Genomic DNA, 136,298 nt, shown 5'->3' with positions numbered 1-136,298 from the left:
TGAGCCGAAATCCAGGGTTAGCCACTCAACCAACATAGTCCCCCAGGCACCCGGGAGAGTGGCAGATATAAGGAAAGTGGGATTGGTGGTGTAAAAGATGTAAATCCTCATTATCATAATAGATATTAATAAATAAACTTGAAATTAATTAAAGAAGACACCCCAGTATCAGCAGATTGTTTAGAAATATGGAGGTAAATACCAGAAAAAAAGTGTTAAGTGTTACAAAGAGTTTCACCTGGGGAATGAGATGGAGATGAGCAAGGGATCATAGTAAGAGTACTGTATTTTTTTTTTAGTACTGTATTTTTAAATGGCTATTACTTAGCTTTCTCCCTTTTCCCTTTCCTTCCCCTCCTCACTCAGGCTCACACACACACACACACACACACACACACTTCAATGAATTAAGAATTTTTAGTGTTCACGTGTGTCTTAACAAGCGAGAAAACTAAGAAGAAAGACTAATTTCCATTTTTATCATAACTTAGTTTATGGACTTCATTGCCTTGACCACTGAATAAGATATCAAGACCTTGAAGGGAGATGAGAGGTTTAATTCTAGGACATTGGAAGCTGTCCGGAACATAGCCTGTTGGGTTAAGGTTAGGATATGATGCGGCCAAGGCTGTGGGGGTGCTGTTGGGGTGCTTTGGGTAGATCACAAGTTAGGGTGCCCAGAATAGAAGAGCACGTAACCACCCTTGCCACTAGCCCAAATAGTACCCTTGTGCAAGTTAGGAAAAAAGACACTCATAAGACACTTTACTGCCATCTGTCAGAAAATCATGGAAATACATACACAAATCAGTGATTACTATGGATGTAAACAGAGTCCTCTAGAATCCTGCATTGCATCATCAGGCAACAGCGCTGCCCGTAGCTAAAGGTGAGGAGAGGACTGATAAGGATTGTGAGGATTCTGATGGAAGACCTTCCCTGCTTCATAATTTCTGTAGGATTATTAAGCAGATTCATAGAGATATTTGGTAGGTTCTTTCCCCCTAAACCAGGAGCTATAAAGATAGGATGTGTGTCTTATTTCTACATATCAGCTTCTATTAAAGAGCAAAGTTTATAACAAACACTCATAATTTCACAAATGAATGCTTGATCTATTAAAATTATAAAATTTTCTTTGCTTTCTGTCACTGGGATTGGTGGTTTTTTGTTTTTTTTTTTTTTTTACCTTTGAGAAGTTTAGAACCAGGGCTGTCATGGCAGCCTTTCTGGGTTTGAGTTCCAATATTGTCACTTTCCAGTTTATGACCCTGAGCAAGTTCCTTAACATTTCTGAGCTAAGTTTCTTTTTATGAAGAGTAGAGTATATACAACACCTACTTCATAAATCTTTATGGGGATTGAATAAGATAATACTTAGAAAGTATTTCAGAAATTGTCTTAGAGTAAACAATATGTTTTATCATTATGAACTAATCCAAGCACACCTTACCTTCATTTATATTCACAATTAACAGTTGTATCTGTTGGAATTTACCTTTAGCAGGTAATAGCAAACAACAAGTGGGATCTTAAACTGTTTGTTTCTCAGGTAAAAAAAGTTTGGGGATAGGTGGTCTACATTTCATAAGGTAGTGCCAAAGTCATCAGAGACTCAGACTGTTCCTATATTCCTACTGTGCCTTTCGTAGCCATGGATTCTATCTGCAAAGTTTCGTAATGGTCCAAGATGACTGCTGAAGCTCCGGCCACCATGTTTGAGTTCCAGGCAAGAAGCAAGACAAAGAAGAGAAAGTAAAAATGCTTCATGTATGCTGGCTATCCCTCTGTTAAGGGGCCTTTCTGAATTTTATAGCTGCAGTGGAGGCTGTGAAAAAGCGTCTTTTAGCTGTTCATATTGCTACCTGGAATAAAATCAAAGTTTTGTTATTAAGTAAGAAAATCAATATTTGTTTGGCAGCTAGCCTCTCTCATAACTATGAATCGGAACCCAAACACTGCTATCATTATGGTTTTAATTGATCTAAGGTTTTAATTGATCTAAGCACAACTCCCAAATTATGTTGTCCATTTCTGCCCTGTGGTAAAGACATGGTTGAGCCACTAGAATGCGTGTTTTCTTAAAGTTTGTGTGAGAGTAAATCACTTCAAGGTATAAAACTAAAATTTTTCAGTTCTAAGAGTAAGACAGGTTGCCAGTTGTTTATATTTTGCTTCCAGTACACAAATATATGAAGATATATACATGTATTATGTCATTCTGTATTGTTCATGGATCATAGGATATCTCCAAATTGGTATGTAAAGGGTTAAAGTCAGTTGATGAAGGATCAACTCTTCCCTTAACTCAATCCTTTAAAAATGGCATCAATAACAATTAGCCTAGAAAACATATGATCTTACAATTGACAGACTTTTCCAGTGAGAATGTTCTAAGAACTAAGATGTGATGTGACATAAAATGTTTAAAAAAAAACTACTCTTTTTAAAGTACATTCTTACCTTTTATATAAAAGAGAGAGATAATTTAAGTAGTGAAGATGAGGCTCTTTGAGGAGAAAAATTATAATTATTCTTTAAGAACTAAAGCTTAATAGTTAACGTAAAGACACCACTGGTTTAAAGGATCTACCACGGACAGGGCAGCTGATCAGCCATCCTGGTTAGCATGGGACGTTCCCAGTGTTAAAACTGAAAATATCAAGTCCTGGGAAACCTTCCGTTCTGGGCAAACTGAGAGAGTTGGTTACTCTACCTTTGGCTAGTATCAGGTTAGCTGGTTTAGGGTTGTGTGAGAGAAATTATTACATATTTATCAGATCTGGATAACAAAAACCTAACTGATGGTTCACTGTGAAGAAACACTGCTTCTTGAAACCAGAGGTAAGGGTGGATGTTTCTGGATTATGCCACAGGGAGGAAAGAAGCAGCCCAAAAGTCACAGCTAATCAGTCTGTGGTCGTTGCCATATTATGAGCGTGTTTGTGGATCTGTCTGCTATTGACAGTGAGTAATGCTTGCAAATAAAATAAATATTAATGAATGAGAAGGATCTTTATAGTAAACTTCAACCTTAAGTATTAGGCATTAATGCTCACATCTGATTTTTTTAGTTCTCATATAGGGTTGCCAGATAGTATGCAGGTAGCCAAGTTAAATTTGTATTTCAGGTAACTAATGAATAAATTTTTAGTTTAAGGTCATCCCGAATATTGTGTAAGACACACTTATCCTAAAAAATTATCCATTTTTTTGTTTGAAATTCAAATTGAGATAGGGAGCTTGTATTTTTATTTGCTAAATCTGGCAATTCTATGGGAAGAAAATCAGAGTGTGCTTGTTGGTACCAGTACAAACACAGTTTCTTTCCTTGATAGTGCTCTCTGAGAGGCCACAGCACATTTCTGTTTCTCCCACAAGCCCTCTCTCATCCTCTCCATGATTCTTACCATTCTCCTTATGCACCTTAGCCTTTTCAGGAAAGGTCCTGGCTGCTTCACTGAGAAAAAGCACTGGGGGATTAGAGGAGGATATAAAGTAGAATTCCTTCAATCCTGTCCCTATCCTTCTCTCCCCAACTATTTGGGTCTATGTTCCTATCCTTTCTTCTCTAGTTCCTAACTCAGAACTGAGATCCTCCTTCTGTTCAAAGTCTTTCCCCTGCGAGATGGATTCCAAGATCTTGGCTCTTCCAGATGCTTCCTGCCTGTGGCTTCTCTTTCTTTGACATGTGAACAGTCCTGGCTCTTTGATCTTTCACCAAAGGCTCCCCATGGCTTCTAATTGCCATCCTCTATCTTTTCTTTCCCCTTCCTTCCTCCTTTCCTTCCTTCCTTCCTTCCTTCCTTCCTTCCTTCCTTCCTTCCTTCCTCTCTTTCTTTCTTTCTTTCTTTGACACTCATGTTCTCTGAGAAGCATCCTGCACCAATATGTCCCACACCTGACTATCAGTAGCATACCTGGAAAATTTTATTACACTATTGGCTTCAAGATCTTTCCACAGACCTACTAAATCCTGGGGTGAGACCCTTACAGTGTCTAGCCAGTGCTGCCTCCTGCTTATCTCTGAGGTATTCAGGTTTCGTTCCTGCGTCTCTTTCAGTTTCCTACGTGCCCCTAGTCTGAATACACAGGCACTTCATCCTCAGATTAATTGTAAATTCCTATTTTATCTTGTCACATTTCTAATTTGAGTCCTTAACTGACTTCCCCTTGCCTTCGGGATAAAATCCAAGTTTCTCAGCATGCCAAACAGAGTTCTTAATTATGTGGCCACTCCTAACCATGTAGCCCAATCACTCACCACCCTTCTCCCCAAGAACACTTAACTACTGCCGTTTCTCCAGGCACTTTGCATTCTCGTTTCTCGGGTTTTTCTTGTGCACCTTCAAAGCTCCTCTTACCTGGTACACCTTTAGCCACTTCTTAACCTCACGCCTCCTTATACTTTAAGACGAAGGAATTATCTGTATACCTCTCTACCCTTGCTATATTGATAGTGAACACCTTGAGGGCAAACATGGTATCTGATTCATTTTTGTGACCTCATTACATACCAAACATCAGAAGATATTGTTGTAGGACTCCATCAAAGAAAGAATGCCCGAATGATTGAATTAAAAAATATTTAAAAGCTGACAAGTTAGTTCTTAGGGGAAAAAGTGTTAGAGTGCAAGTTAAATTTTAAAGGGCACTGAAACTTAGAATATTATATTTAGAAAGGAACGGGATCTGGGGCTCCTGGGTGGCTCAGTCGGTTGAGCGCCCAACTTGTGATTTTGGTTCAGGTCATGATCTCAGGGTTGTGGAATGGGTCTGGTTTCGGGCTCTGCACTCAGCATGGAGTCTGCTCAAAGATTCTCTCTCTCCCTTGCCCCTCCTCTCCCCTACCCTGCTTGCATACACACATGCCCTCTCTCTCTCTCAAATAAATAAATAAAATCTTAAAAAAAGAGAAGAAAGGAAGAGGATCTCAGAATTCACATAGTTCAATTTATAATTACTGTAGATTAACAAAATTTTAAAACTTCAATGTAACTCAGATGTACACATACACTTCATCAGAACCAACTGAGTCCATATTCAGCTGCGTTTGCTATTTTGTTTTGTTTTGTTTTCCTGTGTTCTTGATTCTTTGGTCTTTCCTTTGTTATTCTTTCTCTTTACCATAAAACCCCACACTAGCTACCAATTTCTTAGTGCATCTGGCAAACCTAACTAGTAACCTCAATTCTAATGACTAGTATGTTTTGTCTAGTCATCCTTGTATCCGAATCTGTGCTAAATAGTTCAAACATTTAAGTCCATTTCTCTTACTTCTGCCTGAGAGTAGAATGTGTTAGCTGAGTAAAACAGCTTACTTCCTTCTACCAGTACAGATGTTTATCATCAACTTTTTATGTTTTCTTCATATTTTTTCTAATTAATCATTTCCTCCACATGAACTAGAAATTTATAGAATCTCCAAGCAACACTGAGTTCCTATATGAATAATATTCTTCTTCAGGATATAACAGGGATCACTCATGTATTTGTGTATGCTAGATTTGCAGACACATGTACAAAATATTTATTAATCTCTCTTGTTTCACCTTTTATGCAGTTTGTCTTCTGTTGCAAGTAGCATAGTGTAGTGTGTTAACTTGCTCTTTTTCCCCAATTTTTTTATTGTGGTAAAATACATAAGATAAAATTTACTGTCTTACCATTTTTAAATGCACAGCTCAATGGTATTAAGTCCATTCATATTGTTGTGCAATCATCACCACCATCCATCTCCAGAACTCTTCATCTTGCAAAACCGAAGCTCTATTCCATTGAACCACAGCTCCCCACTATACCCTTCTCTCAGCCCCTGGCAACCACCATTCTACTTTCTGTCTGTCTGATTTTGACTACTTTAAGTACCTTATGTAAATGGAATCATATGGTGTGTGTCTTTTTGTGGCTGGCCTACTTCACTTAGCGCAATATGATCAACGTTCATGGTGTTGTAGCAGGTGTCAGAATTTCCTTTCTTTTTAAGGCTGAATAATATGTCATTGTATGTATATACTGCATTTTGCTTATCCACCCATCTGTCCATGGACATTTGGGTTGCTTCCGTATTTTAGCTATTTTGAATAATGCTGCTATGAACATGGGCATACAAATATCTCTTTAAGATTCTGCTTTTGGTTCTTTTGCGTGAATAGCCAGAAATGGAATTGCCGGGTCATACAGTAATTCTATTTTTTATTTTTTAAAGAATTGTCACATTGCTTTTCCACAGTGGCTGTATCATTTTACATTCCCACCAGTAGTGCAGAAGTTCTCTCCCAACACTTACTTCCTGTGTCATTGTTGTTGTTTTGTTTTTGATAATAGCCATCCTAATGGGGTGTGAGGCAGTAACTTTTTTTTATTAGGTTTATTTGGCCGATTTTAAATAATTGGATAGCCTGCAGTTACTTTTAAGTATGTTTGTGAAGCTTTTTTAGTTGTTGTTAGCAAATAATAGATAAAACATACTGCTCTCATTTCCTGAATATTGATCTCTAATGTTTCTGACACCAGATAATCGGTCACCTTGAATTGATGACAATATCACGTATGCTTCCCAACCTTGAAATTTGGTGTTAAAGTCCAAAAAGGCAGCTGGCTTTTTGTGTGTTGGGGGGGGGTTGTTTAATGACTCTACTTGATAATATTAAGAATTATTATTAGGGGGTTTTGTTTGTTTTAGCTATGACAAAGGATATTTTGATTTTGTTTAAAAAAAGAGCTCTTACTTATTGTGGTAATCATTTCACAGTATGTGTAAGTCAAGGGGTTATGCTATACATCTTAAACTTATACAGTGCTGGATATCATTATATCTCAATAAAACTTAAAAAAACCCAAAACAAACAAAAAGAGTTCTTATCTTTTAGAGATACATACTAAAATGTTTATAGACAGAATGAAATAATATCTGATATTTGCTTCAAAATAATCCAGTGGAGACTGGGGGCGAGAGAAGGTAGGTTATAGATAAAGATTGGTCATTGATAATTGTTGAAACTAGGTGATGAATCCAGGGGGATTTATTACATTAGTCTTTCTACTTCTGAGCAAATCATAGTTTTTCATTAAAAAGATTGTTTTAAGCAGAGTTTAATCTATTAAGTATTTAAAAAGGTAACATTTATTAAGTATGGTGTGAGTAGGTTTTCACTTAATGCAGAAAAAAATGTGAAATAAAACATTTGTATGACACTCACATAATGCTTTTCTTGTATTTGATCCTTACCATAGATGATTGATCCAGTTCTGAAATGATATTAAGCTTGTATTATATTAAAACAAATTTCTAATTACTAAAAATTGAATACTTTATTTAAATAAAATGGAGGCAAAAGCACATTACTCATGAATTGATGCATAATTCAAACATGCTACTTTCTGCCTAATGCCATAGTACAGCTCTGTGCAATAGAACTTTCTGCAGTGATGGAAATGTTCTATATCAGCTCTGTCCAATATTGTAGCCACCAGCCACATATGGCTATTGAGCTGGCTGGTACAACCAAGTGGCTAGTGGGACTGGGAAATGGAAAAAGATTTTATTGATTTTCATTTGTATTTTTAAGCACTTTTCCTTAGATCTGAGAAATGACGTTTTTCAGTGAAAATGTATATCCCTCTGACAAGTGAAAAATAAAATCACAAACTTAGCTCTCCAGGTATTAAAACTCGGGGATTAGAAGTCCTACTACTTGACCTGAAAAACTTTATAGATGTTAAAATTTAAACAGAAGGCATTATAAATAAGTTATCTATAAATAATATTGCAGATTTTAAATGTAGTTAATTATTATATCATCTTGTTTTAAGATTTCAGCATTTAACATACTAAATATGCCCTTAATAATTTCATGTGTATTTAATGTGTTACAGATTAACATATTTAATACTTATACCAACCCTATCAGGTAGATGCACTATTAATATTCCCATTTTTCAAGAAACCGAGACACAGAGAGGAAATAACTTTCTCATGTTAATGCTAGCAACTGGTGGGACTGGGATTCAAACCCACAAATTTGGCTTAGGTCCACATTCGTAATTGCTTTGTATATTTCCTCTTTTGAAGTAATTTGCCTGGAAACGGATTAAGAAAGAATGATTAATCAGTTGTTAAAAATGTGTTAATACGCCTGGGTGGCTCAGTTGTTAAGCGTCTGCCTTCAGCTCAGGTCATGATCAGCAGGAAGCCTGCTTCTACCTCTCCCACTCCCCCTGCTTGTGTTCCCTCTCTCGCTGCCTCTATCTCTGTCAATTAAATAAATAATGTCTTAAAAACAAACAACAAAAAAAGAAATCTTTGAAAAAAATGTGTTAATAAATTTAGTTTCTCGTCACTTTGGAAAAATCCTATGTAAGGCATTATATTGTAAGGTCTAGTTAAAAAGGATATAAAATTGAATATAGAGAATCATTTACTATGTTTACTCTCCCCTACCCCCTAAAAAAACTGTGTTCAGGAAAAGAGACCAGAAATAAATCTTTTCTGTATCTTTTTGTATTTTCAAAATTTCTAAAATAAGAAAAATGTTTATTATAAAACTTTGGCTATTATAATTATAAAGCATACTTAAAACTTCTTTAGGGCTTAAATTAATATTTTATATGAGAGACAATCTAAAACTAGATTGTTATAAAAGTTCATAAAAATTTGTCTGAATAGTTCGGCTGTTTATTTTCCCAGATGCTAGCTCTGAGAATTAATCTTAGTTGAAGATGTTTTTATTACTAATAAGTTATTAATTCCATATTCCTTGAAGATATGATTTTATTTATTTGTCAGAAAAACAAAATGAAATATTGTTTTTTCCCTGAAGAGACAAATCATCGATACTCCTTAAAACTGAACTCTTCGAAGTGCCGTTTTAACCTCTTGCCAAATAGATTGTGGGTAGAATAAAAAAACACATGTTTCGCAAATGGTTCTTGTTTTCCTTTGGTGATTTGAATATTTTAGAAGCCAAAAATACCTTTTGGATATGCCATTTGTATACGACTGAAGATGACTTTTTCATAAAGCAGGGGATTCCGGGGCTACATTAAGTACATTAGTCTGGACTTCTGAGATGTGTTTTTCAATAAAAAGTTGTTAAGGTCGAAAAAAAAAAAAAAACCCAGAAAATCCCCTTTCCCTTAATTGTTTGTGACCTTTGGTAGATTTCTTAAGACTCTTGGGGCGCCTGGGTGGCACAGCGGTTAAGCGTCTGCCTTCACGCTCAGGGCGTGATCCCGGCGTTATGGGATCGAGCCCCACATCAGGCTCCTCCGTTATGAGCCTGCTTCTTCCTCTCCCACTCCCCCTGCTTGTGTTCCCTCTCTCGCTGGCTGTCTCTGTCTCTGTCAAATAAATAAATAAAATCTTAAAAAAAAAAAAAAAAGATTTCTTAAGACTCTAGATGGCAGTTTTCTTTTTTTTTTTTTTTTTTTTTAAAGATTTTATTTATTTATTCGACAGAGATAGAGACAGCCAGCGAGAGAGGGAACACAAGCAGGGGGAGTGGGAGAGGAAGAAGCAGGCTCACAGCGGAGGAGCCTGATGTGGGGCTCGATCCCATAACGCCAGGATCACGCCCTGAGCCGAAGGCAGACGCTTAACCGCTGTGCCACCCAGGCGCCCCAAGGCAGTTTTCTGATATACAAAATGGTTGCAACAATAGTACTTATTCCATATGTTGTGAAATATAGAGAGATAATATATATGATGCACTTAGCAAAATGGTTGGCAGCATTTAATATATGTTAGCTATCATTACCATAATTATAATGATTGATAAATATCCTATGGAATAGTTTTACTTCTAGATAAACAACTAACGTATTTTTATGGTTACATACATTCGGGTCTTTTATTTATTTTATGATGACTCATGCCGAGCATAAGCCCAGACACTTAGCCTAGAAAAAATATGATATGGCCAAGTTAGGAGGCCTAACCAGCTTCTGGGTTCTTTGAGCTAATCTCCGTCATCTCTAAATTATATTTATTCCACATTTTAACTATAAAAGCTGTTAAACATCACTTTTTTTTCTGCAGTCACTAGAAAGGAAAAGAACCTCCAGGATTAATATTATTTGATATTTGTATGGTTACATTTCATTTGAACTTCACAACAACCAGTGAGACAGATAGGGGAGGAATTAGTATTCTGACATTTAAGATGAGCAAACCAGGTCAGCAGGTGAAATGACTTGGTCAGGAGCCGCATTGCTAAGATATGCAGAGTTGGGACAAAAGCTATTAGAAAACTACATGGATGATTCAGGAAGTAAAAGAAGGAGGATAATTTAAGGTGAATAGTAAGAGAATCTTCGCTTGAGCAATGATGGCCAATGGAACTTTCTGTGATGATGCCAATGTTCTTTATTTGCTCTGTCCAACACAGTAGCTACTACACACTTTTGGCTAGTGTCACTGAGGAGCCACATTTTTAATATTAATTTAAATGTAAACGGTCATATGTAACTATTGTATGTATGTGCAACTGTATCGTTTCCAGGAATCATGATCAAAGGGTTAGGGCTGCGCTGAGAGCCGGTATCCTGTTCACTTTACGTGTTTAGGTCATTTTATATCCCAACCTTATCTGAATGGACATGCATGTATGGGGTTGGGATTGTTTGGTTTTTAAGCTTGCATGTATACAACTAATGTTAGGTATCTATTGTATTTTCAAAGATTATCTTTTGGGAGGGCTCATTTATTGCATTTTAAAAAGACATTCATAGGGAACCTAGTGCTAAACCAATTTTTAGATGACCTGCTTCTGGGTCAGGGTTTCGTACTTAGCAAAGCAGCTCCTCGCTGTGATCTATTGAAAGTCAGCCCTCAACACAAGGGTTTGAAAAAAAATTAGAAGAAAAAAAAGAAAAGAGAGAAAACAATATTTAATATATGTTTATAAAATTAAAAAAAATTTAAAAACCCAAAAGTAGTTGTTTTCCTTTTTCTGAAGCAGCAACCCCTGAGAGAATTAGCAATGATCTTAGAATTTATCCTGTTTGGTGGCAATACATTTGACTATAAGATTCTTCCAAAAGAAATATGAACATGTTGAGTTCATGATGTGTTGAAGTTCTATATTTACTTTTATTAGTACTGTTTCGGAGGGCTGTTTCTTGTTGGATGTGGTAGGAACAGTCAATGGAGTATTTTTTATTGTTTTATGAATTACCACATTTGAACCAAGCTGGAAGTGGGGTGGTAGTTTCATATATAATCATTGTAAGGCTGCATTTACCTCTCTGAGCCTCAGTTTCCATATATTCAAAATGAAGTTTCTGGAATAAGTGACTAGGAAGGTCCGCTGAAATGCTAAAGTTTTATGAATCCATGAAAACACACATTTCTCTCTTTTCCAAATATCTGAGTTCTAAAGAAATTTCAGTGGCCTATAAGTGAGCCTTCCTTCAAACCAAAAAAATTAAATTTGATTTTCTTCTCTATGTGCTATATTTGTATGGACACATGTGTTTCTGTAACATTTATGCTTTTGTTTTTAAGTCAGTATCTGAATGCTATGATCTGGTTGTTTGTGTTCCCCTGCCCCGAAATTCAAATATTGGAAATCTAATGCCCAATTTGATGGTGTTAGGTGGTGGATCTTTGGGAGGTGATTAGATCCAGAGGCATGGGAATCATGCGATTATGAAATGAGTTCCCAGATAGATCCCTCATGGCCCCTTATGCCATGTGAGGATCCAATGAAAAGTTGGCAGGCTGAAACCCGCAAGGGGGCCCTCACTAGAACCCAAACATGCTGGCATCCTGATTTTGGCCTTACAGCCTTGAGAGCTGTGAGAAATAAATTTCTGTTTATAAGCCACCCAATCGATGGTATTTTGTTATAGCAGTCCAAACAGACTAAAATACTGGTTAAAGAAGATTTGAGCTTGAGGTCTCTACCTTTATGGGGGAAATCATGCCAGATTTCTCAGTGAGCATATTTCATAAGCAGAATTTATAGACATTTCATGGGAACTTTACATACTATTGACAGGTGAAGTGGGATAGTATACATATTTTATTTTTTTCTATGATATCTAGCAGATATAAAAGGAACTCCCTTTTTTCCACTATCTTGGCTTAATTTGGCTCTGCCAGGCCATTCATTTTTTTCTTCCCCCTATTTGAATCTTAAGGCCAGGGAATGGGTGTGAATTTCTTCTTAGTTCTGGAAAGGCAGCATCTTGTGAGTCACTCCATTGGAATACTGTCATCATTTTGTCCCTTCAGATATTGAATGCCCTTTATCCTCATTACCGAAACCAGGCAACTGTATCATATGGAAACCTTATTGCTGATGTTGTACCAATGTTGCTAATTGTGAAGGAGCATTCTGACTTCAGGTGATTTAACAAATGAGGCCTGGTTCCTGTTATGGAAGAAAGAGAGCAGACAATGTTTAACATGTTAAGAACACCTTGATATATAGAAGACATTTTTCTCTCCTAGTATTTTATACACACACCCACACCCACATGTACAAATAGTATTTGTCTTCTTACACAATGATCTTGCATTAGTTAGTCAAGAGAAACCTGTCATAATAGGCCATATACTCAATCCAGCCCTGCTCTTTTATGATGAAAGTGATTATCAGGCTTGTAGAGAAAACAGGAGACAAAAAAACACATGAAGTCCTGCTTTAATATGGTCAAAGAACAGCCTCTGTACTCAAGGTAAAGCAAAGAACATTTTAATAATTTATGACTTAGCCCAATTTAAAATAAGTAATCCCCTAAGGCAAAACGGCTGTTGATTTGCTCACATTCATTGCTCACGACTAAACAAAAAATGAAAATACTAAATAGAAATAGTGTTAGGACAACTTATCGGAATTCAGATATTTTCTAACTGCTGCCTGGTGATGCCTCCATATATAATAGTACATATATAAAATAAGGCTGATAGGAAATACTTAATATGGAAATTTATTTTAATCTCTAAGCTAACTCTCTGATACTTTTTTCTCTCCGGTTTCTCTCTCTCTCTTTATCCTTTATTGTATGGAGACAATTTCACCTTGTAGTATTTAAATAAATGTCTAAATATTAAATAAACAGATAGTTTTCTGTGTCGACTTGGTTAGGCTATAGCTCCAATTATTCACTCAAACATTAATCTAGGCGTTGCTGTGAAGGTATCTTCTAGATATGATCAAAGTCCAAAATAGTTGACTTTAAGTAAAGGAGATTATCTTGTATAATCTGGGTGCACTTGATTTAATCTGTTGAAAGGTCAAGAGTAGAACTGAGGCTTCCCTGAGGAAGAAGAAATTCTGCCTGTGGACAGCAGATCCTAGAACTCTTCTAGAGTTCAGTGACCTGTACTATGGATTTTGGAGGCCTAGTCAGCCCTCACAACAGTGTAAGCCAATGCCTTGCAATACATCTCTTAATATATATCTTCTGTTTGTTCTTTTTCTTGGGTTGAACCCTAATTGATAAAAAACATTAGCTGTGTTTTAAATTCTTCCAACACAGTGTATGAGACTAAAGAGAGGAAAAGGAAGTAGATACCTGATTGTCAAATTGCTCATTTAGATTTTCTCTCTAAAATTACAGAGCTGAACAGATGACAAGAATTTCAGAAACAGTTAAATAAGGAACACTATGTGAAGCCAAATTGAGGTCCAAGCCTCCAGACTGCTTCAAAGATCCATATACATGGTAACAGAGATAAAACGTTGGAGTAATAATTATGCTTATTTTCACTTACCAAAGTGGCAGTAATTTCTTGTATTTTCTAAAACCTAGTTTAGAATTTAGCGTACAAAAAATAACAGCTAGTGAATTTTTATTATGTAGAGATAGAAATCTTCAGAGAATGCAATTTTACCTCTTTTAATCATTCCCTAGGTAATTATGCAAAATCATACATATTCTACATGGAATTAACAATTAGGATCTATGGTCACACTAACCATCAGCAGCTACTTGAGGAGAAGTTCTATGTTGCATGTTCTATGTTATATGTTCTACATTGTAGGGGAAGTGATAAGACACTAAAAATCACTGAAGTAGGGGAAATTTGTAGCATTTGCCTACCTGTAGCTTGGGCCTGTGTAGAAAGCCATCTGCAGGCAATGGCACATCTGTCCGCTGCTCTCTAATTGGTGGGGATATCAACAAACAGTCTTGGCACATGTATATGCATACCCAATTTGAACTGAGAAGAGACTATGGAGGGTGATAAGAAGTCAGTTTACCTCTGGTGGGAAGATCTCTGCTTTGGGGAAGGTAGGAGGGATTCCAGTGGGAAGTACGGCCCAGGAAAAGGGGTCCCTGTGACTCGATAGTATCACTCTACGGAACAACATCAAAGTCATTCTTAGTGGGAAGACATTACGTCCGCATGAGAAAATGTTAACAATGGAGGGTACTGGGAGCTATTCTGCAGGTGAAACATCAATTATGTGAAAGGAACTTTGTAGTCCTTTCACAGAATTTTGATATTAACAATGTTTTATCACTTTACATTTTGTCACTTGTCTAGTTTGGGTTCTCCAGGAAGCAGATGCTGATATGAAGTTAGGAGTGCAAGACATTTATTAGGGAGTTCACACCTGTGGAAGGAAAAAGGATTGGGCAGGGAGACTCATTACAACATACTGCAGAGCTAACAAAGTCTCTGCCAGTGTAGCAGGGAGTTCTGAAGCAAAGATTGCCCCTTCAAAGGGTCAGTATCAGGCAAAAGTGGCTCAACCTGTACCACCACCGTCAATGACCAGATGCCATGCTAAAAATAACACCACGTCAGGTTGAAAACTGAAGGAAAGCCTGACATGGCTAACAGCTGGAGGTGGTTGGTTAATCACACTTCTTGCAACTGGTCAGAGTGCTTCTGGATGGGGAATCCTGGCAGTTTATCTCCACATCTGCCCCAGGACTGCAATGTGGCCCTCGTGAAATTATGGGTGGCTGTGTATTTTGGAGATGAAAATTGATTAGGCCAGAACAAGAGTTGTTAGTGAGTGCATTAAAATTCTAAAATTCCACTTGAAGTAGTTTATAAAGGTACACTACCACCAGTTCCTTAGGTAACTAGAGTTGTCACCACGGAAAAGTTAGGGATTGAATATATAGGATGTTGCTTAAAGCCTCTAAAATAATAAGAATATTGTTATTCCCATTTCATCCCAAATAAGTTGCTCTTAGTGGGACAACTCAGGGCCTCCACTTGTGGTGGCCTATTACAGGTCACAGTGGCTTAGTTGTGAAATGGACAAAAGGAGCTCAGTGTGGCTCTTTTGGGGATGATGAGAAAGAATCATTTATTTCATATGGATCAAGAAGGTGGATTTAAAGCAGTCAGATTGGCTCTGCATCACTATTTTTTTTTTTTTTAGGGTATATTATAGCACAGTGCTTAACATAGAGGAGACTGTGGAGTCTGTGACCACTTGCTAGTAATTTGGCTTTGGACAAGTTCCTGAACCTCTTGATGCCTTACTTACCTGATTTGTTAAACAGGGATTATAGTCATGCCTACATCATGGAGATGTTGTGAGGATAAAATGATATAACACATGCACTCCCTGGCTTGGGAAGGGTTCAATATCCATTAGTTACTATATTTCTTTCCCCTCTTTCTCTTCCTCTTCTTCACTGGAAAAGTGCTTTCCCATTGAATTTTGTCATTTGCTCTCTAGATTAGCAAAATGTTTACAGAACTTGGGAGGAAGGTAAAATGAAAAGAATCTGTTACCCTAAGAGGATTCAGGATGTCTACTTTTGGTCAGGTCTTTTTTTTTTTTTTAAAGATTTTATTTATTTATGTGACAGAGAGACAGCCAGCAAGAGAGGGAACACCCCAGGGGAGTGGGAGAGGAAAAAGCAGGCTCCCAGTGGAGGAGCCCAATGTGGGACTCGATCCCAGAACGCCAGGATCATGACCTGAGCTGAAGGCAGGCAATTAATGACTGCACTACCCAGGCGCCCCTTGGTCAGGTCTTTAGCTTTCACCATTATGTTCTCAGTTCTCAGTACTGTTCTGGGTGCGTTAGGTGTAAAAAATGGCCTCTGCCCTGAGCAGTAGTGTATTTGAGAAACAACCAATGGACATATAAATGATTAATGAAAACACAAGCACATATAAAATTAAGTTCTAAAGGAATAGTATAGACCATAAGTGATGTAGGAATCTAATTTCATTTTGCTGACACTCTGTTGTTTTGACCATGAAAGATGATACCATTTGGGGTGAAATTGTGAGGGTGACCTCTTGTACAATAATACAATAAAATGTCCTATTTCATCGTCTTCTAATCTAAAATATATGAACTTAGATCAAAAGAAAAGTTTAAAGACATTTAAGTATGATGTTATTGCCTCTTTCTACTGTTAGCCTCTTCATGCTCTCTACCACTAGATGTGTCAGGACGGTAAAAATAGTAAGAACTGGTCGATGCTTTGAATAAAATTGTAGAGAAGGTTTAACTTTTTTTGATGATGGTCTCAATGAGTTCTGTCTTTATTGTATTTTTGCTATTTTAACTAGCTGATCAGGCTCATTCAGTGGCCTTTTTCATTCCAGGAATCTCCTTTGGAGATTCAGGAAGGGAGTAAACTAAAAGAGATAGCTGGGCCAGATTATGTGGGATCATAGTTTTCAGGGCATAGAAAGCAGGTCTTTGGGTTAAAAGGTACTTTACTTTGTCCCATCATACTTTTTTACTCCCTAGAAAAACACGTTTTGTGGCCTTTGGGAGATACTCACACATAGTAGGTTACGTGTGGTTAACCTGACACTGGGATAGTTTTACAATGTCTCACACAAAGTGATTTCTTACTGTTAAATCCTTCGGAACCATTGGAGTATGATGACAAAACAGTCCTATCTTATTTCATTATTTTCTTGTATCCTTCCAGTAACCTAGGGATCACTAGAGGCCTCCTTCCTTGGCGAGATATTAGAGTATTGTTGAAGAGTCCCTGTTAGATTCTTAAATCTCATACTACCAAGAGGGCGACAAAACAATATTTAAAAAGATCTCCCTTACCTTACTAATGATTTTGAATGCGCTATAGTTATAGCAACGTCCTAGACGGATCTCCCTGCATTGTCCTATGCTGGGTGAGTAATAAGAGGACGTGTTGGGTAAATGGGTGACCCGTTCTCAAGGGTTCTAGGTATGCGTTCCCTTTCTCCTCGACTCTGGTCTCTGCGTGGTGCGACTGTGTACCCGCCCGTGCTTGCGCGAAACCCGTCCAATAGAAAAGACCTATCAAGAACGGTGATTTTTTTTTTCCGTTCCCTTTGCCACCGCCCACTCCCGACAACCTAGACAGTTCCCCGGACTTGTCTTACTTTTCCATCTCCTCCCACCCAGCCCAACCCCCCAGCTTCGCGACGCGAATGGGACGCCTGAGGACCCAACGAGCATGCGCAACCATTCCGAGCATGCTCAGTAGCGCGCGAGGTGCTCCGGGGCTTCTCAGCGCGGTGGCCGACGCGGAGGTTTCCGCGGCTGCTGCGGGAGCGACAGGAAGTGAAGCGGCCCGGCCGGGCGACCGCGGCGGCAGAAACAGAGGCGGAAGGGGCGCTGCGGCAACGACGTCGGCGACGGGGGTGGACGAGGGGGCCGAGCACCGAGAGGACTCGCCGGCTCGGAAGCCGGATCCCGAGCCGGGCAGGATGGATCATCACCAGCCAGGGACTGGCCGCTACCAGGTGGTGAGTTCCTGCGCCCCCGCCCCGGCCTCCTGCGCGGCCAGGGACCCCAGACTGCCTCCCTCTGTGGACCAGGGAGTCTCCTTCTTTCGGGCAAAAAACTGCCTAATTTTTTTTTTTTCTTTTACACCTCTCCTTGTGGAGCTTACCTCTGACTCCTTCAAGACCCTTTCCTCTCGACCCAAGGCTCCTCCTACCTCCCCATCCCTCACCCGCACCCTATATCCCGCTGTAGGGACACCCTTGGTCCCCCCTTCCTAAAACTAATATTTATTTTACTTCTCACTTTGTCGATCATTTCCTTATTCCCTGACCCAGTCACTTCTGAGACATTTCCAGTGGATTGTCTGCTGGAAATGGTGTTGAGTTCACATACCTGCTGGGAAGATGATCGCCGTCATAAATGGAGGGTGGGGGGAGATGTAAGCACGATGTAGGGTGGGATGTGGATTCGGTGAAAAATGTGGGTTGAAAAATTGTGCAGCTATAGAGAACGGTGGTGCTGATCTTGTGTCTCAGCTCTAGTTAACCTTGTGATTTTGTCCTTTTCCATTTTGTTAGTATTAAAAGTGACTATTCTTTTTTCCTATTCCGACTTTTTGGGGTGGGGGGGTAGGAGAGGAAACAAGTTTTACTAGAACAAAAATGCAAATCTTGTTTGACTTATTTTTCATTAAATAGAGGGTTTTCCAGTTCAACCACACAAGCCTTTGTATGTTAAAATGAGTGAAAAGTGGACCTCTCTTTTCAGTGTCAATTTTTCTAACGTAGTTCTTCCTGTAGTATTAATTAATGGTCCTGGCATTGGAGGTTTCTATTGTAAACCCTCTTTAAAAAATGGACTCAGCAATAGTTGACTCTTTTGTTGTAACTAGGTAGCATGTTACAATATAAACTTTCAGACGGTAATTAAGTTAAACCTTTTTACTAAGGAAGAGGAGGAAAACGTTAATATGTAGCATTGATGGTGCAGCTAATAGTACTGTTTGTGAAATTTTACAAATGTAGATGTAGTGAAGTAGATTTCACCTTGCAAATATGTATTTGCACACAAGAGCCTTAGTTATGAAGAATTTCTGTTAATAATTGCATTTTGACAAATATGAAGGCTACTGAAAGATGTAATCCCAATGTATGCAACTTTGCATTTTTCTAAGATAAAAGCTCATGATGCTTTCTTTTCATCTGCTTTACATCCTGTAAATCTTAAAATGACCTATGTTGAATTTTGTGAAAATTTGTCCGTATTTTCAGAATGGTTTGGAAAATATTGCTGCCAGTATAGGAGACATTTTTCAAATTGTAAGTGTATACACTTTTGGTAGTTTATATTTTATTTTTAAAGGCATTCTGATTTGTTGCAGATGTTAGCTAAAATAAAATTCAGTAGTTAATATTGGATAGTATTTCCAGTGTCTTTTTTCTAATCTCTTTTCTTTCTTCTTACAGTTTGTTTCCTTAATGGCATTAGCTGATTTAAATTCTTTCTCTTTGGGGATTTTGCTTATCAGAATCAACTATGTTCTCATTCACAAATCACTACTCAAAACATTTTTAACTGATATAGCTGTGCCTTAAAATAATTTGTTATATTGTCACATTTGCTTTCAGTAGTTATGACTAGTTAAGGCTTGACTTAATTATTACTTAAAAAAAATTCCTAACACCAATATTTTGAAATTTACTCTCCCAGTTTTAAGATTTTTTTTCCTTTTCTTTACAACTTTTTTCACAACAAGTGGACAATATCATATTTTATTGCGTTTTTTCCCCCGCAACTGGAGATGTGTCCTACGTAGACTTTGAAATAGACTTTGAGAGGAAGCATTCCTTCAGAGCCGAGGTCCAAAATTTGTTCTTTTAAAGTTACTGTTCACTCTAAGTAGGTATGATATCAGTGTGTTTTCTTTGTAAGGTAAAGTGTTTGAGAATCTTAGCATAGTTTAAATTTGGATTGTAATTCCTGTTGCTTTGTAATTACATAGTTATTTCATTTGTCTACTATAACTCTTGGTTTTGTTGAGAATGGCCTGATGAATGACTATATCTAGTTATTCCAAAGAAGCAGCTGAATTGGTGTCTAGCAGATTATTTGGCTAGGGACAAATCTGCAGTTCTGGTTTATATGATGAACACGACTGCTGTGTGGCTGTCTTTAGCTCAGTTTTGTTGAAAACTCTGGAACGATTAATAGATCATTGAGCAGTAAACAGTTTCAGTTGTTGAATGTTAAGATATGACTAAGTAGGTGACAGGCAAATATACATATAGTTAGGGGTGAAATAGTATGTAATGTTAATTTATCACTTATTGATGGAGTTAAAATTTAGCTTTCCGTATTGGAGAGCTGGCAGTGATGCACAGAACCATCAGAATGACTCACTACCATTAACCAATGCACAGGTTTTATGTGGAACTGGTTTTTCTGTGGTCTTTTCTTCCCTTCCATTGTTATGGGGGTCTGAATTTTGTTAAGTAAAGCAGTAGGTAACAATGTAGAGCTACAAAAAGCCTTAATTATTATCCTTCTAATTTCAGAAAAAGCTAGGTATGCTACGTAGTTTCCTTGTGTTATGGGGAATTAAGTCTTGTTTGGTAGAAAATGAGCAATGTTGCCAAAGTATGTAGTAGTTGATTTGGCTTGAAGCTCTTAGGCCACATTCTAACTTTGATGTTCTCTCTTTTAAAGGATTATGTACCTGAACCAAGCTGACTACTAAGGTTTCAAAGATAATTCTGAATACAAGTAAAGTTGGCACTGTTGATTGTAGCAGTAGTTTCCCAGTTTTCCAGAATGATGATAATAGATGGTCTTAGAAGATTTATGACTTATATTAGCATGCTAAAACATATTTGCATATTAAAATCATGAGAAATTCTGCAGTAGAGATAATGGTTTGGATTTGTTTGACCTAGCTCTTCCTAAAATTTGATCCTAGAATTTTGGAGAAAATTTTAAGATGATATTAACATTTCCAAAATGTTAGTTTTTCTGTGAACAATGACGTATTCATACTGCAGAGCTCTAAGTACTTTGGTCTTATATCTGGAGAATTAGAGTTGTCCTTGATAAATCAGCTGGAAAGGAGATCGACTATTGATGGTTAACAAAACAAAACAAAGTGCATTTTAAAGTCATCTGGGCTTATATTTAGGTTGTGCTGTTTACAGTTTGTGAGCCCTTAGCTTATTTACTTACCATTTTGAAGCTTCAGTTTCATCATATTAGTACCTACCTCATGAGGATTATTATGAGAATTATATGTTGTAATATACGTAAAACATGTAATATGGAGGCCGTTATATGAACACTAATATAATATTATGAATAACTTAAGGTGTACAAACTATAAAGTATTATATATATTTCAGTTTTTGTGACCACTTTTGTGTCTCTTTTATATAGCAGCATGAATATCAACTAGTTCTTTGTTGTTCATGTCAAGTACTGTGAAAAGTCTTACAATTTGATTTTACCATATTTATAGGCGAATAAGTTAGTTTTATTAATGTTTAATTGTTGCTAGCAGAAAACAGGAGACTCCCAGATCAGAAACACTAGCATTATTACTCATAGCAAGCTGCTTGAACGTCAGCATATTTGTGTAGGTTTTCCTTACACCCAGGTCCTATGAAGGTAAAGAGTCTAGAGGGATGCATGTAGTGGATCACAATGGAGGAACTCAGGACCAATGCTCCAACACCTTTTTAGCAAGCAGCAAACATTGTAGGGAGCAACAAACAAGGTAGTTCACCTCTCCCTCAAGTATAGCTATGTGCTGTGGTAACCTTGACCTTCTTTGTTGCCTAGGTGACTAATTACAAGAATCCACTCAATATCAGGAAGTAGATAAGTTTTGCAGACTTTCACACTCAGCAAGAATATGTAGGGACAGTCAGGCCCATGGCAGACTGCCTTACTCAATAGTACATGTTCTGGATGAGATAATAGATGGGGATTTTTAGGTGTGGTCATTTACTTTTGCTTTCCATGTTAAAGAAATATTGCAGTCTTTTATGTTGCTCTCTAGTTTTTGCCTTCTTGGCCCACCTATGTTTCTTTGATCCTCACTTGTTTGTTTCCTTTGAATTTATCAGTATTCTTTATCTGGTTTATATTCTTAACCACACCACTTTTACATCATCAGAGTTGCCCATTGCTTAATCTAATAGGTATTTTTCTGTGTTCATCTTGCTTGATTTCTGTTACATTGACCCTGGGAACTTACTTTCTTCTTGAAACTCCTTATTCCTGATAGGAAGAAGCTTTCTACTCTTCTCTGACTTCTCTTTGTGAACTCATTTTGTACTTACTACTTAAATGTTAATACTTTCTATGACACTGACTATTGTAATAGCCCACTTACTGCTTTTTTCCTTCATCTGACTCTCCTTCAGTGTGTCTTTTGCACTGTGTGAGTCATATTTGTAGAGCATACATTTGATTTTCATTACTTTGTTTAAAAATCTTCAGCGGTCTATTGTTGAATTCCCTCTCTCCCACATTTAATATTAAAACTTTCAAGTACATATATAGAAATGTTGAAAAAATTATACAGTTAAACCCCCATACCATATGCCAATTGTAGGGTCTACAGTGGCCAAAAATTTGTTATATCTGTGTTGTACACCTGTCAATCCATTTTTTTTTTTTTTTTTTTGGCTGCTTTCAAAGTTGGAGATACAAGTGTAACTCACTGTAAACCACATGCTTATCGTTAGCCTAGAGTTCAGTCTTTCTTCATGGTTCTCTTTCTTTGGGGTAAAATTGACATATGGTGAAATGCACAAATCTTATGTGGCTTATTTGATGAGTTTTGACAAATGCAGAGACTTGTGTAACTCAAATCACTTTCAAAATATAGAACAGGGATCAGCAAACTATGTTTCAACTACTCTTTTTGTAAAGTTTTATTGTAACACAGCCATGCCCATTCATTTACAATGGCAGAATTGAATATTTGAAGCAGGGCTCACAAGTACTAAAATATTAACTATCCTGCCATTTACGGAAAACATTTACCAACCCCCTGATGTAAAACTTTATTATCACCCTATAAAGTTCCCTTGTGATTCTTCCCTGTTGATTCCTATCCTCTGGTTGATCACTATTCCGTTGTTGTTGTTGTTGTTCACTTAAATTAGTTTTGCTTATTCCAGAATTATACAGCATATGTTCAGCAAAACTTCTTTCACTCTGCATGAAGTTTTGGAGATTGATCCATGTTATTGTGTATATATCATCCTTTTTATGGCTGAATAGTATTTCATCGTATAAATTGAATGAATACACTACAGTTTATTCATCCATTGCTCTGTGGATGGACATTTGGATTGTTTCCAGTTTTTGGCTATTATGGATAAAGCTGGTAGGAATATTTTTGTATGAAGCTTTTTATAAACATATATTTTCATTTGTCTTGGGTGGAATTCCTGGGTAGATAGGATAGGTGTATGTTTACTTTCATAAGAAACCACCAGACTTTTTTCCAAGTTGTACCATTTTACACTTCTACCAACAATGTATGAAATTTTGGTTGCTGCACCAACTTGCCAAATTTTGGTGGTGTTGTCGGTCTTTTTAATTTTAGCCATTCTGGTGGGCTTATTGGAATTTTGAAATCTTAATTTCTGTTTTTAACATACAAGTTCCTTGAATAGACCTTTCCATATCTGTAGAGCACAGTATCTTAGCAGTTCCTCCTCTCAATTTTTATGCACTAACTGCTCTTGTCTATCAGGACCTACTCATTATTAGTTCTTCAGCCATGATGTATTCTCTCTTCTTTGATTTTACATATGTTTATTTCTCATCTGCAGTTCTGTACCACACCCCTCTAGCTTGTTTACCTGTTCTTAAATGTAAAAACTCCTACAGAACTATGATTGGAAGAGGGAGAGAGAGCGAGTTACTTGTATCTCATCTGTGTCAAGGTGGAGAAAAGTTGAAAATCACAGTATTAGAGAAGTTGTTACACTGAATTATGTTTTTGTGTGTCTTTCTACCTTCTGGACCTGGTGTATTTCAGAGGTGTTTCAGGGTTCAGGGTTCTTGTGAATGTCTTGATTTTTATTTCAACTTTAAAATAGGTTTGAAACTTATAAAAACTGTAGTTGAGGAAATTCACACTTGAATGTGTTTTATACCAAGTTTCCACAGCTTGAAGACTAGTATTATGTTATTGTGTGTTGTCAGATTAATTTGTGTTTGAACACAGCCCATATTAAAATTTCTCTGGCTATTTCTGTACTTGTAGTGATATTAACTGTGTGTCATTGATTTGATTGATTGAGAGCAGCTCACTTTTTTTTTTTTAAATTATACAAATGAATAAGAAACAAAAAGTGTTGGTGAGAATGTGGAGAAATAGAAACCCTTGAGCAATGTTGGTTGTAATGCTAACTAGTGCAGCCACTGTGGAAAGCAGTATGGAGGTTCCTCAGAAAGTTAAAAATAGAACTACTCTACGATTCAGTAATTGCACTACCGGGTATTTACCCCCAAAATACAAGAACACTAATTTAGAGAGATACATGCACCCCTATGCTTATTGCAGCATTATTTATAATAGCCAAATTATGGAAGCAGCTCAAGTGTCCATCCATAGATAAATGGATACAGAAGATGTGGGGTGGGTGGGTGTGTGCCTGTGTGTGTATATGTGCACACGCATGCGCGCTTGTATGTATGTATGTATGTGTATATATATATATATATATATATATACATATATATGTAAAATGGAACATTAGTCATAAAAAGAATGAAATATTACTATTTGTAATAACATGGATGGAACTAGAGAATATAATGCTAAGCCAGATAAGTCAGAGAAAGATAAATATCGTGTGATTTCACACTCAAATGTGGAATTTAAGAAACAAAAAAGAGAGACAAATCAAGAAGCCGATTCTTAACTATAGAGAACAAACTGATAGTTAACCAGAAGGGAAGGGGGGGGGGTTGGGTGAAATGGGTGAAGGGAATTAAGAGTACACATATCATAACGAGCACTGAGTAATGTATAGAATTGTTGAATCACTGCATTGTATACCACCTGAAAGTAATATAACACTGTATGTTAACTATGCAGGAATTTAAATAAAAAGCTTTAAAAAACTTAATTAAAAATGTACAGATGAGTATACTACATTAGCACGCCTAACTGATGCTGAATCAAATGCTAGCCATCGCTTAGGCATATTTAAGCAGTACAGGATCTAGTAAAGGTAAAAGATTTGTGCAGTAACAAGTGTGTTGGAATTATGTCATGAAAATACCACATTATAGTTTATATGATTGTTTTATGTTTTGAGTGCCTCTTGTCAGATTTATGCTTAAGTAAAGTATGGGAACAGTTTTTGGATATCATTGTTAACTATGAAACAGAGGTCCTGAAACTCATTTATTCAATATACAATAATTTATGAGGTATCTCTGCCAAATTCTGTTTTAGGTGCTGGACAAGACAATAACTAAATGTCGTATGGCTCATACTTTGGTGGAGGAGGGGGTGCAGATAAATAAGTAAGCATAATTTCAGATAGTACTAGGTAGTTTTTTAAAAAAATGAAACAGATTGTGGAATAAATAATATATTTTATCAATACTAAAATAGCAATAATAGAATAGTAATGACTTTGCATTATGTCAGGAATATGCTGAGAACTCTGCCAAGTGCTTTACACATATGAGCACATTTAATCCTTAGACCACTTCTGTGAAATAGATAATATCTTGATCCTCACTTTGCAGGTGAGAAAAAATGAAACATAAAGAGGTTAAATAATAGGCTTAGCTGTGATGGATGGATCTGGTATTCAGATTTTGTTGTTTAGTTTTATAGTTTTGTAACAGACTACTCCATATGTAAGCATTTATTATGTTTCAAGATTCTGTGGGTTGGCTCTGATCAATAAAGAGGTTCTTCTGCTCCATGTGATGATAGCTGGGGCTGCAGCTGTTTGGGGGCTTGATTGGGTTGGAATGTCCAAGATAACTCATTCACTTGTCTAGCAGTTGATGCTGACTATTAATTGGGAGCTCAACTGACAGTGTTGACTGGATCATTTCAGTTCTCCTCTGTGTTAAAGTTTAAAGCAGTCGTAGGTTCAGCCTTATTCAAAGGGAGAGGAAATAAACTCCATCTCTCAGTGAAGAAGAGGCATGTATGTACATGCAGTCAGAAATTGGTGGTGACCATCTTTGGAGATGTAACACCAGTTGGTTTGACCCCTCAGTTGATTGGAATCAGGGTAATCAGAGAACTTCAAGTCATCCATTCTGAAGGGCATGACAGTCAGGGTGAGGCTTGATTGAACTGTTCTAGTTGATGAATATTTCAAGTGTGATAGTGGCCTATGGTGGAAATTAGTTTGTTGGTTTAAGAATATGAAGAAAACTTTGTTGCTAGAGCAAGATGAAGGGGGTTGGCTCAGGGTGAAATGGGACAAACCATAGAAATTTTATGAATTTGATAGAAGAATGGAACTTTCATTTATAAGTTTGGTTTATAATTTTTGCTTTATGAAAGCAGTGAAGTCTAGCTGTATAATATGCAGGTCCCAGTGCCAAATGAAAATATAGGGTCCCGGCCTGGGGCAGGGAAGCCCATCTCCCCTTCCTATAGGTTTACTGTCTCAACCCACAGCAGATGGACAACTCTCAAGGGATTGCATCCTCCATGCCAGGACTTGCTCCATACCTGAATCAGCCACAGGAGGAGACCTTGCTGGTTTGCCTGTGAATGTGTCATGGTGATGCCAGCCTGGGATGGGGTGGCCGATGCCTTGTTACATCCCTAACTATGGGGCAAGGGTAGGGAGGTCAGGCAGAGACAGAGGGTTCAGCTGACTGAGAATCCTTCCTGGGGAGGCAGACTTCTTATGGCTTCTTATGAGCCCTGGCACAAGCTCTGTTGTCCTATTGGGGTTTACTTATAAAACTCAGATTCAGAGATAAAATTTCTGAAAATTTTAAGATGGTGACTATAGAGCATTAAACCCCAAGTATGGGGACTTCCTGAGGCAGGGTTCTTAGTGACTACACTGGTCATGTGCTCATGAAGATGTCCCTGAAAGTGGTCTTACTGTGGGGGTGGGGGTGGTGGTGGTGATGGGGAAGATGATGGGGATGGGGATGGGGATGGTGGTGATGATGATCTAGAACAAATTCTTCAGTAAAGGGCTGGATAGTAAATGTTTAGGCTTCGCAGGCCATGTGGTCTGTGTCATAACTTCTCAAATCTGCTGTTGTAGTGCAAAAAAGTATTTGTACTTAATAGGTAAACAAATTAATGTGGCTCAAAAACAGTGGGCTAGATTTGGCTTGCTGGCTGTAATTTTCCCACCCCTGATATGGATGTTATGGGAATGTACCTCAAACAGTCCTGAAGCTTGGGCCTGTTGCCAGATGCTTCTGACAACTTTTTTATTTCACCCAGGCTAGAAACAAACCTTTAGGAATGTGGTAAGGTTGTTTTGCATCACTTACATCTACCTGGTAATCAGTCAGCCACCTCACCTAGTCTGTCACTAGAATTGGGGTAGAGATGAATGGGGTGGAATGGAGTATAAATTTTTTCTGTGAGAATGACAAAGACAAGCTTCTCATGTCTAGTAGAATCTTCGTTCTGTTGAAGTGGTCACCTCATTGAGGCCATTCTTGGCCATCTTACTTAAAATAACTATACCCTCTTCACAGTACTCCCAACCCCACTCTCTGTTTCATTTTTTTTTTTTTCTGTAGTACTGATCACCAACTCATATTCTAAATATTTTGTGTTTTTAATTCTTACCTTCTCCCTTCACCCCAGGTGTAAACTTAACAAGTACAGGGATTTTCGTTTGTTTAGTTCACTGATGTATCTTTTAGTACCTGGCATGTGGTAGGCATTTAGGGAGTATTTGTTAAAAGTGAATGAATGAATGAATGAATGAATGAATGAATGTTGGCTAGCTCAAGAGCAGTTTTGTACACTCAATATCTTGCTTATTTTACTCTGTTTTTGTACGTGTTTCTTTCATTGCTGCCAAGACTTGGACTGTCTGATGGTAGTGGTTGTGTATCTGCATTACCTTCCAGTTTAATGTATATTGCTTAGCCTTTCTCTCTCTTTCTCTCTCTCTCTCTCTCTCTCTCTGTGTATCGGTGCCCCCTAGAGTTGTTCAGTAAGTAACCTGTGAAGTCATATGCAGCAGCTTAGTATCTTCATTAATTGTGGAGTTGTGGGTACTCCTTTGATTTTCGCATCTGTTTTATATTGATTACTTAGCCACTGTTTTCGTTCTATTCTTTCCTTAATGTCAGCCTACATTCTAAAACATTGTCTGATTGTATGTCTGTTAATAATATTTTAGAATGTCATGTCTTTTATGAATGTAGGCCTGTCTTAAGTTTGAATAAGTATGGAATAGATTCTGCTGACATTTATTAAATGTAAATTTACTGACAAGATCCTTGTAATTAAAACTAGCCTACTTAGTATGTGATTATAAATCATCCTGTATCTGTTTTAATAACCACGTTGTTATGGTTTCTTCCAGAATTTGATTACTTAGCTGGAATTAAGGCGTGCATAAAATTCTTGTTAAAGACATGCCAAATGCAAGTTGGGAAATGCTGCAATGGCTTAATATTTACTATCAGATTATCTTAAAGGTTTGACTTGCTTAAAGATTTGTTTGAACATGAACAATTTAATATTTTCGAAGTTTAGGAATGTGCTGTTGTTTAGTTTGTCTATGATGTTTCTCCAGGATTACTTATTACATTATGTAAAGAATTGTGCTGTTTGGCATAGGCTTTGAGAATCAGGAACTAAACTGGAAGGTTTTACCTCTTTACTAATTTTGAGGTGCTTACAACTTGTAGACTTTAGATGTTGGGTTGAAGAAATCCAGTAGTGACAGTTTTTATAGAACATTTGTTCTCAGTTAAAGCTTTCATTTATCAACGTAACTTTTTGTGTGATTTCCCCAAAAGAGGAAGGGTTTTAAAATAAATCTTGACTCTTTAAGTTTTTGTTTGTAACCTTTAGAGAACAACATGAGCCTCTGCTCCCCGCCCCCCCCCCCCCCTTGGTTTGTTGTTGCCCTGCACACAGCCAGATTTTGAACTATATTACTTTTGTTCTCTTGCCCTGCCCCTCTCTAACCACCACTCTAAACCATGCCTTCTGGTCTTTTGGCGTTTGAACATATTTCCGTTTTCTTTTCTCCCTCCTTCCTCCAGGATTAATTTGTTCTTTATTCAGATCTATTTAGATGTTCTTTCCTCCAGAAAATCTTCCTTCACCCTTTGTTCCCCCCCCTTCATTTCCTGCCCTTTACCACCAAGTTTTGTGTGTTCTTTAACACTGTGAACTTACCCCTATCATTTTTTTTTTCTTTAAAGATTTTATTTATTTATTTGACAGAGACAGCCAGTGAGAGAGGGAACACAAGCAGGGGAGTGGGAGAGGAAGAAGCAGGCTCCCAGCGGAGAAGCCTGATGTGGGGCTCGAACCCAGAACGCTGGTATCACGCCCTGAGCCAAAGGCAGCTACTTAACCACTGCGCTACCCAGGCGCCCCACCCCATCATTTTTTTTTTAAGATTTCATTTATTTGTTTGAGAGGGAGAGAGTACTAGCGGGGGAGGGGGAGGAGCAGAGGGAGAAGCAGACTCCCCACTGAGCAGGGAACCTGGATCTTGGGACTCTGGGATCATAACCTGAGCCAAAGGTAGACACTTAGCCGACTGAGCCACCCAGGCACCCTGCACTTAACCCTATCATAGTTCTTATTCCATGGTACGTATTTTGTAAACTCAGTGGGAAGTAGAGCTTAGATTTCTCTTGTTTATAATAGTATATAGCATAGTTCTGGGCCGAATATAGATGCATAGTACATACTTATTGAAGAAATAGATGAAAGTCTTTCTGAATGACTTCAAGTGTATGCATGAGGTTACTGGTATATTATCTTTTATTTATAAAGTGAACAGTTTTGCAGAGTTATGTTAAAACAACAATAACAATGTATTGCCTAGCCTATACAATGATATTCTTGATGTCCATAGTTAGGGTAGATATTTTCTTTTTAGAATAGTGCTGAGGGATCATTTAGATGAATTCTGCTGTTTTTACACAATTCCTCATTTGACTGATGGCTTGTATTTGCAAGATAGTTAACTATGGTTAGGTTATATGGTCTACTTATGGAAAGAAGGAAAATAAACTGTCTCTAGGTGTGTAAGTTAGTGATCATTTTCTTCAACCTCTCATTTTAGAGAAGATTGACTGAAGGAGGGTCTGGTCAAGGTTATGCAGCAAAGCTTAGAGGACAAATTTTACTTTATTACCGGCAAACATATCAGTTAAGTTAAAATGTTACATATTATATGTTATTATATATAATATAGTAATATTAATATAAAATAATGAGAAACACGAGTCTCCTTTTGTCCTCCAAGCCTTTCTCCTTGAAAGAAAACAATCTCTTTTAGCTGCTTTAACTCTGTTTTTAACATATATGTATATTCATTTGTTGATTTATTAATCTTACAGTTGACCCTTGGAAAACGTGAGGGTTAGGGGTGCTGCCTGCTTCCCCCACCCCCCGCCAGTCCAAAATCCGAGTATAACTTGACTCCCCCAAGACTTAGCCTACTGCTGACTAGAAGCCTTACTGATAACAAACTGTTGATTAACACATATTTTGTGTATGTATTAAGTAAGCTAGAGAAAAGGAAATCTTATTAAGAAAACTATAGTGCAAATACAGTTACAGTACTGTACGGTATCAGAAAGAAATCCACGTGTAAGTGAACCCACACAGTTCAAACCCATGTTGTTCAAGGGTCAGCTCTACCTTGTTTTCTTACATGTCCCCCTTTCCCCTCCCAGATCGTGATCTTCGTAGTCTCACCTCTGGGATTCAAATCTTGGCTCCTCACTTAAAGCACTGTAACCTTGGGCCAATTACTTCACCTCTCTATGCCATTGCTTCCTCATCTGTAAAGTAAGGATAGTACAGATATTGGACCTACTTTGTAGAGTTATTGTGAGGATTAAATGTATGAAAGGCACCTAATCTTTGGCTAAATCAGTAATTAGTATTTACATTTTATGACATGAAAATATTGTTCACTACTGTCAGGTTGTATAATTTCTATAACTTTTATAATTTTTAATGGAGTTGCCTAATTTTTATTTCTTTATTTTTCCTCTGTATCCTTGTTAATTCTTTGCATATTCTGTCGTGATTTTTCAAAATTTGTTTTTCAGCTATATTCTTTGTATGGTCAAAAATTATTTTTTCTTTATTTTGTTCTTTGAAGATGTACTTAGCCCTTCTCCTCCCATTTCCATCTGTACTGTTTGTTCTCTAGGCCTGGTGCAGAGCTATCATAATGAGACTTTTTTCTTCAACACTTTACTCTGTTGGATCCTCTATTTCTTGAATTCTAAGTCTTACTCTGATTTTGGTTTACTCTCTTATTTTAGGGGCACATGTTTTCTAGTAGGTTCCTAAGAAGAGATGCCTAGAGGTGAAATTCACTCAAAAATTTTGTTGTTGGTTTGTTTTCTGTTTACCCACTAAGATTCTTTCTCTGTCATTTTCATTGATTTCAAGGTAATTTTGCTTTACTTCCTGGAACATAGTTATAATAGCTGCTTTAAAATCCCTGTATGGGAACTATAATCTGAGTCATCTGGGAATTGGCATTTCTTGATTTTGCCTTTTCCCCAGAGAATTTTTTTATTTTCTAGTATTTTTTATTTCTAGAATTTTGGATTTTATCCTGGATCTTCTGAGTTTTGCTGTGGTCCTCTGGAGAATATAGATGTTTTGTTTTAGAGGCAGTCACGTCAGTTTTAGATTTTAAGTACCGTTTCACACTCTGTGTGGAGTGCATTTGAATTATATTCAAATATAATATTAATTCCTTAGGCCTTTACTAATCTATTTTGGGTCAGTCTTACACATTCGTGATTCCAGAGCTAGTGATTTCTCCTCACTTTCTGGCTGGTTGGGTGCCATTTCATGCTTCCCTTGCTAGAAATAGCAGGATTTCTATTGGGTTTTTGTAGCTCAAGTCATGGTGCTTTTCCACAACTGTGGTTCTGCCTCAGAGCCAAGCTGCAAAAAGAAAGGTGGGGGGTGGGGGGAATTTCTGCAGGTTGCTTCCTATTTTTTTTAATATTCAGATTGTTCAGACAGTTGGGTTGCTTTGTATGTTGTCCCAAGTTTATAGTTGTGGTCGGTGGGAAGCTTGGGCCGTAGAGGGCCTGTACTACCATGCTGGAACTAGATCCCGCTGTAGATTTTTGAGATTTTTGTGTTTCTACTTCCTACGTTAACTTTCTTCCTAATATTTTTGTTTTGTTTTTCTTTTACATTGGCGGTTTTCTCTAAATTTGGGTGCTTCTTCTCTGCCTATTTGTATTTTATAAGTTGTCTTTATGTGTTCTCGACTTATTAATTGGTGGTCTTCAGTTTTGTGTTAATTATTGGTTAACCAACCAAGAAATAATGAAGGTCAGTGTCTGCAATTTAGTTAGGAAGCTATGGCAGTAGTTGAGCTAAGAGAGAGTGGTGGCTTGGATTAGAGTCGTGGCATTGAAGGGAGGTAGACAGGTGAATTCAAAGATGTGTGTAGTGTGTGTGTGTGTGTACTCCAGTCAGCATTAGAAGTACTCATAAAGGTCATTTTGTGGCAGAGTAGATTACTACCTGTGATTTTTTTTTTATTGGAGGCATCTTGAAATAGAGCCTGAATTTGGAGACAGTACAACCTGTATTTGAATCTTGACTTTGCTTCTAACTAGGTGTGTCAATTCAGTTACTTAAAATTTGTTCCACCATACTCCTCATAGTCAATGATACTCAGAGTGTTATGGTAGAGACTAAAGTTGATGATAAATGTAAAGAGCCTTTGTTTTGTTGTTTAAACCAAGATTAGCGGGTTTTTACTATGTCAGGCATTATTCTAAGTACTTACCGGTGTTAATTTTTGTAATCCTTACAAAAACCCTATGAGTAAGTATTTCCTCTTTTAGATGATAAAACTGAAGCCTGGACAGGTTACAGAGTTGGTAAGTGCTGAAGCCTAGATTTGAATCTAGAAAAATTGATTCCAACCCTCATTATTTAAACCCAGTATGCTTCTTATTCTTAGCCCAATGCAGGTGATTGAGGATAGGCTCAGAACTATTTGTGCTAGTATTTTGTTTCATTTATCTGTATATAATATATGCCTACACAGTGCTTTTCATTGACCTAGTTAAAAGCAAAATTAGTGCATAATGAAATACTTTTAAGTCTTTATCAGTGTTTTAGTTATGCTAACTAAAGATTTTTCTTTAAAGCAAAATGGAGTCTTTCAGAAAGTAAAGCGTTTAGATTACTGGGTTTTTCCCCCCTCCAAAACCATTTGGTAAATTTGTTTTATAATGTGTGCTGAGGTTTGCTGACAATTGGAATTTGAGTATCATAGAGAACCACCTACTCAGTTTCTCTCTGGAAAGTAATTTTGCTCTGGTTTTTTTTTTTCTTGGGAAAGTACTTTTGCTCAAGTTATAACATGTTTTTGTCTTGTACATCTTTGCTTCTAGTGCAAATCAATATAGTCATGGAATTCATGTGTGTAAACTTTTATTAGAAAATGCCAGTCATGTCAAGTTGTGTGGGAAAACCTCAGTGTAATTGTTTGTATATTGACCAGTATTTAGAATTGTGACATTGTAGTGATCCTTGTAATATGAGGATATTATTGTTTATACAGAAATAAGGAAATATATGGGGTGAATCAGTATAGGAGTACATGATGGCTAACTTTTTTGAAAGGAACAGAGAGAGAACATGTGTGTGTTTGGCTTCTGATATTATGAATTTATTGAAATTATGTATTTATTTATTTATTTATTTTTAAATATTTTATTTATTTATTTGACAGAGAGACAGCCAGAGAGAGAGAGGGAACACAAGCAAGGGGAGTGGGAGAGGAAGAAGCAGGCTCCCAGCTGAAGAGCCCGACGTGGGGCTCAATTCCAGAACCCCAGGATCACGCCCTGAGCCGAAGGCAGACACTGAATGACTGAGCCACCCAGGCGCCCCTGAGATTATGTATTTAGATTGATCAGCCAACTTTTGAGGGTTTCCTTTGGCATATAGCACTGATGGATGAGTCCTTCAACTTTTGTCTGCAGTAGCATCTTGGCATTTGCTGTGCTTCCTGGATGAATCATTAACAGCTTGTCTCTGTAATTGATATTACTATACTTAGTTTTGCTTGAGGATTTTGTTTGTAGCTTCTCTGTGTTTATTGAGGGAAAATTGATGTTTCAGGCCTGGTCCTTGCTGGTCTTGGCTTTCTGACTTACCTGTGATAGAATATGCAGACTTTTATTTTCCTTTATTCCCTCTGTTGCAGCCCTCGTAATACTGTATCATGGCCTTGCCTCAGAGCTCCTAGTTGTTAGAAGCTACAAGTTCTAGGGGTTGATGGGTTGAGATTTATACACATTTCTTGCACCCAGTACAGTACCTAGAACATACTAGGCACTTAGTAAATGTTGATTGAGCAACTGTTGGGTAACTAACTACTGAATGGAAATTAATGATTCACAGAAAGAAGATGAGGCTCAAAACCCAGTCAGGATTATGCAGCTAGGAGGTGGTAGTTATCTTGACTATATACTCTGGCATCAGATTATCTTCTTTTCTAGTTTATTATTTAACAACTACCCAGTCATCTAAGAGAATGTAAAATCAGAAAGACAGTACACCATGCTAATTTTTAAATGACAAATGAATGCTTGTAATAGTAACTTTAACACTATTATAGGGGGTTAGTTGCCTTATGCCCTTGCAAATGAAACTAAATCGTACCTATTACACACACTCCAGCTTCAATCCAGTCTATGTGTTAGAGGAAGTTTCCGCAGCTCTTGATTCAGTTTTAGCTAAGACTCTTTAAAGTTGGCAGAGTAAAATAAGGACCCCTACAAAAGAAACAAAATGAATAGTCAGAGGTAGGAGGAAAACCAGAGGGAAATAGTTCTCTGGAGGCTAAAGAAAAACCAATTAGAAGTACACTCAGTCGTGTTGAATGTATTAAAGATTTTCTTATAATGAGGACTGAAAAAAAAGACTTTTGGATTTAACAATTAGGATGTAGGTGTTCTTAGCAAGAGCTCTTTGAGTGAAAGCCAGTTGGTAATAGATTGGGAGGAAATGAGAATTAAAAGTGCACAGAATAAGAATAGATTCCTCTCTCTCACTCTGTCTCTCTTTTTTAGGATGTTTGTCACTGGAGGAAAGAAAGGAGAGATGGAAATAGTTCAAAAAGCACAAGGGGAAAAAAACCTTTTATTTTTAGCTGATGGCAGTTTTTCTCTGTTTAAGTATGACATGAATAGAATATACATGTGGGTAGAAAAAAAGATTAGTGGAGAAAGGAAGGAGAGACATAATTTAAAGCAAAAACGATCCTTTGAGACTCAGGATCTTCTCTGTACAGTTGTCTGGCATTTAGGAGCAAAGAGTATAAGTTAGGATGGATGCCATAATGCTAAATTTAGAGATGCAGGAGAGAGAAGTTGAAGGAATTTTTGCTTGAAAACCTGTTTTCCTCCGTGAAGTAGGAAGCAAAGATTTTGACCGAGAGCTCCACGGTTGGAAGTGGGGAACAGGAGATTGGCAGAGCTAAAACACCTGCCATGGGGAGGACTAGTTCTGATGGCTCTGCTGGGATTAGAAACTAAATTTGTAATGGAACAATTGTGTAATTTGTTTTCCTCTCTCTACCAGGAGAATAGCAGTTAGACTCATTCCAAATTGGATCTCAATAGGGTAGATGTAGCAGAGGATATAGGAACTAGGAAATTGAGTGTAAGTATCAAATAAGTTTTTCACTTTATAATCCTGGCTTTGTATGATAGAAAGTGAAACCAGGTGATCGTGAATGGAGGCCCCAAAGAATAGATATAGTGGAAGTTAAGGGAGTGAGAAAGGTAAAGGCCAGGAGGTTCTGAGCAAGTACTAAGATGTAGAAATCTATCTTTTTTAGTAGAAGCGGAAATAGATGAATATCATCAGGTCAGAAAAGTAGTGAACTGAGGTAGTCTTTGGACCACTCAACTCTGAATATTATTACTTCCTGTTTTATAGTTGATGTGTTAAGTTGGCTTAGTGATCCTGTAATATAGTAGGATTTAGGGCAGGGGGATGATATTGGGGCTAGAGAGCTGGCTTGTAAGTCTTACTGACTGGGGAATGATTTTTGACCCTTGTAACTAGTAATAACAAGTTATGAGTGGGTCTCACAAGCTGTACAGACAATTTGAATTTTAAGGGAGCCTCTTGATCTAGAATTGGTAATATCTAAGAAAACTTTCCTTGTCTTCTTGTTCCCAAATAAGGGGGACCTGTGGAAGGATTAACACTTCTGTTTGAGAGGTCTTTGAGGGATATAATGCCATCCAGGGAAAGTTGGATTTTGATTAAATGTAGAGAAATCATTTTGTAAAGTGACTGAAGGTGTAGAGGTTTTTCATGATCTACAGGATTTCTAATACTGGATTGGAAATTGTTAGAAGCTGGATTGTAGAGTTTAAGTTAATCTTTTGGTTTTTATATAATATATTCTGTTTTCTTATCAAATAGCATTTTGTTTTTTTAACTTTTAAAATAATTTTAGATTTACAGAAAAGTGTGGGAAAATATTGCAAAGAATTCCTGTATACCATTTACCCAGTTTCCTCAAATGTTGACATTTTATTATATTTACTTAGTGATATTCTCTTTATATGTATGTACACATACAAACATATACTACGTTTTTTTCTGAAACATTTGAAAGTAAATAACAGACATGCTATCCCTTTACATCTTAACATCTCAGTGTATATTTTCTAAAAACAGTCATTCTCTTATAAACTGTAGTGCAAATTATCGAAATCAGTAATAGTGGTATAATAATATAACCTGTAAACAAAGTTCACCAGTTTCCTGAAGATCTTTTAGAGCAAAAGAAAATACATTTTTTACAATATCAGAATTTAGTCCTTGATTAAATATTGTGCTTAGTTATTGTGTCTGTTAGTCTCTTTTAATCTGGAACGGTTCCTTAATCTTTTGAGTCTTTCATGACAGTGTTTCAGAAAGATTCACATTGGCTGTTTTGTGGTATACCCCACAAATGTCCATTTTTTTCAGATTATACTTTTCACCCATTGGCTTTAGAATTCATTGGTTATTATTGCCTGAAAAATAGTCATAACTATGGTGGTTGTCAAGTAGTGATTTCCTCATTCTGTCATTTCTGTTACATTTATTTAGAATTCTATAAGGAAACATTTTCCTTTCCTCCAATTTATTTATTCATTTATATCAGTATGGATTAACGGGATTCAATTTTTATTTTATTCTACTGGTTATAATTCGATGCTGTTATCATTTATTATGAGGCTCAGCTCATCCCAGGTTTGACCAGTGGGCGCCTCTTGCATCATTCTGTGTCCTGTGATATGTCCCCATCATGTTTGTACTTCCTACCATATAGCATCTAGATCATGTGAAGCATCTGATTTCTAGAGTTTGGTTTGGATTGAGGAAATACTGTTTACACTTACACATAGGGCTGTAGTGGAAGCAAACTGACCAACACAAAAGTTAATGTTGCAATAGCTTACTACTGCTGTACTGGATGCTTAATGAGCATTTTCTCGTGGAGTCGTTTGTGGAAAGTTTGCAGAGTCCTTTATCAACTGGGTTTTTGAATGAAACAGTTGGAACATTGGTGGCATATTGCTGACAATGTTAGTGTGCCATCCTTACAGTTGGAGTACTGAGGAATAGATAGTATTACCATGAAACCAGAATGCCTTTGTAGATTATGTAGATGAATATGTAATGTGATTAGCAAAGGCAAAAGGACACCATGAAGAAAACTGTTACAGATGGAGAAGAGACAAAGAAAAAGCCCTTATGAGTCATTTTGACCTTTAAAATGGATTTCATTAGAAAATCATCACACTAAGATGGATACATGTTGGTATTATTTAGTAGTGTTAACTGATTGATGGAAAATAACAAACATGATCATATCAGGGTTTATATACTCGACTTTCTTTTCTTGTAAAGATAATGGTTACAAAGGTTATTGAGTGAATGTAGAGTCTGTAGTGAGAATGTAGAGTCTGTAGTGATTTTTTTCTTTCAATATCATTGAGAAATTTTGCAGTGTCAGTTTTCTAACTTATAGAAACTTACTCCTTTAGGCATAGATGGAAATCTTTTTAACGTATCACATTGTGTCTTAAGAATAAAAAAGAATGTTTCTTACTTTCATCTCAGTGCTAGAGAACTTAGAAAAAATGAAAAAGTAAAAAACAAGCAAAAAATAAATTTGCAAGCACTCATGCTGCCCATTTTGTAAGCTGTCATTTTGAAACTTTTTTTATTTAAAAATAGAATGATGTATGATTTAGCACACACACAGTTTTGTTACTTAATACAATATCATGATCATTTCCTTATGTCATTAAGTATCCTTTTAAAAACACCATCTTAAATGGCTGCGTGGTGTTCCATTATATTGATACTGTGTGTTTATACTATTTTGGATGACTAGATTGTTTCCGGTTTTGCATTACCATAAAACTGTGATGACTAGCTTTATAAAGAATCCTGTTTTAAGTTTCTGATTATTTTGTTTGTGTGTAATCTTAAAATGTGTTTTTATAATGATCTTTTTAATTTTTATAAAAAGTGATATATACTTATTTTTTAAAATACAGGCAGTATAAGTACAAAGAAAGAAGCAATTTAGGGATCCATACCTTATCAACCAGGAATAACTTAGGTTAGCATTTGGTGAGCATAATTTCATTGGTGCTTATAGAAAGGAACAATGTTATAAAAACAGGATAATGCTATTTATGCTGTTTTAAAAAATGAAAACATGAAATATGATTTCGTTTGAAATTAATACCAAGGAAAAACATCTTAAAGAACTGATAAATTCTAGGTAAAGCTTTCTTTAACATAGAGCTATTAGGTTATGTAAGATTTCACTAAAATTAAGAAAAAATACAAAAACCAGTAAGAACTTGGGGTAATTTAAAAAATGGTATGTTTTGATTTTAGATATTAGAGAGTAAATCCCTGCTGTGATAGATGAGGTAAGTGATACTAATACTTTCTCTCATCTCTTTTCCCCATTTCCTTATTTTTATGTTGCGTATATTTTTACTTTTTTTCAGGGTGTATGTTTCCTTTCTGTTTGCCAGCAGCTATTTAGTCTTTAGCTCTATATTTAGCATTTAATATTAGTTCCATGTTTAAGAGGATTCAGTGCTAGCCACTATGTCTTTTCTTTTTCTTTGCTTTTTCTTTGATTCATTTTCTGATTGCCTGGTTTTCATTATGGAGTAATTTTTTTTTTTCAAGGATTCATGGGTGTTTTAAGTACTTTATACCTGGAAGACGACTTTGCTAGCTCAACTTTTAAAAAAATGTAAACATTAAAATTATGAAACATTTCAAATATAAAGAAAAGTATGGAAAATAATATAAAAGATAGTTTTATATCCACTGTGGAGATAATGGCAAATGGGGATAATAGCATTTTGCCATATGCGTTCCAGGTTTTGAACATTTTTTCCTATGCTTTTTTTTAAAGAAAGATAATTTTAAAGCCTTACATTCATGCCTCGCCCTTCTTCCTTTAGATTTTGTGAAAATGTATTTATTACAGTATTTTGCTGTTCTATACTTTTCCAGCTTACTTGTTTTATTCATCTAGCACGTTTTAAAGATTGGTCTATGATGATTCATATAGATCTGATTTATCAATTTAAAATATTGAATTGTGTTATAAAATCATGGGATAATACTCATTTCCTACTGGCATACAGTTGTTTTCAGTATCTCACTATTACAACTAGTACTGCTGTGAGCATTCTTGTACATGTATCTTAATGTCCAAGTGTGAGAGTTTTCTAGTGTTGATGTCTGGTAGTAGAATTATTGCATCCTATACACGTTCAGCCTTTAGGAATTGCCAAATTGCTCTTCAAGGCAGTTGAGTGAATTTATACTCTTAGTAGTTTGAGTCCCAACTCCATCCTTCCTAACAGGTAGTTTTTGTTCTTAATTATTAGGAATATTTTCTTTTTTTTAATTAATAATTTATATTCTTTATGTAATACTGCTTTATTTCTTTTGTCCAATGAAGTTTGTTTTTCTAGAGTTTTCATTTCTACTAACTTTTATCAAAACATCACCCCCTTTATGACCTATTTTTGGTTTTGTACCTATATTCTTTTGTAGTAAATTATTTTTTGTTGAATAAAAATCCTCTGTATGACCATCTGTTACTGCTCTGTGCTCTAAGTCGCTGATGCTTCTTCTGTCAGTGTATGCAGAGTCTCAGGTAGTTTAACTCTAATTCAGTGACCTAGTGACCTTAGCTTTGCTAACTCATTGATTTTGTTGTGGGAGAGGTTAGCTGCTTGTAATTTTTGTGACTTTCTTGTTGGCTATCTTGTCTAGCTGTGGTAAGAAGGGCTGTCTCTTGTGTAGTTGTTATAAAGACTCGGGTGATGTGGGATTGGAATTTATTTCTTGTTTAGGATTTAAAATTCAGTGATTTTTTTTTTTTTGAAAACGGTTTGATTTAGTAAGCTTTTGGGCCAAACATTTGTTTATTGAGTTATGGTGAGTGCCCATAAAGTTGAATGATTAAATAAATATTTCAGGTTTCTACTATGTATAAAGCACTGAGGAAATTATAGAAATAAATGAGGATGATTCTTGATCTTGAGATATTCAGTGCATCCATTACTTGACTAGGGTCCCTCCCCCATTTTGGTAAAAGAAAAACTTTGGAAGGCTTAGAAGACAGTGTGTATTATGTGAAGTCCACTGGAAGCTAAAAACTCGGCTACCTGTTTTAGGAGATACCAGGATGAGGGGCGCCTGGGTGGCTCAGTCGTTAAGCATCTGCCTTTTCTGCCTTCGGCTCAGGGCGTGATCCCGACGTTATGGGATCGAGCCCTACATCAGGCTCCTCCCCTGGGAGCCTGCTTCTTCCTCTCCCACTCCCCCTGCTTGTGTTCCCTCTCTCGCTGGCTGTCTCTCTCTGTCAAATAAATAAATAAAATCTTAAAAAAAAAAAGAAGATACCAGGATGAATAAAGCGTACTTCCTGAATTTCAGAAGGTTATGATCTGATTGGGCAGGTAGAAACAGTCCCAAATCTAATTAGAAGTTGCCAAGGGTCCCTAAGTCCCCAGGGCATCATGAAGCATAGTACAAACTTCAAAGAGGTAGTTTCCTGGAAGGAAATTGTTGCAATTAGAATTTATTAGCTCTTGTTTTTCATTCTTGTGTACAAATAGTTTTGCTTTTAAAAGCTCTTGGTGTTCAGATTCTGATTGCTGAAAGGGGCTTATGTCTGATGACATGTATCTTGATGTTTTTACTCTGTTTTAATGTCTGAGATCTCAGTTCTTTATTATGAAGCATACTCCTTAGCCAATTTTGCTTTTTAAACTTTATCAGATACCACATTTGCTCACTTATTTTGGTGCATGCAATTCAGAAAATCTATCAGTGTGTTCTTATTTAATTTGATTAAGGAAACAGGAATAAAACATTTCATTACAAGTTGCCATTATGTTATCAATGGCAACATATTATCATTGCCTGTGTTAGAATACTAGTATGTTAGCTTGTAAAAATCAGACCACTGGAATATTTTGAAAACTGAGGATTTGAATAGTTTTATCAATTCAAACATTAAAGTTTTTTTCTGTTTTTTAAAAATGCATAGGAGCACCTCCATTGGGATTTCTAAATTATGATCCCTAAGACACTTAAGGAAATCTTAAATGCTGGAATTGCTCTGCATCTTTGTTTCTAAGAACACATAATTTAATGGAAGGTGGGTTTGTCTCAGAAATTATTATCTGTGTTACTCTAGACAAATAATAAGTGCTGTGGGTGTTTGCTCAGCTGTGTTAAGGAAGGAGAGGAGGGTCCCATCTCTCTCCCAGCTGTATCTGTTTTTTTTTTTTTCTAGTTATCAATTCTCCCCCCACCACTTACAACAGCTTTGGGTATCCTTTAAGTGGATCATCTTAGGTTACCTTATTGCCCACCCTTCACACAGGCACCCTGCCCATCAGGAAGTCCATGCTGTTTGGGAGCCAGTTGCTGTGCCGAAGAAGAGAATCATCCTGACTGATGTAGTTAGCCAGGGTCTGGTCCTTGAGTGGGGTGGGTTCAGTCCTACCTAAATTACTGTGAATCTTTAATGGAAGAGGGATGGAAGGGTGTTTAGAAAGACAATCACATGTCTACTGCAGATACTCTAAATGCTTAAGACCACAGTATAGTCACTAACAGATCTCAAAAAGCTACTTGCATTGATGAAGTCAAGATATTATAGAGACAGAAACCCAAGTTAATGGCCAGACATTGAAAAAAGTAACCTTTATAAAGCAAACCTGAAATATTGTTACGTGTAACATATTTTGGTATAAAACTGCAAATATGAGGCTGAACGTCTTCCTCTGATGAACTGTATAGACGTTTATGGCATGTATTACGGTCTTTTCATACTAAATTGATGTGAGCTAGATTGTTAGATAGGAGACTTTGAGAAAGTATGTGAAGGCTGACAAGCAGCGCCCTGAAGACAGACATCCTTAGATGAAAGAAAGTAATGAGAAGGCACCAATCCAGCACACTCAAATATTTTTTTCTCCTCCTGTCCCCCCCCCCCTTTTTGAGGACTGTGAGATCAAACAAGCTGTTAATAGTCTGTGTTAAGATCATAATGACCTATCCGTAAGGAGATAGAATTGTAGGGCACATTTGTAATAAATACATATTAGGTAAGTTCTGTGTAAGCTAAGTAGAATTTTGGAAAAAAAAATCTTACTATTTATATAACAATTTAAGAATTAGGTCACACATTTGTCATTAATTAGCTATGAATGCAACTAATGAGGGTGCCCTGTAGAACCCTTCAAATTGGGGCACATGGGTGGTTCAGGAGGTTAAGTGTCTGCCTTTGGTTGGGGTCATTGAGACCTGCATCAGGCTCTCTACTTAGCGGCGAGCCTGCTTCTCACTCTCCCTCTGCCTGCCGCTCTGCCTACTTGTGTTCTCTCTCTGTCAAATAAACAAATAAAATATTAAAAAAAACAAAAACAAAAAAACCCAAAGAAACAACCTCTTCGTATTTAAAGAGGAAACCTTAGGGTCTAGTATATTTACATTGCAACTTTAGCATATAAAAAGGAATTTAACCAGAGGGTGAGTGCTTTTGAAAATAGAAATTTTATAAAATCTTTACCCCATTTGTTTATCTTCTTTGTTCTTTGCTGGTCTTTGGGATGTAAATAGGCTCCAACGTTTTGTCCTTTCCCTTACTTATTTAGTAACTAGCTCTTAAAGACTTCAGAGTACATAGATTAGCAAGGTAGTTCTCTCTCAAGGCTTCCATTTTAAACTATTTGACTGATGACCTATCTTGCATTTCTTTTTAATTTTAACCCAGTCTGACTGCAAATACTTTGGAGCTTTTATTTTGATAGTGTTCGACAAGATAGATATAACCTCCACTTTTGTAAAACTCTTACTGCAGCTGGGAAAACAGATTGTAAATGAATGATTACATAAATAGTAGTTTTTGTGATAGGTACTCTGAAGAATAGGGTGCTTTAAGATTACATCAGAGTCCTAATCAACTTTTGGGAGATAGGAAAGGCTTTTGTGACAACTTGATTTTAAGCTGAGATCTGAATGATGTATACAAGTTAGGTAGGCATAGAATGTGTGTATGGAAGGGAAAGAATTGAACATATATAGCCTAGAATTCTTTTTTTTTTTTTTGTATGTGATTATGTTTAATGTTCATTTCAAGAAATGAATGTTAGGGGCGCCTGGGTGGCACAGCGGTTAAGCGTCTGCCTTTGGCTCAGGGCGTGATCCCGGCGTTATGGGATCAAGCCCCACATCAGGCTCCTCTGCTATGAGCCTGCTTCTTCCTCTCCCACTCCCCCTGCTTGTGTTCCCTCTCTTGCTGGCTGTCTCTATCTCTGTCGAATAAATAAATAAAATCTTAAAAAAAAAAAAGAAATAAATGTTAATAAGTGGATATACAGGTCTAAAACTCAGAGAAACGGTCTAGTCCGGCAGTATAAATTTTGTCTTCTGTTCTTTAATCGTTCTGTTGTCCCATTAATTATCCCTCTCATTTTTCCTTAAAAAAGAAAATACAGGTTCTGTATTACATTCTTCAAATGTATATTTTTTTGACTACAATTCCAGGTTGTGTTATTTTTAATAGAAAATTGCATACACATAAACCTACGGGAACTATTTTAATGATATTATGTAATATTTTATGTTGGAGAATGCTTTTTATCGTAGAATACAGTGCTTACCGTTATTACTTCATTGCTTCTGAGATATACCAAGCCAGAAACTAGAGGTTTCATTTTACTGCATTTTGGGTTTATTAAAATTTTTAAAATTTCAAATTAACTTATGTTTAGTGTGAAAAATTCAAATAGCAGAGAATGATGAAGTCTCTCTCCTTTCCTGCAGCTCTTTGCTATTTCTTGCTAATCTTTCCAGAAATTGTGATTGCACCTATGTATTATACAAGTAACACCTCATTATTTTAAACATTCGGTTACACTGTATATACTCTTTTGTGTGTTTTTATTTTTTCAGTTAACGTGTTGTGAGCAGACAATAGCAATTTTAAAATGAAACAACCCTTATTTATTTAAAAGGCAGTTTAGTTGTGCCTTGATAATATATCTGATGACACCTGGTTTAAACAGTTGTTTTGCAGACTTGTTCAGGTGATGGAGCATCTGGAGCTCATGGTACTTCTTGTGGAGCACCATGGAATAATGATATTCTTTCATACTAAGAAGAAAGGTTTTACTAGCAGAAATATGCTTATAATATGAAAAATCACAATCAGAATTCTGTACTTTCAAGAGAATAAACTGGAAACTAGGCATGATTGCCATTTCAGTCTTTTAAAATTAATATTTATTTGTTGCTTATACATTCTTCTTTAATTGTTTATATTGCTTATACATTCTTCCCTAATTGTTTATACTTTTGCTTTATCATATGCTAGCTCTCATTAGTGGAAAAATGTCCAGAGACAGCAGAGTTTTAGTGGAAAAATCCCTAAAATTAAGACAATTCTGTTAATTTACTTAATAGTATGTTTATGTACATTAGGAACACTGCTGTAATTTAGTTTTATTGATAGAAAATCTAGCTTCATTTGCCAAGAGCAATGCTTTGTGGGAACCTATCTTCTGATCTATTGACTTAGATGACTTGGGCTATCTGCAGGGATTTCTTAGCTCCTGCTATTATTACCTTATCCCTAGCCGCATAGATAAGATAGCTCGCTTTCTTCTCTGGTGATTAAAATGTGTAGCTTGATTCTACCAGTTGATTTTATTGCAACTCTATCTGTTTTTTCCTCTAATTCGGGTGTTAAATAAGGCAATGTAGAATGATAGGGACTACCATAGGTGTTGGCCAGAGCCTTATCATCTTAGATTTCAAAGTTGTCATTGTCATCTATTAATATCATACAAAGGGCAAAAATCCCATTATATGTAGGTTGACCATTCAGTTTTCTTGAGAATGAAAAGGGTGGAGAAAATGCTAAATTGAGTGTAGCCCTTAAACAATAGGTATAAAGTAGGACTGTCCTGGGAAAAACAGCTGTGTGGTCATCCTAGTTACATAGCAGCCTTGCCAGAGAGTCATCCAAAATCTGCCTAAAGGTATTTGTTGTCCTACAGAAAAGCTAGTGTTCTAATAATTTAAAAGATCTAATTAAAATCTTAAAGCTCTTTTATTGAGTTAAAATTTAACTCCTTGCAACTACAAACTCTTCTTCCCAGTTTTGTCTTCTGGTATAAATGTAGTCAGAATATGGCAGTATACAAAATACATTAGCTCTTCACATACTTCTTTCTTTTTTTTTTAACAACTTACAACTTTCTTTTTTTTCAAACAGTGCTTGCTGAATCACACTTTATAGTACATACATACATTCTCATTTTGATGTGTTTAGAAAACGTTCAGTGAGGTCTCTAGCTTCTCAAAAGCAAAGCTTACAATTAATTACATTAATCTTTTATCATCTCAAGATAGAATGAAGTGCTACAGCAAAGGAGAGCTGCCAATTAAAGGAAACGAAACAGTAGTTTACACATGGGAAGGCTGGACTTCCAGCCAGAGTTAATCATAATGCTTATGGTTCTCTTATCATTAAAGATAATCGATATACATCAAGTAAGGACTAAGTACGGATACATTTAAGACAGCCAGCCCTCTTGTCATCCTTTGATCCTTCAAGCTAAAAAACAGTAGCTCTATATGCAACTTTTCATCACCCTGGTCACTATATTAAAGACATATTTTAGTTTTCATGTGGTCTTGCCCATGTTTTTTTCCAGGAAGCTCAAAAATAGAACAAGCTAGGAAGATAACTTTTGAGGTAATGTATGGACAGGACACAGAGCCTGGTTCATTATTTTATATATGTAGTTCCCACCCCGTTTATGTCCACGCCTTTTTTTTTTTTTCTGTTTATGATAATCCTTAAAGAATGTAAAATAGAATCATCTAAGAGCATGATTAAGGAAAAATTTCCACAAATGGCATTGTTTAATTTGGTGAACATGTAGATTGATTTGAACTTTTGAATGAATTTAGTTAAAAGGCAAAGTTGGTTAATTTATAGAGGCATCAAAGATATCAAAATTAAAAAGTTGAATTTTAGAAGTTGTTACAGTGGGTAGAGATTATCGACTGAGATATTGGGTTCTGTTGATACATGGCAAATGTTCACTGTACATTATAATTTTGTAAAAATGAAACTGTGAAGTGTGATGTTGGGCTGTTGAAATAATTGAAGGTGTGTTTTACAAGTTCCAAAGCTTTACTTCTGAGATCTTATGTAAAAGTATCTGTAGTTACTCTTTTTTGTTTGTTTGTTTTTAAAGACTTTTTAAATTTATTTGAGAGAGAGAGCAGGAGCAAGGGCAGAGGGAGAGGGAGAAGCAGACTCCCTGCTGAGCAGGGAGCCTGATGTAGGGCTTGATCCCAGGACCCCTGGGGTCATGACCTGAGCTGAAGCAGATGCTTAACTGACTGAGCCACCCAGGCGTCCTCCCCCCCCCTTTTTTTTAAGATTTATTTATTTTAGAGAGAAGGAGAGCATGCGAGCAGGGAGAGGAACAGAGTGAGAGGGAGAGAGAGAATCCTCAAGCAGACTCCTTACTGAGCCCAGTGGGGGGGGGGTGGAGCTCAATCCCAGGACCCCAAGATCATGACTTGAGATGAAATTAAGAGTCAGCCACTTAACTGACTGAGCCACCCAGGCGCCCCTGAAAACATTTTGATAGGTTTTAAAAATGAGTTGGTCATTCTGGGGAGCACATTTATATATTTGATATGGTAGGGAGTATTTCTGGTGAGGAACCAGAGGAGAGCTATTTTTTCGTACAGGATCTTTTTCTTTAGTACAGTTCATCCACATTTGCAGCATTAAGGGTAGAGATGGAACAGTGGTTTTCTTTTTTTGACACCCTATTAATTGTTTAGTTGATAATGCTATATATATATATATATATATATATATTTTTTTTACTTTTATTTGCCTTAACTTGCTTATCTAACATTTTTGCTCTTCGAAGTGTGATCAAAGATGACTAAGTTAAGAGTTCTCCTGGGTACCTTGTAATAGGAACCATGGAAGATGCTTGGTGACCCTGAGGCAGAGTGCAGCTAGTCAGGAGGGTGGTCATGTAGTGCCAACTTAGAAAACTGCTGCAAGTAAATACAAAGCTCATAGAAAATTCACTTTATGACTGTTTGACCTTACAATTCAGTTTCTGTGAGTGAATTTTATTACCTAAACCTTGGTGCTATGGGAAAAAAACCTGTCTTATGAACTTGATAAATGATTTTAGGTATTTTTATGGCAGTTCTGTTAAAATTTATGAACTCACAGAAATTGTGCTTTGTGATCACTTACCAAGACACATGCCAACAGCAGTGAAGTAAATTTTACTTTTCATGTTTTTAGAGGCAAATGAATGACTATTTATTGGACTGATAGCACCAAATTATTTCAGGCCACAAAATAAAGTATATTTTAAAGGAGAAGAAAGAGGAAACTAGTACTTATTAAATGCCTTCTGTTGTTAGGTGTTAATGCTAGATGCTTTCCAAATATTATTTTACAATTCTGTGAGGATTTTGGCTTCATTTAGAACTTATACTTGGAGACACTGAGGCACAGAGGTTTATCAAAGGTCCTAAAAGGTGGAGCAAGAATTTGCATGCTTTTTTTTTTTTTTCCCACTACATCACAAAACTCAGATTTGTGTGTGTACAGATTTGCTCTGTGACCAAATTTATTTGGGGGATTATTTTTAACATTGAATTTCTTTTTTTTTTTTTTTAAGATTTTATTTATTTATTTGATAGAGAGAGAGACAGCTAGCAAGAGAGGGAACACAAGCAGGGGGAGTGGGAGAGGAAGAAGCAGGCTCCCAGCAGAGGAGCCTGATGTGGGGCTCGATCCCACAACTCCGGGATCACGCCCTGAGCCAAAGGCAGACGCTTAACCGCTGTGCCACCCAGGCGCCCCTAACATTGAATTTCTTAAAGTACAAGAATAAATTAAGATATGAAAATTGAATAATGTTGAAGGCCTGTAGTTTTTCTTCAAACCAAGATTTTAGTGGATTTTAAAATGTCTTTAAAAAATTTAATAAGAGCTCTTCTCCAAATATATCTAAGGATCAATTATAGTACCTTTTTGATGAGTCACTTTGTAGAGTATTGATGCTCTTGGTTGACCTACGGTTTGCTTGCCTACATGCAGTTATTATCACCTCCTAACAAATGAGCATTTAAAAGATTACTTATAAATGAAGTAAGAAGGCAATAGCCCTACCGCTTAGTTTTGGTTCTTGGCCTTACCCTTCCTAGCTGTTGTGATGTCTGGCAAGTTACTTCAGGTGTCTACGCTTTCAAGGTTTTTTCCATCCCCTCCCCCCATTTTAATCTGTCAAACGGGGATAACATTCTCTATTTCATAGATTTGTTGTGAGGATTAGGTGAGTTAAGTGATCGCAGATCCAACATATTATCTTGCACTTCCTGAGCTTTCAATAAATTTGTTGTGTTGAAGAACGTCTTCCAGGGTTTTATATACACATTGATTCATCTTGCTTTATAAGTAACTCTTTTGGTACTTGAGAAAGCCTCCTTAGAGTATTCTACATTTTTGGAATGTTTATCATTATTTCTTTTTATTAATTCAGGTTACATTTTCAATTATTCTAGATACTAGTGTAATAGAAATGGTATTGTGGTTTAATTATTAGGTGCTTTATTTTTCTTTATAGTACACAGTGACTAATACATGGTAGTCAATATTGTAGGATTGAATGAATTTGAATCTCTTTATAATCATGATTTTTTTCTTTATGATTCTTAATTTGAACTTCATTTTTTATTGTAAAGAAACTACCATAATCTAAATTTCTTAGTGACTGCTTCAGTCTCTTACAAATTTTGTTCATCTTTTTAAATGTTATTTTACTTTGTTTTTAGCTAAAAGGTGATCCTTTGCCTGAAGTAATCTTTAAAAATTTGCTTAAAATTTAAAAAAATAATAGTAATCAGAATGACATTAATGTTTCTCTTTCTTTGTTCTCTTAGCTTCACAATGAAGAGGATAATTCAGAGTCATCTGCCGTAGAGCAACCATCAACTTCAAACCCAACACCGCAGATCGTTCAGACTGCTCCTTCAGCATCGGGACTTGAAACAGACTCTTCTCCTCCACCTTATAGTAGTATTACTGTGGAGGTACCTACAACTTCAGGTATTATTTTTAGTATGAAACAACTAGTAATATTTTTAGTAACTCAGCTTTGTTTTTTTTTTTTTTTAAACCAGTATGGTTTTATTTAATTATAGAATCTGTTAAAGAGGCTTCCTGGTTTTATGATTTTTTTATAAAAATGTTTTTCAAAGGATAGTTTATAAAATATTTACTCATATATTACTTGTTTCATATTGTTGTTTTCAAAAAAATTAAAAGTGTAAACTTTCTTATGCTTATTAGAATCTGTTTCCAACTGAGTGGCATATTCCTTTTGGAAGAAATAAATAAATTTGTATATACACATATAATTCATATACATATACACACATATATTTATATACATACATGTGTGTATATATATGAATTTATATGTACATATAGATATACATATATCTAAAGGTATATAGATATATGCATATGTGTGTATGCATATGCGTGTATGTATATCTATATATACATTTATATTTGTGTTTGTGTACATCTACCTACACAGTTATAAAACAAGGTGTTATTGATGCTGAGTGTGAGCGAGAATGTGGTATTTGTGAATGGAGGTGAAGGGTGTACATAGTATAATGATATACACACGATAATAATTCCTGGACACAAGGCAGTTGTTCCTGCTTTCTACTGTTCATTTTTTACTTTCAGGACATTCTAAAGAACTACCCTTATCTATTTCTCTGGCCACAGTTTATATTTTCCCAGTAATGCTAAGTTAATTATCATATAATTTATTTTTTATTTTTTACTTTTATTCCAGTATGTTAATATACAGTGTTATATTAGTTTCAGGTACACAATATATTGATTTAACAGTTCTATATTTTACTCAGTGCTCATCATAATAAGTGTACTCTTCATCCTCTTCCTATTTTACTTATTCCTCTACTCACATCCGCTCCGTTAACCATCTGTTTGTTGTCTCTTTTTTGATTTGTCTCTGTGTTTTGTTTTGTTTCTTAAATTCCACATCTGAGTGAAATTCTCTGGTATTTTGTCTTTCTCTGACTGACTTACTCACTTAGCATTATACAGTCTAGCACCATCCATGTTGTTGCAAATGGCAATATTTCATTCTTTTTTGAAAAGCTGAGTAATATTCCTTTGTATGTGTGTGTGTGTGTGTGTGTGTGTATGTGTGTATACATATCGTATCTACTTTATCCACTCATCTGTCGATGGATACTAGGATTGCTTCCATAATTTGGCTATTGTAAATAATGCTATAGTAAATACAGGGGTGTATATATGCTTTTGAATTAATGTTTTCGTATTCTTTGGGTAAATACCCAGTATTGTGATTACTGGATCGGGTAGTTCTTTTTTCTTTTCTTCTTCTTCTTCTTCTTTTTTTTTTTTTTTTAAGATTTTATTTCTTTATTTGAAAGAGAGGTAGAGAGCACAAACAGGGGAAGCAGCAGAGGGAGAGGGACAAGCAGGCTCCCCACTGAACAGGGAGCCTGATACAGAACTCAATCCCAGAAACCCGGGATCGTGACCTGAGCCGAAGGCAGGCGTTTAACCGACTGAGCCACCCAGGTGCCCCAGGGTAGTTCTATTTTTTAATCTATTTTTTATTTTTATTTATTTGACGGAGAGTAAGCACACACAGGCAGGGGGAGCAGCAGGCAGAGGGAGAGGGAGAAGCAGGTTCCCCGCTGAGCAGGGAGCCTGATGAGAGGCTCCATCCCAGGACCTGGGATCATGACCTGAGCCCAAGGCAGACACTCAACGACTGAGCCCTATTTCTTAATTTTTTTTAACCTCCGTTTTTTTTCCCACAGTGGCTGCACTAGTTTGCATTCCTACCAAGCAGTGCATGAGGGTTTCTTTTTTTCCACATCCTCACCAACTCTTGTTTCTTGAAGTTAATCATTATATAATTAAAAAACATTTAAAATATGTTTTCGTGTACTGTTTTAAATAACCTCTAAATATTTTATATATTCATTATGAAACATTTTTTAAATCTGTTATAAAAAACATTTTAATATTAAAAAACCCTTCACTAGAGTATTTCATCTTTCTTATTTGTTATTCTGTAATTAGTATCATTATTTCTCTTAAACTCTTGCTAGCTTTCTCTGGTTACCATTTCTGCTTCTACAGATTTTATCTAGACGATATGGGTTGTGTAAAAAGACCAAACCATTTACCTTTTTCATTTATAATATGCAGTTACTGGAAAGTATCTTCTTTATGAATGTACTCTCACTAATAAATTAGTAAATGCTTACTCCTTTTATTTGTATATAATGTTTATTTGATCAATGTGCTTGTTTAGTGCCCAGTTTGATGGAGAGTTTTTGTATTGATTTATAGCAGTTTTATTTGTCTTAGTATTTAATAGCTAGATTGGTGCTTGCTAAAATTTATTATGGGCTAATTTTCTTCATTATTCTGTAAGTGTCCAGAATATAGTTCAGTGAATTTGCTACCCTAGATTTAAAAAAAAAAAATCTAATTGATGGTAGTCTTGAAGAAAGAAAATTACTTATTTTGCTGATGCTTATCTGTGTTTGAATGATGGAAGATCCTAAGATTGAAATGGTAATTTTTTGTTCACTGCCATTGCGACTGCTGTGTGATAAGCCAAATGGGGTAGAATAGCAACCATTGTGATTAGTTCTTACGGGTTTTGCAGTGGGCTGGGCTCAATTATGCATTTTTCTCTCAGGGTCTCATGTGATGATTGTCTTTCAGTGACCTGTAGCTCAAGTCACACTGACGGCTTCCTTAGTAACATATCTGGTGCAGGCTTCAGCTAGGGCCTCACCTGGGACTGCTGTCCAGAATACCTATTTGTGCCTCTTCTTGTGGGCTGTGCTTCCTCCCTGAATGGAAGCTGGGTTCCAAGAACAAGCGTTCCGAAAGCCAGATAGAAGCTGTATCACCTGTTACGGCATGGCTTCAAAAGCCACACAGTGTCGCATCTGCCACATTTGGTTTGTTAGAAGTGAGTCACTAAGTTTAGTCTTTATTCAAGACAGTTGAGGAATTAGTTTCCACCTCTTGGTGGGAAGAGTTTTAAAGAATAGATTTAAGTTTCAGCATCGTCACAACTATCTACTGCCTCTTCCCCCATTACCAGACCTTTTCCTTTGTCACTCGTCTTCATTTCAGTAAATGGCTCCAGTAGGTCAGAAACTTTGAAGTCATCTTTTTGGGACCTTATCACAAAATTGTATTTTTTTTTCTCCTGTAATTTTTGATGAAATATGTTATTAATGGATTTCTTTTTAAGCCAATCAACCTCTTTATTCTAGCTAGAATAAATTGTTTGTCACTGTGTTCTAATCTCTTCTGGATTTAGATTTGTTAATTTTTTTTAAGAAGTTTTGTAGTTTTATTAGTGGGATCCTTACATACTGTCCTTACGGTTTTAGTATTAATATTGTGGAAGCGACATAGCATGAATTGAGAAGCTTCTCATTTTTCTATGGTCTAGAATAGTTTTGATAATGGAGCATGCCAGTTTTAAAGGCTAGATCATTTTCAGTTGTAAGACAGTGGAGCCTGCCACCTAGGTGTTCAGTTCTTATAATCTGTCTGACTCCTGGGCTCAGAATTTTATTATTTTTTTTATTTTTACATCTGTACTAAAATGACTGTAATTGAGCACAAGAACTACTGAGTAGTTCTAGAAGTTTGTGTCTCGTTAATGCAAACCATTGATATCATCTTTCTTCAGCTTCTTAATGTTGTATTTTAAGCATTGGCAGTATCAGTTTTCTGTGATTATATGCTTCAGTAGGTCACTTTCTGACTGGTTGTAGAGATCTGAACAGCATCAATAATAATAGTTGATATTTGTGTAATGCTTTACAGTTTACAGAGTCCCCCTGATTACTCTTAAATTCTGCTATATAATAACAAGTAATAGCCTTGCTGAGTCAGTTTTATGGATGAAAAAGTAGAGCTTCATAAAGTGCTTAAGTGGTTTGTTTGAGGTCACACAACTTAAGGAGCTGGGACTGTAGCTCCGTGGATGTTAAATTTTCTGGTTGAGAACCGCTGCCTTAAAGGGTAGACAGAAAATATGTAAAATTAACCAGTGAAAATTAAAGCGGTAGCAAAATAGTTCTCCTACCCAACTTTCATCTGTTACTGGTTAGGATATTTTTATCTATCGTGGGAGTTAGAACTTTTCGAGAACTCACATATCTGTTGTTAATGTAAAATATCTCTCTTCTTGGATAATGTATGTCATTGTTCCAGTTTTTAAATTTCTAATTTTAATGTTAGTGCTTAAAATTCATAACCATTGCTTTCATTTAATTTTTTCTTCTAGTCTTCAGACCTAAAGAAATCTATTTACTTGACGTGTGTCATGTTTTTACATCTGAATAATAAGTCATTTCTAAGAATTTATGACTCTTGTGCCTTTTTGGTGGATAACATTCAGTATTACACTGCTACTAGCATTGGATTAAAAATTGCCCAGCTTCAGATCCTTAGCTCTTATTGATAGCATTAAACAAACTTATTTTAAAGTCAATATCTATTAAAATAAAATAGGAAAAGTATTGCTAGAATAAAATGTGTTTTCATGTTGGAAATGCAAGGAATTCTGATGGAGAAAATGTATAAATACTGTAGTTATAATGAGGAAATCACAGAGGTGATATCAGACATTATAGTATGGATTACTGTGAGAACCTACCTGGTTTTCATGGCAATGATTCTAGCATAAGTCTAATCAGTTTATTGACCTGTATGTATCATTTTACTTTTATCACTCAAGTTGGTGATAAGCGATGCAGGTTTTTTTTTTTTAAATTAGCATTCTGCACTTACTATTTTGTTATATTTCTGGAGATCATATTTCAAAAATAGTTTAAAAACTGGGGAGGGAGAAATTCTTCATGAAAAGAAAATCTAAAAGAGTGGGTAGATATGGGAAAAAATGAGAAGAGAGGGACAAGAGTGAAAAAGAACTAAAAATCGTCATTTTTTTTTAGCAAAGAGAAATACTGAGTTTGCTGAAAAGATTCGGGCAGTTTCTAAAACTGACGTGTAGAAAAATGAACCTCACATGTTATCAGAGCAGATATTGGGAATGAGGAAATCCCTAGGTTCTGGCTACTTATTGGTTGTGCAGTACTGGGCAAATTACTTAACTTCTCTGAACCTCAGAGTTGCTAGGAGTAATGTATGTAGAAGTGCTGTATTAAATGTTTAGTACTATATATGTGTTATTATTCCTGATATTTCTACTTTATTGGCTGTGAGATTATGAGCAAGTAAATTCTTCGAGCATAGCAGTAGGTACAGAGGATGCTTGTATGTGGTGGGTTTCTCACTTCCCTTGTACACAGATTTTTAGAATTTCATTCTTGATATTTTTGTTATGTATTGTATATCAGCCTGTAGGTCGTATTTATCAGTCTTTTCCCTGTATAATAAATATGGGGCTAAACTAACACATACAGTTGTATAGTAGTACTTTATATGTTACGTAGCTTATAAAATAGGACTGCAAAAAGCAGTAATAGTCTTTAGTGGCCTGTTGTAAATTATTAAATTATGTTTTTGGCTCTAAAAATTTTATTAAATAGTTTGTTTTAATGGTTATCCTTTTTTAATCCCTTTCTTCAGATACAGAAGTTTACAGTGAGTTTTATCCTGTGCCACCTCCCTACAGTGTCGCTACCTCCCTTCCTACATACGATGAAGCTGAGAAGGCCAAAGCTGCCGCCATGGCAGCCGCAGCAGCAGAGACAGCTCAGAGAGTAAGGCAATCCGATTGCTCCCTTTTCAGAATACCGTTTTTAGTGATTCTCAGTACATTCAGTAATGTCAACAATAGTTCTCTGAGTTTCAGAATGTTTGTGCACGTAGATTGTTTTGTAGTATCTTCTCTGCTACTACTTATGTGTGTCGTCATTTTTTGGTGAAATTGGCACTCTCCTGTCCATTCCTTTATCTCCTCATTTCTGTTTCTGTTTCTATTTATTTCTTTTTGTACTGATCTTTCTGTGTAGCCCATCTGAATTTGTGGGACTCCTGGTCCTTGTCTTTACCAGTACATTTCCTAAGTCTTGATTTCTCTCATTTCAAGTGCTGACTTTCACCCCCCGTCCTCTGACTTCCTCACTCTAGATACTCTACCCCATCGACCTCTTCTCTGTTGATATCCTTATTTCCCTCCTCGTATAGTTTAGATTCGTGATCTCTAACTATGATCATAAATTATCTTTTTTCCCTGCTCATTTGTATATATTAGCAGAGCCAGTCTAGTGACTCCATGAATAAACTCAGTGTAGGTTAAAAAGCACAGAGAAATAAGTTACAAGTTTTCAAAATATGTTTGTCAATTCACTTTGTGTGTGTGTGTCCTTTTAACACATTCCAACCTAGATTTTAGAATGATGGTCAAGTATTCCACCTGTCCTTTCTGTCTTCTCTTCCTGTCTCAGTAATAGAGTCAGGGATATACATGTATATTACATCTTGTTCTGGTAGAAGGAGTGACTGTCTCAGGAGAATCAACGAGATGCATGTACACTATTCTACGGTCAGATAAAAGGTGGAAGTTGTTTACATTTTATTTATTTTAAAAGATTTTATTTACTTTAGAGAGAGAGTGAGAGTGAGAGACCATAGAGGAAGAGAGGGAGAAGCAGACGCCCCGCTGAGCAGCGACCCCGGTGAGGGTCTTGATCCCAGGACCCCGAGATCATGACCTGAGCCGAAGGCAGACAGTAACCTGACTGAGCCACCCAAGTGCCCCGTTAGTTACATTTTAGTGTGGCTGCAAGCAGGGCTAGAGTTTGTTGCCTTTTTTTCTTACTTCAGACTTTAGAGATACCATTTCAGATTTATAGGTTCATCCATGTTGTTCAAGAAAAGACAACCAAAAATCACTTTACGTAGAAAGCTAGAATTAGATGAGGGACAAAGGGAGAGAAAGGTGATTCTATGTACAGCATTCTTCTGCTGCCATCTGGCCAGAGCCCAGCGAGTAAATTATCTGATAGGTGAGTGTTTTTTCCTGGATGTTTTTTTTCATCAGTACATCCCTTTCTAAGCCTGTTCCCACTCCCATACTCCAACACACACACAGTTAAATGTCAACATAAATAGCTTTGGGCACATAAGACAGTAAGCCTCAAATTTATTATTTATGCCATTTTCCTTGAAGGGTGAAAGTAAGTCTTTGTTAAGACAGTGGCATAAAATATAGCTCAGTCAATAAGGATTTTTGATACTTGAAGGAGAGAATCACAGAGAAGGAACATAGACCTGTAGTGTGGAGTTTCTGTCAAAATCAGTTCTAGGTTGCTTAGCACGTACATGGTTGTACATGCATTATATACAGGCGTGCACCCTGCGTGAATGAGTAGGGCATAGCTCCTTTTCTCAGGGAGTATCTCCCTAGAGACCTTGGAAATGGCAAAGGTCCTTAAAGGATGTTACTCAACCTTGGGACCTCTGCTGCCCTAACTTCCACACTGTAGAACTCTGAAGAGAAAGAAGCAAGCATTGTCTTGCTCTCGGCTTTGGGAAAAGCATAAAGGTGATTTTACCTTTTGGAGAGAAAACTCTGAAGTGTTTCTCTTCCAACCTTTCATTGTCGTCATTTCCAGAGTATTGCTTTTAGAAAGTAATATGATCCTAGTCTGAATTGGAATATGTCCATAAGGAAAAGTTTTCCTTTTTCAGCTGCTTCTGATACCATTGTAACTACAGCTTGTGAAGATTGTGGAAAATTTCATGGAAAGCAAAATATAAGTGAACAGAAGAGACTTAGGTCCTTGGAAAGATTCTTTTAAATTCATCAGTTTCTAACCCAGTGCTCTGCCACCCTCTTTTCTGCAAAAGGTGATTGAGTATGGGTTTCTATACCTGATTCAGATAGAAAACTGGTCTGATTAGCATTTGAGTATGCATTCAGTTGTAAATGAATCTCACCTGGGTGAGGTGAAAGCTTATTTCTTAAATAAACTTTCTCATTGGGAGAATATAGGTAGTAGCCAGGAGACTTGGAAACAATACCGCTTTCTACTATTTCCTATTTCTGATGTGCAGGATTGCATGTAAATTATGGGATGATTAAATAGATTTATAGAAATGAACTCCTTTTTTAAAAAGATTTATTTATTAGAGCCTGCGCTAGTGCGAATTTACGCTAGAGTGGGGGGCGGGGCAGAGGGAGAGAATCTTCAAGCAGACTCCCCTCTGAGTGCAGAGCCCACCACCTGGGGCTTAATCCTAGGACCCTGAGATCATGATCTGAGCCGAAACCAAGAGTCTGATGCTTAACGGATTGATACACCCAGGTGCCCCTGAACTCTACTTATTTTTAAATATTTTTATGAAAAGTATTTGAATTCAAATAATTCACTTACCTTTTAGAACATGCTTGTTCACCAGGTTGTCTTATCTTATAATCTAATAGTGAGTAGTATCCTTTTTTTTTTTTTTGTACCTTGTTTTATTTATTTTTTAAAGATTTATTTATTTTAGAGAGGAAGCATGAGCGGAAGGTGGGGAGGGAGAGAGAGAATCCTCAAGCGGACGCCCCACTGAGTGCGGAGGCAGTCGCAGGGCCCAGTTCGAGGGCCCTGAGATCATGACCTGAGCTGAAATCAAAGAGTCAGTCACCCAACTGACTGAGCCACTCAGGTGCCCCTGTACCTTGTTTTAAGTTTGTCAGTAATTTGTCTTTTGACATAAAAACTAGCACTTTATAAATTGTGAGCAACTTCAAGATAAGGACTTTGTGTTTGCATTTTTAGCACCTATTGTCTGGTACATACTTGGTATTTAATAAATTACAGTTTATTAAGTTGATGAAAGCTTTTTAAAAATTAGCAATGTAAGAAATTAGGAAGAAGAAAATACCACACTTGTTTTCTTACAGCTTTTCATTTTAAAATATTTTGGTGTCTTTTCCCACTTTCAGGATTTATAAGTTAATGTAGTTGGAATTATTATAGAGCTACTGTCTCTTATTTTTAAGCATTTTATATAAATGTTTCTCTTTTATTTCAATGGTTTAGTGAAATTCCATGGAGTCAATATACTATAATTTAGTGACTATTCCTCTCTAGTGAAGTTAGATTATTTTCAGATGTGATTATGTGTCTATGTTTTCCATTGTTGGTGTTGTAAAGGACATCTTCGTGCATGCGTTTTCTGTCGTCTTAAAAATGATGTCATATGATAAAATCTCTGGAGTTATGTTTACAAAAGAGTATGAAATATTTATATTCTTGTCCTCAAAATGACAGTGGTTTGGAGGGGCTCACATTGGGCTTTAGTGTTTATTTCTTGAATTAACTTGAAATTATACAAAATTTTAATACAAATTTAGTTGGTGCCAACCACTGTATTTTATGTAAGAAGGTTGCCTACGATATAGGATTGCAGAGTTTTAGGGATCTTTTTGCCCAAATAATGTGCAATATGGTTTTGAAAGTCTTTTTCTTTTGGCAGCGTCCATAGTGAGACTACCATGAATGTATTAACATTTTCTTAACTATTCTCCTGAGCCACAGTTCTCACCGAGAAACACAAAGAGGGCGAAGTAATGTTTCCACACATAGTTTGGAACCCTGAATTTAGTGAGCCCAGTATTTTCTTTTTTTTCTTTTTTAAGATTTTATTTATTTGAGATGGAGCACGCACGCATGTGCGCATGCAGGAACAGAGGAGGGGCAGAGGGAGAGGGAAAAGCAGGCTCCCCACTGAGCAAGAAGCGGGCATGCAAGGCTTGATCCCAGGACCCTGGGGTCATGACCTGAGCCGAAGGCAGATGCTTAATGGACCGAGCCACCTAGGTGCCCCAAACCCAGTATTTTCTAATGGTCACTAAACATGCCCACATCTCTGCTCTGGGGAGAGACACTATTTCTCTCTTCCAAAGCTGTCTGCAATATAAACATCCTTGAAAAGATAGTGTAGAGGAAGGGCAGCGAGTGCCTCTACCTAGAAGATATGTAGAAACATGAAGGACTCATGGAGAATTATCTCCTGACTAGAGCCCACTATTGATGGGCATTTAGATTGTGTCTAATTTTTTGCTCTTATTATTATTGCTGCAGGACGCCTGGATGGCTTAGTTAAGTGTTTGACTCTTGATTTCGGCTCAGGTCGTGAACTCAGGGTCGTGATATCAAGCCCTGTGTCGGGCTCTGTGGTAGGCATGGAGCCTGCTTAAGATTCTCTTCCTCTCCCTCTCTCTAAAAAAGCAAACAAAAAAACCCAAAACACATTGCTGCAATGAATCATCCTTAATACATCATTTCTTGTAAGTGGGAATATACTGTATGTTTGTACAATATATTTCAAGAGCTGGAATTGTTGGGTGTGTACTTTTTTTTCCTTTTTTTTTGAAAGTTTTTATTTAAATTCCAGTTAACATACACTGTGATATTAGTTTCACTAAATAGTATACTATTTAGTGATTTAACATTTATATACAAGACTTGGTGCTCTTCACAAGTGCACTCCTTAATCCCCATCACCTTTTTAACCCCCTTCCACTCTAGTAACCATCAGTTTGTTCTCTGTAGTTAAGAGTCTGTTTCTTGGTTTGCCTCTCTCTTTTTCCTCTATGATTGTTTGTTTTGTTTCTTAAATTCCACACATGAGTAAAATCATATGGCATTTGTCTTTCTTTGACTTACTTCGCTTAGCATGATACTCTCTAAGTCCATCCACGTCATTGCAAATGTCAAGATTTCATTCTTTTTTATGGCTGAGTAATACGTCACCGTATATATACACCACATCTTCTTTATCCATACATCAATCAATGGACGGACACTTGGGCTATTCCATAATTTGGCAGTTGTAGATAATGCTGCTATAAACATCGAAGTGCATGTATCCCTTTTGAATTAGTAGTGTTGTATTCTTTGGGTAAATACCTAGTAATGCAGTTGCTGGGTTGTAGGGTAGTTTTATTTTTAACATTTTGAGGAACCTTCCTCCATACTGTTTTCCAGAGTGGCTGCACCAGTTTCCATTCCCACGAACGTTGCAAGAGGGTTCCTTGCCAGCACCTGTTGTTTCTTGTGTTGTTGATTTTAGCCATTCTGACAGGTGTGAGGTGATATTTTATTGTAGTTTTCTTTTGCATTTCCCTGATGATGAGTGATGTTGGGCATCTTTTCATGTGTCTGTTGGCCATCTGGATGTCTTCTTTGAAAAAAATGTCTATTCATGTCCTCTGCCCATTTTTTAATTGCATTATTCATTTTTGGGGTGTTGAGTTTTGTAAGTTCTTTATATGTTTTGGATATTAACCCTTTATCAGATATGTCATTTGCAAATATCTTTTCCCATTCCATTGGTTGCCTTTCACTGTACAGAAGCTTATTTTGATGAAATCCCAATAATTTATTTTTGTTTTTGTTTTCCTTGCCTCAGGAGACACGTGTAGTGAAAAGTTGCTGCAGTTGATTTAAGGAGGTTACTTCCTGTGTTCTCCTCTATGATTTTAATGGTTTCCTGTCACAAATTTAGGTCTTTAATCCATTGAATTTATTTTGCGTATGGTATAAGAAAGTGGTCCAGTTTCATTCTTTTGCCTGTTGCTGTCCAGTTTTCTCAACACCATTTGTTGAAGAGGTTCTTTTTCCCACTGGATATTTTTTCCTGTTTTGTCGAAGATTAACTGACCATGTAGTTGTGGGTTGGACATTTTTATTTTTGATTAATATTGCCAAATTGCCAGCCACAGAGATCATACCAGTTTAGATTCCACCACTGATTATGAAAATTCCTCTTTCCCGTTCAGTGCAAATATGTCAGTCACATCTTTCTTGATACAATTTTCATTAATGTTCAGTTTTGATCTTTTTTTGTGTTTTCTTTTAAAGTTACTCTTTTCAGGGGTGCCCATGAAAAATTAATACTTGCTAATGTTTTTGAATACTTACTGTGTGCCAGACATTGTACTCATTTTATCATTTTGTCTATACAAGTTGAGAATGTCTGATTTTATTTAAATTATTATCTTTATACTTAAGATAATAAAGTTGCAATTAGTTTTTTAGTGAACTGGTCTAATGTTATGTGTTTTTTAGATTCAGGAGGAAGAGTGCCAACCAAGAGATGACTTTAGTGACGCAGACCAGCTCAGAGTGGGTAATGATGGGATTTTCATGCTGGCGTTTTTCAGTAAGTGATTTTTCATTTCCACATTATTTTTTTGCATATCCTGGCTGTGTGTGTATTTAAAGTAACATAGTGAGGAAAGGCAAATATTGTTAATATGTGTCTACTTTGTTTAAAATGTAAATTGTTCCTGATATTGAACTATGTGATCATATGATGCAGTAAAAATCCTAGTATTTAGTATACTTATAACTGTGTATTGCAGTCATTATGCTAGATGCTGACTATAAAGAGTTATATAAGCTTATTTAATCTAAATAAGGTTTTGCATGAGAAATGTTGCATGTCCATGCAGTGATGTAGGAGCATGCAGAATGTAACTAAATTCTGCTTTTGGGGCAAAGGACTTCCATTTGAGTGTCTTTAAGCAGGAAGAGAAGGGTTGGAAAAGGAAATATTCTGGGCAACTGGAACAAGTGATTTGAGACACAAAAGAATGCAAATATACCTTATTTAGAGGGAAAGGTAAGGAACTAGAAGACCAGAAACCTAAGTATGATTTTTTAACACGTTGCAGATTCTTAAATACCTGAATTTATACAGTGGACTTTATACTTTGAGGGAAGACTGTGTTGTAGTCTATTATTTCAGTTCCTGAAACAGGGATTGGCAGATAGTATGGTATTATGACATTTGAATTGTTTAATTGCTAAAATTAAGTTTTCGAAACCCAATATTCATGTAAGTACATTTATTAGACTAGACATGGTAAATTTCTGCCCTTAACCTGCTCTCATAGAATGCTGATTTAATTCATTTTAAGTATAAAATTCATTTTGATAATAAAATGAGGAATAGTTTACTTATTTAAAGTACCACGTTCAACTTTAAAAATAGAAAATACAGAAAATACATACCTTGAGTTACTTTTGAGTCTGGGAAATCACTAATCCTCCATTTTGAAATGGTTTCTTGCTTCTTTTCCTTCTTTCGTTTCATCTGCTGGAGAATAGAAGTAGATAACCACTCAGAAGTGGGTCGGTGAGTGGGAAAGCAGTTACATTTTTCTCTTCAAATTTAGTAAATTATGTTCTGCTTGGCAACCAGCTAATATATATGCAGTATTTAAATCTTGTGGCTTTAGTTAAAATTTGTAGTTAGACATGATGGTAGGTACCGTGGAAAGCAAATGAACACTTTGACTACAACTAACTACTGTTTTGTACTGTTAGTCTGGTAAATGTTAGTTTTTTTCTTAGTTTTAGTTCAACAGGTAATCCTTTATTATTAATAACAGTCTTCCCACATATTTTGTTTATAGAAAGAGTAGTGTCAATGTCAATTCTTCAATGGTTATATCTTAAAAATCTTAATTGGAAAAGGAAATTTAAATTTATTGTACTATATGTAGTATAAATACCTGTTTCTTAGGTATAAAAATGTAATTTGATGTCATCTATATGACTCAGAGCTTAGTGATTATTTCTCCATTTCTATATTTTGCTTAATCCTACAATCCTATTTCTTTTTAACCTTTTTTTTTTTTTTAGATTTGAAAACATTTTGCTGATAAAACAGTGTTGCAAATGTTTGGTAACCTACACACTTAGTTGCCTTTATTTTTTGGCCTGTGGTGGTATATTAATATAAATACATATTTATATTTCATATATTTGGTGTAAATTATCTGCTTTTACTACATTTTTACTAAATGATGTCTCTACTGCTTAATTTTTTTATGCTCCCTATTCTACAAATACTGCACCGATATTATAAGAGTAAAATTAAAAATTATTTTCAGACTTCATTTCCTGATACTTTTTTTTTTTTTTTTTTTTTTGGTAGGTTGTAGGCTGGTGTTTGAGCTTATTTGCGTTGATAAGCATAGATTTATTTGTAATCACTACCATCTAGTGGCTGTTCTTTAGATTGCAGTTTGCTGTATTTTTCATGCTTCGACTATCTAGTAGCTATTATCTAGCTTCTATTCTATTTTCTGTTTCTGTGGTTCAGAAATAGATTTTATTTTTTAAATTTTATTAAGGTTTTATATTCAATTTCTGTATAGTTAATATATGGTGTTATATTAGTTTCAGTTGTACAATATAGTGATTCAGCAGTTCTATACATTGCTCAGTGCTCATCATGATAAGTGTATTCTTAATACCCTTCACCTATCTCACCCATCCCCCCACCTACCTCCCTTCTGGTAACCATCAGTGTGTTCTCTATAGTCTGTTTCTTGGTTTATCTCCACCCCCCTTTTTTTTTTACTTTGCTTACTTGTTTTGTTTCTTAAATTCCACATATGAGTGAAATCATACGGTATATTTGTCTTTCTCTGACTTATTTCACATAGCATTATACTTTCTAGCTCCATCCATGTTGTTGCAGATGGCAAGATTTCGTTCTTTTTCATGGCTGACAATATTCCATTATATATCTATACCACCTCTTCTTTATTGATTCATCTATTGATGGATACTTGGGCTGCTTCCATAATTTGGCTATTGTAAATAATTCTGCAGTAAATATTGGGGTAGTGTTTTCTTATGCTTTGGGTAAATACCCAGTAGTGTGATTACTGGGTCATAGGAAGTTCTATTTTTGATCTTTTGAGGAACCTCCATACTGTTTTCCACAGTGGCTGCACCAGTTGGCTTTCCCACCAACAGTGCATGAGGGTTCCTTTTGCTCCACATCCTCACCAACACCTCTTGTCAGAAACAGATTTTCTTCAACATGGTTTATAACTTAAACATTTCAGGTAATATAAGTTGTATGAATAAAACTACAGTGAATATCAATAAAAATATTTTAAATTAGAACTTTTTGATGGTTTAATTCTTCTCTCTTATAGCATCCACATTTCGGTCTCTTACCTAAAAAAGTTTACACATAAATTTGGTAAAATAATTGCATATTCATGTTCAGAAAATGTAAAGAAAGAAATATGTTGTATCCCTTGATAATGTTTGCTTCTCATAATCCCTTGAAGTGTCACAGCAGAATGCTTCATACATGCCAATCTGCTTGTATCTGATCTTATTTTTAAGAGTTTTTAAGAGAATGGAATGGAAGTCAATGATTTGTTAGTTAAAAGGTAGAAATTAAGATTTAGTCCGCTGGATAATTGATAGTCTGTGGAAATGACCTTGAACTATAATGCTTAAAAAATGTAATGGACTCTCTTTAGAGAACTTTTTTCCTAAGGTTTAGCCTTTTGTAACCATGTGTGAATCTTCACTTATGCATTCTATAGTAAAAATTAATCACCCATATTATTCCCATTTTATTTTTTATTTTTTAAAGATGTATTGATTTATTTGAGAGAGTGTAAGTGGGGGAGGGGGCAGAGGGAGAGGGACAGAGAGAATCTCAAGCAGACTCCCTCCTGAGCACAGAGCTTGGAGCTTGATGTGGGGCTAGATCCCACAACCCCAAAGATTATGACCTGAGCCGAAATCACAAGTCGGGTGTTTAACTGACTGAGCCTCCCAGGTGCCCACATTATTCCCATTTTAGACTTGAGGGAAGCACAATTAAAAACATATTAAATTGTTGTAATTTTAAAAGGAATTAGAATATTGTTTTGAAATGTGAATTCTGAATTGTAAGAAATTGCCAGACTGTCTTACCAAAGTGGCTGTTCTTCTCTGCATTCCCACCAGCGGTGAGTGAGTTTCTGTTGCTCTGATCCTCATTAGCATGTGGTATTGACAATTTTTAAAATTTTAGCTGTTCTGATGGATGTGTGGTAGTATCTCATTGTGGTTCAATTTGCATTTCCCCAAGGACTGATGATATTGAGCATCAGTATTCACTAATAAGCAGTTTTGAGCACCTACCATGCATAGGTCATAAAAGTTACAGATCTTAAACAGGTTGTCTGGGCATCACACATATTGAGAAACAATACATTGATGACTTGTTCTGCCCAGATAAAGCTGTGTTTATAATTATATAGCTTTTAGGTGATGTTGTATATGGTAAGTGAATCCAGAAAGGGAACACTTAAGAATTTAACTAGAGGGCACCTGGGTGGTTCAGTCAGTTAAGCGTCTGCCTTTGGCTCAGCTCATGATCCCAGGGTCCTGGGATCAAACCCAACATCAGGCTCCCTGCTCAGCGGGGAGTCTGCTTCTCCCTCTCCCTCTCCCCCTCCCCTTGCTTGTGCACTCTCGCTTGCTTGCTCTATCTCAAATAAATAAAAATCTTAAAAAAGAAAAAAAAAGAATTGTAACTATACCTTAAGAAATTCACAGTATTTGTGAAATATTAAACTTATTTTGGTTACAAGAAAAAATTTGTTTTGGTCATCTCATTGCTTATAATTTAGCTGAAATGTCTTAAAACTAATAAGTTGTTAGCATCATGTCTATCTTAATGGCAAATTGTTTAAATGAGGAGAATTGCTTGAGGATAAGAGAGAAATTTACCTGTATGCAGTTCAGAATTAAGTTTAGTGAAATCGATTCCTTGTCTAGGAACTTGATGTCTTTGAAACCTGGTGCATATATATGTATTCAGAATTATTCTTTGATTGTAGAAATAAGTGTGCATTGTTATCATTTATGATTTTCATTTGTTTATTTTCAAAACAAGTATCAGATTTTTAAAAATTTAAAACTTTTATTTTTATTTATTTATTTTTTAAAGATTTTATTTATTTATTTGGCAGAAATAGCCAGCGAGAGAGGGAACACAAGCGGGGGGAGTGGGAGAGGAAGAAGCAGGCTCATAGCAGAGGAGCCTGATGTGGGGCTCCATCCCAGAACGCTGGGATCACGCCCTGAGCTGAAGGCAGACGCTTAACGACTGCGCCGCCCAGGCGCCCCTAAAAATTTAAAACTTTTAAAACTTTTCATCTTTAAGTAATTTAAAACTTAGGAAAAATTTGCAAAAATAATACACTTGCCATGTAACTTTCGTCTGCCTTTCTCAAGTGTTAGCATTTTATGTAACATCAGTCCAATGATCAACATTAGGAAATTAACATTATGAAATAGTACTAGCTAGTTTACAGACCTTATTCAAATTTGCCCCCCTGCCCCCCTTATGTCCTTTTTATGGTCCAGGATTATATATTATATTTCGTTGCCATTTTGCTTTAGTCTGGCCTTAATCGAAGAAACAGTTTTTTAGTCTTTGTTTCTTATGACTTGATTCTTTTGAAGAATATGGGCCAGTTGTTTTGTAGAATGTCTCTCAGTTTGGATTTAGCTAATGTTTCCTCATGATTAGATTCAGGTTATGCATTTCTTCTTTCCTTTTTTTTTTTTTTTTTTTTTTGGTAAGAATACCATGGAAATGCCCTTCTCAGTGCATCATATCAGGAAGCAGTGGTCTAGTTATGTCTTAATGCTGGTGATGTCAACTCTCATCAGGTTAAGGTGGTGTCTGCCAGCTTTTTTCACTATAAAGTTTTCCGCTTTGTAATTAATAAGTATCTTGTGGCTTTTGGAAATTTAAAAGTAAAGTCTTATTAATTAAAGGATAAACTGTAGTGTACAATACTGCTTTCTAGGTTATCCTGCTCCCTCTTTATGTAGATGGGTGTTATAATGAAAAGATCACTGGATATGAGAGGTGAAAAACTGGGATGCTCCTGTCTTACCCATACCTCTCTCTTTGTGACTTTATGTGGCACTTTATTGTTCTAAGTCTCAATTTGTCCTTCTGTAGATGGAATTAATTCTGACCTTGCCCTTCTTAAAAGGCTAATGTGAAGATCAATTAAGTTAAAATATGTGAAGTGTCATAAATTCTAGAGTGCTGTTAGGTGAGGGTAGTAGTAATGTTCTCCTTCCGCATCCTTACCTGAGCCTGTGATTTAAAGTTATTGGTAGCCTTCTTTCAAATGTCATTAACCTGTCTGACTCACTCTCTTATAAAGAAGCACACTCAGAAGGTGAATGTGGAAAATGTAATTGGAGCAACACTATGCATTCTTTTAACCAACTTTTTTGAGTTAATTGCCCTGCTTCCTACTGCTTGCTATCCCAAATCTTACTTTTCTAAGGAATATAGGTTATATAAGCCTTTTACTACTTTGGATTCCATATTGGTCCTTGCTGTGTGGGTAATAGGTACCCTACACCTTTTAAGCTTCCTATTTTGTCAGGTTTCCAGGGAAACATGGCATGAATGAAGTAGAGCTAAGAGAAAAGTGTTCTCGTCTTTTTTTCTGGGCATGTATATATTTGCCTGCCTCTTCTTCATGTTGTTCCTTTTATGATTTTACAAATGTACACACACTTTACATACATTTAGAAATGAGTGCTACAGCCCTTTCTGTATTTTAAAGACCCGTTCAGCTTTATTTGCTATCTTCTAGGCCAAGGGGCATAAAAAGTGAATCTATCTATGCTTAAGTAGTCACCAGCTTCACTGTTTCCCCAGTGTTTCAACCGGTTACAGATGGATAAAGGTATATATTAGTCTCTTAGAGCTGCCATGACAAAATACCACCAACTGGATGGCTTAAACAGTGGAAATTTATTTTCTCACAGTTCTGGAGACTAGAAGTCCAAGATCACAGTGCTGGAAAATTCGGTTTCTGGTGAGGGTTGTCTTCCTGGCTTGTGGTCAGCTGTCTTCTTGCCATGCCCTCACATGGTCTCTTTTGTACATGTGGGTGGAGAGAGCTCTCTGGTGTCTCTTCTCTTTCTATAAGGATACCAATCCTAGTGGATTAGGGCTCTACCTTTATAACTTTAATTATCATCCTAAAGGCCCTGTCTCTGTAAATACAGTCACATTGGGGGTTAGAGCTTCAGTCTGTGAATTTTGAGGAGACACAGTTTTAGTCCATAACACATTATATTGCATGAGCACAGCTTCTAGGAATCCATACTGCTGGCAGAGAGCAAAAAGAAAACATGATGACTCAGTAGGTACTTTTTTGTTCTTTTGTATTTTATTTCTGATGTGAGTACAATTATATGTATAGTAGATATTGGTAAACTGTTTTGAGGAAAACAGTGTTTGAATTAATTTTCCCTGAAACTAAACATACACACACTCAGAGATAAAAATGCACTTCTGGAATATTTTGCTGTTTTATATTTTCTCCATTAGCGCTTCTTATGTTTTAACTTCATGACATGCTTACGAAATGATAGAATGTTTATAGCACACTGGGATACAGGAATAAGGTGCTCAGGGCTGGTTGCCGTCTGTCCTCTGCCCCAGATCCCACCTGCCTGCTGAGGAGGAAGAGAGTAACTCTCTCAGCACAAATATGGCACAGCGGTTTGGGAATCTCTACTGCTGTTCGTTAATGTACATTATTTATTTTAAATAGCAGATTGTTTTTTGATTGTATTTTTTTTTGATTTGCATGTTTTTCTCCACAGATAACACAAATATTAACCAATTAGATGTAGAGCACCCGTATCTAATAGTATATGCTATGACCATGGAAATATTCTCTATCTCCACTGTCCAGAATGATAGCTACAAGTTAAATGTGACCATTGAGCACTTGAAATGTGGCTAGTGCAACTGAGGGACTAAATTTTAAGTTTCATTTACTTTTAATTAATTGAAATTTAATTAGCCCCCTTTGTAGAGTAGGGTGGGTTCCTGGAGCAAATGGAAAAGGCAGTGTGGCTGGTGGCATCACACAGCACAGATGTAGAGGATAGCCCAATACTGCTCAGTATCTAGGTTTACAAAAAAGAAAATGTGGAGTGTAAGCAAGTTTTATTTCCAGTAGTGTCTCCTGAATTTTTTTCGTGTGGAAAAGATACAGCCTACTCTGTAAAAATATCATTTTGTATGACTAGTAATAATGGCTAACATTTCTTAGCAGTCACCGTGTGCCGGGTTCTGTACTGTGCTGAGATCTTTAAATTCATTATCTCACTTAATCCCCTTACCAGCCTTGTGAAGTAGGTCATGCAGATCAGAGAACGTGGCTCACAGAAGTCAGCAGTGCGTCTACTAAGTGATATATGTCACTGTGACTCAAACACAAATCTCTTACTTCAAAATTCATTCTCCTAACTGTTGTACCATGCAATACAGCTTACCATAAATGATCAGGAAAGCTGTGCCTAGAAGGCATTAGGAAGGAAGAAATTATAGGAGATGGGGAATTGCTTTGAAGAAATAGCTGTTTCATTTAAACTTATCCTAAAATGTTTACTCCTTGTCTTCAGAATTCTGAAAAATCAGCATTTCTCTAGGTAATTTACTTTGTTTTCCCTGAGGGTTGGTTAGAGATATTGAGGGGAAGAGGATGGGCACTGAACAGGACCAAAGTTCTGCTCAAATAGATCTTCAGTTTTATTATCGTTACTGTTATTATTTTGATAATGTTAAAATCTTGAACACGGGGCACTCTTATTATATCTCAAGGACCTTTGAGAGAATGGTTTCTGCTACAAGTAATAGAAACCCCTTACTCGGGTGTTTTAAATAGTTAGGAGATTATCTCTCAAAACAGAAAATCCGTAGACAAGCAGATAGACAAGCCAACCTCAGCCACAGCAAGTATCAGTTCTGGGGCTCTGCTTTTCTTTGATTTTCTTCACTTCCTAGTCCATGTGGAGTTATGCTTTAATCCTCAAGCTGATAGCAGAATCCCTGCAGCAGTTCCAAATGTTATATCCAAACTAGACATCCGGTGGGTAAGGAGTTTGTCGTGTGTGTGTGTGTGTGTGTGTTTTAACATTTATTGCAGAAATTCTCAAACTAGGCAAGACTGTAATAACCTCTATGTATTTATCACTCAGTTTCAACAATGATCAATTCAGAGCCACTGTTATTTAACCTATATTCCATCCGCTGTCTCCTTGATGTATTTTTAAGAACCAAGGTGCTTTTCAGAAGTCCTATTTCAAAAAAAAAAAAAAAATGGCAGGGAGTTTTAGCCTCCTGTGATTTTCCCAGACTACTCAGGACCCACCTTTTGGGGTTAAGTATGGGGTTCAGCCTTCCCTAAAATACTCTGTAGGTGGGTGGGTTCCTGAAAAGGGGGAAAAGCAGGTTTTGTTAGGTAGGAGGAAGAGGCAATGAAAAATACCTTCTCTGGAAATATTTTATAATTTATTAGGTTCATCTTTAATAATGCTTTTAAAAAATACCCAGTTTGGTTAGTTGATTGCTGAGGCTGGAATTCTTGGGTGGAATCACATGGGAGCTACCTTGTGACTTGGTTTTTTAGGTAGTTTAAAAATGCAGTTTCACCTATTGGTTTTAAGGAATTGATTCCTTGTGACCAAACTGACAAGAAACCAACCTGTTTGTTAATGTATGGTTAATAACTAATGTATTTGCAAAAGGTAAACTATAGTCTTTAATCAGAAGACTTAATTGGTAAAGTCAAAAGAAAGAGAATTGTTATTTCCATTGTGCAATGAAGTATTGTTAATATGTCTCTTAATTTGTTTCCAAAGTGTGGTCGTTGAAAGAACTATTTCTCTTGCTTTTAGTGGCATTTATTTTCAACTGGCTTGGATTTTGTTTATCCTTCTGTATCACCAATACCATAGCTGGAAGATATGGTGCCATCTGTGGATTTGGACTTTCATTGATCAAATGGATTCTTATTGTTAGGGTGAGTGTTTTAATAGCCTCTATTACTTTTATCTCTAAAATTAAAATATATGGAATTTCTTGTGTCATTCATAAATGTTCATTTTACAAATATGAATCAATTATTTGAGACTTATAAAGTTGGAGATACTTTTAATTTCAGATTTGAGGGCAAATCTCTGTTTGACAAATCATTTTTAGTTAAATCAGATTCAGTTTGGAGGCCAATCAATGGAAACAGTAAATAAAGTAATTTTTGGTAGTTTTAGACTAGGTTATTTTAACACTTTCAAAAAATAACTATTTGGAACATTGTTTAGGTGCTAAAGGGTAATAGAGAAGAATTATCTGAAGTAACTGAAGAAAATTATGACTTAAAAAAAATTTTTTTTAAATAATAAATCATGACATCCAGAGGCTAATCAAGGAAAAGATACCTGTGTTCAGTATCCTCAAATTCTGCCTTCCATCTGCCTGTTCATACTGTCACTTCCCAGAGAATATAAAACTGTCTACCATGATCACTAATAGGAACTGTTGAAATGCCACTTCAAGGTTCATTTAGCTGTTCTCAGCTCACTGTTGGGAACTGAATACTGGAGCATCTAGTTTGAAAATAAAAAGACTCTAATGAGTTGGGGGTCTTTATGTGCCTAGTATTCTTGGCTGTGATTAACAGTAGGGGGTGTACAGAAGGTCAAAAGCTCTTCTTTTTAGAGGTCAGCCAAACATCCCCATCTGATAAGATTAAACTAATGTGGCTTTTGGTGTTAATATCTAAAGCAGCGGGTTGCTGTAGTGTGTTTGGGATGGTAGTTGTGGCTTTGAGAGATTATGAAAAAAGAACTGACATGTGAACTCTTTAATGAGAAAGTTGGATTCAGATATATAGAATTTACCTTTCTTACAATTTTGAAACTGATTTTTGTTTCTAAAATATTTTGTATAAATTTGCTAGCTATTGTGTACAAGATTTTAAAGAGTTTGTTTCCTCAAATAATTATGTATGTCATTAAGCATTTTTTTTCTCTGTGTTGTTTTAAGTGCAACAGATTATTTGAGATAAATTGTTCTGAAACTGAGGCTAATCTATGATTTTCAAATTTAGGTACATAAATATGGTTAATATATTTATGTTTACTCCATAGTTTTCTGATTATTTTACTGGATATTTCAATGGACAGTATTGGCTTTGGTGGATATTTCTTGTACTTGGTAAGTTTATTTCTAATGCATTTCAGTTTTTAATTTGCATTTAACTTTGATATTTCCCCAAATTGTAAGCTGTAAATACATTGTGTTGAAACTTATGTGGAAATAATTTTTCTACTGTAAAATTCTCATATCCAAATACTTAATATCATCTCAGCTATTTGGATAATTAATTATACATTGCACTCTAGATTTCTGATTGAAAATCCAGAGCCTGTCAATTTAAAAAAATCAGTGGTTGGGTGATGATTGAATATTGCAAAACTTGAAAATCCTAAAATGATTAAAAAAATTGTCTTTAGCATTTACTTTGGAAAATATACATGCATAATTCTCTTAACGATCCTAGGATATGTTCTGGACGTTCTATGCATTTTCTTATTTTTGGAACATTGAAACGTTCTTTATACTTTTGAAATGTACTCTGCATTAATCATTAATCAGCCAGTCGTAAGGAAAGGCTTCATGCCTAACAATCACAGTACTTCTCCTGAGTTTTCTTTTTACAGGGCATGTCTTTTTATTAGTATCGGTGAATTTTATGGATTTCCAATTTTTGTTCCCTGGTGATTTTCTCTTTAGATGTATGATAAATTAATCTCAAAATCACATAATGCCCTTAATCCACATTTCAGATTTATTTACTATCATGAAGAATAATATCCTCTCTGCTTAGTTTAAAGCCCACATTTCTCTGGTAACATAATTGTACCAGAAAATAATAGCATTTCAGTAGGTGGCAGTGTTCTCATTGAGTTTTTGTTCAGTCCTGGTATTGGATCTTCAGGATCTTTTGGGAAACAAATTCTTAGTGGTCAGTTAAGATCACTAAAGATCCTGTATTCTTTCTCTTAACAATTATAGTGAAATTATTCTAGTGTTGTGATTTTGTTAGGGAGCCAGACTCTTACAAGGGTTTAGGCAGTTTTTTATATTAATTGTGTTCTGACTGCCTGAATTCTGTGCTCGTTACTGAGTTTCTTATTTAAAAGTGAAAAATACGTAAAGTCTTTTAGGTATTTAAGCATATTAAATGAGTATATTTGCTTCTAAATATATTATTAAGGATTGAATGTTAGGAAGACAACTTTGGTGCCCAATGGAATGCAGAGGACCACCCCATTTCCACATCAGAACCACAATCTAGCATTTAGGGAATTGTGAAAATTTAATCCATGATAAAAATGTTGCTCTCACATACACTCAGAAGAATGTTGAGTACATTGTAGAACACTGAGAAACAGTAGCTGCTGAATGATTGATTTCTAGATATGAACTGGCTTATTTTGGAAAATGCCTGAGCAGGACAAAATAGTCTTAGAAACAGCAGTTTTCGGGGCGCCTGGGTGGCACATCGGTTGAGCGTCTGCCTTCGGCTCAGGGCGTGATCCCAGCGTTACGGGATCGAGGCCCACATCAGGCTCCTCTGCTATGAGCCTGCTTCTTCCTCTCCCACTCCCCCTGCTTGTGTTCCCTCTCTCGCTGGCTGTCTCTATCTCTGTCAAATAAATAAATAAATAAATAAATAAATAAATAAATAAATAAATAAATAAATAAATAAATAAAATCTTAAAAAAAAAAACAGCAGTTTTCATAGACAAAAGTAGGGGTTTCACAAATAATTTTGGTTTATATTTTTTAATAATACTTTTACATTTGGATCACAATACCATTATTTTGAACAGTATCTGGAAGGACATGAGGGTCAATTCAGGGTGGGAGTCACAAATGAAAGGCGTTAGGATATGGGAAGCAGATGGGCTCAGATTTAGCTGAAATTCATACCACTTGCTGAAGTCATTATTTGTATATCTTCTATCTTTTCTCTTTATTATAACCGTGCTTCTTTTTTTAGTGTTTTGGTTACTGTCTTGCGGTTGGGGTACAAATTTAGTTTGGGACTTTGCATTTTGAATCAACAGACTCCTCCACTCGATGAGGAAGGTTACATGCATGTGTATCTTCTGTTTTTCTGTTTTTCTTTTGTCTCAACCCATTTACTAGTTAAAAATTTACTGAAGTTAATGTTTCCCTTAGAATTTTATGCTTAATAAGTTTATCAAAGAGAATTTACTGATAATTACAATGCTTTTTATACTTAGCTAATATTTTTCACCTGAAACTTTGAAGCATTTCACAGGCGTTGTTTTATTAATTACTAAGGATACCTGTTACGTAAATGGTTGTTATTTAAAAATCCTGTTACAGAGAATACTGAGAGAGATATAAGATCTGTCCCAAATCATTTAAGAAATCACTACAGTGGTTGCTTCCCAGTTCTTTCCTGATTCTTATCTAAATTTGTATTATAAACTAGTCTTTTATTAATACTTGAAAATAAGAACTAATAATTAAAATTATTTATATAACATCTCTTCAAATACAGATTTCACAGATGACAGGCACTTGAATACTGCTAGACAGGCTTATTGGTTTTATCCCACAATTGTTAGCAAATTACTTGCATGTATTTTTTCTTGAATACTTTATATCAGTAAATATGTCTTAGTTTGTTTAGTAGTTGTATTAATTGAAAAGTTTCATACAAAAATGGGATTTCTCCGAGTTGAATCAGCTTAAATGCATTAGGTAACTTTGCTATTTAAAGAAATCATGGAATAAATGTATATTTTTATGTAATTCTGGATTTTTCATGGCTGGATTTGCTTTATTTTAAATTTTACTTTAATTTAGATATATCTGGACTTAAATTGAAAGAATTTGGGGAGGCAGTAAACTTTTATTATGTTTCTTCATGATGGTATTATCATTATAGTGTAAAGTACATTATGGAATGAATGGAATTTTACAGATTAAATTCCTTAAGCCAAGAGGATCTTGTTTATAATCGTCTATTTTAAATTGATGTCCTCAATTTAAATAAGATAATGGATCTGTATAAGAAGATAATGGATCTGTATTATTTTAACTGTTTCAGGCCTGCTTCTTTTCTTCAGAGGATTTGTTAATTATCTAAAAGTCAGAAACATGTCTGAAAGTATGGCAGCTGCTCATAGAACAAGATATTTCTTTTTATTATAGAGGTAAGAAATATTAATATATTAACTCTATTCCCTTCATGTATTCATATTCACCAGATGAATATTATGTGTACTCATGTCGTTTACTTAAACTTAGCTTATTTAATATATTGTTATACTGTTAACAGTCAACTAATTTAAGATTTAGTAAGTTGTGAACTTTTTAAGATTTTTAAAAATTGAATTTCATAAATTTTAATTTTTTAAATATATAATGAATAAAAAAACTAAGTCAGACTTTTTAAACTTCTTTTTAAAAGATTAACCACAGTATGTAAGTAATTAGCACACAATTTAAAGGCTTGAAAAACAAAATACGACAAAGCACTTACACAGAAGGGATGGGCATTTTGTTTAAAACAATGTGAAATCCACAGACATGTGATAAAAAAAAAACAAAAAAAACCAAATTTGTGGTTGAAAAGAAATTTTCCATGCAGTGATCTTAACAAACTAGATCAAAGAATAAAAGTTGTGTGAAGAAAATAGGAGCTCTGATAGTTTCCTTAATGTCTGTCAGTTTGTATCAACAATGAAGGCTTCAACATGAATAAATGGGAATAAAGAAATGAGCAGATGTTGTCTTACTAGTTATCCAGTGAGTTTCTGGAGGCTGCATACAGCTCTACATAGTAGTTTCTTCACATGAGGAGACCTCATATTTCTATTTTCTATAATAGACTCTTTTTGTTATTGAAATACAGTTAACACACAATATTATATTAGTTTCATGTGTACAACACAGTGATTTGACATTTGTATATTTTGTGAACTGCTCACCACAATAAGTCTAGTTACCATCTGTCACCATACAAAGTTAATACAAACACAATATTATTGACTGTATTCCCTGTGCTGTAATTTACGTCCCATGACTTACTTGTTTTGTAACTAGAAATTTGTACCTCTCGATCCCCTTCACCCATTTTGCCCCTCCATCCCTAAACTCCTTCCCCTTTGATAGCCACCTGTTCTTAGTATCTATGAGAATAGGTGTTGTTTTATGTTATTTTTTTTCGTTGCACTTGTAAGTGAAATATTGCAAAATTTGTCTTTCTCTGACTTACTTCACTTAGCATAATACACTCAAGGTCCATCCATGTTGTCACAAATGGCAAGATCTTTTTTATGTCTGAGTAGTATTCCATCATATATATATATATCCATATATATAGCTGTATTATATGGGATATATATATATGGAACACATGCATACACACACGCACACACACATCTTTATCCATTCATCTCTTGATGGGCACTTAGGTTGTTTTCCATATGTTGACTATTGTAAATAATGCTGCAGTTAATAGGGGTGCATATATCTTCTTGAATTAGTGTTTTCACTTTCTTCAGATAGATAGCTAGAAGTGGAATTGCTGGATCATAGGGTAGTTCTATTTTTAGTTTTTTGAGGAAACTCCATACCGTTTTCCAGAGTGGTTGCCTCAGTTTCCTTTCCCAGCAACAGTTCACAAGGTTTCCCTTTTCTTCATGTCCTCACTAACACTTGTTTCTTATCTTTTTACTTACAGCCATTCTGACAGGTGTGAGGTGATAATCTCATTGTGTTTTTCGTATGCATTTCCCTCATGTTTAGGGATGTTGAACGTCTTTTCATGTGCGTGATGGCCATCTGTATGTCTTTGGAAAACTGTCTGTTCAGATCCTCTGTTCAGTTTTTAATTGGATTGTTTGGTTTTTTTTAGTTATTGAGTTGTATGAGTTCTTTAACTATTTTGGATAGTAACTCCTTACTGGATATATGACTTACAAATACCTCCTCCCTCTATACTATTTTTAAAGCAAGTGCCATATACTTCATGTCTATAAATGATTTGAACTTTTAAAGAATTTGAACTGCATAAGCAAAGTGTCTGCTAAAACACTTCTAGATGTATCTACAAGTACAAAATGTTTCAAAGTTACTATAACTATTCTTTTTATAAATAAATAGTATGGTTTGGGATTTGATTGCTTAAACTTTATAACATAGGAGTTTTATATAATCTAATATAATTTACTTATTTCTACTGAAGAGTACAGTGACTACAGTTGTATTTCTGGAAAATATTAAAGTATCCTTTTAAATGTTCTTTTAGCTCTACCTAGAAGGTGTCACATTTTCTCTTTAACCACTAAAATGTCTTTGCAGGCAGTAACAGAGTGTATCAGTATGTGAGATAAAAGGCAAAGTAATTTTACTAATTTGAATGATATTCTGTATTTGGTATAATTATCTTGTTTGCATTTTCAAGAGCCTAAAATTTAATGTAAATATTTTCTATGAATATCTTCTAGATGGTTTTCTATAGAAGCTTAAACTTTGAAATATATTCTGATATATGCTATTTTATATCATCTTTACCAGAAGAACATTATATACTTGATGTAATACTGCTATAAAATGGGTTTTTATTGTCCTATCATATAGACAGTTGCAACTTAATATACTTTAAGACTAATTCTTTCTTTGTCCCTAGACTGCAACGACCAGACATTCTTTTCTTATACCAATGTGAAATTTCCAGATCATCTGTAAACCTACAACTTTAATAGGATAGAAGACTACTAAAAGCAGAAGACAAATTAGTGAAGAAAAAATAGATCTTCAAAATTGAATGACAGGGTGGTTTATGCTTAAAAGCCATTTCTGTTCGTTCTCTTAAATATTTATATTTCATTTGTTTTGCACATTTGCATACGTGCCCATGTAAAAGATTTGCGTATACTTGAAAGAAACCATAATGCTGTAGCAGTAAAGTCCAGTCATATTTGGTTAATCAGTGTTTGATATAATTGAAAGAGGTGAGTGAGAAACAGTCTTCCAGCATGTAAATGCCATTGACTTCTGACCTGACATTTAGTATAATAAAAATGAAATTATTAACCATGTCAAATGCTTTAGTTTCTGGCTCCTAGATTGATCTAGTAACTCTACACCTGAAACATCCTTTGTTATATATAGTTTTTTGAAACCTGCAGTGCTGATTATAGAAAAGCTTTGTCAGATTTTTGAACATGATATTTACGTTATTATTTAGCAAACTCTTTCTGTAAATAACCACGCATAAATTACTTTCTGCATTGTTTTCTTAGAAACTGTGTCTGGATATCTTTTCAATTAATTTAAAATTTAGTGAACTTAATATATAGAGAAAATTTGGGTGTTAAAGATAGTTTGTTTTAGGATAGATTTTAAGGAGATGTGGGTATTCCATATGTCCTTTATTAGAACATCTTTTTGTTTTCTTTTTAAGGAACATGCCAGGTTTCGGGAGTCTCAGTCGAGAAGCTTGGTTTTTAGCATTGCCATCTTAAGAGAGTCTTGCAGGAAGAGATTGTATTAGATATTGTATTTATTTCATTTAAGACACTTTTGAAAATTAATTTTCTGAATAAGATATTCTCATTTGCATTTGTCTTTTAAGAAGCCAATAAAAGTATCTTTCAATTATCATTGTAATAATTTTTTTCTTTAGATGTTTAGTTTGTTAAATGAAACAAATCAAAACTTGTACTAATAGCTTCTTGCCTTTATGATTGTAGGATTGACCTATAAAAATCATATCTTGAATTGAGATATGCAAAATATGCGTTTTCAAGTTACAGAAATGTGTCTGTGGAATATGGGGGTGTGGTGTGTGTGTGCGTGTGTGTGTGTGACCATTATTACAACTGGAATCTCCATTCATAAGCTACTACATTTTGCAAGTCATTTTATGTCTCATCTGTTTGCTTTTCAGTTATATTTGTTTTTGAATGCCAACATTAAAAATGATGGGAATTATACCATCTTTTAAACTTAAAAATCATTTAATACAGCTATAGAGAACATATAAAATTGGTTGCTTGTTTATTATTAGACACTGACTACTACTAAAAGATACATCTAAAACTATTCAGGGACATTTTTCCATTTCTGAAAAAATAAATTATGCTTTATAACTTCTTTTGTATTTCTCTGTATTTTCTGATTTATTTCATTGTCTTTGATAAATAAAACATGCAGTTTTGTTTTGCTAATTGAGCCTCCTATTTTTTGTTTTCTCTCATTCATTCTCCTTCTCTGCATAGAATTTTTATTGTTGCTTGAAGTACCTGTGTTACACCCCATGAAGTCAAACTAGCATGGGGTAAAGAAAACAAATTATTTAATCTAGTTGCCTGATTTGGAAGTTAAAATTAAATTAGAATGTTCTTATAAGAAATGGAATCTCATGCCAGATCTCTTCTTTATCTCATATTAAGTTTCTATCGACCTGTACTTTGTTTTTTGTGGTAATTTTTAAATGAAATTAAGCTGTCATACGTGGTGATTGTAGATTACTAGATGAGCTATCACACCACTGTATTAAAATGTAATAGTTTAGTTTTTGTGGTATTTATCCTTGGTTTCTGAATATGGATGTGTCACTTTTGATCCAACATCAAAAACTTCACTTTTTGTTTTGATTTTTTCCCTCCCTCAAATCTATAAGTTTCGAGTGTGCATGTTACCTGATCCCCTATAATTCGTACAATTCAGTGGTAGCCTTAAATCTCATCATCCAATCAGTGGCATAGAACATTATTTTTAAAATCTTAACATTTCTTCCAGATCTATCAAATTCTGCATACTTCCCTTCATTTCTTATGAGCTTGGAGAGAACAGCTGCTGTTGTGTTTTGGGGATGCTTAACCACCTTTGCACTCTGTCTTAAAGTTTGAAAATCAGAATCTTTGTTGTCTAAATAATTTTAGAATGAATGTGAACTGGGTTTCGGAAGTTAATGCAAATATTAAATTATTTCCATTATATTTGAATAAGCTAGTTAGGGCTAGAATAATCATTTTTATGTATTTATGAAATCAACTGAATTTAAGGTAAAAATACATTTTTCTGTATAGTGTGCTCAGGATTAAAATTAGAAATTTAAAATTAAAAGACAAGTCTTATACTAAGTTAAAATAAAAATCTCTTTTTAATAGAAAAAATACTAATCTCTAGCCTTTTATTTTGAGTCTGTGAGGTATCTCCCATGCCTTTGAGGTCGTTTAGAAATTTTAACCTGTTAAAGACAATAATCACTAATATTTCCAGCAAAACCATCCACAACAGGAAAAGTGAAATCCAAAAAGTCTAACTGGGGGAAAAAATCAGGGTTTCTTAATTTAACATTCTTCTTTTCAACTGATCTGTAGTCCCCCAAAGCACAATAGTAACGAGAGTGCATCTGATACTGTATTTAACTGGAGTGACATAAGTCCTGAGTTTGCTCAGAAACAGGCCTATTTCTGTTTTCTCAGCTTAAATAGTGCCTCCTCTCTCAAAAGTGTCCTAATTTGGAGAATAAATTACATGATCACCCTATATGTAACTGTACCTTTTACTGAGAAGTGACTGCCTAAACCCACTGCCCTCTGAGAGAAGGAACTGGAGTATTAGGTCAGGAGCTAATTACTGTCACAGCCTTGCCTTGCCAACCCATTTGTCTGGCCTGTAGAATATACACAGTTACCTTTTTTTTTTTTTTTTTTTAAATAGAAGTTGTATTGGAATGATTCCAGCTTATGGTAAATAGTAAACAATGAGCTTTTATATTTTAAAACTGCTGTTCAATGTTATTTTAATTGTTTATTCTTCAAATAGTCATATGAAATGTTAGTGTATTATTTTTAAAAATCTCATTCTTGATAAAGTTCAACTGTTAGATGATAATGTGCCAATTATTATTATAGGAATGTCCTTGCCCATATATAAAATGTGCTGACATATGTTTTGCTTATTAATAAAGTTCTGTAGATGTGGAAATGTGAACCTGTGCATCCTTTGGAAAATCAGTTTAAGATTCACAACATACCATCATCTTAGCCTCGCAAAATGTTTATATGGTAGACCTTATTTGAGATGAGAACAACTGGCATGGAATTAGGTTAGGGTGTGAAACAATATTAAACTCGTCACAGTAATTTGAATGTTAGACGCTTAACTGGCTGAGCCACCCAGGCGCCCCCTCCAGGGATGAACTCTTGACTGAATGATTCTTAAGACCTCTCTTTAGAGCTGGGATTGTTATTCAAAGTGGTGCATTATAATCAACTGGAAATTTGGGGGAAATTAACATTCTAGCCTCCATTACCAGAGGACTCATTGCAATACCCCTGCCCTGTGACAGCACATTGCCTTCCCTTGGGTTGAGGTTCTGGGATTTTGGTCTAGTAGAAATCTGCTGACGCCTTTTTCATCATTGTGTGTCCACGGATGATGCAGTTACAATGTTAGGCTCAATGTATCAGACTTCTTGCCCAGAGAGCGAAAAGCACATAAAACAGATCTTAAAGAGTTAATGAGCATTTCTTGAGTTCTTTAGGACTTCTCTGAATGAGAGGCTTTCTGGTTTTCGGGCCTTTATACGCATAACCTGGCGCATAACCTGGCTGGGCACAGCTGTATCACAGGGCAGTGTGGGAGTGTTGGGACCGAATAGAGGCGTTTGTTGTTTTCTCCATAATCCTGTAAAGTGAGCAGAATTGGATTAATGTTCACATAGTTGATTTTTCCTGCCTCAAGAAATGTAACTTCTTTCCACTAGCACCTCCCTTTCTCTATCCTTGAGGAGCCTCTGGATTATTAAGAGAAGCAGCTTTATGTAACAGAAAGATTGGGTTTTGGAGCCAGATTAACTAACCCTGAACTCAAATACCAGCTTCCATGCAAGCACAGGCACCTTGCTTAACCAAAGCCTCCGTTTCCTCACCCATTTGTTGGGAAGCACAATATGTACCTGAAGATTCGGTGAGAATGATCCTTGCTCAGTGTGCCCCCTGACCGGACTGCCGGTGTCGGTAGATGCCTCAAGGATTTGAAATAAGCCCTTGCCGGATGTGGGCCTTGCACCTGCCCAAAAGGGTGATTATAATAGCATCGTGCTGACCTAATGTTGGTTCCTTGTATTTTCTCTGCAGCAAGTGGAATCAAAGCAAAAGTTTCTTAGTGACAACTGATTTTAGGGGACACAATCATGCAAAGGGGAAGGGAGTTACCTGTTTGACAAGCAATAAAGCACTCCAGTCGGTGGGGAGCATGGTAGCTCACACAGATCTTTCCAGGCCAAAGTGTGGAGGCCCCCAAACCAGGCCCTCAGCGTCACTGTTGAATTGGGGTCATGTTACTTTTTACAGGTATCCCCACTTTTTGAAAGTTCACGGTAGGCCACTTCACTTTTATGAAAAACCTACATTGGTTCTTGTTTTCCCTAACTGAAAGAAATCCAAAGAAGATTTTTGCTTTAATGAAAAAAGGTAAAAAACAAAAGTAGCATTCAGCGTTTGTTTTGCAGCGAGCTGTTATGGGGGCAGTGCGGACCCCAAGCTTTTCCCCCTGACCTGCCCTTAAGTATCTCAGCATCAAGCCACCAGAGCTCTGAGCTGTGTCTTTGAGCATCTGTGTCTTAACCTGATTTGGTTTGTGTATTTGTTAGCAAGATGTGTCCTAAGGTGTCAGAAAAGCCTAAGAGAGATGATTTTGGGGGTCTAGGAATGCTCAGAAATTAATGGTAATAAATTTAACAATAATTGCTTTCATAGAGACCAATGGTAATTGCCTCTTCGCTTTATACATTTTGGCTTCCGAAAGGTTTCATAGGCCGCTCTGCTTTCGGAGAGTGGGAGAAACCTGTAATTGGTGCCGTACCGCTGTTACTCAGGGAGCCAGTGCCCTGAAATCCTGGTTGAGAAGTGATCAGAAAATAGTTTGTGGGCAGGTTGTTTCTGATCCTAGGAATTCGAGGACTCATCCGCTTTCTCTTAACAACCATGGGTTCTTAATCTTGGGTTTATTTTCAAAAATGTCTATTACCTTGGAAGGGAAATATTTAGATGGGAATTAGGTCTCCTAGGCTCTACCCTGATCATAATTTGGGTCAATTAAAAATTTTTGCTGAAGAGATGGTGCTGTTGCCTTCACAGGACATGCATCTACCCTATTCATTTTTGCCCCTTCTTCAAAAAGAGCTTAAATACCATCTCTTCTGGGAAGGCCCATTCTCTCTCATCCTCTCAGTCTGACCCAGTCCTCTTGGTTTTCATCGCCCTGTGGATTCTTTCCGTCAAGGCACATCTGACTCTGCGTGATCATTACTGACTTCGGTGCTACTGCCCTCAGCTGTAGTTGTTGAGTCTCACTCCGCTCCGCACGCCTCTGCAGCACCCAGTACAGCTCAGTAAATTGGAAGGATGGATGCGATGGCCACTAGGGCCAGGCTGTGTGCGCATCAGGATACGTAAAATGCTTTCTGCCCTTTATCACAGAGTCAAATGGAGGGAGTTATACACAGAAAAATGTGCTGCTGTGAGGTAGGGACAAAAGTCACGGGTCTGAACAGTTGATCTCTAAAGGAGAACCAGGGCACCCCTCACTACAAAACTGACACCGGAACTAGATTTAGAGAGAAGAGGTGTGCAGGTATGTATTTTGCCATCTCTTGCATGGGGCTCTGCCGTTCTCGATCCTTCTCGTTTTTCCAATTCTCATGGCACTTCACCCGAGGCTCTTGATATTATCCAGCCACGTTCTACTGTGTGGCACAGTCATGAGCTTTCACGCCTCGTCACTTCTGCTCGAGGCCAGGCTCCACACCTGGTGTAACTCCACAGCTTCCAGGTGCCTGGCACTTGGAAAATCAAGCCCGAGCTTTAACGCGTGTCATCGGGAACCACTCACTTTGCCACTGCACATACTGCTGACCTCAGAAGTTAACAATGTGCCGGCACCCTCTTCTCTAAACACACGGTACAAAAAGTATGTAGAATACATTGTGATAGCTCTTTTTCACATATCTTCCATTTTCTTCTCCCTTTCCAGAAGTAACCACAGTTACCTATTTATTATATACTCTTACAGACTTTTTCCACATATTTTTTTTTACTAGGATGGCCCTGTCTTCTGTGATGTCTGCAGAACTTCTGGTTTCATATAAAGGTGAGCTGATCCCAGGTACAATGTCTGAGACAATGTGCCTTTTTCTCTGTATTTCAGGAGGCAGCGCTCAGAGGAGATGACTGCTTCTTCCTGAAATGCACTTTGTTTTTCCTGAGAAACCAAGGCTTATTTCCTTGGTTCTTACATCTCCAGGTGAGGGATGGCTTGTGGCTTCTGGGCCTGTGGGAGCTGGGCTATTGCAGGATCTGGTATTTGCAGCATGTAGATGCCCTCCTCTCTGATTTTCTGATAGGTCTATTTTTGGCAAGAAGTTCTCTGGAACCAGGTTATGAGGAGGAAAGGGGTCAGGGTTGACAAGAATATCCAGGTAGGGTATGCTTAGGGAAGACCAAAATGATTCTAGGTTTAAAATTAATTTCCCTTGTTTCAGGACCAAAATTATGTTCCAGGATGTGGCAGTCACCGTTCTCTGGCTAAACCAACAGACATTTACAACCCCTCCTTCTCTCTTCCCCAAGTCTTCCTTTCTTGAACTCAAGTGTGACATCCATAGCTGAAGCAACTGTCTTGTGCCATTGAGGCAACAGTTGGGAGACTAAGTACGAGAGCAGGAAGGAAGGAGGAGCCTTGATTTTGCTGACATCATGGAGCACTGCATGAGCCTCGGACCTAACTACCTTCTAACTCTCTGCTCAATGAGAAAAATAAGCGCTTAGTTATTGTTAGTCAGGTTTTTGTCACTGATATTTAAGAACAATTCAAACTGATACAGGTATGACCATCCATTTCCCCAGAAGAGCTGCTCAGGTCATCAGAAGCCACCAACATGAAAAAGGAGTCACAAGACTTACCGGCCCACAGGAGCCACTGACCATCCAGGCTCCTTGCACTTGGTTTGCTGATTGTCAGTCAACACAGGGCAGTGGCAGCGTGTAAGCAGTGGGTTCACACCTGCTTCACTCATGCCTTCATTCTCTTTTTCTCCAACTGGGCGTCCCATGGAGTGACTAACTCCCCAACGACCGCTTCCAGAAATGGCCTTAGTGAAGATGTCAGCAGCCACAATTCAACCACTATCCCCAAGATTATTCGATGCTACCCTCACTAAACTTTGCCAGGGGAAGCAGATGCCACTTTCAAATTACTGCTTTTGGTAAAACAACAAATGAGAAGGGCCCAGGTGCAAAAGAGCTCCCTTCTGCAGAGATCCGGCTACCAAATGTATGATACTGGTTTGTATTTTCAGAAATGAAACAAAGTCTGATGCTTTGGAACCAAGGTGGTTTTTAGGTAGAAGCCTGCTGCTTAATACGCTCCAAAACACTCACTGTCTCTCACCTGCCTGAGCTCTGCCCTCCGGTCTAGTACACGATAAATGACTCTGAGAGTCACTGGCTGTCCACACCGGGAAAGTCTGCACAGACGCTTCCCCAATAATGTGTCTGCAACGATTACTTACAGCTTTGAGCACTGCTTTGCTCTTCCCCTTAGTGTTAGTTGGAAATACATATCTTCTCACTCCAAATTTTTTCCTCAGAAAAAAATTTTCTCAGAGAAGAGTTAAAGAAAGAATATGTAATGAAGTCTTACAGAAATAATGCTTAAGTTTCCAGATTCTGAAATTGATTGCTCTCTCAACTCTGTGTAGCAGAACGCAGAAAAGATGTAGAGAAAAAAGTCTGGGACTGTTTACACCTACTTGTTAACAGTGATTACATCTTCCCCTCTCTCCTCTTTGTTCCTACCCCCCTTACTTCCTGCCCTTTCTCCCCCTTTCCCCTCCTCCCCCATTTGCCATTTCTTTGCTAACATAAACCTAGTTTATCATTGTCTAAAGTCAAGAGTAAAGGCCAAATATAAAAAATTCTGAAGGAGAAATTACTTGTAATGTGAACTCCATTCTGTGATTTAACTTCAGCCATTTGTTTATATTTGGCAAATCTCTGGGTCCTCAAATTCTAGGAAAATGTTTCAAATAAGCTAATATTGGGGTGCCTGGGTGGCACAGCGGTTAAGCGTCTGCCTTCGGCTCAGGGCGTGATCCCAGCGTTGCGGGATCGAGCCCCACGTCAGGCTCCTCCACTATGAGCCTGCTTCTTCCTCTCCCACTCCCCCTGCTTGTGTTCCCTCTCTCGCTGGCTGTCTCTATCTCTGTCGAATAAATAAATAAAATCTTTAAAAAAAAAAAAAGCTAATATTTTACAATTTGTGAACTAGAGGTTGATTTTTTTTTTTAAGTTTAATGTACTGTTGGAAGATGGAGGGACATTCCTCCACCACTTTTGATGTTTCTTCCATTCGGATGAAATGTAATTAGTGTAACTCCTGACCTCCCTCTTTATTGGCTCTTCCTCGGGGGAGTAATTTATTTGATGGGTAAATTTGAAACGTAAATACCTAGGTATGTTCTGCTCAGCTTCTCTTCTTCCTCTGGGGAGCTAGCAGCTCACAGGAGTTCCAGTTGTGCTCTGTTCTTAGGGGCAAGCTCTGCTCTGCCCCTGCCCAGGGAAGGAAGTCTAACATGACCTGGGTAGGGTACATCTGCCCAATTCTGGAGTTTGTTTAACTGAACTGTGCCCTCCAATCTAGTTTTATCAGCAACAGAGTTAATATTTTAATTCTCCATATGCCACTCTTCTGTTTTATAGCTTACATATATAACCCAGGTGGGAACGAGAAATGCTTTACTGGGATCATCAGAAACTCACAATATACATCCCACTAGACTAGCTGTTGACTAGATATCTCATTAGCCATCTTTAATACACGAGACTCAAATGCAAGACTATCTGAATTCTTATATTTGAAGCCATATATTGCTGCCTATTTTATTTTTCAAATTTTTATTTAAATTCTAATTAACATATAGTGTAATATTGGTTTCTGGAGTAGAATTTAGTGACTCATCACTTACATATAACACCCAGTGCTCACCATAAGAAGTGCCCGCCTTGTGAAGTCTTTTAGAGGAGGATTTTTGGACAGATCCAGCAGACAAAATCTGTAAAGACATACCGAACTCAACACCACTGATCAACTGGATATGACTGACATCTATAGGCCACTTCATCCAACAACAACAGAATACACATTATTCTCAAGCTCACATGGACCATTCACCAAGATAGGCCACATTCTGGGCCACAAGGTACACCTTAACAAATGTGAAAGAACAGAAATCACATCATGTCTGCTCTCAGATCACAATGGAACTAAATAGGTATCATTAACAGAAAGATAACTGGAAAGTCCCAAAATTTGTGAAGATTTAAACAACATACTTCTAAACACATGGGTCAGATAAGAAATCTCAAGAGAAATTTTAAAATATTTAGAACTAAATGAAAATGAAAACACCACTTATCAAAATTTGTAGTGAAAGCAGTGCTTAGAGGGAAATTTATAACAATACACATAATAGAAAAGAAGAAAGAGCTAAAATCAATAATTTAAGTTTCCACCTTATGAAACTAAAAAAGAAGAGTGAATTAAGCCCAAAGTAAATAGAAGAAATAATAAGAGTTAGAGTAGAGATCAATGATATTGGAAAAAGAATATCAACTGAGAGAATCAATGAAACCAAAAGCTAGCTCTTTGAAAAGATTAATAAAATTGATAAGCCTATAGCCAGGCTAAGAAAAAAAAGAGAAAGGACACAAATTACTAATATCAGAAAGGAGAGGCATCATTACAAATCCCAAGGACATTAGAAAGATAATAAAGTAATAAATGAATAGCTCTATAGCCCCAAATTTGATAACCTACATAAAATGGACCAATTCCTTGAAAAATACAATATGTAAAAACACACACAAGAAATAGATGATATGAATAGGCCTATGTCTATTAAATAAATCAATAATCAATAACTTACCAAAACAGAAAGCACCAAGCCAGGTGGGTTCACTGGTGAATTCTACCAAACATTTAAGGAAGAAATTACAACAATTCTCTATAATTTCTTTCAGAAAATAGAAGCAGAAGGAATGCTTCCCAACTCATTTTATGAGGCCAGCATTACCCTAATACCAAAGACATTACAAGAAAAGAAAACCATAGACCAGTATCTTCTGTGACCATAGACACAAAAATCCTCAATAAAATATTAGCAAATCAAATCCAATGGAGCATAAAAAGCAGATTTATCACCAGTTATGCCAAGTTGGTTCAACATTCAAAAATCACTTAATGTAATTCATTACATCAACAAACTAAAAATGAAGAATCACATATAAATAGATGCTTACAAAACATTTGACAAAATTCATCATTCATTCCTCAGTAAACTAGAAATAGAGGGGAACTTCCTCAACCTGATAAAGACTGTCTCCAAAAACCTAGAGTTAACATCATCCTTAATGGTGAGGAACTCCAAATTTTCCCACTAAGACCAGGTTCAAAGCAAGGATTTCCCCTTTCACCACCTCTTTTCAACAAAGTCCATGCTAATGTAGTCATGAAAGAAAAGGAAATAAAAGGTATATCAATTGGGAAAGAAGAAATTATCTTTTTTTTCACAGTTGAGATGAATAGACAAAGAAATTCCTGGAACTAATAAGCAATTACAGCAAGGTTAAAGGATACAAGGTTAATATAAAAAAATCAATTGCTTTCCCTTATATCAGCAATGAACAAGTGAAATTTGAAATTAAAAGCACAATACCATTTACATTAGCACCTCCCCAAAATGAAATAGGTATTAAATCGAACAAAATACATACAAGATCTATGAAGAAAATTACAAAACTGATGAATAAAACTAATGAACTAAATAAATGGAGAGATAGTCTATATTCATGGATAGGAAGACTCAATATTGTCTAGATGTCAGTTCTTCCCAATTTGATCTATAGATTCAATGCAATCCCAATTAAAATTCCAGCAAGTTATTTTGTGGATGTCAACAATCTGATTCTAAAGTTTATATGGAGAGGCAAAAGAGCCAGAATAACCATAACAATATTGAAGGAGAAGAACAAAGTTGGAGAACTGACATGACCTGACTTCATGACTACTACAAAGCTACAGAAATAAAATCAGGGTGGTTTTGGTGAAAGAAGAAACAAATACACGCAAATAATGAATCATGGAACACTACATCAAAAACTAAGGATATACCTTATGGTGACTAAAATAACATAATAAAAAATTATTAAAAAAAAAAAAAAGTAATTGATGAGCTGAACTTTGTGAAAACTAAAAACTTCTTCTCTGTGAAAGACCAGAGAATGAGAAGACAAGTCACAGCGTGGGATAACATATTTGCAAGAGACATATCTGATAAAGGACTATAATCCAAAATATATAAAGAACTCTTAAAATTCAACAATGAGAAAGCAAACAACCTGAATAAAAAAATGGGCTAAATAAATAAAGGGCCAAAGACCTTGACATCTTACCAGGGAAGATATACAGATGGCAAATAAGCATATGAAATGTATTCCCCATCCTATGTCATCAGGGAAATTCAAGCCTTTTCTGGGACCCTTTGGCTTCTTGTCTCCTTCTCCCTCTGTGTCTGCCTTATTGTTATTTTTCTTTCTACAGATTGATTTCTTCAGCTTATCCTTCTTGTGCCTAGTGCGTAACAGTCATCTCTAAATGTCTGCCTTGGCCTTTGACTTGACCTGACCTTGAACTTCACAGAAGCTAGTTTATGAAGTCTCTCTGTGTTCCAACCTCAAACTCCTAGGAGACAAAACTTCATGTGCCTCTCTCCCAGGCAGCCTGGACTCCGTCCTTCTGCGGTACGCGCCCACAGCACCATCTGGCACTGGGGAAGGGCAGGGTCATCCTTGCTTTCAGCTAAAGCAGATTCTTGCACAGAAATGGGAAGACAATTATTGGCATCTTTAGTACACTGCACCCCCCTGGAAATATGACCAAGGTGGCGGATCCCCCAACCTAGAATGAACTTTCATATATTTGGTCAGAACTGATTTGAAAGCTAAATTTTCCGGCTTAAACTTAAATAGAGTTTGAGTGAAAACTGTGGTCCTGTCAATGGTACAGCTTTTCCAGATTTTGTTCTAGGTAAAGTAACACTGGTGAAAGGATTTTTTTTTTTTAAGATTTTATTGATTTATTTGAGAGACAGAGCAAGAGAGCATATGAGCAGGGGCAGAGGAGAGGGAGAGGGGGAAGCTGGCTCCCCTGCTGAGCAGGATGCCCAACGCGGGGCTCCATCCCAGAACCCTGGGATCATGACCTGAGCCAAAGGCAGATGCTTAATCGACTCTGCCACCCAGGCGCCCCTGGTGAAAGGACTTTATCTGAGGACCCCTGCTTTTAGGAAGAGGGAGTAGACATACTTCATCTCTTCCTCCTGTTGAGTACGACTAAAACCACCAAACATTACATAAAACAGACCTAAGAAAAAAGGTGGCAAGACCTTTCTTCTAGGGACCTCAGGACCTCGGAAACCACACTGGGGTGAGTTCCCTGAGTTTTCTTTTGCCTCGTATATCCCAGACACAGAGCCGAAGACGTCAGCAACCTGGAAATACTAACGGGTGCAGACCTAAAAAGGCCCCAGCAGGACTCTGGTCTCTCTACCCACAGGACCAGGAAAGGGACAACCTAAAAGACGGGAAGCTTTTGGACAACAGCCACTCTGCGGCAGCCGACACCACAAAAAAAACCGCGCTCTCATCCAACCTCGACCCACAAAGCGGGGAGTCTAGACTTCCACACTGGGCAGGCTGAAGCAGGGCCCTCCACCCTCCACTGCGCTGGGAAGCCCAAGGAAGGAGCTGGCAGCTGGGGGTCAGAGGAAGCCTAGTGGGAGGCAGGACTTTTCGTCTAGTCGCAGCAAGAACACCTCAGCGTGGCCATGTGCGCAGCTGGAACCTTCCCTCCTCAGCAGTAAGCAGGAGGAGGCCCCTCCTTGGGTGTCAGTGTGGGCCGAGCAGGGACCTGGACTTCTCTTCTGCGTGGAAGTAATGAAGCAGCAACTCTCTCCTCCTGCCAGAGAAAGTCAGCCAGAACAGCGCTTTCAGTACGATCCGGAGTCTCATAACGTGACACGAAATGGCCAGGTTTCATTTGAAAATCACTCATCACAACAAGGATTTCAATTGTACACTTACTAAAATCTAAACCAGGGGGAAAATGTCAAGAAATGCTCATGTGACTGTTAAAGTAAGGATTTAAGCTTACGAGTCACTTAGATGGAAGAGAAAATCAAGTGACTGCAGTCCTCCATTGTTTATGTCTATGGGTTTTCAAGAATGCTAATGGGCACAAGCAGGTGAAGCCCTGAGCTTGAGGCTGGCTGCACATGCGCAAGATAGAGCCCCTGGGATGAGAGCTTGAAAGGAGAATGGAATGAAAGGAACAAGATTATCTAGAGAAACATAAGGCAGTGGTCTTGAATTGTAAGACTAAAGCATCAAGATATACAATGAAATCTATGTACTGGGAACTTTTTCTGGAAATATGTGGAAAATAAAGCTAGGAAGATTCTTGGATGTAGGAGTATGGTTTGGCTTTTACTGGAGAAGTATTTCTGTTTTCCTAAGTAAGTAGATCGTCTATTTAGTTGCCCAAGTTAGTAAAAATTAAAAATGCTTTAAAAAATCTTAAAAATTTCCATCTCTTGTATATATTGTTGCTGATTATTCCCCAGATTTCTGAGTGAATTTGGAACATTTTTCAAAAAATGGAGAAGATGACATTCTTAAGTGAAGAAAAATACTGCTAATTCTTTAAATAATTCATTTTGCACCACTCCCATTCCCCAGGTCTGGCAGTCTCTAGCCCTCACATATCTGTAAAAAGGGTATGAGGAATGAATGACCTGTTTAATTGTATAACCAAGTTTGTCTTCTTTTAATGCCCGAGAAGAAGGGGGAAAAAAGATCAGATGGGTTGACTTAAGGGTAAGAAATAACTGAGTGCTTATTGAGTGGCCAGATGAGTATCAGAGAAATGGTTTATGTAAACTTTGGGTTCTGCCCAATGCTTATGCCCACCCAGAATGCTCTCTCTATAAAACCTTCAGCCTTCCTGAATTTACCATATAAATTTACCATGCGTGCCCTGTTTGCAAAACTCCCTTCTGGATTGGCAAATGCAAGTTGGTAGGGGACTCTACGCTTTTTTTCTTGTACCTTCCCTTTCCTTGAATTTCCCCCGCTGAGCCTTACCAAGGCAGGAATCACACACATCACACAGAGTGCACTTAGCAGCCAAAGGAGGGGGGGAAGACAAACAAGCAACATTTGCAACAGTAGTCTACAGCATTTTTGTGCTGTGATTTCAGAGTGAAATGATGTCAGCTCCTCGTGTTGTACACCTACAGCTAATACGACGTTATTTGTCAATGACATTGCACTAAAGCTGGAAAAAAAAAAAGAGGATTTAAAAAGGGGTGACATGTTAGGCACTTTGATAAAAAAAAAAAAGTATCTGCTTTAGCCTATGTGGAAGTTTTTAGGCTTCCCTACAAGCCCTCAAATGTGCATGCTTGTTTCAAACACTGAAACGCCAGCAAACAATGCAAACAATACGAGTTTGATTATGTCCTTGAAAAACTATAATGCTTTGAAGAAACCACCTTCTTTTTTCATATACTCTTTAAAGAATAAGAATAAATACTTGTTCAATGAAAAACTCATGTGTCCTAACATCAGAAGATTTCAGTGGTGTTTTTTAAAAAATTCCAGCAAAAGTTAACACTGTAAATTTTTGAAAAGAAAAATCACTTCTAATCTCATTATCTCGATACAGTTTTCATTCCGGCTCCTTTTTTCCAGGTCTTGACCCTATGCAGTTGTTAACTATTTTTCAGGTAAACTGTGTTCTCTTTTTTCTTCACAATGTTTTACCCTGATGTCTATTATAACACAATCATATAATTAATGTTTGTGATAGTTTTAATAATCTCATTTATGGGAATTTCTCACACAGAAAGACTTCAGCAAAGAAAAAATACTTTATAAAGATTTCCATGACACCCTTAGATATAATAAACTAATACATAAAATAATGATCATCTCATAATATTATATTAGTGAATAATAGAACAGTAAAATAACGAGTACAATCACTGTCCAGCGATGGTAAATCATGGCCTATAGATTCTATGGAATATGACGTCAGTGCTTTCAATAGTGGCCAAGAGGATGAGCACTCGTGGCTCTTGGTCAGCTCCAGGGACTCTAATGTTCACGATGACTGTCACAATAGGTTGAGTCCTATTTCTGTGCTGTCTTCTGTGTTGTGTTTCCAGCAAAAAGTCTTGACAGACAGAATGTGAGGAGGAGACTAATGAGTAAGGGAGGCCCAAGGATGGCTCAACCATTAGTTGGCACTTAGAACAAAAGTGAAATACATCCCCAAATTTGGCAGGGACATAAGCAGAGATGAGTTGACAAGTTATAAATGTGAGTCTATCCCCTCAGGTTTTTATAGGAGGGACTAATGTGCTGGGCTGACTTAGGTCACCTGGCTTGGGAAACCAGAATAAAGGAAGGGAGCCTGGTAGGCCAAGAAATGGTGTGGAGGGACAGATCAGACTTCAGCAAAGCGCTGGAGGCAGGCGGCCCGTGTGGCGCTGGTCCCACACAAGTCAGAATGTTCAGCTCCCAGAGCAGACTGCAACAGCTCCTTCACTGGAAAGAGCCAAGGTCATGGCCAATGCTCACGGTATCCCTGCCATTCTGTATATCCATACAGGCAGGTTGGACAGGTCAAATTGGGACTTTGGGTTTTCCTTGGGTATAGTTAATCCACTGGAAATATATTTAAGAAACATTTTAATTTAATGTCATTATCTTTAAAAAAGGACCCTCAATACATGTAAAAATTAAACTAAAAAATGGATCAGGGTTTTCATGAATAGGATTGCTGTTTATTGATACATCATTCATAAATGATAAGTTCTATTTCACTTATTCATGGTAAGTTAGAAGAAAATGTCTTACTTTTCTTTTTCTTTTCTTTTTTTTTTTGGAGGTGGGGAGGGCAGAGGGAGAGGAGAGAGAGAGAATCCCAAGCAGTTTCCACGCCCAGTATGGAGACCAACGTGGGGCCCGATCTCATGACTCTGAGATCATGATGTGAGCCGAAACCAAGAGTCAGACGCTTAACCAACGGAGCCACTCAGGTGCCCCAAATGTCTTACATTTTTAATGTCTTACTTATTTTTAAATGATGTGTCAAAAATAATTGTAAAATGTTTTAGTGCAATGAGATAATAGCCTAAAATATTAATCTATGCTTCTTTTTGGGGTCTCTCCTGTGACCCCTACCATGTGCTCGTCAGTCAGGCAGCAGGGGAGGTAATACTAACACTTCTCAGTGTATGGTTCATAGAAGAGCAATGCGAGGACCCGACAAGTAAGGGGCTTGACTAAAAAAAACTCAATGTTCAGTTTCATGTTCCCAAATACACCTTTGACATTCATGGCAGAAATAGCAGTTGAAAAGAATAAGTTTTTTGAGTTGTAAGAAAAGTATAATGAGTTGTAAGAAAAGTATAATACACGTCCCAGACAAGAGGTATAGAAGGCTCTTCCACAGACCCAGGTAGCCCACCTACCAAGACTAGACGAAGTTATCGCCGTCTGGGGGAAGAAGAGAGCAGACGAGGAGAGCCACGATTAGGGGATGATATGAGTGAAGGGGGGACTCCATGCACATGCTTGAGTCTCCAGGAGTGCGTTGCAACTCTGCTTTGTTTCCTTGGTGGGAACTAGGAGAGGGGTGGGGTTCCAGATTTCTCCTACGTTGTGGTGCGGGTCATGATGTCTAGGCAAAGTGGCAAGGAGAGCATCTACAACCTTCCCCATCCCTAAGATGGGCACAGAAACAGGCAGGGTGGCTATTGTACCTATGCGACCCCACAGTTAGGACAAGAGTGATGCAGAGGAACTGCCAAGGGGTTTAGACTGTGGTCCAGATGGGACTATGGCCATGGAACTGTGGACTATAGACGCCCCACACTAGAGACCAGTGAGCTGAAGACCAGCAGGAAGTGCCAGCTTAGGCAGATGACAACAGGGCCCAGAGGCCCTCTGGCCCCTGCTGCCTATGCCTGGAAGTTATAGATCTTTCTGTATCTTTGACGCAATCGTGGAGAAATAGAAAGGGGATGGGAAAAGCATTCTGAATTGGTGAAGGAAATTCTGCTTGACGAGCATTCATTTTATGTCATCTTTGAAATGAGGGCTCAAGAAAGAAAATAAGTTGAGTTATAGAGGGGCGCCTGGGTGGCATAGCGGTTAAGCGTCTGCCTTCGGCTCAGGGCGTGATCCCGGCGTTACGGGATCGAGCCCCACATCAGGCTCCTCCGCTGTGAGCCTGCTTCTTCCTCTCCCACTCCCCCTGCTTGTGTTCCCTCTCTCGCTGGCTGTCTCTATCTCTGACGAATAAATAAATAAAATATTAAAAAAAAAAAGTTGAGTTATAGAAAAATCAGTATTTTTTGCCTACCTGAACTTGCAGGCTGTGAGATTTAATGCATGGTCATTAGTATAAAGACCCAGTCAAAAATTTATATCAGAACCTTACACATCCAAATAAAATGAAGGATCTTAAAATACTCACATATAAAAGGTTAAATATCAACCCTTGGAGGGAGATTTCACTTTACAAATTCATTCCGTCAAGATTTAATGCCTTTGGAAGGGGATCCCACTCAGTTTCCATTGCGTTCTTATGACATAAATGTCAGTGCTGTTACAGTAGTTTCCTTTGTAGAGAAAAAAAAATATTGTAACATAAAACTAAGTTTAAATGAGGACTTTGATTCAGAGGAGCCAATAGGTTAGAACTGTGCTTTTTCTCCCTTCGTGGAAAAAAATGTGTATCCCAAATACTGGGTCCCTATTAAGCTGATTCTGCATCTGGTTCCTTGGGAAGAGCTTTCCACTTTGATCGTGGAGGTGCTATGCTAGCTATTGTGTTTCTAACTCCCGTGGACATAGCTAATTTGTCCAAAGGTGCACAACTGACCAGGCTGGCCCAATCAGATTTTCTGTTCTAGAACATTCAGAACTTAAAAATAGGGGCAAGGAGTTTATGGTAACTGAGACACTGTAAACTCATGTGGTGGGTTTCCAGAGCATCCCTGAGTGAGTCCTGAAAGCTTGGTTTTCAGCAAATCATGGATCTCATCAGTTTTTCTAAAATCCATCAGTTTTGCCTAAGTTAACTAGATCGGTTTCTGGTCTATAAAACCAAAAGAGTCTTAACTCCTACCTACTTATAAATTTACCAGAAACTATTTAGGCAACAAGGTCCTACTACAATGTCCTGGGTGAACTCAGACGGTCTTGCCTGGGATGCTGGCTCTCTTTCCCGGGCTGAATAGACATCTTCCTTTAAACATGTAAAAACACACATACACACTATACAAAATGTTCTTTCTGAAATCAGCTCACAAAGGTGGTTGAGCCACCCTGGAAAACTTAGCTCTGGTCCCTGGGGGTTTTTTTTAAAAGAGAAAAAATAATTTTGTGTTTTTATCTAATTTGTTCTTAGATAACCACGATCACTTACCAATGGCATGTATGCACCTGCTGGGTACTACAGAACTTCTCGAACCTTGGAATCAGATTAGACACCACCATCCTTGTTTCCTGTTCCAAACTGATGTTTTCAAGTCATGCTTGCTTATTTATTTATTTTTTCTATCACAGCAATCACTGACAACTCAGCTTCCCAAAATATGGTGTTATGGAAACAAATAGAGTGTGATCTCATGTTGAAGTTGTGGAACTAATTTGAATGAGTCGTTTGTGCATTGTCTGATACGTGGTTCTGTATTTCTCTCAAAAATTTAAACCAGCCTGTGTCCCCACTGTGGCTTGGCTGCAGTAATTCTGCCAATTTTTTGTTTGTATACATTCTGAAGCTAGGTCACTGGACATACAGTATTATAATTGTTACGGCGCTCAGAGTGGATGCGACACTTTATCATTATGAAAAATCTGTCTCTAAAAATATTTCTTGCCTTAAAGTGTACATTGTTGGATAAGAGGATTTCCCCGACCCATCTTCGTGTTTTAGAGAAACTGTTCTTGACAGCATTTTAAACCTGTTCTAGAGAATATTTGTATCTGCTAATGTGCTTCCTTCTACGAAAGTATCAGGGCTGTTTGAAAGTAAAATTAAGTACTCTTTTATGGCTTACTTCTGTCAATTCTGTAAAATGCTATTTAAAAAAGTAATACCGAGGGGCGCCTGGGTGGCACAGCGGTTAAGCTTCTGCCTTCGACTCAGGGCGTGATCCCAGCGTTCTGGGATCGAGCCCCACATCAGGCTCCTCTGCTATGAGCCTGCTTCTTCCTCTCCCACTCCCCCTGCTTGTGTTCCCTCTCTCGCTGGCTGTCTCTATCTCTGTGGAATACATAAATAAAATCTTTAAAAAAAAATAAAAAATAATAAAAAAGTAATACCAAGTATTGGAGAGCACGTACTGCCCAGCACATCCTTCTGCACAGGTCTGCTCTTTGGTTCCCTGCTCTGTCCCACGGAGTGACCCATCTGGGACCAGAGGCCCAATGCCTTGCCCTTTGGAGGAAACCTCTCATCCCAGCTGGTCCCATTACTTTTGGTGTTGCCTCCCTTCCCTTTTCCTTTGGAGACTGTAAGTGTACTATTTAGGTAGAAGGGAAGAAACTGTAAATGTCTTACTTATGAAGTTTTATTTATAACATTCAAAAGTCTGCAGAGTGAATTGTGAGCTGCCCATTTCCCATTAGACATGGAAAGAACTTACATGTCCCTCTTGTCCTCACAACAAGAAAAAGCTGAACAAACTGGAACTCAGCCGATGGAGGTCACCGGGTAAGATGTTGCCTCAGGCACTGAAGACGCAGGTAAACAGAAAATCGTAGTTTAATGGGAGCAGAAGGCAGGACCAGGGCAGAAAAGCTTCAACTCATCGATGAGTTGCTGCAGGCTCACTGTAGATGAGCTAGAGAGTTAAAATCTCTGGGGGGCTCCGTCTTAGGGGGTCTGCCCTGCTTTTGTTAGTTTTACCTCCCAGTGTCCCTACCAAGTTCTTAGGGTGAAGATCAGAGAAAAATCCTGTGTATCTAATGGGAGGGAGTGATGGGGTCATTTTGCAATGTGCCTGGAGCATTCTAGAGAAATGATTTACCAGAGCCCACCTGACTCAGGGGCAAGGAAACACACAACTGGACGTACCTTCCTCTAGGCTTTCATGTGAGAGAAGAAAAATACCCACCTCCTGCCCCCTCCAGCCCTCCTGTTTCACTAGGCAGGAAAGAAGTTGAGAAGCACTTGTGAAGATTACATCCCACTCACACAGGCTTACTAGCAGATTGAGACCCAATCACAAGACTAAAAGGACACTTCTCCTCTCCCCACCCGTTACTGCCACATCAACTGTGCTCCTGTATGGTAACCAGGGATTACAACAGAAAGGACTGTAAGCCTCAGATCCTATGTAAGGAGGAGTGTCTAGGGAAACCCAAAGACAAGAGGGGAGACAAATACAATGATGGTCGAAGGAATTTTAGCTTCTGACACCTGCAGCTACAACCATAAACACAGTCTGACTTCTACGCAGACAAACACGGAACCTCACACAGAAGCCTATTCACCTCACACGTCCAGACAAAAAAAACTCTGCGTTGCCTTGACCCAGGATCTGATCCCACAACCTCAGATTAAAGAAGGAGGCCTTACCCTTCTCATAGAGTCAAAGTAACTCTGTTTTCTAGATAAAAATATTCCAGTATTGGCAAGTGTCCTAACTGGTTACTTGACAATATTCCCTTTTCTTGGTAGTTTTTTTAAAATTACCTATTGAATACTGTGCAGGGATCCCTCTAAGCTGCAATGCATAAAGAGCAACATAACATGAACACACACCGCCCAACTCCCGGCTTGAGGACAGGATAATCCCAGTGCGCTTGACTGCCTTGGGGATGCTCCTTGATCCTGGCCTTCTACCTGCACCACAAGGGAACTGCTCCTGAACTTGTATTTATCATCCTCTTGCTTTTCTTTATAGCTTTTCTTCCTCTTCATGACGAACAGCTGTTTTCTAGTTTTGCATGGTTTTGAATATTATGTAAATGCGACCAACCTATGTGGATTCTTTGTCGATGTACCCATCTGAGATTCATCCATGGTAATGTACGTGGTTACACTTCAGCTCTTCTTCTTCTTTTTTTTTTTTGGCATTAGTTTCTCTTTTGTTAAGGTGTGTCATTGCTTTGCAGTTTTGGTTGAGTCATTAAGGATCTCTGTCAGCCTGTTATTACTGTACACTTTCATGTATGTTTTATATATATGTATTTTATATATATATATATATTGTCCACTGGTCATAAGTATTCTTCCCTTCTGTTTACTCCCTTCCATTCACTCCCCCAACACGTGGGTCTCGGGCCCAACAACCTCTCATGGGCTCACTTTCTTCCTCTGTGACTACAACATTCAGATGCAGGAAAAGAGAAAGTTTCCCCCCCAGGTGTGTTTTAAAATCTCTCCAGAGGCCCCTTAGAGACTTCCTTTACATCTCTTTGCCATTCTTAAACCAATCGCTGGCGAGAGCAATATAATTACCGCAGCTATGGCTAACAAGATGGGGAACTATCCAGGTTCCCCTGAAGCATATGGCCGCCCAAAACGCAGGCTAAGGCAACACTCTCTCAGAAAGAAGTGGAACAAGAGGAGAGGGGCACTTGCCACACAACCCTACTTACCTCATAGGATTATGGTGCAGATGAAATGATGTAAGAGAAGCCAAAGATAAACAAACGATGTAAGAAAAAAGAAAAAATAGAAGGTATTATTAGATTGAGAATCTTAAAGCGTAAAATGTTATTTCCTAACAAACTACTAGCTTAGCAGTTTTCAAGAATAACTATGAACAGCACTAAAATTAATATTTGTATAGGCACGTTCTGAAAGAAAAGTATTTGAAATGTGCCTGATTTCAACAACCACGATCTACGATGCAGTGGAATCTAGAGTCTAGGAGAGGAAAGAAAGACCCTATAATTTCTGGGGCTTTACAGTCGTAAGAGAAAGTTGCTGGCATTCTATTCGATGTGCTGAGGTGGTAGACTGAATTTCCTGTTCTTTGTGACTTAGGAAAAAGAAAACTTAGGAAAGGATTTCATAAGACATTTAAGACGCTTAGGTTTTTATAAAGGAGTATCTTTCCTTATAAACATTGTCAAATTATTTTAAAAATCAGCTTTGAGTTTTGATTTTAGCTTTTTTTTTTTGGCAAAGATGGTCTTGAACAAGAACTTTTATGACAGGATTCATCCATTTGAAGTCTTCTAGGACAGATTACACTGGCCATATAATTTGAGCAAATTAAAAGTATTATATTAGATGCAGTAATTCTATAATTATTTAATTGATAATCAAAAGATTACCTTAAGTATAACAAGCTTTCTAAATATTTATATTGTTTTCTATCTCTTGATGAAGCTAGAACTTCATTTAGCAGCAAGATATGATTTAAATACTTAATTTGTGTTACCTATAAATATGTAAGTTATATCTGCCGAGGATGTCTTTATATTGTGGCAAAAGACATTTTTTACACATTTCTTTTACCTTTTGCTCAGAACCGAGCTTTTGGACTTAATAGTGTTATTGCCAGTTTTATAAATCGACAAGGCATTTTGATGCCAGAATGGAAATAATATAAACAAATTTATAATAGAGTTTCATAAAAGAGCAGTAGCTGGGAATGAGGGATTGTGGTAAAATTGAGCAAAATTACAAATGTGGTGTCCATTTAAAATTGGAGATCATAAAGAGAAATAAAATCTCCTCTAAGGTCCATAAGCTCTTTTTTTTTTTTTTTTTTTTTTTTTTTAATGGAGACTGGAGGTAGAGAAAAAGAATTCTAGACGGAGAAAAGATCCTGAGCAATGGTAAGAAGGGGAGAGAAGATAATACACGTCAAAGCACAAGCAGGTGAGTGTTGCTGAGCACAAAGTCCGAGGTGGCATGTGATGGAAGAAGAGCCTAGAGACTCCAGCCGGGACCGGCGATGAAGGCGGGGGAGCCCAAAGAGCTGGAAGAGGTCAGGATAGGGGAGAGAGGAGATTCCTGCTGGATCGAGTTTCCTAGTGGGACAACGGTGATAGAGTTCGGATTCCGGGTGGTGGAATCTCCGGGGCATGGTTGCCAGAGAGCTTGGCGAGATCGAGCAGGTGCCTGTAATCGTCTCGCTTACAGAGCACAGTCTCCGCAATTACAGTATACTTCCATATGGTAATCATCTTAAGTGGTATGTGGATGAACATTTTTAATAGTTGTGTTATAGAAAAAAATATCTCATACAGCACAGCTGAGATCTTCTGGATGTTACTGCTCATACATAGATTAAACATTTTAATGACTTGAAGAAAAACATTCCGTGATAGTCCCAGAGTAAATGTTTAGGGCAGGAGTCATGAAAGTGCCATGTGAATGATGGAGGCTGGGGAACCTGGATATAAGAGGTGAAGTGAGAGGAGAGAGCTCAGGAAGGTTTGGGGGCCTGAAGGGTGTGGTAAAGGTTTAAAGTAGCCACTGAAACGGTGGGCCATGGAGTTCTAGGACAATGGAAGAATTAATAGGCAGTGTTATGGGCCCAGCTGATGCTGGAGATGTATGACATTGGTACTTCGGCCAATCTTTGTGGTTGTGAGATCTGTCCCAGCAGCCCAGCCACCTACAGCAAGGACTGACCCTACAGCGTGGATCCCAGGATGGGGTTTTGCTGGGAGACCTTGAACAAAGGTTGGAGATGGAGGGAATTGAGGGAACCTCTGAAAAATGAACCGAGTGAGCAAACATCTAGTGCAATCCCACTTCGGGATATATTGGCGATATTGATCCAGGAAACCGTCCTGTGGCACCCACTATCAATAACACTGGGCATGGGTATCCTTTTTCTGTCAATCAAACTATACAGGCCGCCTAGCAAATGGCTGATTGGAAGGGTCTGAAAAATACCGCCATCAGAGCCATGGGTGGTTATACTCAGGTTTGGGTTCTTGGGGCTCACCCCGGACATTTAGGCACCCAGGTACCCCTATGCTGGGAACAGAAATATCACTCAAAACAGAACCAACCTAAGTGTACCAGAAATTTGGGATGAACACCACTAAAACTGTGTAATCATTCTGTCACGTTGAAGGATAGCAACTGGGTGAGCGTGGACTGCATCCAGGTATTTATCGCGGGGCCCCAGGGGGGACCCAGTGATTGTAGTGAGTAGATATTTGACCCTGGCTGATTGAGCTTTTGCACCCTGGCGTGTCCCTGGGCACAGGGGGAGAATCCACCCCATGGTGACAAAAATCGCCAGCCTCCCTCTTAAGGCCAGACGGGCACGTTCGGTTTGCCACTGGTCTGAGCATTTGCCCACTGTCTTTGTGCCCTTCGTGGAGGACATTATACCACACACAGAAGCCCTTAAATTCACCCAACTAGCCTTAAATGATCGTCGGCAAAACCAGTCTTTACTGAACACTGAAACGTCTCTAATGAGAAAAACGGTCCTCCACAGTAAGATGAACTTGGACATGATTACATTCTGCTCGCTCGGAGGAACCTATGCCATTATCCAAACAGAATATCCCGTGTTCACACATACATTACATGAGGACACAAGTAAATGGGATCCAACCCCAGCCTAAGGGACTTAATAAATCAAAGTTCAGATCATGGGGCCCTCCGTGGAAAAAATGTTTACTTACTTTAAGAATCATGATCTTGGTCTGTGTCTTCTCTTGCGTGTCCTAAATTGTTACTGGGGTATCTGCCTCCAGTGTAGCCAAATAGCCACCAAAGGAGCCCCCCCCCCCCCCCCCCCGCCCCGGCAGAGAAAGCCCCTTGCCCACCGCTCAGAACGCTTCCCGGGTGGGAGGGGCGCGTAAGATCGGAAGAGCGGGTGGGGAGGGGTGGGAGGAGTGGGGAGGCCGCAGTGTTGCAGGAGGAGGAGGTCACGGAGAGGACGTGACCGCGGTTGCCCCCTAGCTGGACTGGGCAATTAGATGTTGCCCACCCCTCCCCTGTCCTTGGAATGTACCTTTGGCCCACAGTCCCACAGTGGGGGCGGTTTTCGAGGGCGCAGCCTTGAGAGCACATCTAGATGGGGTGCAAGCTGAACCCCATTAAGGCCTCTATAAACCTTTAAGATTCTGGTAGGCGGGTGCGGAGCCGGGCTGGTCTTCCCGCAGCTGAAGGCAAGACTTCTAAGCAAGCTCCCTCGCTTATTGGAAACTGCCGCCTGGCAGTCCACAAGGGTCTGCCTCTCTCTTCCATCTCTCCTTCCCGGTCCTGTACCAGGCCAGTTTCACATTTCACCTGGAAGCTCCCGAGTGTGAAAAACCAACACCTAGTCCCGTTTGTAGAGGCAGAAAGAATAGCAGGTACGGAGTTGGGGGTGGGGGTGGGGGAGTAGGGGGTGGGGGGCTGCTGACGCAGTGGGAATGGGCAGGTACTGTGTAATGGGTACAGTTTCCATTCTGGAGATGGATGGTGGCGATCAGTGCACATAATTGTGAATGTACTTAATGCCGTTGAGCTGTACACTTAAAAATGGCTGAAATGGAAAAAAAAAAATTTGAAGTAGGCTTCACATCTGGCCTGAAGCCCAACGTGGGACTGGAACTCAAGACCCAGAGATAAGACCTGAGCTGAGATCAAGAGTCAGATGCTTAACCAACAGAGCCATCCAGGTGCCCCTAAAATGCTAAATTTTATGTTATGTCTTATCGCAATTAAAAAAAACACCACCCTAGACTTTGTATTAATTCAAGACAAATCACCAACGCGATACCATGATACCTAAAGTCTTGTAGACTGTGCTTTACCCCTGGGCCCCTGAAACAGCCCTGCCTGCGCTGAGGGTCTTGAAAGATCTTCCAGTTACCTAAGTCTGTCCACTTCTCAGTTTCCTCCTGCCTCAGAGGGACTCAGAATCGGGCCTGGGCTGTGTAACAGATACCAGCCTCCATTTGGTCTCTGTTTCTCCTCGGGAGCCTCAGAGCCCTGAAAATGTAACCTCTGCTTTCTTCTTTACCTACATGTCCTGTCCCTCCCCCCACCTCACTAGAAGAGCCTGGAGACTACATGCCAATCAGTTCAAGTAAATAGGCACCTGTGGGCACAGGGGAGTTGCTTCCTGATTTAGGACACCAGTTTCAGCTGGGAAGGACCTACTAGTATAATGAATAAGATAGATCATATTATTCTGAAATGAACTTTTTACTTTGTGTTTAATCCCCTTACAGGAAGCTAGTGGAAGGGAGGGGCCATTAACTGTGTATGTTCCCAGGGTCTAACACTGTGCCAGACATACAGGAGTAGGTATTCAGGAAATTTGTGCAGCTGAACCAGGGATATTCATATCAAACCAATTAAGCTAACATTTAGTAAGTAAGCGCTTGTATTAATTATATATTGCTGTGTAGTAAATTACCTCAAACTTAGTGTTTTAAAACAATATTAATCATTTATTACCATTTACAATTTTGCTGGATCAGAAATTCAGGCTTAGCACAGGAAAGAGGCCTTCATGCTGACTGGGACCACAGGCAGATGACTTGAAGGCTGGGGACTGGAATCATCTGAAGCCTCATTCATTCACATGTCTAGTGCTTGATGTTGGGCTGTTACCACGTCTGGCTTCTCCAGGTGGCCTGGGCTTCTTCCCAATATGGTGGCTGGACTTCAAGGGTAGGCATCCTATGAGAGAGAGAGAGGAAGTGGGCAGGAGCCATATATTTCCTTATATGACAGCCTCAGAAGTTACACAACATCATTTTTGCAACTTTTGGGACGGTCACAAGGTATGCCTAGATTCAAGAAAAGGAAACAGACCCCAGTGGAGGCGTGTCAGTCTTACTTGGTAAGAAGAATGTGTGGGATGGATCATGTCAAACGTGGCCATCTTTGGAAAATCCATTTGCCACAGAGCCTATAATGTGTCAGGCACTGTGTTGATGCCTTTCTCTAGGCCTTTCTTTAGAATACCTAAGTTCTTTCAGAGGCTTGAATAGAGGTCCATGATAGCAGCATTCTTTTATTCTTGTTCTTCTACTTCATATTCTCTTAAGTCTAAAAATGCAGAATGTAATAGATCATCTTTTTCATGGTGCAAGGCTGATTTACTTATTAACTTGTTTGCTTGGCTAGTATTTATTGAGCACTAGCTGCTCGGCACTAAAGTTAAGTGCCAAGAAGAGACGTGAACAAAACAGATGTTGTTTTCGCACATATAGAGGTTGTGGTCTGGTTGGTGCTGGAAGACTACATTGTAGCCATCATTTCATTTTTGTGCAGAATGAAGACCTGGTCAGATAATAGAATTATAGATTGACAAGGATATAAAAGATTTTCCTGAGGGCCACCCTTCTTTCTTATAGGCCATGTCGACCAGATGGCGACCATTCTAATTTTAAATCCATCCAGGTTATAAGAAGACACTTCTGATGATAAAGCCTCATGGCAATTTAAGCCCATTTTTCTCTTGTCTGGTTTTCTGTCAAGTCACATAAGTGCTCAGTTCTCTCCATACAAAAAATTGATATATATTAAGTAATTATTAAGTCACTTATTAGCTCTTCCCTTTTCTGGCTAAACTCCTCAACTTTTAAACTTTTCCTCATAGGGCTATGGTCTATTCTGTAATCATTTTATTATTTTGTCTCGTTTCCGTAGGGAATCTCAAACTGTGCACAGTATTTTGAATAAAGCCAAGAAGCCACAAGAGTGAAGAGATAACGTGTGGGCACCAAATGTATTCTGTGAGTACACACTGATAACGCTGACTTTTAATGTGACGCCACACTGTTTTTCTGTCTCTTAGGATTCATTGACTCTTCTGTTCCCCTCCTTTGTAATGTGAGTTCCAGGTCATATTTGTAACTTTGCTCTAGTTTGTGCGTTGTTTTTAAATGACCATGTTTAACACTACCAGCAGAATTAACACTGTACCAATTGAAATAGGCTCTGGGATCTTACTTTCTTATTTTGATACCTTAAATATTTTTAGCATCCTTTGTGACCTAGGATCAAATGTTTGAATTTATATGTTTAGACATACCAGTTTGAAACACGCTTGGACCTAGTTTCATTCATTCCGCAAATATTTATGGAGTGCCTGCAATATGCCAGGCAGTATGCGAGGTGCTCGGGGGTCTACTGCCCAGCAAAAGCAAGCTGGGTGCCTATTATTACCATCTTACATTAGTATGGTACATTTGTTACTGTTGACCTACCAGTATTGGTACATTTTCCTTGAAATCTGTAATTTATTCAGATTTCCTGAGTTTTCACCTAACGTCCTCTCTCTGTTCCAGCATTCCATCTAGAATACCACAGTACATTTAGTCGTCGTGTCTCCTTAGGCTTTTCTAGGCTGTGACCATTTCTCAGATTTTCGTTGTGTTTGACGACCTGGAAAATTTTAAGGAGTACTATTCAGGTGTTTGTAGAGGGTCCCTCCATTGGAATTAGTCTAGTGTTTTTCTCACGATCAGACTGGCGTTGTGGGTTTGTGGGGGGAAGACTGTGGAGGTAAAGTGCCATTCTCACCCCAGCAGATCTAGGGTACGTGCTATCAGCATGATTATCGCTGTTGGTATTGACCCTGATCATTTGCCTGAGGGGGTGTTTGTTATGTTCCTCACTGTGAAGAACACCGTTCCAGGCCAGACTCTTTGCAAAGAAGTTACTATGCAGAGCCCACACTCAGACAGCAGGAGTTAGGTTCCACCTCCTTGAAGGCAGAGCGTCTCAGTAAATCATTTGGAATTTTTCCACCTGATAGATTTGTCTTTTCTCCCCTAGAAGATTTAATAGCTAGCTTTGTTGTTAGGTAGCCCTGTGACCTCTGGCAAGTCGCTTTCTCTTGATGAGTTTGCTTCCTTGTCTTTGGAACCTGTCTTCTTCACATACAGTTTGGAGACGCGGTAGGCCAAAAGGCTTTGTGAACTGTGACCATACGAAGGGCTTGGTAATTGTTTCTCTAAGTTCAGATTTCTCGCCCCCCGGGACCGCCTTTCCTGAAGGTTATCTCTGTGGTGCTTTCCGCCTCACTCTCAGTGGAATGGCCACTGGTTGTTGGTGGTGGGGGACCTGAGGCCTCAGGGGGCAGTTGCTGGCTCGGGACACACCCACGGGTCCGAGTAGGGAGTTCTGCTTCGCTTTACTTACATTCTCTCCGTTCCTGCCAGGAGAGCTCCTCGTGTGGGGTGAGTGCTGTGGTTAAGATTACCCAACGTCGCTGTTCTAAGGCTGTTCACCAGGTCAGAGGTATGAGGAAGAGAAGCGCTTGTTCTCATCGGGTAACACGAAGAGAGTCAGGAGCATTTTGGTCCAAGGATTTCAGCAGCCTCCTCGGTACTCGTCGCCTACTCTTTTGGGCTTCCTCGCTTTCCTTGCTTCTCCCTCAGACTCTCTTAGCAGTGTTTTTGGTTTCAGTTCTGTGCAAGTTCCTAACACAGTCGCAGGTTGTGATTAGGCTGATCGTCGTTAGAAAAGACACTTGAAAGTCAGGTTCACACACGGCGCACGCACGCTCTTCGCAGAGGCCGGCAAGCTTGCTGACTGGAAGCCGGCCTGCCAGAACAAGACCCTTCTGCGAACACCGGGAACAATCTGCTATTGTCTCCTGGGACAAACGGTGCCAAGAAAGAATGAAAACCCTGAGCCAAGAGGAGGAATCCCGCATTAACTGCTTCACCACTAAAAGTAATTATGGGAAGGGAGAGAGAGGGGCTAACACCCTGTCCTTTGTGTTTAGCTTGCCAGGACCCACAGAGCCCAGATGTGACCAGGGCAAAGCCTGTCATGTGTCCTGGTACAGCGGAGAGAATGGTTGGCCCCTGTGGGAGCACACGTCAGGTCTGAGCCCTGCCTTCCTCCTGAGCATGCTTGATGCTGCCGGTGGAGAGAGCCGGGCGCCCCCTCAGTTTCCTTTCCGCTCGATTGTCTCAGTTCCAGAAGCTGTTGCCTCAGGTACAGGCCTGTGCCGTGGCTTCGGGGGAAGGCGGGGGGAGTGTGCATAGCTTCAAGGGCACCTGAAGAGAAGGGGATAAAATGCAGTGTCTGTGGAGGGACCTCAGGAAAGAGAAATGAGAGGGGAAATACCAAAGAAAATACACTGAATTAGGTCATGGGGTGGCTTGTCTTAATTTTATTAATTCTTTAATTTATCTCTTAACGAGCATGGGGGCAGGAAGAGTTGGGGGCAGGGGACTAAAATTCTCCAAGCCCCTCTTCCGTGTTCTCCCCTAGACTCTGATGAATAAAAGTAAAGGGGTCTTAATTAAATCTATGTGGAACCTCCATGTTCTTCCTTCGTACAGTTTGCGTCAGGGTCTGATCCGCACTGCAACACGTAGGAAACTCTCTGGTGATATTCGGAGCTCCCTGTTCTTTAGCTGACCACTAAGCCAGGCCACCCTAACTCCTGTCCTCACACAGAGTTCAGCTTTACTTGAAACGTTCAAAGCCTGTGCAATAGTTCAAGACTGCAGGAGTGTTGGGAGGTATTGGCTTCACGTGAATGATCACTATGGGTAGCGGATGAGCCTCTGGGTCAGCAGTCACACTTCCCTCCTGTGATTCAAGGTGTCTCCACACAGGCAACGTCTTCAGAGGAGAAGCCCATTTCTGAGTTACCAAGATTCCTGGCCAGGTCCCATTCTAGTTTCATGCACACGTTTGTCTGTGATACTCGATGAACTCTCTGTGGCAGAGGGGGGGAGGGAAAGTCCGCCTTTGTTTTAAAATTTGGGTCTGCTCATTTTCATACCTGCATCACAACTGTGTCTGATTCTATTAGGATTTTTAAATCATAGTTCTCTCTGTGGGGGTGTCTGATAATCACCCAAGGAAGGTTTGTGCAAAACTGTAGAGGGTCTGGATGATACTGTTTTTCCTCAGAGAAGATGTTGTTTGGTTTCTGGAAGGCAGCTCGCAGAGGAGCAGATCACCTTCGTTCAATTGGAGGGACACTCATTTGAGCCTGAGTCTCCATCTTTGAGGCTTTGACTCTTAAGGGTTTGCCCTTACTTCTTGGGTGTGGAAAGTTTCAGATGAAACCCTGGAGTTTCCTCTATCGCGACCCTGGACTCAATTTTTTTCCTTAGCGCAGTGAGGCTGTCAGTAGCTCTGCTTGATGTTTCAGCCTCTTAGCATGCACCTTCCAGATCGGCGGCACTCTCTCTTGGCCTGCACCACAGACAAGAGGAAACATGGCTCAGACCATGGGGCTTATTTTCCTGTAGATGCCTTCTCTCTAGGATCCTGGCTTCTTGTGTCTTGGGTTTCTCAATAGTCCTGAACTCCCATTTTTGACTCTCCTGTTCCATAAGACTGCTAAAAGTTTTGCTCCCTTTCTCTGCACCTCGGCAGCCACTTTCTGCCCACCCTCTTCATTAACTTTTCTTCTTTCAAGGATCTTGACCCCCTCGAGTAGCTACTTTCATAGTTCTTCAACACCATTAAATAGGAGTGGGGGTGGGGGCGCTGCTTGTCTGGTTCTTCTGAGTTAGTGTGTTATAAGCCAGGTAGCAAAGTCTTGTCCTTATTTTAGATGTCACTGATGGAAAGTGTTCTAAAGTTTCCTTTTCTCCTGCCTTGTTCTGAGTCTTTCGTTTCAACCCAGGGAACCAAGAAGGTACTTGTTTGACTTGACTTACAGTTTAAATGTGCTATGTGTCATATTTGGGATTGTGTATGTGTTTCTCATGGACAGGAGCTCATATTTCTTCTCCCATTGTGATTTACAGAGTGGGAACTCTAGAATAACTGGCCAGTAAATGGATTTTATAGTTACTGTCTTACTGGCAAGAAATCCCACCTCCACCTCTCCAGGAATCCGGCTGAATCATTCAGGGTGTCAGCCAGACAGAGATTTCCTGCCTGAGATAGGACAGACCATCTGCATCCCACTTGAGGCAGAGGCGAAAGGAAGCCAAAAGACAGATTGCATCAATTTCTTTAGCTGTAAAATGAATAGGATGATTCTAGAAAATATCAAAGTTTCTTCAGACCCTAATAGTTTGTGAACCTGTTAGCGAACCCACCCTCATCCTTTGGTCCCTTTATTGAGGAGTTTGTTAAAGACAGGGCCCATCCGCACCCGTGTTTCCTCAGGCCACTCCCATGCTCAGTGACACTCTGTGGTGAGAGAGACTGTACTCTGCATGCAGATTTTTCCATTAACCTTGTCTACCGCTGTATGCGTTTCCCAGGGCTGCCTTAACAAATGGCCATGGACTTGGTGGCTTAAAACAAACAAGTTTATTCTGTCACAGTTTTGGAGGCCAGAAAGTCTGAAATCCAGGTTTCAGCGGGGTTGTTTCCTTGTGGAGGCCCTGAGGGAAACCATCCCATGCCTCTCTCCTGGTTTCTGGTGGCTGCTGGCAACTCTTGGCATTCCCTGGCTTGTCGCTACACCACTCCCATCTTTGCCTCCATCTTCCTGTCACTGCCTCCTTTCTGTGTCTCCCTGTGTCTTATCCTCCTACGAGGACACCGAATATCAGATTTAGGGCCCACCCTAAATCCAGGTTGACTTAATCTCAAAATCCTTGGTTACATCTACGAGGACCCTATTTCTACATTCTGAGGTTCTGGGTAGGCTTGAATTTTTGGAGAACACCAGTCAACCCACCGTAACTGCCAAAATCAATCAAACAGGAAACTTGTTGAGGGCAGTAATTATGTATGTCGTGTTCACTACAGTATCCTCAATGCCTAATTCAAGGCATTTAATATTTGTTAAATAAATGAAGGAATAAGGTATGAAATAGGGTCTAGATGGTAGGAACTCAATACATATGGCCAGCTGCATTCAAATTAAGATGTCATTCATGGCCTAATCTTCTAGAGTGCTTGCTTTTTATGAGTTTTCAATATATTTATGTCAGTTCTTCTCCGTGGGTGGATGGAAATGCAATCCATTAGTGAAAATTGTATTACTTGGTAGTCTACTTTGAAAAAATTAATCTCTATATCAATTCTTTACTTTTGCTTTGTCTTGCCTCCTTTTTCTTTTTCTTTTGTCTTCTACCTAGTTTCTGTTGGAATTGTTTACTATTACGAGTTACAAGTCCCCTATTTTCTTCTCAATTCTCTTTCTTTTTTATGTCTTTTCTCTTTTTTCAAATCCTCATATTGTGCTTTCAAAAGGTATGGGTCTGCAATGTAAAAATTATATATTTTTCATGTAAGTATCGATTTCAATATATCCAACAAATGTATATTTCAATAAAACTTAGATGAAAGGGATCCCAAGGGTTCAGGTAGCTTAATCTGCAGAAAGAGAATGATACTTACTTAGTGATTTTTTTTTTTTTTTTTTACTGTTTCCCTGCAGAAAGGAAACACAGCTTATTTTATAGTTTAAATTAGCCATAGGAGGAAAAGAATTCCATGTTTTCCGGCATATAGTCCTTTAAGGTATTACCGTCTGCATCTCTTCTAACTAATAAACGAGGCCATAATGAGGGGGCGACATTATACATAATAAGCTGCTAGCCATCCAACTAAGAAATCCTTTCTCACGCTATTTCCTGCAGAGTGAGATTGTACGGATGCCTGCAAATATCTAAACTGGCTGCACTGTTTGAACATCCCTATTACCTTGCTGAGCCTCAGATCTAAGTTCTTTGATTTGTTCTCCCAAGCTCCTTAAAGCTTCTTCTATGCCAGTTTGGATAGTATTTAGGAATCTTGATGACTGTGCTCATTATCTAATACAAAGTGACATAAAACACTCCTGCCACGAACTCTGCCACATAACCATACCCTGCTGAACTCCCTCGATTCATTCGGTACTAGATTAATAGCATTTATGTTATTCATAGATCTCGGTTGACCTTGATCTGCTAGAAACTCCCTCCTTTTTATCTCTGTTCCATACTGGGGAGGTTTTGTCCCACACGAACAATGGTTCTTTTGTACATCAAAGCACACGCCTCCCTTCCCCAACATCCAAGTTTTAATTTTCCTTGCATGCATAATATGTATCTCTCTTCTGTTCAATGTCTGTTACTTCTTACCTAGGTTTAATTGATGGATAATAGAATTTTCTATTTATTTTGCAAAAAAAAAAAAGTACTTAAAAATTAACCTTTTGGTATCTGAACAACAGCAAAAAGACTGCAGCTTTGGGAATGAAAAAGTTCGCAAAAATGATTTTTCTTCTGTTTTTCAAATTTATGAAGTACAGGTTAAGCAAAGATCTAGTCCATACCTCCATTTGTTCAGCATCTTCCAAATAACGGTATTTATTTGCCTTGGAAAATAAAAGAGTTTTAACCACACTGAAATATCACTATTTGGGTTGAGTATTTAACATATATCTCTATATATTTTGTATATATATGCATATATGAAATATATGTGGATATATATATGTAAACACACACATGATCTTTCAGTGAGTAATGATACAGACATTGGATAAAAGTTTGTCAGCAATAATTGAGAGTTTAACTCACTGAGTCAGTTCTGTCACTCCTTTTGGGAAACTTCTCTGAAAAGCACGTATCAAAAGCAAACAAATGAACAAAACAGAAAACAAAATCTAATAACAAAAGCCTCGTAACTTAGAAATTACTCTGTACTATAAATCTTCTGTCCTCTCAATAAAACATCTTAATTATAAAGCACCCCCTTCAATTAGCTTATTATTTTGTAATCAGTGAATACTTATCTGGTAGTTAGTCGTCCTGTGTAAAATATTTACAACTCCGTTCTCCTCCAATTACTCTAGTAGGTGCATAAAATCTTTTAAAGCCTTCTTTTATGGAGTCCAATTCAGAGTGCTCAAACAGTCTCTTGTTTTTACTTCGGGATTCAAATTTTGATTTATTTATTCGATGTGTTTGTTGTTCTGGTATGTTGCTTCTCTGTGAGGAGATATTCTGTAACTATTGGTGGTAGCAAAATGTATAATGAAAGTTATCTACCATCCTGAAAATGTTTTTCCACATTCTCAAACTTTAGTTTGAATAAATAGAACCTGGACAGCTTTTTTAAAAATGCAGATTCCTGGGCCCCATTTTGAGAAATGCTGACTTAGTAGATGGGAGGGTCAGGGACCAAGCCTACATTTTTTTTTTTTTAAGATTTTTAAAATTTATTTATTTGAAAAAGAGAGAGAGAGAGAGCAAGCGTGCACAAGCATAGGGAGGGGCAGAGGGAGAAACAGACTCCTGGCTGAGCAGGAAGCCCGAGGCAGGGCTCGATCCCAGGACGCTGGGATCATGAGCTGAACCAAAAGCAGATGCTTAATGACTGAGCCACCCAGGCACCCCCCAAGCCTACATTTTAAGAAAGTAGCTCTGTTGATCCCAATGTGCTTGGCTACAGATTATATTTTGAGAAACATTTTTCTAAACCATTAGGGAGCGAAGAGCTTAGTTCCATTGCTGGGGAACTAGACTCTGAAGGCTTGAAGGTGCAATGGAAATGTATTCTGGAATGCTAATGGTACACCTAGGCAGACAACACAGATGCACAAAATATATACACTCTGGTGGAAGAAATACTTGATAGGTCTGGCTCTTGCCAAAAGTAGGAAGGGGAAGCCCTTACAGAAATTGGTGTAGCAGATAATGTGGAATGAGGAGTGTTGCTGGAGGTGAAAGCGGTAGGACATTTTCCTCTTTACGTCTGTTGGGCTTATTTAAAATGAACTGGGCCCCCCCTGATTACTCATGCAAAAGACCAGGACAGGCTAAAACTGCTCCATGGGAATAAAATTACTCACCAGCCCCTATGTACTTGTTTTTGTTTTTTAAGTCTGCCCATAACCGTACCATAGGGATACTTAGGAAATGAAGTGATTCAGTCATTAGACAGTTTTTAACTCCTTCAGGATAAAATGCTCATTTCCCCAGATGAATAGGTGTAGGCTATTCATAGTCCAGATTAACATCATTAGTGTAGAGCCTACTTTAAAATTAGGTCATATACTTAATTGTTTTTATCTACATTTGGCTTTGCTTAATTACACGAGCTAATACACGTGAAAGTGCCTGGCACGGAATCCGGCGTGTGCTAAGTACTTACATCCAATTGCTTGGTTAGCTTCTCCTCCTGGATAGCTTGCAGCCGCCTCAAACTCAGTGTAAGCCGGATGGAACAATTACTGTGTCTCCTCTCCAAATGTTCCCTACACTACCATCACTCAAGCCAGAAAACTTGGTTTTATCCCTGATGGCCTTCTCCCCTCCAAGTCTTATTGATTTGACTTCCTACATATTCCCTAAATCATCCACTTCATTCATTGCTCAGTGAACCAGTCACAGCCTGCATGAAGTTTCTGGGCAGACTGTGTGCCATGGCCCTCAGGTCCAAAGAACTTAGTACATACAAGAAACACAGAGATTCAGCATGCAGGGGGACGGAGGCCAAAACACAAAGTGCCCTTTAAGCCATGTTAAGAGTTTTTGAAATTTTATTCTAAGAACAATTGGAGAAGTTTGAAGAGTTTCAAGCATGGGGGTGACATGATCAGATTTGAGTTTTATTTTTTAAATTTTTTTAAAAGATTTTATTTATTTGTGAGAAAGAGCACGAGCAGTGGGGAGGGACAGAAGCAGGCTCCCCGATGAGCAGGGAGCCTGATGCGGGGCTCGATCCCAGGACGCCGGGATCATGACCTGAGCTGAAGTCAGCTGCTTCACGGACTGAGCCACCCAGGTGCCTCCAGATTTGAGTTTTCCATCTCTTGGGCTCTGTCACCACGTAAGACCGGGTCACAAACATCTCTCCTTAGGAGTATTATATCCGGTCCCCTTGAGCCCTTCCTTTTCCCCTCAAATGCATGCTCTGCATTGCAACCAAGCAAAACCCACAAGCGAAACCCTTAGGGATCTGATTATATCATTTTCCTGTTTCAAGTCTTTTAATGGTTTCCCGATGCCTTTAGGATAAAATCCAAATTCCTTGACAGGGCTTCCATGGCTTATGAGTAATATTTACCTTCCCAGGCTCTTCTCTCAACCACTTTCCTGCATACATTCCAGCTACACTGAACATCTTTCAGTTATTCTAACGAACCATGCTCCCTCTCGCCCAGACCTTCCTGTTCTCCATGCCTGGGCACCAATCCTGCCTAACTGTGTTTGGACTGGTGAATTCTTTAAGCTTTATTCGCACAGCTTTTGACTCTGTAGAATACCCTGCAAACGATCGCCATCTTCACATCTACCGCGTGTTTCCCTGCTAGACTGAAGCTCCGCCAGTGTCTGTCCTGGTCATTAATTCGACCACAGATCCTCACACAGCCCCTGCCCTGGCATGCTCCTGCAGAATGAATGAATGAGCGGTACCTATCAGCTTCCTTCACTTTGCCTTTTATTATATCGTGTCTTCCTTCTAAACAGTTCATTGGAGAAAGGACTATCCGGATAATAACATACCTGTTTTGCGTTTAGATGATGCATTTTAGTCCCATTACAGTGTTGGGAATAAAAATAACCAAGTTAAATTTTAGACAGGGATGTGAAATCTGATCTTAGGCAAACAAAGAAAGACCTAAGGGGAATTTTTTTTCTATTCTAAATGGGGGATGCTAAATAATTGTTAAATATAACCAATATCATCAGTTGCTTAGGGTTTTTACTAATTCCTTTCACAATCATAATTAATATTTGAAAAATGCTTTCTATTTTATAAAGTGTTTTCACACACATGATCTCATTATCCCAAGAATGCTGTATTATCATTACCCACCTTATAAAGTAGAAAATCAAGGTCTACGTGTAGTGCAAAGTGACTCCCCAGCGATAAGTGGTAGAGCAGGACTTGAACCCATGTCCTCACCTCAAATCCAGTGTTCTTCTGCTATGTCACATTCCTTTCCTCAATGTCTGAAAGCAAAACCAAAATATTTGGTTGCTCCTGGGCATGGCTTTGTGTGCATGATTATTTAATCCAGTAAAAGTTGAACATAATTGGGAAGAAAAGAAAAACAACTGGGAACATGACTGTTTTGGCTGCGAATGGAACCCGTTTCTGAAATACTTGCTTGTAGAAGGAGCAACAGCAGGGGACAGATGTGCCACACCTGATTGCCATTCTCATTAAGCAGGTTTCCCACCTGAGGAGGAAGACTCTGCTTCTCAGACCCTGTGATGGAGGGAGGCCTCCAGCTGGTGTCAGACTTTTCAATTTTTAAGAGCCAATAATCAATCTCCAGAGAAGACTGAGAGTCAGCTAGGTACTTAGTGAGTCTAAAGGAAAGATAGAAGGCAGAGGTAAAAAAAAAAAAAATAGAGAGAGAGAGAGAAGATAAAAGAAAAGAAAAAAGAAAGGAAGAGGAAAAAGAAAAGAGACCATTCTTGCCCTGATGCAACTTCTCATCTATGGGGGAAATGCATAAACCTTCAAAACCTACCAACATGAGAATAGCGACAACTGAATTAATAGCAGATGATTCAATGAAGAGCCTAGGTCAGCGGTTCTCAAACTTGAGCGCCTCAAAAATCCCTCTAGAGTTCTGTGGCCCCGACCACAGCCCACACTAATGAAGGCAGAATCTCCAAAGATGGAACCCAGGCAGCAGCACTTGCCCAAACCACCAGGTGACTCTAATGTTCTCACAAAGCGCCAAGTATGAGAACCACTGCCCAGAATACGCTTCTTTTGCTAATTTAATAGAAGTTAGCCAAATTTTAGTTTTATGACCGCTGATGTGGTTTTGATTATTTTGAAAAATGCTGAAAAATTCCTGAAATATTGAACCAGAAGTTCACTTAAATCTCCTTTAATTCAAGGAGCCCGTGACAGTAAGCAACACCCGCTAGAGGAATCGTGAGAGCTCAGCACAGGGCTTGGGGGTTTATCTGGTTTATCTCATTTACACTAATTGAATTCTCACAATCCTGAGGTTTCATTATTAACCTGTTTGAAGATGAATCAACTGAGGTTCAGATATTATCTGCCTGAAGTCATAGAACTGGTAAGGAGTCGTAGAGACAGAATTTGAACTTGCTTGCCTAATTTTGTAGTCATCAGCCTCTAAGCCTTTCTATACATTCACTGGGGAGTGAAGAGATGCTATGAAAACAAGGACAAACCTCCCTTCCGGAAAGGCTGGGTCCTGCTGCGGTTTACTTGACAGCTAGAGTGCTGTCGACTCAGGTTGTGTTTCTACTACTGTTTTCAAAGTCTGTGAAAATTTAATTTTTAGGCCTCAGGTTTTAAAATTTGAAAATGGAGGAGACTGTTATTTACAGTCTGTTTTTTGTTTTCTGTTTTTTTCCATACATACATGTCCTTGTTGCAAATCCAAAGTGTTCAAAGGGGTATTTTGAGAAAAGTGGTCTGGAGATTTTATTGTATTCCAAGGAGAATGAAATGATCATGATTGATTTAGGCTCTTCAAGATTAATTTCCTGGGGTTGGGGAGAGGATTAGAACACTATGGCCTAATAGCAAAATAGAAGTTGGGGAATGATCTGTGGATAGATAAGAGCATCTGCCATGGTTTAGATGACTGGCCACTTATTTAAGCAATGCCGATTGATGCAATTTCCAAACTTCTGCTAATATAAACCAATGCTCCAGTGAAGAGCTTTATATAAATGTCATTTTTGCACAAGACTTATTTACATCAGATAAATTCCTAGAGGTGTAATTTCTGGGTCATAAGTATGTGCATTTCAGTTTTGGTAAATACTGCCAATTGCTCTCCATGAATGTTGGATTCATGTACATACCCATGAGCAGCAATAGAATTCCCGGTCCATTATGTATCTGCCATCATTGTACTTCACCAAACTGCTACTTTTCTTTTTGAACTTTGCCAGTCTGATGGGTGAAAAATGCAATTTCAGTATAGCTTTTAATTAGCGTTTTAAAATTAGTCTTCATTTGAAGATCTTTTCATATTTTTAAGAGATATTTGTATTTACTCTTGACTTGTCTGTTTCTAAATTTTGTTTCCTTTTTATTGGTCTTTTATTATTGATATCTGGAAGTTCCTGGTGTTGGAGAAATTACACATTTTTAAATATGAATTGCAAGTATTATTCCCAGTTTGTTTTTGGATTTTTTTTTTTTTTGGCATAAATATTACTTCTCTGATTACTAATGAGACAGACTACGATTAAAATCTTTAACCCTATTCTTTACACACATATTTAGGGCAAAATTTTCAGGATAGCTGTAAACTTTCAGTGAACCACATATACATTTAACCGTCTACATCCGTAAGATCTTTAGTTGTGTTTCTTTTTTTTTTTTTTAAGATTTTATTTATTTATTCAACAGAGATAGAGACAGCCAGCGAGAGAGGGAACACAAGCAGGGGGAGTGGGAGAGGAAGAAGCAGGCTCATAGCGGAGGAGCCTGATGTGGGGCTCGATCCCATAATGCCGGGACCACGCCCTGAGCCGAAGGCAGACGCTTAACCGCTGTGCCACCCAGGCGCCCCTTTAGTTGTGTTTCTATAAGGTAAAGTTTAATAGCATGCCTTAAAATTTTAATTTTAGTAATTTTATTTATTTTTCTATAACTTAACTTTGACTATAATTATTTTTTCTTTATTATGTTTAAATGATTAGATCCAAAATGAGTTCCTTACCATTGTAGATATGGTGTCTCAAAAGCATTTTCCACAACCTATTTTATATCACATCACATAATAAATATGTATATCTAGTGTCTCTATCTCCCTATCTGTTACGAGTATGGAGTCTATCCCAAGAATGCTACTTTTCTTTTCTTTTTAATACTTAATATCCTATTCACCTATTTCTCGTACTGCCTGTTCTCTGTACTAATGAGCTTGTTTGTTTTGTTTGATTTATTTGTTTTAGATTCCACTTACAGTTCACTTTATTTGTTTTAGATTTGTTTTTCTCTGACCATTTCACTTAGCGTGATACTCTCCAGGTCCCTCCATGTTGTCCCAAATGGCAAGATTTCATTCTCTTTTACAGCTGAGTAATATTCCATTGTCTATATTGTATATATACTATGATTTCTTTTTCCATTCAATGGATACTTAGGTTGCTTCCATATCTTGGGTTTTATAAATCATGCTGCAATAAATGTGTATGTATATTATCTTTTTGAATTAGTGTTTCTGGTTAATTGGTATAAATACCCAGAAGCAGAATTGCTGGATCATAAGGTAGATCTCTTTTTAGTTTCTTAAGGAGCCTTTGTATAGTTTTCCAGAGTGGCTGCTCCAATTTGCATTCCCGCTGAAGGTGCGCAGGGGTTCCCTTTTCTTCACATCCTCGTCAACACTTGCTATTTCTTATCTTTTTGTTGATGGTCATTCTGACGGGTGTGAGGTGATATCTCATTGTGGTTTTGATTTGCATTTCCTTGATGATAAGTGGGGTTGAGCATCTTTTCACGCACCTATTGGCCATTTGTATTCTTTTTGGAAACATGTCTATTCAGATCTTCTGTCCACTTTTAAATCAGATTGTTTTTTCTATTAAGTTATAGAAATTCTTTATATATTTTGGATATTAACTTCTTATCTGATTTATGACTTGCAAGTATCTTCTCCCATTTACTAGGTTGCCTTTTCATTTTGTCGATGCTTTCCTTTGCTGTGCAGCAGCTCTTTCGTTTGATGGGTCCCACTTGTTTATTTTTGCTTTTGTTGCTCTGCTTTTGGTGTCAGAGTCAGAAAATCATCCCCAAAATCTATGTCGAGGAGCTTACTGCTTATGTTTTCTTCTAGGAATTTGGTGGTTTCAGGTCCTAAGTTCAAGTCTTGATTCCATTTTGAGTTAATTTTTGTATAGGTATAAGATAGTGGTCCAGTTTCATTCTTTTGCATGTGGCTGTTCAGTTTTCCCAACACCATTCTTGGAAGAGATTATTCCCTATTGGAAACATGTATAGCAAACGTTATTCCCAGTTTGTGTTTGGCATTTTGACTTGATTTATTATACACACATACACACACAGTTATAATATTGTTATGTTGTCAAATTTAATTTGTACATCTTATCAATATTAGATTTTCCTGCTCAAAGATTACATTTTTTCAATATTTTTTTCTTAATATCATTAACATTTTCTTTTCACATTTAAATCTGAACTGGGATTTTTAATGGAAGTTATGAAGTAAGGAATCCAAAATTTTTTCCCTAGATGGCTACCTGGTTGTATCCAATAACTTGTATCGAACACTTTTTTCTCCATTGATTTGAAGTATCACTTTTAACAAATATTAAGCCCTTTCACATTTATTTTTGCAATTTCAATTCCATTCTGTTGATCTATTTATATGTTCATAGGACAGAACTGTATTGTTTATTATAACTGTAGCTTTATAATTGACTTGATGTCAAGAATGTCTCATCTTCATTGACCTTTGTTGTTTCAGAAATTTTGTAGTTATTTTTGTTGTCTTAGTTTTAAATTTTTATTTGCTTTTCTGTTTAGTTTATCTAGCTAAAATGTTCCAGGTATATGATGATTATAATTAAGTTACATTTATAAACTAACTTAGGAAAATCGCAGTTGATATTTTGCCTTTCTATCAAAGGGCATGGTATATTCTTCTGCTTTGTTTTGGTCTGGTTTTTGTTTTTAAACTCAAGCTATTTGATTCTCTTTTTCAGGACAAATTTGTTTTTAGGTAATAGGAAAGAGTATCATTTGAATTTTTTCTTTTTTTTGGTTTTTGGTCTTCAGATTTGGTCAAAACGTTCCCTGAAGTCACTCATCAGTTTTGTGACTGCCAATATATATATAGGGAGAAAAATCAGAGAAGGTCAGTGAATCCTAGCAATGCCAAGTCTGGTTTTTGTCCTAGGAGACTGGGCCGAGAAACGTAAGCTAAAGTCATCCTTGCTACTTCCCAGCAGTGTTTGGAAAGTCCTACTAATGGATCCTGTATTTCCTAGGATGAGTATGCTCTGTTGTGGCCTTGGGACTCCAGTAGCAATGCCAGGTCACCCAGTTCAGGTCACACCATGGCGATCAGCATGTTAATATTTCCTAACTAGTCTCACTCTCGTGCCAACATTCCAAAAGGACAACGTAAACAACTATTTATTTATTGGTTAAATCTTGTCTTCAATTCTGCAAATGAAACCTGAATCATTTTGAAGTCAACTCCCCAAGTCATGAAAACATCTTTATCCGTGGTGGGCATGGGCCGTAATCACTCATGTCGTTGTTTTGGGAAGTACAGAGATTATGGCCAAATAGTCCTTTCAATTTGTGAGGATCCACTGGGCAAATCCTATGAAATAGTTCTGACTTTTCTGCATGTTCTGACTTGCCATGAAGTGAAGAACTTTTTCTCACAGTTCACCAAACTTTCTGGATTCCTCACTGCTTTAAGTTTTAAAAGTGCCTGTTTCTCCAAGATGTACTCTTGTTACTCGCCACTGTTCCCATTGGCAACGCGTATGCTAGCCCCTGTGTTCCAGGGATCAAGCATTTTTTCTTTCTTGTCTTAAATATATGTTTAATTGATTGTACATTGGGGATGAATGGAAAATTCGAGTTTAGTGGTCCATTAACTTTATTAATTTGTGCGGGCATTTAATTTGGGGAGAACATCCTGAGATGTATTTGCTACATTCTTATTTCTTGCTGTGTGGCTGCACGGAGTCCAGTCAGTTCCTGTGGCAGCGGCAGAAGTCAACATGGATTTCATGACCATGCCCTTAATTTATTTGATGCTCCATAATGGTGGGAACTCACTCCACTGTCTGCCCCATTCATCTGGCCAGCTCTAAGTGTTTTTCTTGTAGTTGTTTGTTTGTTTTGATTTGATTGATTTTGTTTCTAGTCCTCTAGAAGGAATCAGAAAGAAGGACTGACTATTTTGGTGACCTGGTCCCAAGCCCAAAATGAACCAGCGTTACAGGATAGAGAGGGACTAGCGGCTGGTGGTAGGTTTAGCTGGTGTGTTCAGGGAAAGGTAGAATATCTGAGCAGAGACATGGACTCTTGAGGGAGCTTTAGTCACATGTAGATCTAGGAAAAAGGTTCCCAGGTAGAGGAACAGGTAGGGCAAGGCCGTGGGTAAAGTGGAGCTTAGTGTATTCAAAGGAAAGGATGAAGGCCCACGCATCAGGGGAACAAAGGCGAGAGGCCTGGGAGATAAGGTTAGAGCAGGATGGTGTGCAGCGTCTGATGTGGCTCCCAAGGACATCCATGTCCTCGTGTTCACACCCTTGTGCAACACCCTCCCCTTGTGTATGGTTTGGACTTAGGGACTCATTTCCGACAAATAGCATATGGCAAAAGTGATGGAATATTGCTTCTGAGACCAGGTTGTAAAAACCCATGACCTCCTTCTGACACGCATACTCTCTCCCCTTTTCTCTGCCTGTTTTTCTGACTCACTCCCTCTGGTGAAACAAATAGCAAAGTTTTGAGCTGCCCTAGAGAGAGACCCAAGTGATAAGGAGCTGGGGGTGGCGTTTGGCCTGTAATCAGTAAAGACTGAGGTCTTCAGACCAACAGGCCATGATAACCTGAATCCTGCCAGCAAACATGTGAATGAGCTTGGAAGAGGATCCTCTCCAGCTGAGCGTTGAGATGACTTGCAGTCCTTTCCATCACCTTGAATGCAGCTTGGAAGAGCCCTGAGGCAGAGGACCCAGCTGAGCTACACTTGGGTTCTTGACCTACAGAAACTGCCAGGCAGTAAATATTGTTTCAAGCCACTGAGCTTTTGGGTAATGTGTTACTCAGCAACAGATAAATACTGCACGTGGGCAGGGCCAGATCATGTAGAGATGTGTAAGCCATGGGAAGGAGTTTGGGTTCTCTTTCATTGCAGTGCTGGGAAGGCTGGGATCACTTTTAAAAAGATTACTCTGCTGCTGCATAGGGAATGGAGAGCACAGGGACAAGAGCAGAAGCAGGAAAACCAACTAGGAAGCCCTCAGGGAAGTATTCCCAAAATAAATGGGAAACGGTCAGAGTTACGATGTATTTGTGCGTGATGCTGATATGTCTTGCTGGGGATTGTATATGAGAGATAAGAGAAACAGAAATCACAGATGACTGGTACGGCTTTGGCTTGATCAACTGGGTAGATGAAGGTACCGGTTGCTGAGATAAGGAAGATTAAGGGAAGAGTGAGTTCAGGGTGGAGATGGAAATATTTATGTTGAAGATCATAAGTCTGTGTGGAGATGTAAATGGGGAAATGTCAGGGGTTCAGAGGTGTCCATGCATGTCTGGAGGATAGGTGGGGAAGGATGTAAATCTATTTACATGAGAGCTCTGAAGCCTCCTGAGAAAGAAATATCCAAAGAGAAGTCAAGGTGCTCTCTTTGGTTGACAGAAAACAGGTCAGAGTTAGAGAGGACTGATGATCCTTTATATGGCATCTTCTCCCCTGAATTAGTCCACATTTTTTAAGGTAAAGAGAATACAATAACAGCCTCCATAAACATGAAAATAAACACTTTCCATAAATATCCATTAATTCATTCATCACCAAATGAGAGCCAAAAGTTCTGTAAAATGAGAGATGGTGGCCTCAGCTCTGAGATAGACACTGATAACATGAGGAGGCCTTGACTTGGATGTTGATGAGTCTTAGCAGTATATCAGTGTCCTCGTCAACCATTGGTGATGGCCACTTCTGTGAACTAAGGTGATATAGCTGCCATTTTTGGCTTTGGCAGTGATAGGAGCTATCATTACAGAATAGAAGAGAAAGAAAATGGTAAATATCAAACTATAGCCAAGAAGGCCCACCTTGGGGACTTTTTTCTTTTTGAAAAATTTGAAATGGGTTGCATTCTCTCAATTGGGACAGATTTGGAGACTACTGTTGTCATGACCATATTTTATCTCCAGGCTATGTTCTCTGGAAAACAGGAGTTACAAGAATGATTTAAAAAGTACTTCTGTGTTTGTTGGAAAACTGTTGTCAAGAATATTAGATAGTGAGCCACACAATGTACATACATAAGATCCTAGCTAATATTAATAATATTTACTATTTTAGTCAAGAAACTGATGTGCTTCCATTTTTATGTTCAAAGGACTGACATAGGTGATTGTGTTTCCTATGTTAGGCCTGTCTCTCCGGAAGAACACAGATAAATTTTACTCTCACATATGTTTTTGGAATACTTACTTTCTTCTCAGGTATAGTTTATATTTTTAAAATTCATTTCTTAATCTTATTAAGATGTTATGAGGTCTTTTTCTTTGAGTTCTTTCAACTTCTTTTTTTTTCTTTTGAGAAAGATGAAGGACTTAAAGAAAGTTGTATTATAAATGTCCTGAGTGTTTTCTTTCTTTTTTCTTTTATTTTTTTGATTAATTTTTTTATTATGATATGTTAGTCACCATATAGTACATCATTAGCTTTTGATGTAGTGTTCCATGACTCGTTGTTTGCGTGTAACACCCAGTGCTCCATGCAATATGTGCCCTCCTTAATACCCATCTCTGGGCTAGCCCAACCCCCTCCCCTCCTCCCCTCCAAAACCTTCAGTTTGTTTCCCAGAGTCCATAGTCTCTCATGGTTCATTTCCTCCTCTGTTTTCCTCCCCTTCATACTCCCTTTCCTTCTCCTAATGATCTCCCTGCTATTCCTTATGTTCCACAAATGAGTGAAACCATATGATAATTGTCTTTCTCTGCTTGACTTATTTCACTTAGCATAATCTCCTCCAGTTCCATTCATGTTGATGCAAATGTTGGGTAATCATTTCTGATGGCTGAGTAATATTCCATTGTATATATGGACCACATCTTCTTTATCCATTTGTCTGTTGAAGGGCATCTTGGCTCCTTCCACAGTTTGGCTGTTGTGGACATTGCTGTTATGAACATTGGGGGTGCATATGGCCCTTCTTTTCACTACATCTGTGTCTCTGAGTGTTTTCTATACTGTGCAGTATGGCTCAAGGATTTTTCCATATGGCACCAAACCTTTAATTTTAAAAACTTCTCATTTCTAAATAGGAAAAATAAATTTAACTGGTTGGATTGAGCTCTTCTTTGTCTTTTACCATTTTTTTCAAACATGAATGTTTGGGACACTGGGTTTTTTGAGAACTGAATGTTCTTAGACAAATTTTATACAGCATAAGCAAGGCTAGAGACTTTTTTGGAATGAAAAAGTTGTTGACTGAATAGAAACAGTTGAAAGGAAGTTCTGAACTAGAAATATTATCACACGAATTCCAAATATGCTTTAATATACTTAGAATAAAAAAATTACTATGAAATTGAGATCTATTCTTCCCCCAAACCGTTGTTTTCTTTTAAAAGAAAAGTATATGGCATAGTGCATGCCATTGTGTTTCTGAAATACAGTATTTACTACTTCTGATAGGCTTCAGGAAACTTGATGGCATAGAAAAAAATTACTATTTCTTGAAATTTCAGATACAATAAGGTAAAATTACTAAATATATAATAGGAGGGATATATGGTGTCTTATGTCACTATTTAAAAAAATTTCCACACTCTTACCTACTATTCTTGAAAATTAATTAATATTATATATAATTCATTTAGGACCACTGATGGGAATAAAAGAACCTAGAAAGAGCTACTCTTGTTAAAATTAAATGATACTCAGGGATCTCTTCCTTTTTGGTACCCTAGACCAGACCCTATAGCTTAACTGGGGTGAGTTAGTTACTGCCCCAAATGTTCCAGTGGGTTTATGTATTGCCTGAAAATCAAGAGTTGGTCATATATTCAAATGGCCTCTGGAATCATGCCAACCTAGAAGATTCTTTTTATCTCTTTCACATATGGGGTGATCTATTAGTTGTTGGTTTCGTACTTGATGCATTTGTTGGTTTTGACTTTAGATTCAGAGGGCAATTTATTTTCCTTATTTAGAAAATCTCAGAGGACAATCTCACGCAGTTCCTAAATAATCATTTCAATAATTTCTATAGTATGTATAATTAGCTGAGAATACCTTTTTTTCCTTTCTCTAATTTTCAGACTAAACTAATAATTTTTATTTTTCCAGGTTAGTAAATCTCAGACAGACAAGACTACATTATATTAACCTGTTAACTTATTACCAGAAAGTTCCTGATCTAAGTTTCTTGTTTGTATTTGTAATGAATGTGCTTAATATAGGATTATTGGATAAGTGAATTAATGAGTAAAAGAAACAATCTCCCTTCAAACTGATCCTTTCAGATCTGGTTCTTCCTCTCCATCCTTACAAATTAGAAGTTCGCTGACTCATTCAGGAATATTCCCCCCCAGTCTGAAGTGTAGTTGACCAATGACATGCTACCTAAATGTGACTTTCATGTTTTATTACTAAACCATAACCCTATAGACTTAGAGTAGATCTGTTGTGAGAGTTCTGTCTCTGGCCAGCCACCTATGTATACCAAAAATGTCCACAGTGATCTGGGATATATTTCGTGCTGAATCTTGCCTTGCACAAATTTAGTCTAAACTTGACAGGTTTCTTCATAATGTTGCTATATAAAATAATAGTTTAAGCCACATAAGTTCACAAATGTCCTCAATAAGACAGGTATTAAATATTTTTTTTTTCCTCATGGAGCTTGAACTCATGACCCTGCGATCGGGACTTGAGCCAGACCAAGAGTCGGATGCTTAATCGACTGAGCCACCTGGGTGCCCCATAGACAGACATTAAACATTTAAAGATAACTTTTCAGGACTAGTATCATTTTTGTGGTATCTTTAATTTTGATGTTATAAAAACTGGCAATGTATACAAATGAACCAATATATGCATATCTACAAAAAATGTTCTGTCAGTTTCACTTGAGATAGAATTCTCTTGAAAACGAATAACTAATATTCTTTTTGAACTCAATGTTTGTTATGATTAGAAAGTTACATGTTCTGCTCAGGTTCCATAACCAAATTTAAGAAGGCTTGAATGTTTCCTGAAAGTGAACCTGAGCTGCAAACCTATGTCACGATCTTCTCTGTTTTAGAATATGCTCCATCTTAGAGCAAAACACAATAATCTATCAGGAGTTTTCAACCTGATTTCTAGGTTGCATTTGTAGAATGATTTCTAGAATGATCTTTGTTTTTCACATGAGAGGTTTTATAAATGATCAGGTCAACTGACCATTGCAACAGATGGAAGTCATGGTTGCCAACTGAGAGGTGTTTTTTTGATTCTTTTGTTTTGTTTTGTTTTGTTTTTTGTTTTAAGGAATCTCTACACCCAATGTGGGGCTTGAACTTACAACCCCAAGATCAAGAGTCACATGCTCCACTGACTGAACCAGCCAGGTGCCCCTGCCAACTGACAAGTTTTTAAAGATGAAATGAGCTCCTTGTTTACTGACTCACTGGTGTGATGGACTCCAGGGATCAGTGTCAGTATTTTTGAAGGCTTTAGTGACTTGGGAGATGGTTGTGCTCACCAAAACAAAATTCGAAAAATTTGTAGTAAAATATACATTTCAGAGTTCATTTGCGATCTGAATGAAATCTGTTAATATGTTAACATCAAAAGGTCTAATTTCTCTTCTGTAAAATGAGGGAGTTGGACTAAATGAGTTTCCAAGCCTATTTGAGCTCTAAAATTCAATGATTTTAAATATCATATGGATGCTATTGCAATCCTAAAGTTTATAAGATACAGTAGACACTTGATATCTAGAAGGGTTACGTTCTATGATCTTCATAAATTTCCCGATTCTAGAATATGGAAATATGTTTCCTAAATATACCTTCATGATACAGGTTAACCTTCTCTTCGAAATTAGCTGAAATTTTACATCTCACTTAATGGACATGAAAAAAAGTTGAGCGTGCACGATGAGGGAGAGAAAAAGATTCATTCTTATGCGAGTGCTGGGGTATTTTCTAGACCTGAAATCTAGCTTTGTATTATGATGATCTTGGAAATTGACAAAAAGATAGTTGCTCAGGCTTTCTCTCTGATCCCTCAATTCAGAATCTGCCTGACAAGTAGGTAAGTACCCAGATAGCTATTGTTTTAAAAAGCTGTGATTCTGACACAGAGCTAGATGTAGGAGATACACATAGGTCTAGCTAAGGGATTCACTCGAAACCACCAGCTGTATCATTGGGTCCCTTCGCAAAAGTACATGTCACAGTTGTGAGTTATTCTACAGGAGTTTATACCTCAAGTATTTAATCCTTGAACGGCAAAGTTCTCCATTCAGGATTTACGGGGGGGAGGTGGTAGTAATTCCATATTCTGTTTGGGCTACCTCACATCTTTAGGGATGTTAAGTTTTGGGCTGCATGCTTTACAAAAGGAACATGGACCACACGCATTTGAAATCTAGCACATTGATTCCATGCTAATCTATCTTAGGGAAAACTTGTCAGTGAATTTGGATGACAGGGTTAGAGAGATCCTTGAAAAGCAGCATGATTCTTATATTATCACTCTAGATTTATCAAGAATTAAATGAATCTCAATTTTTATGGGTAAATTCATACAGTAAACATTTTTTATTCCTAATGTAATTTTATATATTTTTATGTACTGGTCAGCTGACTTTTACATTACTGGTCCAGTATCTATGCCAATTTTTTTTGGTATGATCTGCTTTCACATTAGAGTAGAAATTACCCCAATAACCAAGGCTGTAAATATAGTAAAAGAGGGTTGGGGGCCCTGGGTGGCTCAGTCAGTTAAGCGTCCCACTCTTGATTTAGGGTCAGGTCATGATCATGGGATGGTGAGATCGAGCCTCATCAGGCTCTGTGCTCAGCGGGGAGTCTGCTGAAGATTCTCTCTCCCTCTCCCTCTGCCCCTCCCCCTGCTCAAATAAATAAATCTTTGGAAAAAAAGAGGTTTGGGTTTATCACTCTAAAAAACAAATATTTAATAAGATTCTAAGGGCTTATTTACTTTTTTTGAGGTAAGTGCTAATTTCAGATAGCATTGCAAAATGGAATTATGTTACAAAAAGATGCATTTGTTTGTGCCAGCCGAGCCTCTAAAGGAATGCCAGCACATAGTAGAGGCTCAATAATAATTTATGGGGTAATTTAATATGTTCGAATTGAGTTTTGATAATGAACATTATTTTGAAAGTTTTTAAAATTTCATTTGTGTTCACTTATATTTTTTTGATGATTTACCTGAATGCTAGGGGTACATCTGGCTTCAGGGATTTCGGAGATGAAAATAATGTTACTCGGTCTGCTGTCCCCACTCTGCTTCTCTCTCCTGGTTGGCCACATTTTTCCTATTTCAGATGCATTTCCTCCATGTAGTGAGAGGAGGAGGTCACGGCCACAGGCTACTTTAAGTTAGTGACCCCAGAGGGAGGGGGGTTCCTCCCTTCCCATGATCCAGGTATAATGTCCCCAGAGAAGGACTCATTGATCTGGAGTCACATGCCCATCCTTGGACCAGGCACAATGTCCAAGGAGATGCACTGCTAGCCAAAGCTCTGTGACTAAGGGCATGTGTGACATCTGTGACTAATCAGTTGTGATTACCAGGTGGAACCACACCGAGTGGGAAGCAGGGGGAGAGCAGGAGTTCCCCAAAAGAAGTAGGGGTGTTGCTACAAGAATGTTGAAAATGAGACTAGGCAGGCGAAATCAATAGGTGTCTGCCGCCCACCTTCCCACTGGCCAGGGTGTGAGCTAGTCGGTGGTCTCTCTGCTCCGAGTGCACTCAGTGAAGTAGAGGAGATTCTGTAAGCTGACAAGTAGCAATCCAAAGGGGAGAGTGCTAGCGGGGGAGGTCCAGAGTGCCATGGCCCAGAGAGCACCCCTCAGCTTGGGGGAGACTAGCATGCCTTCTCAGAGGGGATGGCATAGAGTTGGCAGCCAGTGTGTGGGGGGCACACCATAAATACTCTTGGGGTGAATGAATAAAAGAATGTTGAACTTGCATTTGAGGCAAAGTGATCAGCTTATACAAAGGCAGAGGCTGTGAAGGGCTGTTGTATTTGGGGAATGGTGAGAAGGTCACTGTATCTGGCCTTTTTAAATGAAAGGCATTTGGAAGAGAAGACGATGGGAAGAGCTGAGTCTTGAGAGCTTATAAGGCTAGTCATTTATTCAACAAATATTTTTTGAGTACCAGTATCTGCCAGGAACACATCCTAAAAAATTAATAAATATATAATAAGTCAAAAACAATAGAGTTGAATTTTATTTGGGATGTGAGGAGGAGGAATGATGTGATCAGATTTGAGGTTTAGAAAGATGATTCAGGCAGCCATGTGTACATGTCCCTTACCAAGGAAAGGTAGACCATTTGTTCATTTATTCACTTATTCTTGTCATTTATTTATTCCACTCTAGCATGCCCGCTTCTCAAGTCTTTGATTCCTTTACTATTAGCCCGGATAGCCCTGGCATTTCTATTCATTTAGCAAGAACCATCCCAGGAATATATTCGTGCTGTGTCCCCGATCCTTGCTGGTGTCTTAAATTCCGTATCGCAGAAGAGTGCTGCCACAGCCGAGACTCTTTCTGATCCACTGTGTGTTCTGCTCCTATGGATGTAGTTATTCTCAGAATTCAGTCCCATACTCTTCCAGTTTCTCCTGGTACATCTTGGCGTCCTACAGCAATATTAAGGTATAACCTCTTTGTTTTATTCGCAGACCCAGTACTTCAGTGGGAGTATATTTTGACTTAGCTTTATGGGTCTGGTGGCCAGGAGGTGGGAGCAGATCAAAACGGTGTGTGTTTGTGTTAGGCAGATGTCCTTTCATCTTTAAGAAAGGGAGTTCTGTCACTAGCCTTTAACAGGGAGGAGTGGGCTACTTCTGCAGGCCCAGAGGGCTTAGGAAAATGTGAAGAATCAAGATTCTTTTAATGTATCAGCTCAACTATCGCCATCCCATATCTTAGGTTCCCATTATTCCTGAATCAGGGCCCTAACCTTGGAGTAGTGAACAGGTCAAGGTGGAAAATACCACCTCTGCTGGAGCTCTGCTACTCTTAAATTAAGTCCTGGGTCCAGTCCTAAAATTTCATACCTTCTGGTCAAAAGAGTCTTTTTTTTTTTTCTTCTTTTTTTTTTTTAAGATGGAGAGAGGGAGGAAGGGAGGGATGGAGAGACAGAGAGCACAAGCTTATGGGCCTGGGATGAGAGGGGAGGGAAGAGAGGGAGAGGGATAGAATCTTAAGCAGGCTCCACACCCAGCCTGAAGGCAGGACTTGATCTCAGGACCCCGACAGCATGATCTGAGCCAAAATCAAGAGTTGGACCCTTAACTGACTGAGCCACCCAGGTGCCAAGAGTCTTTTTATATACTGCTTAAGGAGGCCCCTGCTTGAGCACTTACCTTTTAATTGGTTGTTAATCACTCTCAGCTGTTTATTGTCTTGGCCCAAAGCATCGTTGATCCCAGGAACATGCATCCAGCTGTCTGATCTATTGTATCAGCTCACGTGTCCCCTTCCACCTGTCCCCTTCCACATGTCCCCTGATTTATTGTATCAGCTCTCGTGACACAGGCCCAGATCGACACCAGTAGGGGTTTTGACAAGTGTGCTGCTATCCTGTGAGCAGCTTCCAGAGCTCCCCCTGCTACCAGTGACAGGGAGCCTTTTGGCCAGCAGGCCAGCTGCTCATCCTTAATTAAAATTCCACTTAGAGTCAGCTTCCTCGGACCACACCAGGCTCTTGGAGAGCAGAATCTGAGACTGATTCAGGTGCGGGAAATTTACTGGAGAGCGCAGGAGTTCAACATCTGGGGGAATGAAGGAAGCAGGATTGGGCTCTGGGAACCACAACACTCTTGCGACGGAGGCCTCAGCCAGTTTCAAGGCCTTTAGCGTCTTTAACCGGAGGAGTGAATGCGGTGGTGACCTTTGGGTAACAGGGTGATCTTCAGGGCCAGGCAGTGACTGCGGGTAGACGCAAGTGAGAACTGTTGGTCGTCAACACATAGAATTAATGCGAAGCGAGGGCTTCGGTCACATCACAGCCTGGGATCTGGGCCAGCGTCCCTCACGTTCGAGAGGTCCGAGGGAGTGGAGCGGTGAGTAGGTTCTCCTTCACTACGAGTTTGGTCTTTATCCTGTGGAAAGCTGTGCAGGAATTGCAAGTGGGAATTGCAAGTAGGCTGATAATCCCACCAATACGAGTTTTAACGGTGGTGAAGAATGTGTCAGAAAAGATGTGGGAGAAACTGCTGTTAGTCTTGAACAAAAACTGAGAGTGTTCAACGTTGGGTATGTTCTGTAAAATGGTCTGACATTTTTTTTTGTAAAGCTAGCTATAGAAAACACCTTTATTTAAAAATTTCCTGTAGGAACAAACTGAGGGCTTCAGAGGGGAGGGGGGTGGGGGAATGGGATAGGCTGGTGATGGGTAGTAAGGAGGGCACGTATTGCATGGTGCACTGGGTGTTATACGCAAATAATGAATCATCGAACTTTACATCAAAAACCAGGGATGTACTGTATGGTGACTAACATAATATATATAATAAAAAAACATTAAAAAAAAAAAGCCCAAATGGCATACTTTAAAATACAAAAAAAAAAAAAAATTCCTATAGGAAAAAAATTACCCCCCCTTTTTAAAGGAGTTTGATAATCTGTACACTCTAAATTTCTTTCCCTTTTGACCCTGACTGCAAGGCAGCTTTTGTAATGTGGTGTCTGAAAACATGAGGCTTTGTAGATACACAAAGCCTTCTTAGTGATGGAAGAGCCAACACACAGACACTAAGGAGTGTGCTGATTGCCCTTACAGAATTCGAGCTGATTCAGTGTATGTCTAAACAACCGATCCTTCATGATTTTGAAGACTTTTGAGGCAGAAAGCATGAAGTCTGGAATGCCCGTAGTATTTCTTCCTCATGCAGTGTTTGCTTTTACTAAGGCATTTTGTTACCTAATTATTTTTTAACCCTGATTTATAACAAAAGAGCAGAAAGTCTTACTTTATATAATTCCACAGGTGATAAAAATAATCTGTATACTTTATTATTTTTATATACGCTTTCTTATTGTTCATTTTTAAAGATGAAGACGCTGAGGATTTTAGAAGGGAAGTGAATTGCCAGATGCCATGCTTCTGGCGTCTAGAGCTTGTAAACTTTCCAAATGCTACAAGACCTTGGATTTGTTTACAGCCTTTTGTAGCCTGATGGTTTAGCAGAACATCTATAATTCAGAAGCAGAAGTGGGGGAAAGGGCGGAGCAGCAAGCACACCTTTCTGAAATAAATCCAGTTAAGTGGCACGGAGGGAAAGAAGTCTCCTTTTGCCTTGGGCAGGGAAATACCTCGGACCCACCCTGGATGTAGGAACAGGGGAAAAGACCAAAGGGATGTGAGGAATTCAAGACATTCACCTCAGGGTAGGGAAGTGAATCTGATGAAATGGCACCTGAAAACCACATTTGTTCTGGGAGCATGAGACCAGGAAAGATGTGGACATTTTCTTGGAAAACGTTCAGACAAGAAATCAGGAAGATGACTGAGGGGGGTGGAGGGACAGGTAAAAGAATTAAATAGGTTCACCTGGGCTTAGAGACGGCAAAGCTAGGCCGTGTTAACCATCTGCAATCATTTGGTTGTATAAATACCAAGGAAGGTTAAGGGCGACTAGGGGTGGAGCAAAGAAGTGTAATTACCTGAAAATTAAGGCAATGAAAATAAACCTGAATATGAAATAATTCACATTTACAAGAATGTTCATGGCAGTTCTATTACGAAACTTCTTGGTGTTAAAGGACCAAGTTACCTTAGAATACTGCAGAATGTAGTTTATTGCCTCAAAAAATAATCTTGTTTTAATGCCGTAAATTGTGTCAAACCTGAATTCAAGTTATCATAGGCCCCTCCCGTGCCACCACCCACTCCCCCATAAACAACAAAATGCCACAGGGATTGCACTAAGTAGATCACACCATCATCCATTTGGGTGCCACGGACACCCCTAATGCCACTTATTCCTGACCCATGGAGTGACCCAAGGTGACGAAGGCACTGGATGTCCCCTCTCTCTAGGAGAGCGGTTCGGTGACAGTGGCTGGTCACCAGGGGACACCTGGAGAGGTAGGCACTGGGGCCCTGGTTTTGTCAACGTGCCTTGAAGAAAGAACTATGCTCTTGTCAAACTCCTCCTGCCTCCTCGATGGTAACATTTAACCTTCACTTTCAGATTCTGTCCTTGGCCCTTCAGCTATTTTAAAGTGCAGTCTTCACCTCTTTGTGCATTATGAGCTGCGTCCAGAGGATGGTTAGAAAATGCTCACTTGTGAATATTTGCTTTCCTTAAAGAACTTTGAGGTGGAATATGGAATCCCTAGTATATACTTACTTTCACCCATACCCACGTAAGGGTTAATTTGAACTGGGGAGAAACTTCAGGGTCCAACAGTGATTCTCAAACTTTCTGTGGTGAAGGATAAGTTTCTTCTACTTTTTCAAGGTCTCGTGGAGCGATACTTTCTAGAATACAGAAAAATTACTCGTGAGTAAAAGGAAATAAAAACTCTGAACTACAAAATACAAACCGTAATTTTAGATTTTTGTTGTTGTTGACAAGATTTACTTTGTAAATTGTTACAGAAGTCTCTAAATACTTACAGTCCATTCTGTGCTCCACGGGAAAGTCCAGGGTTCTACTCTTGACTCTGCTGTTTCCTGATCATGTTGCCTCTGGCAGCACGTTGACTCACCCAGAGCATGAGTTTTCTTATTCCTGAAATGGATATAATAATTCCTTTCTCTCTGGGCATGGTGAAGATTGTGGCAGGCAGGAAGGAAGCTCGGTTTGTAACTAGTGAGGTGCTAATTACATATTGTAGACCATATGGGTTGAAATGGTTCCTGTGTGATGTGCTTGAGAGAGTTTTCATTTGTTCTAGCAAAGAAGTTTTTCATCGAGCTAAATGTTTTGCGTTTAAGGATTGTCTTAAATTCCAAATTACTTTAATTTTGAACATCTTTCTTCTAGGAATATTTTGTACATTTCCCTGGTCTAAGGGAATCTAAGAAATCTAACAGCCAGGGAGCCACGGGTATGGGTTTCAGGAAGTTATGTTCAGGAACTTGGGGGCTTCTTCAAGCTATGCACATTGGCCCCTTGCTCCAGATTCCAACTTATCCCCCTTCTCCCAGGATGCAGTATAATTTTTCAAAGTTCATATGTTATGTCTCCCGAGATTTTTGCGAGTGTCTTACAGGTGCACGTTAAAATAGGAAGAAAGATGTGGGCAGGATTGTATAGATTAAAAAAAAAAAAATCTCACAGGACATTCTGGTATTTCACCCATTCAACCCTAGTTTGGAAACTTTCACTCTCTATATAGTGTTAATTTGTGAGGTTTACAAGTAGATTTCAGGGACTAGGAGGTTGAGAATTTAGGAAATAGAGGTATTAATAGTATGAGAAGTACCTGCAGATTAACTGGGAACAATTCAAATAATATGAAGGCCAAATGCTTGGCCTGAAATATGGTGGATTAAGATAACAGACATTTGTCATCATTAAGATTTAGGCAGGGGGAGAGGTGTATTAGCTTTCAGTGGGCGGGAACCTGCTAAACTTTTATGAAAGGATATAATCTGATTTTTGCTTGGCCGTTTCTTGGATTTTCTGTGCTTCAAAGATCTAGTGAATCTATAGAGTATCTTCTGTTTCCTGGGTCCTAAAGATTTATTTTTAGTGAGAGTGAGTGAGCGAGAGAGCGCAAGCAGGGGGAGGGGCACACACAGGCACACAGAGGACTCCCGCACTGAGCAGGGAGCCCAACTCGGGGCTCAATCCCAGGATCCTGGGATCATGACCTGAGCTGAAGGCAGACGCTTAACCAGCTGAGCACCCAGGCGCCCTTGTTTCCTGGATCCTAGACATGTGACCTGAAATGGGACTCCTGACTCTTTTGAAACCCCCATAGTGGATTGTGTGCTATTTCATTACTTTTTAAAAATTTATCCATATTTATATGAATTCATTCAGTTACTCACTTATTCAACAAATTCTTATTAGTCACTAAATGTCGATAACACAGT

General features: G+C 38.0%; 1 protein-coding gene across 1 annotated transcript; it reads left to right on the top strand.

Moving 5' to 3' along the window:
• Nucleotides 1-17,338: 17,338 nt before the first annotated feature.
• Nucleotides 17,339-81,298, top strand: NDFIP2 (Nedd4 family interacting protein 2). The gene is made up of 8 exons (XM_045810967.2): nucleotides 17,339-17,680; nucleotides 49,462-49,627; nucleotides 55,232-55,365; nucleotides 61,672-61,765; nucleotides 71,143-71,267; nucleotides 72,394-72,460; nucleotides 75,396-75,501; nucleotides 77,982-81,298. The coding sequence occupies exons 1-7, from the start codon at nucleotides 17,363-17,365 to the stop codon at nucleotides 75,497-75,499; spliced, it is 1,008 nt and encodes a 335-aa protein (XP_045666923.1). The 5' UTR covers nucleotides 17,339-17,362; the 3' UTR covers nucleotides 75,500-75,501; nucleotides 77,982-81,298.
• Nucleotides 81,299-136,298: the final 55,000 nt, after the last annotated feature.

Source organism: Ursus americanus, chromosome 10 (genome assembly GCF_024610735.1).
Source record: "Ursus americanus isolate L20-20 chromosome 10, mUrsAme1.1.p, whole genome shotgun sequence".
Classification (NCBI taxonomy): domain Eukaryota; kingdom Metazoa; phylum Chordata; class Mammalia; order Carnivora; family Ursidae; genus Ursus; species Ursus americanus.
The sequence above is the reverse complement of the archived record's forward strand: the minus strand, read 5'-3'. Positions and strand labels throughout refer to the sequence as shown.

Excerpts from the sequence above, each read along its gene's own strand:
- NDFIP2 (XM_045810967.2), top strand. The coding sequence starts at position 17,363 with ATGGGACGCCTGAGGACCCAACGAGCATGCGCAACCATTCCGAGCATG. Across the intron at positions 49,628-55,231 it reads GGAGGTACCTACAACTTCAG|ATACAGAAGTTTACAGTGAG; the intron begins GTATTATTTTTA and ends CCCTTTCTTCAG. Across the intron at positions 71,268-72,393 it reads AATGGATTCTTATTGTTAGG|TTTTCTGATTATTTTACTGG; the intron begins GTGAGTGTTTTA and ends TTTACTCCATAG.